Here is a 128,071-nt window from a genome sequence, read left to right as displayed (position 1 = left end):
CTCATCTTGAAAGGCAGCTAAGGAACATTTGTCACTGCTCTGGTTGACCTGACCTTCTCACTAGTACCCCCAGGACTTTGTAGTCTTCCTTGATTCTGCCCAGGTTCTGGTTTGTAGTGCCATTTGTGCCCACATGAAAGAGTAGCAATGGTCTGTGCTCTTGACAAGTTGTGGCACCTTCTTGTCATCATCTCAGACCTTAGCTCCTAGGAGGCAGCAGACCTCTTAAAGCCCCTCAACAGAGACTCACCAACCACGAGCACTCATTGTTTCTTTCTGCTGTACCCACTTTGTGCTGCTGGTACAGTTTCTCCTGGCAGACCTTGCTCAAAAGTATCTACAGCTATTAAAACTTCCTGTCTGGTTTTGGCTACAATGCTGGAGAGTGGAGACTGAAGCAGAGTCCCGCTTTACTGGGGTCACCAGGATCCAAGGCACCTCATTCTCTGTGGTGTCTGCCACAGAAACATGGTTCTGAAACCATTTATCTGTCTCTGTTTCAGCCCCTCTCATACTGCGCAGCCTTTTAACTCTTTCCATTTCTCTTCCAGTCTTATCATTACAAGGCTGCTCGTGGGTCTTTGTTTTTTTTGTCTGGTTCTATTTTTATCATCTTGATGTCAACAGTTAGAAGCTCAATGAGTTTAGGCAAATCAGATCAAGAGAAAAAGGACACATATCCCAAACAACTGTGTATTACAGCAGTGTTAAAAGGGATAAGGCAAACATGAGATACAAATTCACTAGTAAATGGGTATTTTCTTGAGAGAGGCCTAACTACTTCAGTTTTCACATAAGACTGCAATTACTTCAAACAACTGAGATGTCTGAGAAAGAGGATATTACAGCAGGGATCATAAAGTCTTGCAGAAAACATCCAGCCAAGGTCTATAGCAAACCCCTAATTTATTAGTACTGGAAGGTTCCCATATACCTACTGATATTACTAGAAAATGGTTGATCTGTTTGAACTGTTCTTGTTTCATTTCTCCACAGGTGAATATTATCCTCTTTTTCTCTCTCTCTACTGTTTCATTCTGCTACAGGGAATACACAGGAAGAAGGCCATTGAAAAAGCCATATAAAACCTCTGAGAATGCAATAAGCAGAACATGGCACTTTTAACACAGCAAAAACTACCAGCTTAGGTAAGAGCTTGAAGTGTGTATAAACTCCAACACCTCCTCAGGCAAAGAGAGTTCACAGTCTCAACTATGGAGAAGCAGGAAAAGGAGTTGAGATCATAAATCTTCTTCAGATCTACAAGCTTTGCTATCTGAATGCACAAGGAGCAATTCAAGGGCCCCAACATCTTTAAATAAGTGGCCTAAGCCAGGAGTGCATCTGCTCTGTGGTAACAACAGTTCGATATTTCGACTCACTTTGCTCAGCTAGCACAACAGTCAGAAAGGATGTGGTGGGTGATTTATCAACTCAGGTGATTCCATTAGGGCATACTTTCTCTTGTGGTTGTCTTAAGATTGCCAGGTTCTTGCCTAAACTCTGAAGTTTAAATTGCATTAGTGCTAGCTCTGATATTGCTGCATGGTGCTGTACTGCAAGGTGTTTGGCATATCCTCTTTGTGATATGCTTCTCAGTTTCACTGAGCAAAATATTCTTCCTGGCAATAACAGCATCTGGTAGCACTCAGGAAAACAACAGCCATGTCCCAGCTATGGGCAGACACCTAGTTTTGTAATATTTACAGGTTCATTAGCTGCATTCTTGGATGAAGAGGCAGCATGTTCTTCACAGGGGGCCTCTTCTGTTAGTGTTGATAATACACTCTCAGAAGAAAGAACAAAGTCTTTAAGCTATGGATCACAACGACCTGGGTAACTTATGGGTCAACATAGAGGGGGAACTTGGGAAGACTTTGGGATTAGTCAACTATGAGCATCAAAACAATGAAACAATAACTCTTGTGGTCTTACCAGGGTTCAATCCACACATCCTCTCTGTGCTTGACCCAGGTAGAAACAAGTGGTGCTTGAAGCAGATAGAAATAACCAGGGTCAAGCATCTCAGCAATCCTCATTTCACATACTTTTTGTCAGCATTCATCAGTGAGGCCATGTCCTCTTCTAGCCTTTCTGTAAGAAGCAAACAGGACTTACTGACTGGAGCTCACTATCCATGCTTTTTCTGTATCTTCTTCATTTACCAGAGCTGGCCAGATGTCACTCCCATCTGCAGTAAGGTACCAGCAGCCCACTAGCTTCTCCAACTGTCACACAGCTTTTCAGCTTTAATCTTCTGGCGTCTGTTTTCTGAGCCTCAGAAGTTCATGCTCCAGCCTTTCCCTCAAGAGCTCCCTGTCTTTCAGCTCATAATTCAGTTGCTCTGTCACTGAGAAGGGAAATGGAAATAATGTTGCCCTCATTGCCTCTTTCTATCCTCCAGTCCTCTTATTCTACTCCATCTTTCAGTCTCTTTCTCCCTCTCTCACTATTTATGGGAGACGAGGGAAAAAGAAATAGAGCCAGCTATACAAGTATTTCTTCATCTCATAGAATCACACAGAATCACAGAATTGTCTGGGTGGGAAGGGACCCCAAGGATCTTCTAGTTCCAATCCCCCTGCCATGGGCAAGGAGACTTTCCACTAGATCACATTGCCCAGAGGCACATCCAGCCTGGCCTAAAAAACATCCAGGGATGGGGCTTCTCAGCTGAAAGAGAACAGGATTTAGAAGAACAAACAGAGATGGGGAAAAGGAACAAATCATAGAAACAAAAATTATAAAGCTGGAAAACTGAGGAAGTGAAAGACGGAATAAAAAATTCAAGTAATTATTTTTATTTTGTATCAATAATTTCAGTCTAAGCCCAAAGAAGGGAGACTAACTGAAAATATTGAAGCATACTGGGCAGGAAATGGAGAAAGGGGAGGCAATGAGACTGAGTACAAGCCTCTCTTAAAAGCTTTTAGTAAGTTGCTTATACCTCTTGCTTATGCTCACAGTAAAATATCTGCAGAAACATCAGTGGGGATCAGCATATGCTTTTGAGAGGATCTGCCCCGTCCCTCAGCAGAGAGAAGGTGGCGTGCTGCTGCAGATTTGCTGCACTAAACAGAATTCTGTTTTGTCCTGTTTTCAGAACAGCTTCTGATTATTAGATGAGGAACGGTGCTGCAGGGGAGAGAGGGAGGGGTGGACCTTTTGTTTTTGACAATTAGATGTGAGCTGTTGAAAGCTGCTTTCATGCATGAATGCATAGAGAACTAACGACGTCTGGCAACTGATTTGTTTGATTAGTTTGTTGTATGCTGTAATTTTACTCTCACTTACAGACGAAGTGGGCCTATCCCAGGGGCTGAACTCCACAGTTGTTTGAATTCTCTGCCAAAACCTTAGAACCTCAGAAGCCTGAAGAGGACCTCAAGTGGGGCAGAAGTAACTGAACTAATCAGAAAATCTCAGTCTGGGCACTTCACGGTTACATTGGTTTGATTTGCAGGCAGCTTAGCACCTGTGGATTCCAGCAGGTCTTGAGTGCTCAGCTGCTTTGGAAATCAGGCCTAAAGAGTATGGGGGGCTCGAAGGTTGTTTATCTCCACCCTGCTGGGCTGACTGGCCTCTTGTGGGACAATGATGACATCCACTGGCTTCTTGTGGGACAAGGCTGACATCCAGTGGGAAAACTCTTGAATTACAATGGAAGGAGCTCCTGACAACTCCAAAATTACAATTGAAGAGTAAAGAGCCTGGAAGAAAAAAAAAAAACAAACAAACCAAAAAAAACCTTTCACAGGAAAAGTTCTGAGCTTTAGTGAATGGCTTGGGACTACAAGTTGTCTTCTGTTCACCTCTGGACTTCTGCAATACCTAAGGGTGTTTTTAAGTGTCTCTTCTTACTAAAAAGATTTGCTCTCTGGGGAAGTGTTGACAACAACATCTCAGTGTGATTAATACATACACAAAATTCTCACTTCCACAAAAGGTTTAGCTTCATTGTTTTAGGGTTTATTCTAAAACTGTGACTCCCTGATCTTTTGGGACTCTTAAGGCTTCTTAAACATCCTTAACTTTCTGTGAAATCCCAGTCATTTTAAGTGGTTTCCCTCAAGATGTTATCTGAAGCTTAAACTGGGTTAATGTTTATGGCATAAATAATTGGAAGCACAAACAAGTGAAGTAATACAGAAAGGACCATATCATCTCCCAGAACTGAGGACACATGCCTATCTTTTATGATTTAATTTTGTAGCCAGAAGGCCTGGGATCCCAGCCATTGCTAGGTGATCACATACCAGCTGCTTCAGAAAAATATTTATTTTTCCTGCAGTACCTCATCAGCAGACCGAGGGGATTTTCTTTCAGATGCATACTTTGATACATTAATCCTCGCCTCATCATCAGCCCAGCACTAGATTGCTTCAATATGCTTTACAAGGAATTACACCTGACGTCAATCAAGAAATTAAATCTCATGCAGACAAGCCCCACGTGCTGCAGTGTGCCCCAGCCATGGGAACAGCCCTGTGCAGGCTCTGTGCACCACTCTCCAGACAGTGGCTGGATGCTGGATGCTGTTGCCAGTACAAGCCAAAGCCTCTTGGGAGCAACTTCCAGAGGCAGCTGAGCCTCAGGCTGCAGCCTGAAGACAAACCCTGCTACAGTTTTAAACACTGGCTTCGTGAGGGACTTATGATGCTGAAATGCCCTGGCTGCATGTACTTCTAGTATTATTCAAGTTGAAAAAGATCATCAGGTGCAACCATTAACCCTACTCTAACATGTTCACCACTATACCATATTGCTAAGCGTAACATCTAAATGACTTTTAAACATATTCAGGGATGGTGACTCAACCATGTCCCCGAGTAGCCTGTTCCAGTGTCTGATCACCCTTTCAGTGAAAACTTTTTTCCTAATGTCTAGCCTAAACCTACCCTGGTGCAGCTTGAGGCCATTCCCTCTTGTTTTATTAATAATTATCTATGAGACCAGCTCTTGCCTCTCTATATTGTCCTTTCAGGTAGTTGTAAACAGAGATATGGCCTCCCCTCAGCCTTCTCTTCCTCAAACTAAACAGTCCCAGCTGCCTCAGCCACTCTTCATAAGACTCATTCTCCAGGCCCTTTACCAGCTTAGTTGCCCTTCTTTGCACCCACTCCAGTGCCACAGTGTCTTTCTTGTACTGAGGTGCCCAAAACTGAACACAGTACTCAAGGTGTGGCCTCACCAATGCCAAGTAAGGGAAACAATCACTTCCCTACACCTGCTGGTCTCACTATTTCTGATACAAGCCAGAATGCCATTGGCTTTCTTTGCCACCTGGGCACACTGCTAGCTCATATTCAGCTACTTGTTGGTTAGAATGCCCAGGTCCCTTTCTTCCACAATTCCCCAAGCCGGTAGCATTGAATGGGGTTGTTGTGGCCCAAGTGCAGGACTTATTTGATGATGTCACCAATGACGTACTCCTGCACTGCATGATTTCTACAACTTGACTGCTGAATCACTCCGATGCGAAATAACCGCCTGTGGTACCCAGCACGTTACTAACACCACACCCTCAGCTACCGGCGCCGGCTCGGAACGCCGAGCAGCCGGTTACAGAGGCACCCCGAGCGACCCCACAGCAACGGCCTTAGACACGCCGTGACGTTACACACGGACCCGCCTTCCTCGATGGAGAGCTCAAGCCCCGCCCCCTGCGCTTGTGGACCCGCCTTCTTCGCCTCTGATTGGGCACTTGTCCCGCCTACCCGCAGGACAGCTCCGCCTCTGTCGACACCCTCACGCTGTCCCTCCCAGCGCTCATCGCCCTGCCTTGCCTTGAGCTCTGTCGCCCCCTTAACCCCGCCTCAAGTGTCCTGCTCCTCCAATTGGAAGAGGGAAAAGTTGACCGACACTTCGGTGGCCCAATGAGGCTCAGCATGAGCAGGGTGAGAGGGTGGAGCAGGTCCCACCCCTCCGCAAGCGGCGACGGCGCTCGCGTTGCCTGAATGAAGGGGCCCGGGGGCTCTGCCTCCGTCCGCCGCGCCTCAGCGGGACCGGAGGCAGCCACTGCTTGAACCCGGGCTGAAGGGCCTGGGGCCGTCTTCCTGCCGCTTCCCGACAACTCGGCGTCCTATCGCCACTTGGAGGGGAGTGGGGTGGTGCTGCCCCTTCCCCGGGCAGGGCCTGTGGGCCGCGCCCCGCCGCCGCCGCCGCCGCCACCCCTCCCCCCGGCCGGCCGGCCTCCCTGGGCCGCACCCCGCCTCCCCTCCCTCCGCAGCACAGCCTAGTCGAGCCGGGAGAAGGGGAATGGGCGGTCCCGGCCCTTAGCCCCCGGCTGCGGCTGCCGCTCCTCCTCCTGGGTCCCAGCGTCTCGGTGGCCTCCGCCCGATGCTGGCGGAGCTGGCTGGGGTCTCCGCGGTGTTGTGAGCGTTACGGCCGTCCCGTAGTCGCCATGTCCGGCGTGGTGCGCACCCTGAGCCGCTGCTTGCTGCCAGCCGAGGCCACGGGCCGCGCCGGGGAGCAGCCGCGGCGGGAGGGCAAGGAGCGGAGCCGCGATGCGGAGCGGGAGGCGCGGCGGCGGAGCCGGGAGATCGACGCGATGCTGGCCCGGGAGAGGCGGGCTGTCCGCCGCCTGGTCAAGATCCTGCTGCTGGGTGCCGGCGAGAGCGGCAAGTCTACTTTCCTCAAGCAGATGCGAATCATCCACGGCCGCGAGTTCGACCAGAAGGCGCTGCTGGAGTTCCGGGCCACCATCTACGAGAACATCCTCAAGGTGAGGGGCGGGAGGGGGCCCGGGTTGGGGTGGGGGAGTGGCGGCTTCAGCCGCCTTCGCGCAGAGCAGTCCGTGGATGGAGGCCGGCGCCGGCACATCCCGGAGTTCGGGCCGTGCCTGGAGTCGCCGTCGGAAAAGGATGTGAGTTGGGCCGGGCGGCGGCGGCTGCCCCCCCGGGTCTCTCCGCCCGCACCTTTCGGATGCTCCCGCACTTCGGGGACGAAGTTTCTGCGGTGCAGGTGTTTCGGGAGACGGGTATCTTTTGTGCGGGCTACGGCAGGCGAGGCTCTGCGGGCTTCCAGTGTTATCCATCAGAAGGCCTCGATGAAAAAAAAGCTCAGAGGAAACTTCCCTGCAAAGGGGATTGAGAAAAGCTTTGTGGAAACGCAGAGGAAAGAGGATATAGGTGTGGCCTGCGCTCTGGAAAAAAAACATTATGAGAGCATCCTCGAAGTCTGAATCGGAGAAACTTAAGCATTTGAAGAAACAAGGAGGAATTTCCATGCCATTGTCAAGTGTCCTGAAGTCTGCGTACGTCGAGATGCGAAAAAAATAGGTCCTTGTATAGATACTGTGGCTGTGGGTGATTGTTACTTGGGGTACATCTTTGGAAATGGGGGGACCCTTGGGCCTTAGAGTTGGGTGGTGTGGGATGTGATTAAGCAGAGTGCTGTAATGGAAATAACTTTGGGTTTGTACTTATGCAAAAAGGTTTTGTTCAGTACGTACACAGGCTTTATGGTGCTGGTAGTATGTTTCTGTAGTGACTGGAGAGCATAAAGGCTACTGGTGGAGCCTACAGGTACAGCATTTGGCCTACAGACAAGGAAAATCAACCTTGACAAATACTCTTTCTTTCTGGGAAGCAAGCTTTGAGGCTCTGTGCAGGTAGAAGTGATCATATTTCAGAGAATACATAAAGATGAATGACAGGCCCACTTAAGAACATGTATCTCTTCATAATCTTTCAGTGGAAGAACTGTTGCTTTCTTGCCTATGTTTTCCTGAAAGACTGTCTCCATTATAATACAGGCATGGGTTTGTGAGAAGAATAAAGGGAACTGTGCAAATTAAGGATAACAGGAGAGAGTTACTTCTGAATTTTCAGATTGGCTTTTTAAATGGAAGCTTTATATGCACTTAAGTGCATCCATGCAATGACTCTTGTTTGTAAGAATGCCACTGTTCCTTGAAGGGCTTTTGCTTCTGTTAGTGAACAAGAAAATTGTTGACTAATATTTTTTTTTCATCTGTTTTCAGGACTGCAAGAGCCCATTAACTGCAAGAGAGTTGAAGCTCAGAAGCTTCTCTTTAATTGTAGTTACATGAGCAAAAAGAGTGTTCTGAATTTATCTGTATGCTAGAAATAAGGACTCAGATTTTTGAGGTCTTAATGCTTATTTTGACACTGCCAGTGATTTGTTACAGCTACTGTTTTAAAGTAGTAGCAGTGGCTTTTAAGGAAACTGTGAAAATGGAAGGAATCTGAGACTCATTCCTCTTTAAGTTGTCTAAGTAATACTAACTATCATAAGATGTCATATTCTGTGTATGCAGAAGGTATAGAGCTTTAAGCAGTAAAACTTGGTATGCTTTTGAAAGGCAAGTGAGCATCTCCATCTTGTACTAGGGGAGGCAGAGTTATGTACTTGAAGCACTTGTCTGCTGGATGACTTTGGGCAAGTGTGCAGAACCTAGAGTAGAATTCAGGTCCTCAAGATAACAATCAGGTATTTTGATTTCAAGACCAGTAGTTAACAACACTTCATGGGCTGTTGTCAGTTGAACACGTTTTTAAGCCTCCTAATCATCAAAGTAAACTTGGGAAATGGTTTTAAATCAAGTTAATATGATTCAAGAGATTGTCCTTTTGGTCTTGTAGCCCATGATGTGGGGGTGTTAGGTTAGGCTACCCTTCTGGGTACACAGGCCACATTTATCTAACTGTTCTTTCTTTTATTTCTTCGGATGACAGAGATGGCTCTTGTATAGAAGAACACAATTTGCTCTTTACTCATAGCTTATGAGGAATGGCTTGGGGGGATGATCACTATGGCAAGAGTATGCAGAAGGAGAGAGCAAACTAGGGGGAACTAAATGAGGTCTCTGGTGAGAAGGAGTTCTGAAACTGGAGCATGAGAAGGCAGTAGAAGTCCTGTTGGCATTTTGCTTGTCTGAAAGAAACACCTTGACCTTCTGCCATAATCATCAAGCAGAAATCAAACGCCAAGACAGAATTACAGGGCTTTCAAAACAAGGTGATGTTCAGTGCATTATTTTAGAGTAACTGTCTTAATACTTCCTCGTATTAAACTTAATTCTATGGATAACCATAAAATTTTTCAAGTAAACATGTTTTGCTTCTTTGATGCTATGATTTGTCAAGTGAATCTAATTGCTGTCTTTCTGTAGTCTTTAGTCTACAGTTATTTTTCCCTTTTTCAGGAAATTCAGACTAGGATGTTCACCTGTTAGGACTAAAACAAGTGAGCATTACCATGTATCAAAAGAAAAGATAAAAGATGAATTTTCATAATATGATGTGGACACTGAATTGAAAATGATCTCCCATATAGCACAGAAATCTCTTTGACGTCAGGAAGTACAGCTGCAGCAACCTTAGCCCCTTTTTCCACACAGTTCTCAGCATGGTCAAACAATGGTTCTGTTAAGCTTCCACAACACTGAGATCTGAGTTAGCAATGCAGTGTAAATCTCTGGGATTAAATGGTCAATTTTCATTTTCCAACCATGACTAAACTCCTCTCTGAAGGAGGAGGATTACTGCTCCCTCAGTAGTGCTTGATAATTCTAGAGTACTTATTGCAGTAGCATTTAGGCAGTCTGTACAGTTTATGGAGAATGAAGGAACTGCTTCAGGGAACAGAACCTGAAACCTCTTTGAAAATAGCAGTGGCAAGTAGGAATTGACATTAGTGTCAGCTTCCACTTTGAGTTTTCAGCTTTGTGCTTTTCTCATATCATCTTAATGCTGAGTTCTTTCCTTACCCTGTTCTCTCTGCTTCACATCCCCCACTTCAGGAAACCCTAGTTAGAAACAAAATGCTGAAATGAAATAAATCTGTGATACAGGATTTACTTTTCCATTTCGTCCAGGTGATGGTTCAGGACCTTGCTAGCTTTTTCTGGCATTTGTGGGACAGTCTTCAAATACATTAGTTTTACTTTGGTTTAAGGTAAATAGTCATTGGTTAACTAGGGTTTTGCTTGTTAATCGAGGCTGAGTTTCAAAGTAACTTTCTGGAACTTTTTGATGATAGAAGTGAAAAGCAGCAGTGTTAATGTTCTGGTATGAGTACACAGGCTTCATGACTTGAGCACACCCACCTGGAGAAGGGAAGTGGATAGGATAGGGCCTGCTGCTGCACATGAATTTTAAGGTGAATCTTGGATATATAGAGTAACTTGGAAAAGTTTTGTGTACTTAAGTTTCAAATCTGGTGGTGGTGTTACATGAGTGTTTTGATGCCTTCCAACTGTAGCTGAAGGAATTTTTTTATACCTTCCAAAACAAATGGGTTAGCCTTGTTACTTCACTTGCTTCCTTTGATAACAGTTAAGGAGCTTAGATACTTGATGAATCATGGCTCTGATGTTCCTTGTCTAAATGTTTTTTGTTTTAAGTATGAGAATATCATGCTGCTTGAAAAAACCCAGCTTAACTGCATAAGAAAAATACTCATCTACAAGCACCAGAGTGGTACTTGCACCAGCTTGTTTGAGAGATTTCAATCTCAGACAAAAAAAAAAAAACGACGACACCTTTTAGAAGCCTGAAGTATAATCTGATGAGGTTTTTGGTAATACTGTTTTCTGTGTTGAAAATGAGAAGACCAGTTCAATGTTTCAGTACATCTGTGAGTGTTTTCTTATGTGTGGCTTGAATTGTAATGATTGACTAAGGAATTGAAAAGCTTGGAGTTGCAGAGGAAGGAGCTACTCAGGAAATGATGTGTAACTTTGTGGGCTTTGAGTGGGAGAAAAAACAACCAAAGATTTTGAGCATGGAAACTCCTGGAGGGTATAGTTTTGGGACTCTGGAGTTGTTGCAAGACGCATTGGTATACCTGAGAGCATTTTCTCCTTGACAGCTTGGAAATGAGTGAGAGGAAAGCAGTCAAAATGAGCATCCATTTTAAGAAGAACTTCAGACTTCCGCAATCATTACTAGACTTAGGCTGTGGCTGCTGCTTGGTGGTTGCAGGTTCTCTGTGTACCTTGAATGGGCTTATGTTGTGTTTATGGTCTCTGATTATCACGGTGGTTTGTACCTTGTGTGGTTGTAAAGCAAAATAAGAAAATTTGCTTGAAATTTGCAGGTTTCAGTCCAGTACAAACTCTGGGAAGTGGGAAAAGAATATTTCTCAGTTTAATTGGGAGCTACACTTGGAGTTACCAAGTTACCTAGTCATTTGTAATGCAAGCCTATAGCTTCTAATAGCCTACAAATGAGGGGGGAATACATCTTTCTATTGTATGTACTCTACTGACTATTTAAATGGATCTGACTCCTCATTTCCGTGGATTTACATGCAAATATATTTGGTAAAGTATTAGGAGGTGATAATGGTAACACTCCATCTGTTACTTCAGAGATGGGCTATTGCTGTACTTGAATAGTTGGTTACAGGACAGTGACAATCTCATTTCTGCTGGGACAGCTTTTGAAAGGAATGAGGAGGAGAACACTCTGTAGGAAGTGTGGTGAATTAGGAGTTTTTCCATTAAATTTAACATACAAGCGTTAAAGTACCATAATAGAACTGGTATTTAAATCTGGTTATCTTTGCTTTGTGTTTTTACCATGAGTGGTTATTTGAATATGAAAAATAATATTAATAAAATTATGTAGAAAAGAAAAAAAACCCACCTCTGAGCCTTGTTAGTCTTCCTGTTCCAGGTTTATTTAATCAATAAATCTCTTACTGACTTCCAGTTGATGTATTTTCTTCATCTTAAATATAAATTGTCAGCTCTGGTGGTCTCTTTGAATTTGAAGTGTCTCTTGTTTGGGCAAGGAGAGAGCAATCTGTCTTTGTCGTAGTGGACAGTGCAAGAGGAGTAATGGTCAATAGTAAGTAATAAATATTCATTGTTGTTCCAAAATAGAGCTTACATTGCTCTTGTGATGTAGTCATTAGTATTGCAGAACAGGAGTTAGTGCCTGGAGACTGCAGACACATACTTTGATGTTTTCCAGACAAAAATTTAGTCACTTGAGTGACTAAATTTGGGAGCTTACATTATATTCAGTTGGTTCAGTATCCATATATTTTTATAATAAACTTGGAAACAGTTTTGGCAAAGAAAGGAGTAAAATTGTGCTTCGAACAATGTTTACAAGAAAACTTGGAGCAAGCTAGTATGCATTGTTTGAAAAAGTAAGTTCAGGAAAAACAGGAGAAACACATACTTACATGTTGGGTTTTTCATGTTTGGGGCAGAGCTGGTTTTACTGGTCTTGTCTTGACGTTGAAGACCCCTCACTCTATCCCCTCTTCTGCCTAAGCACATCTGTTCATCTGCTGGCACTCTGGCAGTATATGTATGAGGACAGCATGTCAGGATCTTGCCTAACCTGATGAGGGGATACTTCTGGAATTACAGATGCTGCTTCATTGCAAGCATGAACTAATTATGATCTAGCTATTAGTGTGATGGTCTCAGGCAAAGGACAAACCTGCTAATGTCATTCTGGAAACATTAACTTTTTTTAAGGTCCTTCATGAGTTGTCACTTCTGAGGTTATCATCTCTCAACTTTGTGCCTAGTGCAAGTAAAGCTTGCCGTGAGAGGAGTTTTCTTCTGCTGCATTTATCATCATTTTGCTGGATTCAGTCAAAGACTCTTTTCAGAGTTTCCAGACAAGCAGACATCCCTGCTGCTCCCAGTTCAGAGATTCAGTGGCTAATCCAAATGTTTCTTAATGTTTGTGTTCCTGTGGACTAAGTAAATGACACTTCCCCTTTGTTCCCATTTTTCACTTGTGTGTTGTGCTGGAAGGTAGGTCATCTTTACTGTTTACCCTCCTCTCACCTGGGTGGTACTGGAATACATGAGTGGTGAAAATATGTGCATAACCAGTGAGCCTTTTTGTTGTCAGACTGGGTTAACTGGTGCTGCTCCTACCCTTGAGTCTTTCTCACCTTACAGCAAACTAATACAGGCAGTGGAAGCCAATTTTTTTAAAATAAATGGCTAGGGTTTTGGTGATGTTTGCTCACTGGGATGGCTTGTAGACTCAGACAACTGAAAACTCATCAGACAGAGGATGGAACCGCACTGCCAGGAGAGATGCCCTTTTTGATAGTGCCCAGTTGTTAGACTGCTCTGTAATGTGAAACCTTATCCTTAATGACATTGGCATCTTTGCTACTGCTTGGCTGTAACGTTCCAAGGACACAGATCGAATACAAACACCATTAATGCTTTTATGACGCGCTGTAGAAATCGGATTGTCTTGCAATCCCTCTGTTGGTAGTAGATCACCTTCTCCCCGCTGCACCAGACAGAAGTTTTAAAAAGTGCACGTGACTGTATTTGCAAACACTGAAAAATTTACTTTTAAAAACTGTCTTTGCAAATGTCTTTTTTAGAAGGTTAAGAGAGGTTTTCTAAAAATACATGCAGGCTACATTTTATCATCTTTCTTTAGTTGCCAGTAAGTTCTTCTGCTGAGAAGTCCAGTCCCATCTATGGCTGTGATTAATTTTTCTCCCTCTTTATTGGCACCAGTGATCATGGAGCTGTTGCCAGTTTTTGGTACAGTTAAACTTGCTAGTCTAGCTGACCTGTGTTCATAGAGGTGCATCACTTTGCACTAGCATAAAGGGTGCATTAGAAATACCTTGTTGAGGTGGGAGCACTCCTTTTGGCATCAGTTCAGATTTATCTTGGTCTCTGTTAATTATGATCCCCAGACTTTGCCAGCTCCTTGTCGACAACAATGAGGAAAAGCACACTGTAGGAAATGGGTTTGGATTTCCCTGCAGTGTTCACATTGGTTTACAGCTATAGGAGAAGACAGTGTTGGCTGTTAGCTGTGACTTGGACCCTCCTGATTAAGTATTCAACAGTAATTTCTGTAAGTGGTATAGATGCTGGAGATGTAGGGTTTTGTATAAGGCTGAGCAGTATATTGGTGGTAAAAGCTTTAAAAAGTCAGTGCTGCAGTATTTCATGTAAAACATTTCCTCTGCTGACTGATCTCATACCCAGTAGTAGTTCCCTAAAATTATTTTGAGAAAATGCACTGTAGGACACTTTCCTGTTTGTATACAAACTCTTAAGTGGTTTTGCAAGTTCTCTCTAGACACTTGACTAAAATAATCAAATATTTTGATCACTTGACTGTTGGTTTGTGCATGGAAGAACCTGCCCTTGCTTATAAGTGAATGCTGTTTCCATTGTGTTTGGTGCTTCACCAAAGCAGCATGTTCACTGGGCCTCTGAGTTAGTCCATCTGGCAAAATGTGTGAGATTTAAAGTATAACAAATCCTTCAAGTACTGGAGTATGTGAAAAATTTAAAATGTCAATGTCATGTTTTATGTAGAAGTGTCATTACTGATGGAAGATTGTTAAATCAAGCTGCTGTTGAAGTACTACAGCACTTCTTTTCATGTATTGGCAAGCATCACTGGCTTCAAGTGACGTTAGCTGGTGACAGCCTTTCTAATAATTCCTGCAAATTATTACTTAAAAATGTAAGGCAACCTGGATTGTTTTTCAAAGTTAGAATGCTTTCAAAAGTAAAGGAGGAAAAATACACTTGAGGCAGCCCTAGTAATGAGCATTTGTGCAAATGCTCATAAACCCTTTATACTGCTGGTGAGCAGAAAACACTCTGCTTCGTGCCTGGCAGCTGTCCTCTGTCAGGACAAGCAGCTAGTGCTTTGTCTGACATGAAAAAAAGCCACAACCAAAAATGGTACAAGAACAGCGCAATGTGATACTTCGGTGTACTCTTCTAGTTATTGGCTGCCTTTGGTTTCGGAAACTTTTTGAGCCAGGAGTTGCATCTGGAATGTAATTGAATAGTCCTCTTTGGACCTTTCTTCCATCAATTTGACTTGATTGCTTTTCGAGTCCATTTATACTTTTGGCTAACATCCTATGTAAATGAGTTTGTCTTACTGAGAGGTAAGGTACAGGAAAATCCCTCCTTTGAGTTTAGCCTTTAGTTTGATGACTGTGTTCTGTACTATTCATACTTGTGTGGCAAGGGATGGGGAAAAGAAGGGCTTTTTCTACTCCCATTCTCCAAGTGGTTTGTAATTTCTGTAGATTTCTAATATATCATGCCTTAGTCACCTTTTTTTTTTCCCAATCTGTGGATTTCTAGATTTAGTATTTTCTTCTGTTAAGATACAATACTTGAGTTAGCTCACATGTCACACTCTTGTACCTTTTCTTGTTCTGTCCTATCTCCATTCAGGTTTTGTGCATGCCAGGGCTTTATACAATTATTTGAATATGCTAAAAATTATTATTAAATTAGTGGAACAGGGAACTTCCTATTTTCCCACATTTAACCTGTACTTCCAATATGCTCCTGTTTTGCCATTTTCTAATGCCTGACACTATCCTTATGTGTCAATGTTAGTGCTTTCCTCTTGTGCTTATTCTGTGTTGTGCTTTGATTGCATCACAAAAGTTTTAGATCAGTTGAATCGTTCAGAAGTTTATTTCTTATCAAAAGTTGTTGCCTCTTTTTTTTTTTTTCCCATCTTCCAAATCTGAAAACAGAATGCTAGTTGGCAGTATTCAGTCTTCTGAATGAGAGAGTGAAATGCCATTTCCTATAGTAGTAGAAATTAAGAAAAACTGTCACAGTGCTGTTGGGAAGGTTTACTGTGAAATGAGCCTTGCTGTGAAAGTAGTCTGAGTTATTCTAATCTTCATTATTACAACTCAGAAGTGTTGTACTTACGGTAAAACTTAGAGGTTTTTTGGTGTTTGTGCCAATGGCATCTGAGTCTGAATTCAGTTTTCATAAATATTTTTTATTTAGTCAATCAATTGAATTTCTGGGAATCTAGATTTAATCTTCTAAATTAAATCTTGACCTCTGGGCATATGAAATTTTAAGCAGTTTTCTCAACAGATAAAAGTGACTCTCTGGCCATCTCTCATGATGGTCTTTTTGGAAGAAAGAGGCAGGCAAAGTGTAAGAAGGGACCTTTCTTATGGTAACTTGGTCTGCAGAGTAATGGGGCAGGGATTATCAAATGCTCTTTGTGGCTGCAGAAAATAGTTGTTACCAGTAACTCTGAAATGTGAGAATAGCAAATACACGGGATCTAAATTTGGCATTTTCTCTGTTTCTCCTCGTCTTTCTGACATCTGTTTGCGTCGTTTATAGAACTGTTTGGTGGAGATGGAGAAATGTTAAGTTTAGATTCACTTTACTGGAGATCTTGCTGAGTCACAAATAGTTTTAACCGCTAAGCCCTGGGGCGAAGAAACACTGCCTGCTTTGCTCGTTGTGTAAAGCTTTTACTCCTGATGTGTTTTAGGTGTATGTATCTCAAAGCTGGTGTGTCCTACAAATTCTGGTTGGTGGTGTTTTGTTTCGGTTTTTTTTTTTTGAGCAGTGCTGTTCCTGTGGGTATGCATAGGACAGCATTCCTGTTAATCCATCTCCTATTTCTGATGTTTCTCATTCAGTTTTAAAACTGACCTTCTCTGTATGTCTGGTTCGTCAGTGCTAGTGGTGATGTTTCACATCAGAATGTCACGTTGTCCCAGATCGGGCTCTGTGTGTGATTTGATGGTAACAGTTTTTCTCTGAAACTGAGGAAGGTGCTGATGCTATGTGCTCCCATGGGTGACCTTATAGTAGTTAAGGCACTCACATAGGGTCTGTGAGGTCGACGTTTAGTGCCCTCTCATGCCCCAGGGAGAGTTAAACCTGCATTTTCAAGGGGCAGCAGCCAGCAGATAAGTGACTATTCTGGGACTGGAGCAGTCTCTGTGCCCTTGATTGAAACTGTTCTGTGGTTTTCTCCAAACAAATGGTGGAACTTTCCTTAACAACAGTCTCTAGAGATTCTTTGTGTATCTCCTGTGGGAGCAGGAAAAGTCAGTGACAGTGTGGGGGAGTATGGTCTGAGCCTGAGGTTTTGGTGCTGGACCAACAGGAATCATGCAATCTTGCCAGCTCTCTGAAGGGACTGTGGTAGTGGTGAGGTGGGTAAGGGTTAAACCAGTCCCAAAGCAGTAAGATAGAAAAGCTGGAGCTGAGATGGTTGCAGAGAGCTGGAGCCAAAGCAGGTGAAAGGTCAGAGCTGGCCTGTGTGGGCTGGGAGCTGTGTCCCGGGGAGACTGGAGAGATGGTGATCACTGGCTGACACACAGCACTGGTTAACTGTTTCTGTTCACAAACACTTCTCACTGAATAGAAGTAAGCCTGGCATTCAATACCTAGAAACGGTGATGTCCCACCCATCTTGGTGACCACAGTGCTTGGAAAAAAAAAATTGGTCTTCAAGTTCTTGACTTGGAGTAAGGGGGGAGCTGACACTGGCTTTGAACTACACTCAGGATGGTATTCTGCACAAGTGTCTTTAGTTCATGAGACATCATGCAAGCATTTGTAATTCAGAGGCAGAACCTTTTAAGTGTTTTGGTTTTGTTTTTTTCTTCATGCCTGCCTTTGTTAACTCCACTCAAATAATGCAGATCTGAACACTTGTGTTAATAAGGGGATAAACTGTAACTAGGAATGAGAGTTGGCTTTGGTCTGTATGATATAGTTACTAGATAGTTATGTCTGGAATTTAAAGCAGCAGTTTGTAAATATATTCAGTTTTAGTCTTTTCATGGTATTGTGGAGATTATATTCTCAACTTTATGATTCTCTAGTGATTGTTACTTTCTCTTTATAAATATTTACATTTTTGGGAAGCTCCACTTCAGGAACACTGTGGCATAGTGACAACCATGATGCTTTGCTTTGATTTCCTATTCTGTGACACTAAGTTGCTTCTCACTTCCCTCTCCAATCTTTATTTCCATTGGGAACGTTACTGTTCTGGTTGTGTAGTGCTGCTAAAAGGCTGCAGAGGTGAAAGGTTCAAGTGTTAAGAAAACATGTGCAGTCCTGATATCTTAAAGTATGCAAAAATTAGACCCATAATGTGGAGGCTCATGTGAATAACTCTGGAAACAGAACTTCGGTTTTGTTCTTTTTTTAAAGTCTGGTTTCATAAACTGTAAAACCAAAAGAACAACACAATGAGAAAAGTGGTTTAATATAATCCACAGGTTTTACTTGTGAATTAGATGGTACTTGAGATGCTATACCAGAATTAAAATATCTCCTACTATGGAGAAATAACTATTGACCAACTGAAGCTAGTTTATAGGGGTGTAGTTCATCAAAACTGAAGTTTCAAGGTTGCTTAACCTCAGGTGTTTGACTCGGTGCCACGAATATGAAATTGTTTCCATTAAAACTGCAGTAAGTTTTAGATCTAAGCAGTCTTGGTAATCCTGGGTTGAATTTGAGAACTGCATGGCTTTCCTTCCAGATTTTCTTCCACAATTAGAGTACCAAAACCGGCCTGTCATGACTTCTTAGCAAGCGTATGGCAAGTTTGAAAAATGAGCTGATACTGATGGAAAACTGCACCTGATTTACTCTGCTTAGTAGCTTGGCATTTATGCAGTGTCCTCAGTCTGCTTGCTCCTGGGCTTTCCTGTTGGAGGTAACCATGTGCGTGAAAGCATCTCAGCAGAAGATCCTCAATTGCAGCAGACTTTGAAGAAACATATGAAGTTGGATAGCTGTATCTTGTAGCATCTAAGTAGATCATGTCCAAATTGTGCTTTACAGCAGTACACTTTTTGGATCTTGCTAGTTTGGTATGCTGTATTTTTTTTTACCCAAAAGCTTAACTAGTTGGAGGATGCATACAGCACTGGAAGTTGCTGAGTTCCCTCATTTCGGGTGCTCAATATATTTTGCTTCACCAGAATACACAGTACGTTCTTTCAACGATACTTTTTAGTGCTCTCCTGATCTCCTGCTGCTTGAGGAAAAACTACTCTGGCCTTTTTTAGTATCTAAAATCCAAATGCAAGGATGGAAGAGTACAGTTTCATGCATGGTGTTACTTTTAAAACTACAGCTGTGAGGATCATAAGTTCCAAGACACTTTCCTTACACATTCGGTGTTTACTTTTATTATCTATTGGTAGTATTGCTTGTTGCAACTAGCTGTTGCTGATAGTATTTTTTCTACACAGAAAAATACATTGTGGCTGAGTTGCTTACAGAAGCAAGCTCTTCCTATCTTATTTCTGTCAGAGATGTTGCAATAAACGATGTTTATTATTCTTTGAGTTCAGTCTCAACAGAATAGTTTAAAAAAAAAAAATTCTTCAAGTACCTCCTGAGTCCAGATTGTTCTTTTACACTTTAATCTTTTTATCACTGACTTTCTTATCTGAACTGTTCTTTAGGGCTGCAGGGTTCTGGTTGATGCACGGGACAAACTGGGGATCCCTTGGCAATACACCGAGAATGAGAAGCATGGAATGTTTTTGATGGCTTTTGAAAACAAAGCTGGAATGCCCATAGAGCCTGCCACCTTCCAGCTGTATGTGCCTGCGCTGGGCGCACTGTGGAGGGATTCGGGAATCAAGGAAGCCTTCAGCCGTCGCAGCGAGTATCAGCTGGTGAGTATGTTCTTCTCTGTGGTGGGAGGAAAGCAGTTCCCTGCTGTATAAATCTCTCTTCAGTTGAAAGATTGCTTGCTACGTGCAAGGTTTAGCCATCCTATGAGCTGTTTGTAGTAAAGCTGTAAATCCAAGCACTTCAGCAGCAGAAGCAAGTGATAATTGGAGCCAAACTTGAAAAACTACATGGCAGTAAGAGGGAGTGGAAAAGTGCACATGACTGGACAAACTGGAAGAGCAAGAGGAACCAAAAAAGGCAGGAATTGGTTGAACTAAAAATATTTTAGCAGCTCAGTAGGTCTGTTCATAGTAGGTCACTGATGAAGGCACACTTAATTTGTAACTTTCCAGTTCTGCCAGCTTGTACTATATTGATACTGGCAAACTATTCCTGCATGCAGATCTTTTGAAGTGAATGCAACACCCATTCCTGCTGCTGCTATTTGACTGTTTCTTTTCATCCTGACGTCTGCAAGTGAAGCTTGGATAAGCAGCTGAAAGATGACAGTGAGCATAAAAATGTGCTATCTTCCTTGCTTTCTTGTTACTTGGTTTTCATATTCTTGTGCCAAAATAGTTGCATTTCTGGTATGGAATATGTTTCTGACAGCTGTTAATAATCCACTCCTTTTTCTTCCCATGTGCAAGCTGGAGGTGCTTTCCCCCTCCCCCCCTCTTTCTTCCCTGTTTGGTGAAACAAGGTCATGATCAGTGCAAGTTATTACTGCTGTTAGTAGTTCTTGGAAAATTCTATGGGATGATTTCCTACTTGTTCTAATAAATGTATATGTATGATTAACATGAATTATGCATCATTCTGCAGGTAGAATTCTTTGGGTTTGGATGTTGTGTCTCCAAATTGCATTCAGCTTTTTACTTTTGGAAAAGAGAGACACAGTTAAAGGTGAAATTCTTCAAGCCTGGATGTTTTCAGTGTTTAATAGAAGGGCTAGGTAGAGAACAGAAAAACGGCTTTCTGTAGTCTCTTATAAAGGAACTCGGTACAGCTAAAGGAAAACCAGAGAATTTGAATGAAATCCTCATTTGTTTCCTCAAGCAGCTCCTCTACACAGGTTCTCTAGTGTCTAATACTGTAGTTAAACTCGTGTTACAGCCCTTAGGTACTCATCTGTCTCCACTAATAAGATGTCTATTTGAGTCTTGTTGCGTATCCTTGAAATCTGTCTCTGAAGTATCTTGAGACTGCTAAATGGCTAAAGAATAAATAAAGTAGCTAGGTAAAACTGTCACAGGATGATTGTATAAACCTCATTTCCTTAGGCTAAAAATGGAACCATTTCCCATTTGACAGCACTGGGGATGGGTGGGAGGATGTGCAGGGGGGAGAGATTAATTGTTCCATAATTTCTAGCGTCAGTAGACACAAAGATTTTTGCTGTTCTAAGCACTGCTTAAATGTACAATCAAGAGATGGTTCATGCCACAGGGAGCCTGAATTTAACATGAGACTAAGAGAATCCAGTACAGTAAGCAGTAATTGCATCAGCAGCCTGTTAAAAATTATTGTGTGGGGTGTTGTTTCTTTTTTATTTTTTCAGTTCGTTGGGGTTTTTTTGTTTGTTTGCTTTTTTTCCTGAGAAATGCTATGATCAAGCACGGGGTTTGCTTTTTAGGGGGAAATTCAGTTTGGGGTCATGTGGGAGGTTCATTCTTGTACCGGTTAGCAATAAAATTGCATCAAACTGGAAAAAGAAGTCCCAATTTGTTGAATAAATAGCATTCCAAGGCTAGTCAGCCTACCTCTGCATTCTCTGGCTTTGAGCATTAAACAGGAAATACCAAAAAATAAAAAAGCCTCACAAAATCCAAGCATGCAGGCACGCAAGTGATCATTTAATATGCTGTCATCCTCAGCATCATGGTATAGTTCCTTTGTGCATCTTTTTGGGTGGCAGCCATATAACCTGTTTAATGTTACTAGGGCAACTGGAACTGTTGTAGGCACCAGAACTGTTAACTTGTGAGCAGTGTCACTCAGTCCTGCTACATGCATCTGTGGCACCACCTCCTTGAAAATCCTGGGTGCTAGTATTTTACTATGCAGGCTGCATCGCCAAGAGATGAAGTACCTCAGCTGCAAATAAAAGGCTTACAAGTTTTCAATAGATTGTTCTCAAGGATACAAATGCTGCTTCTAGATTGATCACCAAACAAGTTATTAACACCTAACAAGTTGAACAAGTTTCCATGCCTCCCTTCTAGGTTCAGCAGAAATTTTATTCCCTGAATACATGGGGATTAGCAGCAGTGCAATGCCTTTAAATAAAAAATAAATAACATTTTTTAAAAGCTTAAAACTTGCATAACTTTGTAAAGAAAGCTGGTGGTTTGTGGAGGTGCCTTATTTATAATTGCATCTGATGTGTATAAACCAATGCCTTAATTTAGTTTAAACTCTTTCTGGATATAGACTCGTGTAAATAAACAGAAGCCTGATATAGCAGACTCCTGAGAAAATAAATCTTTTTCTCAACTAGTTTCAACTAAGGCTAAAGAAAACCTCTGCATCATCACTTCCTTTCTGATTTCATGTAAGTCAGCTATTAAATGAAATACGCTTGTTTTGAACTGAATTTATTATCATTATGTTGCTTTATAAATTATTACTTTTTTTTTTCTAATTTAATGTAAATAATTTTAAATCATTACCAATATTTTGAGCCTTTACACTACTGGGAGATTTCTGATTAGTTCTCAGCAATGTTTGGAATAACAATCTTGCTTACCACCTGCATTTGCTTTGTCGTGGTTTTACAATCAATTGCACGTTGGCTTTACTATTATTATTCTGGCTTCTAAGCAATAGGATTATACTGGTCCACCTCTGAATTCTATTTCTTCAGGAAGTTGTGTGACTGTTTAAAAACTAAAAGTAAAATGTGTTGGTTGGTGGGTTAACTAGAGCTGCAAATTGCAGTGTGCAGGTGTCTTCCTATGGGCACTGAGCTTAATAACTGACTGGGCAGTAACAGACTTGCTGAAAGAAAATGGCCCTGACCATAACCCTGTACAGTATGAAAGCTTCACTGGGACCAGAGAAGCTGCCTCTAGGCATCTGAGTGTTTTCTGCTTCGTATTCAGTGCCTGGAAGCGCTGGCAGTAAATCCCTGTCTGGGTCTTTGAGCGTTTCAGAAGTGAGTGGGTGGATTCTACAATAGCAGGGTACTTTTTTGCCCTTTTTTTTCCCTTCACCGTCTTTCTTAAAGCAGACCAACCAATTTCACTTTTTCACAAGCATCAGCCTCTCGTTCTTTCCCCGCTTCAGCTTGTCTCCACCGACCCAAGTTCCTCTGTTCCTTGTATGCAAGCCAAGTAGTTCGGGGACAAAAGCTTCATTGTATGTTTGGTTACATTGTCACATCTCTGTCCTCGTTTTTTAACTACTAGGATAGGAATTCCGTTGTAATCAGTATGTGATTCTTCTCTCTTCTCCCTTGCCCTCATTATCCTACCCCATTTTCTGTCTGTATGGTAGAAAGGAGTACATTGATCATGTCTCTCAGTGTCCTGTAACATTTGTTCTTCTGACATTGCCCGTGGTAGTTAGGGCAACTAAGTGTTAATTCCTCACTACCAGCAGGTGGAGACAAATTCTGTTTGGAATAGCTTCTTGGGGAGAGGACCTTTGGGACTTTGATTTTGTTTTAGCTTAAAGGATGGAAGCTTTGTCAGTTAAAGCCTAGTGACAATTATTTGGGTGTATTTATGAGTTCAGGTATCTGCAAGATTTTTGCACCATGAAATGGTGTTTCCTTTTATGTCATAAACCATAAGGACTGAGGCCAAGAAAGGAATTGCTTTGGTCAGGTGGTTTCTGTTTTGTTGAGGTCTGTTTTTCCCTCCTAGATCTCTAGTGGGAGAGCCATTCTCTTTTATTTTAATGTGTCTAGAACAAAGTCTAAAGTGGGATTAGGTGGTACTTTGACTTCTTGCAGCTTGGCATGCTTCATGTTATTGTGGGTGAAGATGGGACAAATAGGGCTTGTTGGGCAAGAAAATGATGCTTTTGTCATGGTCAGGACAGACTTTATATTGTATGCTAGTGCTGTTAACAGAGCTGGAGCTAACAATGAGCAGATCTGCAAAGGCTGTCATCTGGCTTCATCAGTGCTTAAGCCAAAATTGACATTGTTGTATCAGGATTTTTAAACATGCACAGTGTGGGTTTGGATTTGTTTTTAAATTTCCATCCTAACTACTCTTAGTCAAAGCAGTATCTTCGAGTGATTTTTGCTGTTTTTCTTCAAAACACCAAGTTTTATAGCCTGCAACTATGTATTTCAAGAGCTCTTGAACTTCTGTGGTGCAAGTCATGTAATTCATCTCTTCAGGATTGATGGGGCTGTTTCATCTGAACTCCAAAGCCTATTTGCAGTTAAGGCAACTGTGCAGAGTTGCTCACAGCTGGACTAACTTCTGACTTTTGCTTTTGGCTACCCACCATTCTTGATACAGGAAAGAGCATGGCCATCCAGGGAGGCTGCAAAAGACATCTGGTTTAGTGCAGTTATTCTTGAAATACAGAATATATTAATGGAATATCAATTTAATTATTGTTATTGATGCATTATTAGTATGGTTCACTGCACTGTCAAAATAATTTGTAATGTTTTAATAGCTCCTTTAAAAAATTTAAGTATCAGCATTAATGGTAAGTAGTGGCTCCTGAGAGGGAATAAGGGGATTGCAAGTACAGACAAAAATTTACTACTGTGTCCATAGCTATTTTTAGCTCTCTGCACAGGGAATTGTATGGAACACTTCCAGTAATACTTCAAATACTAAGAGCCTCTGAAGCCTTGGATGTGGGAAGACTCTGGAAAATGTTTTAAAGACCCTTTCTTTTATATCAGTTTACCACTTTCTGGTGTTTTGAGGTGTGGGGGTTTTGGGGGATATTTTTAATAAGACAAGTCACTCCCCTATGAATTAACCATTGTGGTTTTTTGGTTGGTTGGTTTTGTTGTTTTTTTTTTTTTTTTCATCCAAGCAGACACTTGAATTGAATCAAAATGGTTAAATTGTGCCTGCCAGAACAGACAGCGAGCTGGAAGTGTCCTTGTGTTAGTATCGTTTTGGTTTTGGGTTTTCGTCATGCAAGGTGCTGAAGGCTTCAGAGCCTCATAGGCAAGCAGCTGTGGATTTTAGGCAGTGTGGAGGTGAGACATGAGTCTTTCACACCAAGTCATGTTTGCAAGTGGACTTAACTCTTGCTTGAATGTCTTTATTTTGGTGTGGAAATACTGGATATGACAGTAATGTAAGAGGGTCAGGAGTTGGGCTATCTACCAGCTGCTGTAGCATATGGGGGTTGTGTGGCAGCATTTGAATGCCTCTAGAAGCCAAGTGAATTGAGAGGTTGGGCAGCAGAGCATTGACTTGACGTGACAAGTAGATGACTTTTAAAGTCTGCACGAGTGGGCTCTATTTTGTCAGTATTCTTCAGTGCACTCCAATAGCGATTTCTTGAATCCTGAAGTAAAAAGTTTCCAGCTGATCATTTGTCTTTCAAATGCAAGAGAAAAGAGTTATCCTTAAAAGCATGTTTCTAAGCTTTTTACTCTTCTTTCAGTGTGTGCCGTAGCATTGAAATGCAGGAGTGCTTGTGCCTAGTATCGACATAATGCACTTGCTAATGCACTTCCCCTTGAGGAAATCATGGCAGCTAAGCTCCAGCCTGTACAACTGGCCATGGCATAAAAATGAGCTCTTCTTTTTGCAAACTACTGTTTGAATGAGCTTACACAAGGGACTATGTATGTTGCTTTTTCTGTAAGGATGACTTTCTTTTTTTTTCCCAGAGCTGCAAAACTTTTATATTCCATCCATGAAATCCATTGGGGCTTGACCAATGCTGGTGAGATGTACAAAGGAAATAGCCACAATGTTCAAAGTGCCAGCATGGGAAATCTTCTTGCCGTTTAATTTCTGTAATTGGGACTAGGCAGCAACTCTTTGCCAAATTACTGTTGAGCTTTTTTTGGGTATTCCTAACTTGCCGAACTACTGTGAAATGAAACTATTACTAGGGAAGTTATGTGGATTTTTTTTCTTTGATACATCTGGATGGGATGTACCACTCTGACCCAGAATATTTGTTAAAAAACAAATGGATTGACAGTGGTGCCACAAGCCAGCAACTCATGATTGCTGTTGCTGAGCCTGGATAATTTATAATTGCGTGGTGGTAGTTCTGAGAGTCAGATATGCCAACTATTAGCTGTGTATAGTAAATAGGCCTGTTTGAATTTAGCTCCTGCACTTGAGTGATACTGCTATATAACCAAAGCCTTCCCTTAGATTTAAGTAGAATATTGCAAAGTATCATGGCTGGTCTGTAGTAGGAAGGAAGAGGAGTTGGAGTCCCTGGCTTCTGATCCTGTCTCTTAAGACCAAATAGGAAAAGAGAAATCTGATCTAAGGTTTCAAGTAAGAACTCTCAAACACAAGTGGCGTTTTTTTAAAGGAGGTGGGAGTTAGTGAGTTATAGTTTGGGTTTTATTAAAAATTGAGAAGTAACATAAAGCAAAATGCAGCTGGAAACCTTTGCATAAAATTCTGTGGATATTGGCTAATAGTGTAGAATTTGTCAGTTTGCATCTAGGGAAGCTAAATGCTCAGTCTCATGTTATTTGCAGTATTCTAAAAATAAATGCTTAAATGAGATGTTAATGGGCCAGCTGCCACTAGAACTCCTTGAGCAGTACAATGTTTGGCTATGCCAGCACTAGTGTGTCTTGACAGTCACCAAGATTCAAAATCAGGACTACGCTGGAGGAGAAGGTAGAGTTGAGGATGCTTTTATAATGCATTGTCTGTCACCTACACCAAGGAATGCTTCACTTGATAGTCTCAGTTTTGCTTTAAGTGCCACTGAGCAAGAAGTAAGATGAACTTTCATTTAAAGTAGGCTGGATTCAAAACCATGTAGAGAATCAAGGGTCATAAATCATTTTACGCCGCAAATCATTTTGAATTCTAGCAAAATCCACTTGTGCAATATCTCTTCTCAGTGACAAAAGCTGTTCTCTCATGCAGAGCCATCCATAGACAGCTTTGTGATAGGTAAAATAGTTATTAGCTCTTCTTACATACTTTCTATTATTGGAGAGAAATAAGATTCAGAAAGGTCATGAATTTATAACCTTTTCCAAACAGTGCAAATGGAAAAGTGTTAGAGACTAGCAATTTATTACAGTACCTACCTGAAGTCTTGACCAAGTATTAAAGCCCTCTGTACTAAATGCTCTGTGGAAAAATAAGAGGATTCCTGCCATGACTTTCTCCTGGGCTTAAGTTATGACAAAATGCAGCAGCTGGATGAAATGTAGCCTGCATGGAATTGGGAGGGTAATTTGGAAAGTAATGAGCAGATCATACATAATAAATAAGTGGATAACAAGAAATTGATATGCCTACCATATAGGAACTGAAATGGACATGAACACTAAGGGCTGTGCTACTGGCTGTTCTACGACTCTGTATAGTCAATTCCTGGCACTCAAATTTTTTAAAGATGGAAGAATTGTAAAGATCAAAAACTCAGGGCAAAATTACCTCTGAAGGCTGTAAAACGTACAGTGCATTAATACACTTCACTAATGCCCTGCTGTCTATGGGTGCCAAAAGGTTGAAATTCAGACTTTGTGTGGTCCTGCTTTTTAACTTTTAGGTTCCTGGAGGTAGATTAAAAAGCCTTGTGTTTTTGTGGTACTGTGTAAGGCTGCCTGTAGGAGTTTTTGCTGTTGGCTCTTGGATGCCAGTAAATCTTCAGTGTATTTTTGGTGTGGTGAAGGTGAATGAGAGAAGTAACTTCATAGGTACTGCTCCCATGCTGAAAATTCATTACAGAAATTTACATTTTGCCTGATGATTGCCATTTTTCTGTGTGAAAGATTTTTTTTTTTTTGCACTTGTATTTTATTAAGAACAAATACTTTGTTGTCTGTACCTCTTAGTAATTGAGCCATCAGAGAACTGTCTGGCTGTCCCAAGAGATTTACAGAATCAATATTGTGCTTATCCTTACCCTTCTCTGTATGCATGTGGTAGCAGTTACAGTTTGATGTCTTACCTTCAGCAATAGCCCTGAAACACAAAATCTCATGTTCTTACACTGGAAACTTTTGGCTCCCAACTCTTCAGAGTAATGCCACCCTGATTCTGGAAAGCAGCTTTAATTTTATTATGCATAAAATAATTAGAAAAAATACTCAGTATGTCTGTCTTTGCAGAATTGTTGTTCTAAGCCCTAATTAGTGCTACTCTAAATCTTTCAGGACTGTATTGAATATAAGGATTTGTTCAGAGCAAGTACAGCTGTAATTAATCTTTGCATTCCCATCAAGAAATGCTGGCACATGCTGTGAGAAACAAGGAAGGAAACTTTCAGTGCAGGCTGTCTGAGCCAGTACCCAACTGCTGCTAAAAACCACTGGAGTAATCTCTTTATCCTTTTCTGTGTGCAGGAAAGTTCTGGGCAGAGACAAAGCCAACCTAGTGAGCAGCCTTTAGCTTTTGATTATGCTGTTTAATTTCATGTTCACAAAATTTCTGGTGGATCTCAGTAATTCAAGAGACTTCAAAATTGGCAACTAGTACCTCCATAGAGATTCCCAGTAATGAGACTATATTCCAGAAATCTGAGCAAGTTAAGTACATTTAAAGCTGTACCCTTTGTATGACTAAGGGAGTCTAATATAAACAGTTCCTACTGGAATTTGTTGGAGGCAAGAGAGAGTTTATATGTTAAATAATGACCATGTGCCTGGGTTAAAAGTGAGGTAGCACAAGGGGACAACTTTTATTCTAGTTGCAAGAAAATCCCAGTATTATGCAGGCATATATTAATATCTGTTTACACTCAAGTCTAAAAACAACCAAACAATACAGTTTCACTTGGCTTTGCTTGTCAGATTGGTTTTAACCCTTCATTCTCAAAGATCTAGCTGAAATGGAGACTGTAATATTTGTGTTCTCATAATAAGGGTTTGCAGAGCTTTTGGTGGGTTAAAGCTGTGTGCACCACTTGAAAATTCAGCATGGTCTGGCTTTGCTGTGTAAAAAGAAAAGTAAGGTTCCTGCTACCTGCTGTTTGCTAATAGCAGTTTTTTGACCCCATGGCTGGTTTCAGGAAATGAGGACCAAAAAAAAAAAAAAACAGAGACACTGCTAAAGAAGGTAAATGGTTTTGTTAAGCCCATCTCTCTGCCATGGCTCACTCTGTGTTCAGAAGAGCAGTGCTGACGATGCGCTTGGGAAAGTTCCAGTTTTACAAGTCAGCCTTCTGCACCTCATTTGTGTGCTCTCTGTAGTAAATTCAGCTTTCTTTCATAATGGTCTGGACCTTGTCCATTCCACCTAGAACTGGGACAGCAAGCAACGGTGATCTCAGGGTCTTCCAGTAAGAGGTTAAGGTTTGGATTTTCTGAAGGGGGGCCACTGAATTTAATAGGATAATGGATAATAAATGCTTTCAGGCTTTCCTGAATATCTTATAGTAATCTGCGTAATAAGCACAGTTAAACAAGCAAAACCTTAAAAACTAGGTCTGTTTTCATGAGGAAATCTTAGCTGCATGAAAATAGATATTTGAATTTGTTCTTAATTCGTCACAGCAACAGTGGGTTACTGTTAAGTCTGTCTTCTTTAAAAGTGCCAGGCAGAACACTGAAAAGGAAGAGACAGGTAGGATAGCTAGTGATAACTTGCGCAGTTGGCTATACTGTGTTCTTGCTAGCTACCCAAATCTTGAAATCTTGATCCTTTTGCAATGAGTTCTTGAAAAGACTGTACTTTTCTTTAACCTGCTTTCTTGCTTTTGTCTTCCCCTGCTGCTGCTGTCTTGCTAACAAGCCTGCTCTGCCTTAAAACATGGAATGTTTTACTCGAGTCATGCAAGGATAGAGCTTAGCTTGGGCTGTAGTTCTGTCATAGAGTAATCACAAATGGTGGTTTAGGGAGTTCTGCTTATCACTCTGCTCTTGTTTATTGTTGGCACAATTGGATTTTGGAAGCTCTACTGTAAATCGGAAAGCTCATCTGAGTGAGTGCAACCTCTATGACTGTCTATAAGAGCAGCTGAGATAGTGACATGCTGTGGTGTTAATGAAGGAACAAGCAGCTGGCATCACAAGTGATCACGAGTTATCCTAACATGGTGACTGTCATGGAATGATGGCAGTGTCTTCATCACTGATCCTTCTTCGAATCAATGATGCCTTTCCTCCATAGATCTTTCCTCATGCAAAAATAAGATGCTTGCACCTTGAGGATACGGTTTAGTTTTTTAAATGTTTGAGTTCCAAATTATCGGAGTATCTGAACTGTTTGCAGTGTTCAACATCAAGAATGTTTTGCAGGTGTTGAGTGTAGAGGAGGTGGTGTTGAGCAGAGAGAGATGAAATACAGTACCTGACTTTTGAGTTCCTGTGAAGTGATAGCTGTGCAACAGGGGAGGCTTTCACAGATTAGATGACTTAAGGGTACATCTGAACATGATATGATCTAGAAGATCTCTCAGTTCCATGATTACTGAGTATTGCCATGAACTAACCAGCTGTTAATTGAGCACTAGTGGAAGGAGCAGAGTTGTTAGGTTGTCTTCTCAAAGGAGAAGAGTAAAGTTACCTCAATACGCTACTGCTCCTTTTTCTGGACCTACACTAGCTGGGAAGGCTTTCTGTGACAAAGGCAGAATCACAGGGGTTGGAAGGAACCTCTGGAGATGATTTAGTCCAACCCATCTGCCAGACCAGGTTGCACAGGATGGTGTCCAGGCAGGTTTTTAATTATTCCAGAGGTGGAGACTGCACCACCTCACTGGGCCACCCATTCCAGTGCTCTACTACTCTCAAAGTAAAGAAATTCCTCCTCATGTTTAGATGGAACTATGTTCAAGTCTGTGCCCAAAACCTCTCGTCCTGTCACTGGGCAGGAAGCGAAAAAAGACTGTTCCTATCCTCCTGACACCCACCCTTTAAGTACTTAAAAGCATTGATAAGATCCACACCCCTCCCCTCAGTCTTCTCTAGGCTTAAAAGCCCCAAGTCCCTCAGCCTTTCTTCATAAGACAAATGTTCTAGTCCCCAAGTCATCTTCATAGGCCCATTGCTGTACCCACCCAAACAACTCCCTGTCCTTGAACTGGGAGCCCAGAACTGGACACAGTTCTGCAGATGACTCTCACCAGGGCAGAGTACTGGGGAAGGAGAACCTCCCTCAACTTGCTTGCCAGACTCTTCTTGATGCTCTCCAGGATGCACAAAGCTGGCTCATGGTCATCTTGCTCTCCGTTAGGACTCAGCATGGTCTCCACCTTTTCATAAATTTGCAGCTGTACTTAAAGCAGCTCTGTGGAGTAAACCTATTTTGCTCTATTATTGACTTAGTATTTGGGGGAGGGGAGGGAAACTGTTTGGAAACATCATGCAAGATTTTCTGTTTGAGAAAGTGGAAAACATGTTGCTCTGAGAAGTAATTTATTGACACCTTTCAAATGTCTCCTCTGTATACAACACAGATTCCTGCAGTTCAGACTGTGGCAGACTTGTGCTTCACTTGGCTTTACTCCTGAACAAACTGTTGGTGTTTGTCCTTAGAAGGTCTGCTTTCCACCCCACCCCCAAAGCCTCTTCATTTGACTTGCTTTCCTTGATATTCACTTCATTCTGCTTTGGAAAAACTCAGTAAAATCTCAGACTTAAAAAATGATGTTTTCATGATGGAACTCTTTCCCATTTAATTCCATCTCTGAATTCAGCATATTTAAGACTTTGATCCATCTAGTTTCATTCTGGTTGGAGGACAGCAGTGAATCACTAATGATGTGGGATGTGGGCAGAAGGCAAAAGAACCACCTACTATATCCTCTCCTTCTGTCTTCTCTATCCCAGTCCAGCACATGCGTTCTAGTTTGCAAGGAGTTCAGATGTCTGTCCATGTGTCTGGACCGTTTCCCTCTCTGCAGATCAGTAGGATGTGACCGGGGCCTTAATTAGGGTTGGTTTTTATAGGCCAGTCTGCTCAACAGCTTGTAGAAGTTCGTTAAACCCACTTCAGTTTCCACTGTGTCTTGATTAATTTACATCTGTGGATGAGGCCTTAAGGTTGTAAGCTAATTTACTTACTTCAAATTGCTTATTTCATCTTTAGAGTTGTTTTCAGATGCTTGCAGTTCTTAATTTGTATAAAGCAGATGCACATGAGGGGGAATAAAAATAAAATTTTCCATTTGATGCAAGACTTCAACATTACTTGCAGGCTTTTTCCTCTATCGAAGTCATTTGTAATAGACCTGAGCTTCAAGCTTTGTAGTAATTCATAGAATGGCTTAGGTTGGAAGGGATCTTAGAGGTCATCTACTTCAACCTCCCTGCTATGGACAAGGATGCCTCTCAACTAGACTCAGTTGCTCAAGGCCTCGTCCAGTCTGGCCTGGAACACCTCATGGGAGTAGACATCTACAACCTCCCTGAGCCACCTATTCCAGAGTTCCACCACACTCATACTGAAGAACTTCCTAAGATCTAGTCTGAACCTACTCTCCCTCAGCTTAAAACCATTCCCCCTTGTCCTGTCACTAGGACCCGTTATGAAAAGTCCATCTCCAGCCTTCCTGTAGGTTTCCTTCAGGTATTGGAAGGCAGCTCTAAGGTTCCCACCAAGTCTTGTCTTCTGTAGACTGAACAATCCCAGCTACCTCAGCCTATCCTCATAGCAGATATGCTTCAGCCCTTGGGTCATCTTTGTGGCTCTCCTGGACTGTCTCCAACATCTCGTTGCTCTTCTTATGGTGGGGACACCAAAACTGGACACAGTATTCGAGGTGGAATCTCACAGGAGCAGAGTCAAGGGGAAGAAAGGACTCAGCTCTAGGTGCACATGAAAATAGGATAGAGTTGCACATGAAGACAGCTGTTGTTCATGCAGCTAGCAAGCCCATCTCACTTTGTGAGTCTTTGCTCAGGGTGTTTGATCCTTTAGTGAATCAGCACCTGAACAGCTTTAATTTTCAGCTTGGCTAAATCCATTCCAATTTTAGTTTCATAAGTGAAAGTAATGATGTGAGTTATATGGATTGAAGTGAAAAATGCAGGAAAAGCAATCCTGAATGTTTTACCAGAGCAGATTCTAAAGTAAGTTTAGGTTACTTCATCTTCATACGGAAGCATCAGTAGTGCTAAGGTGTAAGTGCAAAATCTAAGACAACCTTCAATACAGGAGAGTATATTTGGAAGAACTGATATATTGTGACTGGATGTGAATAAACTGAAGCATTTTGAGATAACTATCGATCAGGTCACAGAGAAAGCTTGACTTGATTGTGTGTGGAGACTGAAGCTTATTTTTGATCACCAAAGGTTGCTTCAGGTTCCCTATCACTCATGTGCTGGGCTCAACATGCAATGTTGTCACTGGCACTGGAGCAGGAGAGATGAGGTTACAGGGAGAGCAGTCACTTCTTGGGTGAAACCTTCTCCCATACCCCAAGTACAGCTGTGAACTAATGAATGAGGTAACTTGATCAGTAGTGATTTAGGAATTAAAAATGCCTGTAATAGTCAGACTTCATAGAAGGCAACACCAATCTCAATGTAAGGTGCTGAGTAGTATCTCAGTACTGAGAGGAGGCTAGTATGCATTGTGAAATTCCCCTGGTTTGGGAAGTCTCTGGGAGAGCAAGCACCATGACAGCTGGCAGAAATGATGCCTTCATAGCTCAACATTGGCCAGTCTTAGAGAACTAGCAAGTACTAAGCTATTGCTGGAAAAGGAAGGGTTTGTTTCTAGGGCAGATGATTTTTTTTCAAAGTTTTTTCAAAGACACGGAAACTGGATGCAGGAATCCCTCAGACTTGCAAGCCTTGTGTTCTCTGTAGCTGAGTGCTGAGGTAATGGGAATGGTGAAAAACTTCAGACTAATGTAAGCAAGGGGGAATTAAAGGGGAATTCATATTTTTTTTCCTACATCTCTGTTGCCTACGCATTTGCTTTTATAGGAATCAAACTACTAAATAGCATACCTGAGTGCAACTAAGACTTAGCCTCAGTCTGAGTTCCATCTGAAAACCTAACTTACAAATATTAAGTAGCTTTTTGAATCTTGCAAGATATAGCCATAATGAGAAAAAGAAATTTTAAATCCATATATTTAAATAAATGGGAAGGATAAATGATAGAATCATAGAATCAAGAAGGCTGGAAGAGACCTCAAAGATCATCGAGTCCAACCTGTCACCCTAAACCTCATGACTATCTAAACCATGGCACCAAGTGCCACGTCCAATCCCCTCTTGAACACCTCCAGGATAGAGTCATAGAAATGATTCTTTCTAATCCTTATAGGCACCTTTTAACAACAGATGTAGAAAAATTCCAGTAAAACATGCCTGAGATGATGTTTCCACAGAAAGCACAGCATTAGAGCACTCTGCAACAGATGCTTTGGTGTAGAAGTGGAGTAGGAAGCATTGTACTGCAAGATACTCAAGGTTACGCCTGTTGTAAAGTGCATTCGAGCTGCTTTGCTTGCCAGCTGGCTATGTGCCATGGAAAAGTCCAAGCTCAACATTCTCTTATGGCTGGTGTTAGCTGTTTTTTCAGCCCACAAGATCTAAGATATTTACTTCCCATCCCTTGATCTGATAAGATTTGGAAGGGAAACTCACTGGTAAACTTGTGATTTAGTCTTGATCAGATAGTCGGCACTGCTGACTGGTTTAATCCGTAAGGTTATAGTTTAAATCTTTTTGCCAGTGTCTATTCTAGTGCTGCAGATGTCTCTGTGAACAAAGCCAAGTTTCAGGTTTGCATACTGAGCTGCTGAAAAAGTGTTGGACTAGGGTCACATAATAATGTCATTGTGCATCGTTCCTGGTGACTTGTGAAACAACCTAGTTGCTTCTAAATACTGAGGCGCTAGTTGCAAATGCTCATTTTTTTGTGTGGCAGCTGCCCACTGAGATAAATAGGATAATTTGCAAGCAACTGGTAAGAACCTTGGATCCATCCTGCCATTTACAGCTCAGGACTTTTTTAACTGTGGCAAGTTTGGTGCTTTCAGCTGCCTTCCCTTGTGCGTTTTAGCTGGCTGTGCTTGGAATGAGAAGTCGAGCTGGCGGGTGTTAGTTCAACTTCACAGAGAACCTCCGGTGTTTGAGATGAAAGGGTTCTGGCAGCAATTTTAGACAATGTATTCGCTCAGACAGTTGGCAGGGAAACAGGAAGGAATCCTTTCATGGGTTGCTTATGACTGGGTCTGTCGTCCACTCGTGCCAGGATGAGTGCGTGTGAGCTGGGCACACTGCTGATGCTGGGTATGGTCATCAGTTGGGGTTTTGTTGTTTGAACATAACCATGGTTCTGCAACATGAATTGGGTATACATCCCCTTGCACCTCCTCCTTGAGTTTTGCTAGCTGCTAGTCAGGGAAAGCTTAGGAAATGTTAAATCACTGTAGCTAATGTGCAAGTCTAGGTAAGGGTTCTTCTAGAATTAATTTTTAAAAAAGAGGCAATAACTTAACGTTTTTGCATTGCACTGTGCCTCTGTGTTTTGTTTGTAGCCAGTATTGTTTTGCACCTGCTTTTCTTCTAGTCATTGTAAATCTGTGAAGCAGAAATAGCAGAGATGAAGAGACAGTAGGTAGGAGTAAAATCAAAACAACAGGGATTTCTGTTAATGTTTCTTGAAGCTTATACTGAAGGATGAGCCTGCCTTAGTCTGCAAACAGAAAATTTCTTTACTCCTTGAGGCAGTGTGGCTAGTCTCTATATTTGAGACAAATTGTTAACATAGTATCAGGAGTAACTTCTCATCCCCTTGATGTCGAAATGCCTAGCATTTAATTTTAAAAAGTAACTTTTTTTTCTCCCTTGCAGCACTTTCAGAAAGAGTTGCTGTATTTTATTGCTTGGAGAAGCTAAGGTGTAGGACTTGCTTTTCACCACAAGAACTTTGCTCCTGTTAAGAGTGTTTCTTACCTGTGAGGTTAGCATTTCACTCAGTCTTAGGGATCTATGAATGTTATCATGGGAGCTCAGATTAGCCTAGACCTTTTGATTAAAATTGAATAAATATTTATCACTTTTTTTTTTATCCATGTGCTGTGAAGCATACAGTTTGGTCAGTGTGTCATGTAGGGTGAGTTTATAGAAAGCCATCCTGACTTGGACAGGCAGAGCCTTTTTGCATTGCCTGTTTGTACTGAACTGACAAATAATAAATGTTAAGACTATTTTCAAACCTTAACATCTGCTACCTACATTGTACAACTAGGCAGTAGAAAAGAGAGGTCATTTTTAGAAGAAGCTTGGAACCAAATGATTCTTTTTTGCAGTTGGTATGTTTGCAGGGTACAGATAGCAGCAACTTGGATAAGCGCTGGAGTTCTTGGATGGGAGCCAGTAGCTCAGTCTGTTGTTAAGGAGGAAGTTAAATAACACTAGAGAGATTTGGTAGTTAGAATTCTGTATGACTTAAATACAGAGAAGTAGTTAGTCCCTGCCTTGAAAGTGGTGATTGAGTGAAAGATTAATGTTTGTCTTGTGTCAATACATTTCAGTGCCCAGACAGGATGTGGAATATCTGTAGAACAGAACAGTGGTGTGCAGAATGGGCATCAGCATTTTAGGGTAATTTAGGTTACTTCAGCATCCTTCTGACTGGATTCTTAACAAGCACAGACTTGCTTATCTCTTTGGAAAATAATACTGAATTCATCAGCTGTCACAGAAGAGAACGCACTTCTGGCTGTAATAAGTCTGTGCCCTGTTACCAGTGAGGCTGAATAGAAGGGCAGATTTAGGAATACTTTGCAGGAAGAGCCTGCAGGCTTGGGGAGGGAGAGTTTGTAGGTGCCACTCATGAGAACTTTAACCCTAGGCCTTCAGGGTTTGTGAAGGGTGACTACTTCTCCTGGACAGAACCAGGGTGCAGAGGCAGGAGCTGCGTTGGTGCTCACTTCCAACAGATGAGGTCATCTTAGTCTGAAAAACAAAGATTTTACTGGCAAATTTGCATTAGCATTGCATTCTGTCAGTTTGTGTCTCTGCCTGTCCTAGTGGCAGAGTACATGGCCAACTTTGTATGAAATTGTGTCAGTGCTTGAACTCCATCCTGTATCTGAGATCTCAGAGGTTGAAGACTAGGAGAAGCTGAAGCTTCTTTGTGGAATCTCCTGTGTTTCCTCTGTTTCTCAACCCTGCTGCTAAATGTTTTACCACTCCTGGATGAAGGGTGGGATGCAAACATGGCTGCTCTTCTATTGAGGTCACTGTTGCCTTTGCCTTGCATATTCAGCAGCAGTTTGCGTGCCCTTTTCTCCATGTGCTGTGCTGTGTTTGTGGGAATCTTGTTAAATCTGTATTGCATGCTTCCTTGAAGTTTAACATTTCCATTCATCATCTGAAACAAGCTAAGACTGACAGGTCTACCTTAAATTGTGTGCTCTAAATTTAGCAGCTAGAGACAGAATGATCAGGAAGGGCTACATTAATACTATGTCAAGAAGGCCTTGGGACAACGAAAGGAAAAAAGCCGATTTGGAACAGAGGGTTCCCTTTCAAGTCTTTAGTTCAAAGCAGGATTTAGAGGAACTGCATTTTAGGAGGAAAATTTTGAAATGAGATTGTATTTTAGAAAATTAGACAATGGGATATTCACTGTCATTTGGGACCTGACCAACTGTCACTTTGAATAACTGGCTGAGGGTTAAAGTGACAAGTTGATAAATTCAAACTTCGCAGAACGTTTCTTATGACTGAATTTCTGTGGGTATTTTACAACAATCTCCACACAATCTGTTCTGCATTTCTTTTCTTGGGATCTCTGCCCAAGTGTTTTCTCCTAGCCTTACGCAATGAGGTTATCAATGGCAAAGGAAGTGATGCCAGATTAGTTACAATACAATATTTCTGTGTGGGGATGTCTTATGTTCTATGAACCTAGCCTGAGGGGATGCTAAATTCAATTAGGCCTTTTTGTAGTGAGTTTTTCTTACTTATCTTTTGGAGCTAATATTAAGATGACGTTCATACAGTACAAAATGTATAGAATAGAAATTTTCTTCATTTTGTGGCTTTTTCATTTTGTGAGAATGCTGTTTTCAATCTAATCTAGCATATAAAAGAAGAGTTTTAGTGCACTATTTCCAGAGTATATGTTTACGTTTTACCTCTCCTGCTTTTTTTTCTCCACTAGTCGGTTGTTAAGAAGATTGGTCTCTATTCTCTGGCTTCACCCAATGTTATACTGCAGATAGGACAGATTAAAAAAAAATAACATCAAATAAAAAAAAAAGATAATCCAATAGTGATGCTAAGTTGAGGAACTTGTGGGCTCATTTTAGGCCTTCTGTTTTTGTTTCTTGATTCCCCCAGTTCCCAGATGTGCAGTGACTCATCCTACTGAACAATGGGAACAGCATCTCTTATTCCTTCACTTGGTCCCAGTTGGCAAAACTGTTACTCAGAGGATATCTATTGCAGAGGGAGACAAGATTAGCAGTGAGAGGATGAATCATCCAAGCCTTTGTGGTAACTCTTATGGGGTGAGCAAGAAGTTACGGAAGGCTAATGGTCTGTACTATGCTCTGGTGTACTAAAAAGGAGTCGCTGAATAATGTTAAATTCATAACTGGGAGGTCACTCTTCCCTCCCCCACCACTGCCCCAGAGAGCACACGGCATGGATAGAAGACAGCATTTCAACATCATGATTTATTAGCAAGGAGGATGAAAAAACCCAAAAAGCAGTAAAAGCTAGCTGCTTTGTATCCACAGCAAAATAGATGATGGTCATTGAGGGCTGTGTTGATAGAACTTCCAAATGTCAATAGAGATGTGCTTCACTGCCACGCTTTGCTGTGGCTGTCACAGAGTGGTGCTCTGTATTGAGGTACCATGCCAGGTGAAATGAAATAAAGGCTTTCAGATTTTAAGAATATTATTTATTAATATTGTTAGAATATTTTTGTGAAATGAAATAGATTACTAACAGGGGCATACAAGAAGATTGGAGTCTTTTTAAATCTGAAAAGACAGAACCTCAACAGTCTTTTGTGAATGTAGTTGATCTGAGGGAGTTTTCTTGAGCTGCTGCAGTTTTTCTTGACACAGCCTGTAAAAGATTGACACATCTGACCTGGACCTGTTGTTATTGTTTTGGTTTTTTTTTTTCAAGTGAACACTCCATGATGTGATTATCTTTAGTTTTTTTCTAATATATTTATAAATAACTTTGGCTTTCATTTCTGTTTTGCTTTTTGCAAGCATAGTTGGAAATAGATTGCAGTGTTCAAAAAACTTAGGTGTTTTTTTTCATGCTAGAACCATTGAAATAATGTGATTGAAGTCTCAGTCTGCCTAAAGATATTTTTAGTATCTGATGAATCAGTCACAAATATTTGCTGCCACTTCTATAGGAAGTCATGGTAGTGAACCAGAAATAAGTGGCTAAGATCTGGAAAAGGAGAACATTTGAAGTGCTAAGCCAGCTTTTGAATGTAGTTGAATGGCTGGAGAAACACTAAGAATTTGTGCTGAACAAGCCAAACCAGCTTGTGTGTCTTCAAGAGAGGAAAAACAGCTCGGTGTGAGAGGGACAGCTGATACTTTGTTTTGATAATAATTTGCCTTGAATGGAAAACCTTTGAACAATTCATAAACTTTAAAACATGCATACAGATCTTTATATACAGATACAAAGGTGTATTTGTTTGTATGTGTGTATAATACCCAAGGCATGAAAGAGCTTTGCCTAAATAACAATTTATGACATTCAAAATTGCATTCAAGTGTGGCTTGATACAAAACTAAACAAATTTGACTTCTAATTAATATCGCAATCTACTTTCCTTGGATGATAAGGCAAGAATTAAAAGATGAAGGAATATTCAGCTAATGCAGTTCTTCTGATTAAGAATACTAACACAAAACAGTCCTGACACCTGGAGCTTCCATATTTTCCTCATTTAAATACATGGTAAGTTATTCATCAAGTCAGTTGGTGCCGTCTGCAGATGTTCTGTGCTGCCTGCTTCATGAACTGAAATCCCCCAAGGGCTTCTCAGAGGCAACCACATTTTCTGTGAATCAGACTGAGATATGGAACAAGGTTGCTCAAGAAATCTTTGGAGCTGGAACTGAATCCACACTTCCATAGGCCGTGACACAGGACTTAACCAAGGAATAATCTTTAAAGTAGGGGAATTTGAGTATGTGATGTGGGCTTGGGAGTTTGTTGTTTTTTTTTTTCCTCCCCCTTCAGATTTGTGTGCTTTGAATGTTTTGAACTTTTCTTAATATTTTGAGCTTTTCTCTGGAGCTTGTTGGGGATTTATTGTTTGGACTGGAAATATTTTGACTTAAGTAGGGGATGCCTTTGAATTCTGTACTAGAAAGATGTTGAGGTGTCTTCAGATCTCAGACCATGCATGCAGTGTTCACACCTGTTCCAGCAACCTGACTTGTTCACCCAGCTCTCCATGTGTCTTGTAATTACTGTTTAAAATTTCCCAGAATGAATTCTTTGGTTTAATTGCAGTGTTATGAAGAGCTGGAGAAGAAAGTAGAGAAGTCTGTTTCCCTAAAGCACTGCAGAAATGAACGTGGGTTGTTTGTTGGTGTTTGGGTTTTTTTTTTTTCCTTAATCAGACTGTTTTCTTACCTTCTTATAAATGTGCAAAATGTTAAACTGATTGATGTGTGGGGCAGGAAATAGGGAGAGGCAAAAGCTGTAAATCAGGTAAACTCACTTGTGTGTCCCAGCAGTTTACATGCTTACAGCTGTTTCCTGCTCAGCGTGGGAGGCTATCTGGACAAGGCAAGGACTCAGAGAGCAACCGGGTAGAAAATAGGAACAAGTTGTATCCAGAACAGTCATTTGCAGTCGTGCTGTACATCTAAAGTCATTGTGTAGGACAAGGGACAATATAGAAAGAAGGATATTTTTTTTTTTTTTTTTTAATATATATATATCTAGGGTTTTGTTTGGGTTTGGGGATGTGTTTTTGGTAGCTTCAAGTGACCTTTCTTTTTGGGCTCTCCCATCTCCTAAACATGACTAATGCTGTACAGGAAGACCTTTTCTCTTATTCATGCAGTCCATAGTATCTCTTCTGATCGAACAGAGTGCCAAAAAATACAGGAAATTACTTTCACCTTATGAAAATTCATGATTGTAAGGAAGCTCTTAGAGCAATTGTTCTTTGGAAACCTTCCTCCTCTCCAAAAAGAAGGTGGGTTTTTTTTTGTTAGCAATCCACTGTAAATCTTTTTCCATACATGGAAGTTTTTGGCAAATGTGTGTTCTCTCTCCTTTATGAAAAGACACCTCCAGTTTTAGATGTTAAGAAATAATAAGCTACAGCTCCTTTTTGTCTATGCCTTGTGCTGAAAGTGTGTAGTTGTGTAGGACACTGAATGCTCAAGTCTCCAGTCTGATTCTCCCAAATGAAGCATAGAGTTAGCATCTGTTTACAGTTGTACTGGAGGGGAATAATTTCATTCTGCTGTTCCAAGCCCATGGTGTAGAGGAGACTGGATGGTTTAAGAATTGGCATATTGCTCTTGGAATCTGAGATGGTATTTTGAGAATGTTCTTTTTCTGAATTATTGACTTGGTGAGGGCACCTACTATCAGTTTGGTTGTTACTGACATGCCCTTGATCTTTGGACTATAAAATGTGTATGGCTGCCTAAAATTATTGAAAGGCAGCGGAATTTATCATTCTTATGACATGGCTACAACTATAAGACTCATGTCCTCAACAATGAAGAATACTTTCATCTGAAGAAATGAAAGGCAAGTGTTTGAAGGAGAATGGGCTTCTGCCAAAGATGTTTTCACTCCAGAAGTAAACTGTGTGTAGGGCTTCTTGTATCCACTAATGTGAAGTGGCACTTGATTTTGAGTGTGATACATGGGCAGACTTGTTTAAAAAACAAAACAAACAACAAACAAAACACAAAACCCACAAAACCTATTAGGCATTTTCACACGAGAATAAATTTTCTTTGTAAACATTGCTTATGTTCTTCTCAATATAACTGCTAAAGGATTTTGTATAAGATGAGCAAATCCATTGTTAAAATTCTTTGAGTCTGAAAGAGAAACTATCCTTAAAGGAGAGTCTTTCAGAATGTTTCCTTTTTCTTGACAAGCAAGTCTAGCTTAAATTATCACAAATTGTGGGTGACTTAAATATTTCACTTTTCTAAGGATATGCCAAGCAGTCTAGGATGTGCTTTTGTTCTCTGTTACGAATTTTAAACAAAAACATACTGGTTTCTTTATAAATGCTTCATTTTCACTCCCACCTGGTGTCAATTAACTGCATTCATCATACAAGTGGAGGAAACCTTCGTTCTTTAAGCTAAAGGACTGACTTTAATAGCACTTCCTTTTCATTGTAAAGATTTACTAGATTTGAGCATGTATTCAGATCTCTACTCATTTTATTAGACATAACAGAGAATTGCTTTTAAAAGAAGCACTACCTTACCTACCTGTCAATGGTTTATTGTGGCAGCTCCACTTCATTATCAGCAGCTCACATGCATTAAACTATGTAGTGCTTCTGTTGTTCCAGCCCCTGAAGCATATCAGGATGTTATCCAAGCCTCCACTTGGGATACTGCTCTATTAGACCTCAGTGCATGTTGGGAGCTGGACTTGCTATCCTAGAAACAAGCTTAGTTCCCATCTCTTTCTTTTTCCACAGGGTGAATCCGTGAAATACTTCCTGGATAACCTGGATCGGATCGGTCAGCTGGTAAGACACACCTTCTCTTTCTGAGATCCAGAGATGCTGGAAGCCTGGGGATGTGTCATTAATGCTTTCTGGTAATGTAGGATTTGAAGGAAATGCTGTTTGTGGAAGTTGTGTTCCTGAATGTATTTTATCAGTTTCTCTGTGCAGTCTCTGGATCATCTTGTCTTGATCTATGGCTGGTGCTCCTGAAGGTAGCAGAATGAAACCTTGCCAATTTCAAAATGCTAGCACTGGTAGGATTCCAAATCTGCAATGAAAATAACTGTCAGGAGACTTGGAGGAGAAAAAAGGGAGGTGATTTTCCTGAATAGTAACAGCAATAAGCTTCAGAAGAACAAGTTTCTCTGCAATGGTGGGCTGGGCCACAGCCCACGTTAGAATGTGTTGCTGTACTTGCTGGTCATGGAGGGTCAAACCTGAAAGAAGTATTTCTACTGAAGCTTGCAAGATGTCCACTGTAAGAGCAATGAGCTGTGAAAAACTAGATTAAAAAAAAATTAAAAATCCTTTCAGTAATGACTTGATCTGAACACAACCTAAATGGCAACAACCCTGGAGCTAAGGATGTCAGAATGAAAAAATAGACTTCAGCCTGCAAATGAGAGGCTTGAAGGATAAAAATTTGAACAAAGGCATTAGCCCTGTATTTTTATTCTCATAGGTCTCTGGATCCTCTGTAGCTGTTTACCATTGTGTTGAGATAAATGGTCAACAGTCCATGATGTTGAAGCTGATTATTCATCCTTCAGTTGTTAATTAAAAAAAATCTTGATGACTTTCCCCATCACTTTGCTATTCTGCCATTAACCAGTGTTTGGGAAGGACTTTTTGTGACACTTTTCTCCTTTCTTTTACAGAATTACTTCCCCAGCAAGCAAGATATTTTGCTGGCTAGAAAAGCCACTAAGGGGATAGTAGAGCACGATTTCATCATTAAAAAAATACCTTTCAAAATGGTGGATGTAGGTGGACAGAGATCTCAGCGTCAGAAGTGGTTCCAGTGCTTTGATGGAATAACTTCAATTTTGTTCATGGTCTCTTCCAGCGAATACGATCAGGTTCTCATGGAAGACAGGCGCACAAACAGACTTGTGGAATCCATGAATATCTTTGAGACAATAGTCAATAACAAGCTTTTCTTTAATGTTTCTATTATCCTATTCCTCAACAAGATGGATCTTCTTGTAGAGAAGGTAAAGACTGTCAGCATTAAGAAGTATTTCTCGGACTTCAAAGGCGACCCTCACAGGCTAGATGATGTTCAGCGTTACCTGGTGCAGTGCTTTGACAGAAAGAGGAGGAACCGTAGTAAGCCTCTCTTCCATCACTTCACCACTGCCATAGACACTGAAAACATCCGCTTCGTGTTTCATGCCGTGAAGGACACCATCCTTCAAGAGAATCTGAAGGATATTATGTTGCAGTGAAGGAGAGAGCAGCCCGTGTTCTGTTAAAATTTGCTGGAGGGTTAGATCAAAGTTTTTGTCCTTTCTTTATGGCCCTTGCATGTGGTGTAGAACCCATGCTAATTGCTTGGCTCAGGAGTGCTGTAAACTAGCCAGTCCAAACAGAGGAGCTATAGGCCGAAGGAGTCAAATGTCGATGTTAGCTACTGAATCATTTGGACTAGAAACACTACTGAAACGTGGCCGTGGTAGGTTCTGTACCTAGGTTGGAACGCTGAATAACACAACCGCCTTCTGCCTTCTTAGAAAAAAAAGAAATCTCTGACAGACCATGCGTGGAAGACAAGTTGTTTTAAATTAATATGCTCGTTTTTTTCAGAGACACTACTTGTACAAACTGCCCTTTTTTTTTTTTTTTTTTTGTAGTTTGGAGGTGCTGAATTGATCAAACTAACCTAACAGTATGAAGTTGGCAGCTGTATTAGAGAATGTTAATGGAAGTTCCATTCTTAACCCTTAGGTCTAAGCAGATCTTGTGTGTGTGTTCAGCTTTACCAAGAGTCTGGAATCCACTTACCAAGGTGGATGCACAGCTCTTGTCTGAAGGTTTTGCTTGAGTCTCCTGAGGCAAAAGTCCAAAACTGTGTAAGGAAATCCATGCTGGAGTTTAGGAATCCATGCTTGGATGGGAAGTTGAGGCCTCACTGAGATGGAGAAGGGTTCATTTTGCACTATGTGAAGGGGTGTTACATCACAGGAAAACTGATTTCCTCGGTGAAGCAGCCTGTGCTAGAGCACAGTGGGTGCTCGAGAGAGATGTACTTCATGGAAACAGCACTGTTCTCACACCCACAGCTGGCAGCATTTGTGAAGGTTCAGTGTCTTGCATGACAGGGCTTTATCTATATTCGAAAGCTGATTAAACTCTTAAGCAAAGGTTTTGGTAGTACAGCAGCTGCTTGATTAGTTCCCAACAGCTGACCTTATAGGAAGACTGAACACCCTAGAGATCCCAGTTTTACAGCTGCACTGATGTATTTGGACAGCAAGTCCTTGCTGTATAATTAGCCTTTAATCTGTGTCTTAATGGGATCTTTAGCCTGTAGTAATGCACATAGAACTCTGGGTACAGTCAAGTTTGGAGTTGCTCATTTTGGTCAATGGGTTGTGTGTAAAACTGCAAGAGGCTATGAGAAATGTTGATATGAACTGTTAATTTCCGAGCTCTGTCTGTAACTAACTGTCAGGTGCCTTTTTGTTGTGTATAGACATATCAGATCTTTTCTACTGCAGTGAGGTACATGGTCAAACTGAAGATCTGCCTTTTCTATCAGCATTGTAGTGCTATCTTCTAGGTAACTTTCAAACATAATTTACTGTGCAATTTTTATCACAGTTTTTATCCAAGAATAAAACCTGAAGGGCTGTTTCTACCTATAAAGAGTCAGCAGATTCCCTGGAGTTCTTCTTCTCCCCTTTGAGCCTGTGATGGCAAATGTCAAAACAAGCAACATATGACTTCAGCTGGTTACCCCATGGGAAATGCGGTCAGAAAAAAGCCCTGGTCCATTGTCCTTTCATGTTAATTTGGATAAAATCTGGAATCTTTCTTCCCCTCTGAAGCTTGCAGATGTTCATATTAGTATTTTTGTGTTGTTTCCTAATGTAGCAGTCTCTTGGCTTTCCTTGTGCAGGCTTCAGAGTGGCAAGGATGCAGCCGTTTCAGTGCTGCGTAACAGGCTCAGTATCGAGGTAAGGAGCAACTGAAAAGTTACAGACAGGGAAAATCTAACTTAAATTTGAGCAAATTTAAACAGGAATTAAATTCCTTGTACAAGTCTTATTTTTGCCAGGACCAACTCTGTCTTTTAAATATTTATTCATTTTTAACCTTGAAGGGGAAGAATGCTATGTGACTCGAGTATTCAGATGGGGGAGAAACTCTTAGGATTATTATGCTGGAGAAGAAAATGTTTAAACAGAGTGATGCAAACACATGTACTCATCATTTTTTTTGGGGTTTTCTTTTGTAGCTGGACCCACTTGCTGGGCTGAAGATTAAGACTATTTTCAAAGCTTTCAGGTATTCTTGGAGTTCTTTGTAGTGGTTTCCACTTCACACAAGACTGGGAAAGGGGAGGCAGTTGGGCTGACCTGATTCCTAGGTTGACTTGGCTTTATTTCCTAGTTTGCTGTGAGCTTTGTTCTTTCACTAAATTTTCTAGATGGGTTAAAATTGTGCTTGTTTTTCCAAATGAATTAGACATTCCCTTTCGGCTGTAATTTTTTCTCTCAAGAATTACCTCAGTTTTATGTCTGAATCTACTGTAGTTTTACCTGGGAGGCATGGAATTTCCTGTTCTGTTTTTCTCTTCATGTTCATCTATGGGTTTGTATCCTTAGTTCCCTTTATGGATCTAAAACTCTTGAACAGAGCTAGTGATGCAACTTTAACTTAATCCACTCCTGGAAAAGAAACAGTATGAGCTATCTCATATTGAGTTTTCAAGCTTTTTTTTTTTTTTTCTTGTATGATACAGCAGTTTTGCACACTAAATCAGTTTTATGGAACCAGTTTGATCACCTCTAGCCCATTCTTGCCTTTCTTCTTTTATGAATTAAATAGGCCTAAGCGTCACGCTATAGACTGCAGATGAAAATCAGTAGCTTGACTCTGTAGGCCCTGTCTTCTGTCAGGCTGACACTGATGATTCACACCAGGAACCCAATATCAGCAAACTCTTCTTGCAGTCAAGCACTTCTTAAGTTTGCAGAGGATCTGGCCTGTGAGTAGAAAGGGCTTTTTTTTTTTTTTCTTTTTTTTTTTTTTTTTTTTTAATGACACCTTTCTCTGCCAAATACACTTCCCTTCTTGCCACAACTGAAGAGCTTTGTGTTTGGTTCTTTCCAAGGTAAGCTATAGTGTAATAAAGCCAGAAAATGATGTTATGGTAAATCAGTTAACTACCAAACCAGAACTTAAGTAGGTTGGGTTGTACACACATCTCAAGATAGGCTTGGTCAGTTGCTTAGTCCTCTTAGAAGAAACAAATAGAAAACTTTATTTTAAGTGACATCCTGAAGAACGTTGCAGGTAAACACAGCTGGGGAGAACATCTCTTTTTTTCTGAACTTTGTAGGCTTATTGTTCATTTGGCTGTTCAGGAAATAGGTCACAGGCAGGATGATAATCAGATGGAGACCTTGAACAACTACTTTTTTGGTAACAAAAAAAAAGGCAGCCTTTTGCTGTCCTTTCACTGACACCAACAGGTCAATGACCAGTGATGGGGTGTTGTAACCGAGTTGTCTGGCAAGGACAAAGAGAGGAAGTGCTTGCAGCATTTGCTTGCAGAAGAGACTTATGTAATCTTGCCATGTAAGTAGAAAAAACCTAAATGGGAGTAATTTCTCAAATACTGGTTTTATTTGTTGTCCTCCAAACAGGTGTTAAGCTAATCTATCTTGTTAGTCAGTACTCCTTGAGATTAGTGCTGTCACTCTGAACAATTCTTAGGTGGCATTACTTAGTGAATTGTAATCAAAGAGGAATAGTTTTCTGTATGTGAGACATTTAATAGGCAGCTGTCACTTTGATTGATTTTCCACATTAAGAACTAGTTAACTCCTTCAATCTCAATTACAGAATGGAAGTTACTGACCACTCAACTTTTACATCACAGCTCAAAGATACTTCCAGTTTTGCACAAAGAATTGATCTTATTTTATTTACTATGGCAGCATAGATTTGACTTAACTTGATAATGTATTAAGGGGTATTTTACACATTGCTGTGCACAACCTAGAACTAGGCATGTCACAAGCATGAAGCAGCTCCTGAAGATGACCATTCATAGGTTGTCTGAGCCAACTGAAGCCTGAATTTCAGATAAGCAGAGTGGAGAAACTAATGGGGAAACAAACCTGTAGTAAAATGGAGTAGAAAGAGTTCATCTGTGTGTCACTGCAGACAAATGTAATTCCACTAGCACAGCTCCAGTCTTTCATATAAAAACCCAGTGCATTTGAAAAGCATGTCCCATCCTGTCTATGTGTCATCCGCTTGTCCCCCTGGTTATTCACCAGGCCTGGTTACTTAAATGTAGAATTAAAGAAATGACATGGAAGCACTGAAGAAACTAGCAGTTTTCTTTAGTGACAGTAACCTTCCACAGAATATCATTTTAGGAGAAAAGCCCTTTGCTGCCTTTGTCTGTCTTTTGTGGCTATTAACTTCATTTTTCTGGAGTCTTTTCTATGTATGTGCCTCTAGTTCTCCTGGAACAACATCATTCTGCTGCGTTGGGCCTACAGGATTCCTGTAAAAGGCTTCTAGGATTTTCAGGTAGTGAGTTTTGACACCTGACTTAACTTTGCTTGTGCCATCAAATTTTCAGGAGTACTTACCATGTTGGTAGACCATTTGATGCATGCCAGCTTGAGACACAAACACCATATGCAATAACACATCCTCACAGGGCAGCTTGTCATGTAAGCCAAACACTGATCTCTCATGATGAGAAGTACCTTGATTCCTTTTAAATTTAGTAGAAGTCTCTTTTCTATGTAATTTTTCTGATATGAAATCAGGCGGTGTAGTCAGGAGGTTTAATATAGCACTGCCAACTCTTTACCTCAGTACACTCTTAATTCTGTTACACAAAGTAGTGGGTAGGTGTTTCAGTAGCAGATATAAAACATCTGTGCCTACTTCTGTAACTGAGTTTTGAACAGATTTCTAGGGAGCATCCATTATGGAAGACTGGCATGGTCTGGGACAGACTTGTCCTGAGTTCATACTGACTCCACACACTCTGGGTGAGGACTGTCTAGCCTAGTGAGGAAGTAATTGGCAAGACCTAGTGCTTTTTAATATTACCTGTTGTGTGATTAGCTGAGGTGATCTCTGCTTTGTGCTGTGAAGTGGGCACTTCTTTGTTTTAACACTAATCTGTTTTTTTACATAGATGGAAATGAGTGAAGCCAGGATATTTGAAGCTGAAACTGCTGCTCTGCTCACCAAGTCATGCTGTCTCTTTGCTCATCTTGGTGGTTGGAGAGTTCAGCTTGATTCTTGATATTTTTATCTTTCTAATGGCATTTGGAAAGCAGTGTTGAAGCGTGTGTGTCGATATGCTTGTGTTCATACTGGGTGGGGAGTATGGAGGTAGATTGTCAGTGCTAGTGGTCCTGTGCCTGGCTTGACTAACTGTGTCACCACCTAGCTCTTGGCATAGGACTGAGGGTTGTATCTTCTGTCTGATGTGTAAGTATTCACAGTCAGAGAGAAAAGAGCAGCAGCACTGACTTCCAAAGTGGGCATTCTGGTAAAAAAGCCAAAGTATGTTGGAAGGGAGCAAGAGAGGGGAGCTATTTTCTAAACAGATCCCAAAAGTTGATGGTGCTCAAAAACTGACTGTATTGATGTGCAGTGCCATCTGCATTGACCCCAAAAGCTTTGAGTGACTCCAGAGAGCAATTGGCTGTGAATTAACAGCAGCAGGCTGGCAAGGCTGGCCCTGCTGCAGCTGCACACTCTTCATTTGTAAATATCTCTTCATCTGTCCGTAACTGGGTGCTAAAACTCAATTTCTGATGAAATACAGTATGCAGATCCCTGGCCAGACAATGCATCTTACTCCTTTCTAACAGCTACTTAACTTTTTTCAAGATACCAGAGCAGAAGTATTTGGGAGGGAGTGGCTGGGTGAGAAACTGTTCCCATAATTTGAATAAAAACTACAACTGACAGAAAGCAAAATCTGGGGGTAAGCAGGACTTGAGAGAGCATCCTCTGAGGGAAGTAAAAGATTGGGAATAGCACTGCTTCTCTGCTAAGACTTCCTGCGAGTCCCTTGTGCTGAGCTTTTATGCAGGTGGTTGAGCACAGAAGCTGGGATAGGAGGGAGAAGGGGGAAATGGAAGAGAAATGATCTTTTGGTAGGTCATGAGACTTGGAAAGTGCAGTTGGTAGACTTGTGTTTGCAAAGGTGTTCCAACTCCCACTCACATTGAAGCCATTCACTCTCTAGGGTTATGAGCATGCTTCCAGTGAAGAGGTTTTGTTATCTGGGACGTGTAACGAGCTCCAACTGAGAATAGAGGTGAAAAAGTCTTTCTGGAGACTCCACTTCAAATGGCTAGTATTTATTGCTCTTGCGGTGAGTTGTCTTGTGTATGGAATCAATATGTATGAAAGCAAACTGACAAAACACAGAAGTTATCTCGTGACACAATCATGTAGCTAGGAAGCCAATTCATGTTATCTTTTATTCTGCAATGTACTTGCTCTCTGGTGCCTATGCATTGTAACACACATACTATGCAATAGCATTCTTTTTATAAACCAGTTCACTGCATTGGGCAAGAAAGGCCTGAGTTTAGCCTTAATTTTCTAACAATTCACAAGAAAGTACTTTAAAAACAGTGACAAACTAAAAGAAGGTGACAAATGCATAAAGTGAAAGCACAGTTCCAGACTGCTCACAAAGTGTCTTCTAGCACCGAAACAGCATCCATGATAGAAGCAGCTACTTGCTGTAATAGTTTCAATTTATGAAAACTGTGTACTAGATAAAATTATATTGTGATGTGTAAAAAGTGTATTTTATAGCTTTGGTGACTTAGTTTACTGTTTTGTATATATGAATTTTATAAATCTATTAAAACTTGTTATACTGTTTTTTATGGGTTTGGTCTTTCAAGAGAGTCTAGAGTGACATTCTTTGCTTTATTCAACAATTTTCTGCAGAAGAGATGACCTTTTAATAAATTGCAGCATAGTCTGCATGAAACTACAGCAGACATGCAAAAAAAGCTTGTTCTGTTGTCTTTACATATCTCCCACCTCTCCAGTTCTGGTCTGGATCATTCGTTGAGTGTGTCCAGGAATTGAAGTCTGGTGAAACATTAACCAGTACAAAACTTCTGACTCATTCCTCTGTAGCATTTCAGCAGTGGACATGGGGATTAGAAGTGATGGGAAATGGGAGTTTGTGCTGATGTATTTTAAGCTCAGCAATAGAAGATAATGAAGCCTGATGAGTTGGCAACACCTGTTTAGAGATTCTTCTGCTGCTCTGTAGCATCTTGTAATAGCCTTGGAAACTATACTTGCTGCTTTTCCAATGCCAGTCCCTTCTGTTGGACTAAATTGTTTTTCATGGTGTTTTGTACAGCACTGTAGAACCATTGACCTTTGGAGAGTCATTGGTGGTATCCCTGACTTTTGGCCTTGCCATCATGGTATCAACTAATTCTGCCAGAACTCGAGCTCCTTTTCTTAGGAATGTTGTTAACCTTTCCTTATTGGTACTTAAAGGTCACATCTGGCAGTTTTTTGTGGGAAGTCTTAATCATTTCTTGTGTGAACTGTTAATGTTGACTCAGTTACGTTGTCAGGTACATAACTGGAGACACTTCATGGAACAGGGTTTGTCCTTCTTACTCATCACTGGAAATGTTGAGTGCCCAGGTACCTCGCGCTTCTAGGAATGGTTGACTCTTTCCCTGGAGGTGCTGAGCACTTTCAGGTAACAATGTGCCCTGTCAGTGTTCAGCATCTCTGAAAACAAGTGCAGATGAATTGCTAATTCAGTATATGCTAACAGGAGGTTTCCAGGTGTGGTCACCTCCTTTCTAATCTCAAAAGCTCTTGGCAGCACCAGTAGCTCCAAGTGACCTCTTTGGTCAGATCTGCAAAAGCAAATTAGTCCTTTTCTAGGCCAAAATATTCCTGTGAGTTACAGCCCTACAAGACAGCATATAGAAGAAGTTAAAAGTTTCTCACTGGGGCAAGGAAGAGCTTTCTGGTAGTATCTGCTGGAACATGTTGGGGTGTGACAGGGGCTGTGCCGGGCTGTTGAGACACTTGACCAACAGACAGGGAAGGAAGTTGGTTTAAGCTGTCTCTTTTGCCTGCTGTAAAGCTGGGTGAGGTTTGGTTGGTTTGTATTGATTGGGTTTCTCTGATGGCTGAATTGCTGAACCTCCCCAAGCTTTACTCAAAACAAAAAATGGGTTCTCACTGGACTGCCCACCAGAACTCAGTGCTTCCCTACTCAGCATTCATGAGCAGGTGCTTAAACTACACCAACTTCAATGAGATTTTAAATTTTCATGTGGAACACACAGTGGGAAGCTTGAATCAGGATATCTTAGTGACACCATTTTTATGTACTTGCCAATATTTCTGTATCTCAAACTCTCACTTCATAGAGCAAAGATGTCTCTTTCACAGCTCAGCTGCACAGGGTTTGCCTCTTAAGAACAGAGGCTGAAGCAGTTGGTTCTGCAGGGAGGTTTGTCTGTTCAGTGCTGATGAATGCTCATACCCCAGGGAGAGCCTGAACTGGATGTATCAGCTTTGAATTCTCTTCCCCAGATCAGCAGGGCTGCCTACTAGAGATCTGCCCTGCAATTTCAATAATCCAGCACACCAAAGATAAAAGGGAAAACTTGGCTACTTCCCTAGGGAGAGGCTTCTCTAAAATGCAAAGTATTTTTACTAAATGTGTTCAAGGAGTAAGGTTTGGGGTGCTTATAGTAATATCTAAGTATCCATTGCAGCTCTTTGAGGAGAGAAATCCTGTGATTTCTAGCTCCAATCTGGTGTCTATCTTGTATAGACTTGGGAGGAAGATTATTCAGTTACTAAAAAAAAAAAAAAAAAAATCAGTGAATTTCTTGTCACTGTCCACAAGGCTGACCAGCATCTTGAGAAACTGTGCAGTGTTAAGGGAAGAGGAGTTATTAGGAAGCGTTCAGGGACTTTTACAGAAAGTAGCTTTCCTCTAAACCCTCAGTTTTGCACAGCAGCAACAGTTAGAAGTACCATTTTTAGAGGAAGGAGGTGGTCACATCCACTGTTTAACCAGGAAGTTCTGGATACTGCTAATGAAACATCTGTGGAAGGCACTGATTTCTCCTGGTGGGAGAGGGGCAAAGCCAGCAGGCTGGCAGGCAGCAACCTGCAGGGTGTTGTGGGCAAGTCCAACCCTAACTAGCATAGCTTTTTATTTTCTCTGAAGAGTTGCATTGGACCCCCACTCCCTTCAATTACAGCAACTTCTTGTTTTAAGAGCAGGAGTGGAATGTTCTGCCTGTTTATTCTTGGGAGAAGATATTTGTCTTTATGAGCTCGTAAAGCTATTAAAAGACTGTTTTCTGTGCTGTTCAAGATTACAGGCTTTAGAAGTTGCTTCAAAACAAGCATCCTTGAACTTGGGGCAGAAAGTTTATGACTGGTTACTTTGATCATGGAGGATGCTCTAGGTAGCTGCAGGATGATGTAGTCTGGAAGAAGTTCTGAGCCGGATGAGTCCAGCATGGATCTGTTACAAGATTGTTGCAAGCAAGGTAACAGCAGTTTTGGGATGGAATTAGCTGGTTCTGCTGGGGCATCTTCTGAAGGGCAGGTTGTGTGGAGAGTTCATTTTTAGATAGTCTACCTTCACAAAAAGGCACCCACAGGTCATAATGCGGAGAAAAGAATGTGCTGCCGTCCCAGGAGTGCAGAGAGAGAGGCTGCCAGCCAGAGCCGCAGAGCTGTGCCCAGGAGAGCTCTGTGGCAAGCTGCAGGTACTCTTACCCTTTGGGACTTGCCTCCCTTCTCGCCTGGGTGCCCAGTTCCTTTCACTGCCTGTCTTCCTGCAGGAGGTTCAGCAAGCTGTCTCTGAAGTGCTGTACAACAAACACCGCAGGTTCTCCTGCCTACTGCACAGTGAAGCTGTTCCTGGACTGTTTGTAACCAACTCTGATCTTAGCTGCTGAGTTCCAAGTGATTTCTGGTTGTGTGTTTATATATAGGGTACCCTGCAACTTCTTGCTGATGGTCAATCTGCAGCTTGACCTTCTAAAATGACTCTTAAATATCTCATCTGTATTTCTGTTCTACAGCTTACTCAGCAGCTTATTAGCTGCAAGTTATGCTGCTATTCCCACACCCTGCCAAGTGGAATTATCTCCCTGGAAACCTGTTTAAAATGCAAGAAAACTTATTGAGCCTTTTACATTCAATTTGGTTTACTTCTTATCCCTTCTTCAGTTGTTTTCTACCTCTCTTACAACTCTACTATGCTCAGAAGAGTAGGAATTACACCTTTGTGCTTTAGTCCTGGTTATGATCTTGATACTCTGTGTAACCACAACCAGTCTTATTATTCCTCTCTGAATGCAGGTTGCTTCCAGTTCCTCCTCTCACAGATGTAGGCTCTGTAGTGTGACTGCTACTTACAGACCCTGGGAAGAAAATGTTGTGCTGTAATGTATAGCAGCAGCACCAGAAACCTTTGCTGATGTGAAGAGCAGCCACCTCCATGGGAGTGAGTATCTTTGCATGAGCAAAAACCTGTACTGTGATATTATGTGGACCTTCTCCAGCTGATAAGGACTCAAAAGTGTCTTCAGCCACTTTCTGCCATTCACTGCAAAGTTGTCTTTCCTATGGATCGTATCTGTGGGAGGAGGTGAAGCTCTAAGTGGTCACACTCATTTACATCTTCCCTGGGGCACTTCTGGACAAGCTGAGCTGGTAGGTGGTAGTTCTGTCAGTCATGGTGTCAAAAATATCTGTTATTGGTAAGCAGCAGCTTTTCAGCAGAGATTAATGCTTTCACAAGGGAGTACATGAGTCTACAAGCCAAGTGGCACGTAGGGAGTTTCCCATCTGTGACTTCTGCCAGCAGTTGTTTGTTTCTGTGCCCCTCTGTTGTCTTTTGGACTTTATGATAGTAAGCTGCCTCTTTTCCCCTAGGCAGTGTTATCATCCTGACTTTATGGGCTCTTTCTGGAAAGTTTCTGAAGTTCAGCCTAATGATTCAGTACAGAACAGAGTAAGAGCAAGCAAGACTGAAAAAAAAAAAAAAAAGTCATCCCTTGCTTAAAATAGTACATCTGCAAAGGCAACAACAGAGTGAGTACGGGGCAGTAGATGGATTTGCAATTTGAGCAGGAGCAGTACATGGATTTGCAATTGGAGCAGGATTTGCTTGGAAAAATTCTGCTGCTGGGAAGAATGTCTTAGATGAAAACCCTTTGGCCTGTGAGGCTGCCAGGAGAGGGCGGCAGTGGGGGTCCTGCTGCACCCTGCCTGCACCCGCTGCAGGCACACAGCCTGGAAAAAAGGGTTTCCAGGAATTGCTGTCATCAGTCCTGAAGCCAGAGCTCCCTTTTGCTCCCTTGTATGAATCATGCAGATAGGAAGTCGTTGGCTTCTGGAATCGAGATGAATTTATTACCACATCATCTTCTCTATCACCTGCATCTGTAAATCTCAAGCTCTCTCCCACTGATCCTTTCCTGCTCCAAAAATGCACTGGCAGGATTTGAGGCTCTCAAAGTGCACAGGGCAAGTGCTCAGGAAAGCCAAAGCTATTAGCTCTTCTGAGGGAAACATCTCCCTTCTCCCAGCTGAATTGTACCCAGTCCTACCTGCTGATGTTTTTAGATAGGAGGAATCTGGAGCATGGCCATGAAGCTGCAGTGGGTGTTATCAGTGCTTAGCTCTGAGTGAACTGGGGATGGAGAGAGTCAGCCTTACCTTGGTGTGCTGTTTCAGAGCTCAAAAACCCATCGGACTCTTGAGCTCCATCTATAAATAGCTGGAGAGGCATGGCATGCTCCAGCAATGGGAGGACAGGCTCTGCAGCTCCTGGTGCCAGCACAGTGCCCGTTCCTCTTCAGTGGGTGACTTATGGAGTGAAGAAGAGGGAAAGGGCCAAGGCATTAATTTCTCAAGGCAGATAGAGAGGAATGCATGTGTGTTAATAATCAATGAGTGTGTGAGCGTTCTCAAAGACTTTCCATCCTGTGCCAATCCACAGAGGATGTGAGTAGTTATGGCTCAGGGCTCCAAGCCTGACTTTGTTTGAAGTGAAGCAGCTCTGGAGATCCCCTCGAGTGTCCGCCAAGACAGTCACACTAGCGCTGCCCTTTGTGGCAGATGAGCTGCCAGGGATCTTGCTGCTTTACTTGCTGACTCTGCCTGTCCTCCATCTCTCCCTCCCACTCATAGCATGAGTCCATCAGTCTCTGCTGTGCTCCTGTGCAGCCTCCAGCTGATGGGGCAGCGACCAGAACAGAGATGAACATTTGGTATGGGAGGAGAGGGAGAAATAGAATCTGTGCTTCAGACTGCAATGCTAAGCAGAGGAGAGCTCTATGTATGGGAGAGCTGCCCTGGTTTCATTTGCATCTGTTTGTTCAGATGGCCCAAGCTTCTGTGTGAATGTATTTAGTGGTTAGCATGGGGCTCTTCCTAACTGACTTCAGACCAAATGAAATATGGCAATGAAATACAAGTGCCTACAAAAGACTTGATGGGGGTTTGGAGCAGTGCTGATGTGTAGACCAGCACAGGAAAAGCCCTGAGAGAACGATCACATCAAAACTGTTAGCAATCCCAGAAAAAAAGAAACACCTTTTATTCCTGTGAGGAGTTGCTGCTTCTCTTGGACAGCAACAGCTTGTGGTGGGAAAGCTCAGAGGCAGGGCACTAAGGTAACCAAAGCAACCTGGCCCAACCCAAGGCAGACCCAGCCTAGTTTTCCTCCCACCGCCAGCGATGTGGGGATGATTCCCCTTTGGACAGTTTTCTGGAACTCAGTTTCCTCCGCAAGGAGGAGAATTTGTCTCCCAGAACTTTCCTTAGCCCAGTGTTGTCCTTAGTGAAGGGTAGGTCCTTCCTCATGACAGGCAGCTGTCCTGTGAACATCTCCCACTTGGCCAGGGCATCCACAGCTTTGTCTACTTGGGCTAGTTCCTCCTCAGAGACGTTTCTCTCCAGGGCAGCAATGCAGGTTTCCAGCCACAGTTCATAATCTTTAATGGTGTCTGTGGGCTTGGTGGGCACAGCGAGCTGGGGCTGGCTCTGTACCTCTGCCAGCGAACACGAACGTTCATCCTGCTCCAGCTCCTGGCTGATGGACAGGGCCTGGCTGCAAGTGTCTGGCGTCAGCGGCTCGGACAAGGAGGTCACAGCCTCAGAGTCGTTCTCACAGCCCATCCCAGAGTCTGAGCTGAATGGAAGGATGTCCTCTGAGGCAGACAGGTCTGCTGACTCTTGCCTTGGCCATGTGGACAATACAGTCTGTGTCCAAGTGTAGAGCTTCTGTAATGAAAGGGAAAAAAGCTTTCATTTTAAAGAATGAGAGGAAACAGCTACACCTTTCCCATGTAAAGAGAAGCCTGTTTGGCAGGTAAGCCTCTTTCTGCTGGGTGGTTCAGCTTCAGATGTTATGTTCTCTCTACTAGAGATGGGTTCAGACAACTCCTAGCTACTCTGTGAAGACAGGAGCTTTCCCTCTCTCCTGTTTTCCTGGGGTCAGTGTCTGGCAGAGCTGCCTCCAGTCAGATGTGGACTTTATCTGCCCTGTTATTGAAGGTGGTAGGAGAAAAATAACACCAAATCCCTGCTAAGCAGATGTGGTCTCTAGCCAAACCAGTGCCCCTCTAGAGGAAGCTGTGTCATTATAAAATCTCCTGAGAGAGTGGGGAAGAATCCTGTTTCATGTCACTAACTCCTGAGGTAAAGTGCATTTTACTCCTCAGAACAGCTCTTCCCTTCTTGAGCTGAGATGCACAAGTGGGAAGGCCAGGCTCCAGGAAAAAATTAATGAAAGGAAAATGTCTGAGGCAATTTCCTTTTTTAAATATGAAATGCTGCAATGGGGCATATAACAGGTTGCTTCTGGCACATTCCTCAGGGAATGAACTGCAGTACTCCAGTCACCACTGGAAAAATGTGATCTCCTTGTCTGCCTTGTTGGCATGTGTTGGGGGGCAGAGGGGGGTGGGGTGGGTGTGGGGGGGGGGGGGGGGTGTGGGGGTGTGTGTGTGTGTGTGTGTGTGTGTGTGTGTGTGTGTTCGGCTTTTTCACACCCTCATAAGCTGTTTCTTCATTTTCTGCAGCTCCCAGCTGATACTTTTGCAGAGTCCTGCTTTAGGAAACACAAGGGTGACACAGTATTAACCTGAGATGCTGGGTGTGTAGGTGCTCAGCTCAGGGTGAGCTGTGGGGTTTGAGAAGTGGGCAGGAGATTTCCGGAGCTCCAGACTCCTGCAGTGTCCTGCTGCTCCCTCCCCCTTCCCTCTTCTATTGCTTTCTTCAGGCAAGTGACAGAAAGGATAAAGAGCTCAAATTGAGTGGGTGGGAGAAATCAGCCCCATTTCTCATTTCAGTCTGTGCATAAAGCCTCAGGGAAGAAATTCATACAAGAATAAAATGGACTCTTTCAGCTAAGTTAATCCACCCTGCCCCCTCCCTCCGGGGCAAGAAAAAATGTAAAGGGACAACTTTTCTCCTGCCTCATCCCACCTCCAACAGCCTTTCCTTCCCTCTGGGTTTTCAAAACAAAGGCGGCACCAGAAGCTGCAAGAGGAGCCAGACAAGGGCAGGGGACAGCAAAGCTTATTTGAAAGCTGCAACCAACCAGCCCATGATTCTGTGTCTCTAAAAATTCCCAACAGTAGTGAAGCTGGGAAGGAATCACAACTGTTCCTTCACACAATTCCCAATAGAGAAAGCTGCGGGATGAGGATGTTCAAGCAGTCTGTCTGGATTATTTAATGCAAAAGGAGGGGATGAGTGACTCAAGATTGCTACCAAAACCCAGAAATCTTTCCTGCCTTTCACCCTCAGGGTAGCTTCTTGATTCAAATTTGAGAAGGGTCTGTAGGGCTGCAGCCTTTCTTTGTTCTCCTGTTTAGCTAGGGAGCACTGATGTCTTCATGGTTTTGGCTTACCTGCAGGAAGGAACATTTGAAGTGTGTGCCCCCTGTAAGTCAGTCAATAGGAATGAAACCTGCTGCCTGACACCTCCAGGAGCTCCAGGTTTGGCACTGGAAATTTTTTCAAGCACCTTTGCCATGGTACTGCTGCCATCCCCAGTGGTGGCTCTGCTGCACCCAAGAGCAGATGCTGCCTTTACCACCACAATGAGGAAGTAGCTAACCCAACCACTAAGAGCAGCTTGAGCACTGTTTTCTTCTGCAGTGTGGCCACCACAAACTAACTGAAGCACTATGTATAGAGCAGCCCGAGTGAGATGCTGTAGAAGCAGCAGGTGGAAACATTGGTTGTGGTAGGGAGACACCAGGAGAATTGATTTGCTTTCAGTTTTTGAGATGACTCATGCTGGAATAAGCAGCTATGATGAAAAAATGAAGTGTTACTTAGTGCAGCTCTGATAAATAAATTGCAGGGTTCCTTCTCCTGCATAAGGATTGCTTTCCTGTCCCCCATGCCCTTCTGCCCCTGTGTCTCCCTGCAGACTCCAGCAGCATTACCTGCTCCTGGTGAGGAGCAGCTTTGGGTCTGGCATTTCCTGTGTTCATTATGAGTGTCTGGGGCTGTTATGTGGCAGGTGGGGACGCCTCCTACTTTTCCAAAGGGAATGTGACTTAGAGACAGTACTTGGCCAGGCACAACCTCTCCAAACATGCTCAGCAAGTAACTTTGCTGTCTGATATTGTGTCCAAATGCTCTGTGCTCTCTTCTGTCAGGGCCTGTAACTATTTAATTCATTGCTGGCATTTCTATTTCCTCTCAATGCTGAAGCAAAGCCTCTTACAGAGACTGTCACAAGGCTCTTACAGCAGCATGTACTATATCTAGCTGAGCTTTTCCTTGGCAAGGAAGCAGATGTGACATTTGGTGCATGTATTCTTTCTTCAGGCTTGTGTCCCTTGTCACTGGCGAATGCTGAGCCAATTACAGTATTTTCTGCAGGTGTAACAGCAAAAATGCTTCTAGAAAAGCTGAATGCAGGTGACAGTTCTTTTCTAGAAAGCAAGAGCTGACATGCTGGGTGCTTAAATAAACCAGAATTTATTCCTCTGCTAGTCTCAGCATTTTAGGCATTTCTCAGACAGAAGCAGAGACCAAGCAGACACAGAGTCAGCGATGGGTCTGACAGCACTGCAGATGCACAGACAGGCAGGAAAACCACACAAATGTGGGTTTTTTTCTTCCACATCCTTTACTGTGTGGCTGATTCCACGCTGAATGAATCTAGAGGCATCTCCCTTCTCGTTGTGCACGTATCTCATTACAAATATAACCCACAGGCTTTACGACAGGCACCCACAGAACATCCTCTCTCTGAACACGTTGTGTGTCAGACAGGAACTGTAACCAGCAGAAGACAGGGTGCTGAGTGCAAATGATGATGTTACCTCTATTCTACCTCTGTTCTACTGTCTGAATCCTGCTTTTCAGACAGCAGAGGCAGAAAACCCTTTCTAGAGCTAAGGGCATCTTTGCACAGTTCCTGATGTTGTCTAAATGTGGGGTTAGCAGCGTTACAGGTGGGAGAGAAGAGACAAAAGATGACCCTGGGACCTTCCACATATTAGGGTTATTAATTTGGGATACTTTCTCATATCTTTAAACAATGGGACTGCAGCAAAGTACACACTTGATGTTTATCTCTGTGGTAGCAGCAGCCCGAGAGGAGCAGATAAGGAGAGGGCACAGATGTGGGAATTGCTGTGCTCACTGACTTTTTGGCTTGCAATCTGCCTCTCCTTCCCACCTCACTTTAGGACTAGCAAAATAGGGTCAGCCTGTTGCACTGTCCCTTGTGAACAGCCAAAAGCCCTCGAGCTTGTGTGAAGTGCTACCTTAGCCTCCTCTTTTAGTTGTCAGCTTTCTAGTGCACCTTGCACTGAACCTGTATTTAACACAGTGCTACAGCAGGTTTCATGCTGTGGTTTGGGGTGAGCTGCTCTGCTTCCTGCCCTGTCCCCGTGCTCCAGGAAGGGTGGTGGATCTCTCTCTCACCCTGTAGCGCTCGATGAGTTTGAAGCCCACGACGTGCTGCAGCTTCCGCAGGCAGATGGGACAGGGCTCCAGGGGCCGCAGCAGGGCTTCGTCCAGGCTCAGCGCCCCCTGCATGATGCACTGCAGCCAGCGGCAGGTCCCCAGCCCCATCAGGTGGCAGATCTCGTGACAGGTCACCTTTCAGGGAAGCAAAAAGCACAGCACTGTAAGGGTCATTCCTGCTTCCATTGCCCCACCTCTTATTTCTCTGCTCCCTGGCAGTCTAACTGACACGTTGGCCAGCCCTGGCTGTTCCGTGGGGAAAGGGGAGTGTGGCTCCCTTCTTCCCAGGTACCCCAACATCCCTGCTGGTGTGGTGGAGGAGGAGGAGTGCTGTGGGAAGAAGCTGCAGACAGCACGTTTGGAGTCATAGGGCAGTGCTGCTGTCACTCTTTTCCCCAAGGACAGCGTGGTGAGGTTTTTAAGGGGAAAAATCCAGTCCCACAGGGGTCTGAAAAGAGCAGCTCAGTCCGTGTGAGAAATCTGGGAGAAGCTCTTGGCAACAACAGATCTGGGTCCTTCCAAAGCTCTTCACACTGGTGCCAAAGTGAAAACTAAGCTGGAGTCAGCTGGCCAAGTATGACTGCTTTGGGAATTGGCAGCTGGGGCAAGGATGGAGGATTCCCCTCCTCCTCCTATTGCCACCTAACATTGAAATTAGAGGAAGAGACCTCAGACAAGAAAATCCTGAGCAAAACCAAGAGGAGACAGAGAGAAATGGTATCAAAAGTATTGGTGTGGCTGTTCCATGGGAGCCTTGGGAGAAGCACAAGAAGCAGACCTGGCACAGGGGAGATGCTGAGATGAGTGAGGAGAGCAGTTGTGAAGAGGATTTGTTGGAAATTAATGGTGTTTGAGGGCATCCACACATAAATAGATGTTCAAACTTGTCTGAGGTATTTTTCTCCTCCCTCCATTCATCCATCCATGTAACCAGGTCTGGTAAGTGGTCCTTTCCCCTTATGGATACCAATGTCTGAGCAACACACAGTCACCCATTTGCAGCCAGCCATTAGTTAACTCCACTAGATGCTCTGATTAACCTCCAAATAGTTTATCAGTTAACAGATCCAATTGCCTGGGCATTGCAGGACAAGTAAAAGACTTAGATTGCCCAAGCAGGGGCTTGTAAGGAGCTGGGCAGGGCTTTTGTGTCTATGTTGAGGCAAGTTCTGTAGCCCCACTATACAGCTGCTGCTATAGTTTGCTGCAGGGGCAAGGGGAGAAAGAGGTCTCTGCACAGTGCACTAAGCTGCAAGCTCCTTCTGACTGCATTAAGTGTGTGGACTTTGCTGTGTCTATGTCTTCTGGGAGCAGATTTATGCTTGCCTCACTGCACTAAGATATGAATCATAGAATCATTTTGGTTGGAAAGGACCTTCAAGGTCATCAAGTTCAACTGTTGACCCAGCACTGCCAAGTCACCACTAAACCATGTCCCTCAGCACCACATCTTTCTGTCTTTTAACTGCCTTCAGGAGCAGTGACTCAACCATCTCCCTGGGCAACCTATTCCAATGCTTTACATCCCTTTCAGTGAAGAAATTTTTCCTAATATCCAACCTAAACATCCTTTGGTGCAACTGGAGGCCCAAGGCCTGAAATATTTAACCCCACAGGGTAGGAAACACAGGATGTGGGAGATTGTTGGTCCTACCTTGCAGCACTGGACCATCTCTTGGGCACTGAATGGCCATGTCCGGTCTCTGCTTTCCTTGCTGACTTCACATAACTGTTCCTTCTGTGTGACTGGATTCAAGCTGCTACAACCAGCATGGGGGAAATCCCCAGAAAATCTGGCAAAGCTGCAGACCCCCACTTCTGTAAGGAGAGGTGTGTACAAGTTAGGCACCAGCTCTCTTATGACTGTTTCTCACCTTAGGCAGCATGAGAAGGAAGCTGTGCTAGGAGACCATAGGACATCAGTCCCACCTTGTCCTGGCAGGAATTTGCTGAACGTGAAGCTCCAGGTCTCACATGGGTAAAGATCCAGAAGAGTGAGTCCAAGGACACACAGGGCATCCATGGGCTTGTTGTTCTTCAGGAAATTCAAGATCCCATCTGGACAAATACAAGAAAGCTGTTCAATAAAATGAAGCATCTCTGGAAAGCATGAAGGAGCCAGAATTTGTGTTGCTTATTGGGAGGAGGGTGTAATCCAAGCCACAGACAGGCAGAGCTGCTGGATTCAGCATCTTGGATGGAAACCCATGTCTGTGTAGTCCATCCCCTCAAACAGGAGTATGAACAGACCTGACTTTGGAAGTGGGGCCGAGCACAGAGTTAGCCCCAAGCAGAGCTAAGGGCAGAATTCAGTGCTAACCCATGGAAATAAGCACCTGGAAGTAGAAGAATTTCCCTACAGACAGCTTCGACCTGAGCTGGAGCAGCTCCTCCACTGCACTGTGCTGAGCTCATGTTGCCCATGGCACCTGAAAGCAGCACGATCCAGGTGGGTGTTTGTGCAGCAGGAGTTTGGCAGCTGACAAACCCATTTCCCTGGGGAGTTGTGTGACCCTTGAACCCAAATTTCCTAAGATGAAAGGCCAGGGAGTTTCCTGCCTGCACCACCCAGGCCAGTAATTGACTTTGACTCTGGACAGGAGGTGGGAGAACTCAAGCTGCACCAGATCAGCAATGCCTGGCCACAGAGCTGATCCCATCACTTTGCAGAGCTAGACCTAAGCATAATAGCACTGAAAAATACAAACAGCAGAGGAAAATATGATGAAAGTCACTTTGTTTTTCATTCCTGTTTCCAGCCTCAACATTCTGGGTTTTCCATGGGAACAGGATTTCTCCCTTTTCACTCCCTTCCTCATCCCCTCCCTGCTCAGGCAATGCAGGGCTATTTCAGGCATTTCCCAAGGGAGGGCTCATGCCCGGTGCCAAGCTGATGTCTCTGTGGGCTCCCTGCTCCCAGCTCCTCACCTGCATGAAGCTGCACCCTGTCCGAGTCCCGGCTGTGGCGGTAGCAGCAGTGGATGGAAGAGATGGGGATGGAGGGAAGGCACTTCACACGGAGACCCAGGAAGAAAGACTCCACACAGCTCTGGAGGGAATCCAGCAGCGAGAGCCCAGCAGGGCCTTCAATTAAGTCTGAAAAGAGAAGCTCTATTATCAGTTCCTTAGAGCCAGGGTGAGCTGTAGGGGTTTTGTGGGCTTGGCCACAGCAACAGACGCAAGCTGGTTCGTTCTGAAGTTAATTGCTTACTCTGGAAGGTGGTGGACATCTCTAGGTGGTTATACAGACAGAGAGGAAAAGAGGGAGCTCTTTCTCAAAGGTGGTTCAAGGCATAACTACACTTCCTTATTAGCAGAGCAGATGTGCTAGGAGGGTTGACTCCTGTTTAAGATGTGCAGAAAGATGAAGAATATGGGAATGAGTGGCTGGTTTTAATGTCCCATCAGGAATGGAGCTCCAGAAATGTTGTTTGAGTCAGCACAGTTTTACAAATATATACACATGGATGTATGCATCCACATGTTCATAGCAAGCTGCACCCAGGAGCACACACACCATTTACAGGGCAGGTCTGCTCGTGGTGGCCACTGTGGTTTGTGACTGTGGGCTGGGGGCATGCCAGAGCCTTTGGTGCTACACTTACCTTTGCTCTGACAATTGCATTTTGCAGGTTAGTCCTCAGAAGAAGATGTTAACAGCGTTTAGCACCACCCACCTCCCTCCCCCATCTTTGCAGGTTGCTCAGTGAAGATGCCCACATTACCTATAGGCTGCAGGTAAATGTGCTTTCGGTAGAAGTTCTGCTTCCTCCTGAGCATGGCGTGATAGAAGGTCTCAAAGTCCTCGGGGGCATCGGGGTGGCTGAGGAGCCAGTCGAAAGCCGTCCGGATGAGCAGCGTGCAGAAGAGCGTTCTCTGTGGGTTGTAGGCTTCAGAGAGGAACAGCTTCTCTGCCCTGGAGAAAGCTTTGGCATAGAGCTCCTGCAGGGCTGGGTTGGTAGAGATCAGTGCATCCTTCAGAGCCCGGGGCCCGAAGCTGAATTCCTGAGCGTGTTTGCACTGCAGCATCGCGGAGAGACCCCCCCCCGGCTGCGGCACTGCCTGCAGGAAGGGACACAGCCGTCAGCACGTGGCCTCATGAGGGACCTGGAAATCTCACACTTTACTCTCAGAGCAGTTTGCACCAAGATCCCAGCTGTAAGGTTTGATTGGGAGCTTCTAAACGCTGTATACGGCCAAGAGCCCCTCTGCATTTACATGACAGTAGCTTTTATAGGCTGCTCTGCATCTGTGTGCACATCTCTGGTCTATGGGCAGCATACCAGCAGATGGTGCTCAAGAATGCACAGCCCCATTATAGTCACCAGGTGTCTGGAGTAAATCAGATGCTTTTTTTTTTTTTTTTTTTTTGGATGCTCTATCCTCAAGAAATACCTCTGTGTGTTGTGCAGCTGGGGGCACTGGCCCCTGTGTGATGTCCAAGCATGGTGCTCCTTTTTACTTGGCCTAAACAATGCTCTCAGAGGCATAGGTCCATGGCAAGAAAGAAGAGGTAGATCTTGGTGTTTATTTATCCATCTATCAGAAAGCAAACCTTGTGAGTTACCTGGCACCAGTGAAAGCAGCTCTTCACTGTTGACTATTTCCTCTAACAGTTTTTAATCCTCACTCTTCAGCATTGACCTGGGACATCTGCCAGTTTACAGTGCTCTTGTCAGGCTGCAAGATGTAGGAAGGTTTGCCCAGCCTGATCCACAGGTGGGCCACGGTGGGTTAGACTCATATTTGCTGGTGCTGCCTCTTCAGCAAGATATGGGTGGGCCCATTGCCATCATGTCACTTGATGAATAACTTCATGTCACACCATGCTAGCATCAAGAATGCTGGCAATGATGTAAAGTGGCAAATAAAGACCAAATGAAAGCCTGCAGCAGAAAGAAATTAATTCAGAGCATCCCAGAAAGATTGTTCCTGGGTCCTTTCTAAGGCCAGCGAAGGCTCTGAGGAGACCTTATTGTGGCCTTCCAGTATCTTAAGGGGGCTTACAAGAAAGCTGGGGAGGGACTTTTTAGGATGTCAGGTAGTGATAGGAGTAGGGGGAATGGAGCAAAACTAGAAGTGGGGAGATTCAGATTGGATGTTAGGAAGAAGTTTTACACCATGAGGGTGGTGAGACACTGGAACAGGTTGCCCAGGGAGGTTTTTTAAGGCCAGGCTGGATGTGGCTCTGAGCAACTTGATCTAGTGTGATCCCATGGCAGTGGGGTTGGAACTAGACGATCCCTGAGGTCCCTTCCAACCCTAACAATTCTATGACTCTGTGATCCAAAGCTACAGAAGCCAAGCACTTATTTCCCACTGCAGTTTATGCACTTGTGGAGATTCCGGTAGACTTTTTGGGGAAAGGGAAGAAAAAGAAGAAATGAAGTACAACTCCTATAGCTAACCCATGTCTGGATTTTTCCAGAGACACTCATTTCTGCTAAGGAGATCATGAAAAACAGAACTAAAGCATTTTGGAGCAGTGCTCCAGTTGCCTCCCACAGGTAAGTTCATCTGTGTAGAGCAGCATGAAAAATACAGATGTGTATGCACAAAAGCACAGGGTTTCTAGGAATGAGTGTTGTCTTCTGGTGGGATTGTGAGGTCTAGGTGAGTGGTAGGACTTGCTGATCTCAAAGGTCTCTTTCAACCTCTATAGCTGTGTGATTCTATTGGGCCAGTTAACACTAACTGAAAAGAACCCCTCCAGCTTTCTGGATAGATAAGCAAATATATCAGCTGTTCACCGTCACCATTATTCATCACCAGCATCATTCAAACATAGGGGGAAAAAAAATAAAGTGAAATATTTTGGGGAGGAACAGGTTAAGTCTAGCTTTTAAGTAGGTCTGCATCCTACATCTGTTGAGTAAGTGACATTCAGTGGCCCCTGAGACAGCAATACAAGAAGAAAATTCAGCATTGCCAAACAGCCCCAATGTGAACGAGCCAGAGTCCTTCCTCTGTTGTGCAGGGAAGGCTCTGGCAGTTTGCACTGGAAGAGAGAGGTAGCAGCCCATTAAAATTAACACTGAATTCCTTTCCATCTTACCCTTGGGAAGATGTGTGTGTGTGTAAGCAGTCCTTAAAAAGATTCAGTTTGTGTGATCTTTTTTGTTTGGTGCTAAGGGTGTATAGCCCAGGAGAGGGAGCGGGTAAGCAGTTTTATTTTTGCAAGCTTTGTTTTTTACCAGCATTAAAGGCTGACAGCAGGCAGCACGGTGGGATCTGAAGAGGTACAAGGGCCCTGATCCAATAAAAGTTTCAAAATCAAACCTGCAATGCTTTCTCAGCCACTTCTTAACTACCTTAAAAAAAGAAAAACGTTCAAAGTGCCTCTGCTGATTTTCATAGGTAGGAATGAGAGTTCACACGAGGTTGTCCTCTACTTCCTCACCCAAATCTCTATGCTTCTGACTTGCTTCAGATTTGGGAGGATGAAGTGAGGGTCTGACCCCCACCAGGTCGCCTTGGGCTAGGCCTTTTCCTAAGGGCAAGATTTCACTCGTTCTGCACAAACATCAGACACAAGCATCAGTTTTTCAGTCATATGCAGAACTTACACTCAGAAACTATTAGCAATGTTAAAATGACTGAGGACATGATGCTGTGAGCTGCTGACTGCCTGTTGCTCTTGGGGAAATCAAGAAGAGACTTTGCTCTTGGTCCAGGTTGAGAGTGACCTCGTCAAAAGAGGTTTCTGAGCCCACTTTCATCAGCGCTTCCTGGCAGTAAGGGGAGTATGGGTCTGGGGGAGGAGGAGCTGGTTAGAAAAATGAATGGATTTTTCTTTTCTAAATGGGATGTATGTAGCAGCAGATACAATGAGTGCACAGTCTTGTAGCATGTGTTCCCCCGGGCTCTCTCCTGGAATATAGCTTGCACCCAAAGCTATGGCGTACACATTGTTTCCCAAGGCTTCCTAAAAGGGGACATTCACCCAATTCCAGACATTCCCAGCTACAACCATGGGTGTTTTGTGAATGTCCACCATGCCCAAGGACTTCCATGATTATACTTCAGTGGTCTGAAAGCTCAAGCACAGGAATTCACTTGCATCACAGAGTCTGGAGCCTCCTTCTCCTGGAGGCTCTGGGTTTACTTGTAACTGAAGAGCAGCAACCTATTACACTCTGAAATCCAACACAATCACTTCTGTTTAGCAAGCTTTTTCTAAAACACATCACTGGGGAAAATTAATGCTTCAGAATATGTTTATGGACAGCTTCAGCAGTTTAAAGAAGAAGCTGTTTTGCAACATTAACTGTAGTGGATGCTATTTGAGCTTCATCTAACGTGTAGATAGAGTGTTTCAGTAACTGAAGTAGTGCAAAAGGGCTTTGTAGTTTTGAAGCTCTTATGTGGAGGGTGCCATGTATCACTCCCTGATGCAGTGCTTCAAAGGGAATGGCACCTTGGATATTTCTGTTCCCCTTTAGTTTTTAAGATGCCAAGGTGGTAATGAAGAAGTGGAAGCACCAATGCATCCTTCTGCTCTTCAGGTACATAGGAAGGAGACAGCATGCCCTTAATGAAAAAATAAGCAGCTGATGTGGTCCCTTGTTTAATGGCAAGTGTAGGATTTGACTAACAAGTCCTGAGGAGGAGAAAGTGCCTTTTTTTTTTATTTCAAAGGCCAGTAACTAGAGGTTGTGCTGGAGGAAATGCCTTAAGCAAAATCCTAATTTTAAGACTTTCTGCAAGTGGAGACACTCACTATGTTCACTGATGGGATATTTTCTACTTTCCTCATTAGAAAAAAACATCCCTTTCCCAACCTATATTTTGTCATTCCATCTTGAAGCCATTTGCTGACGCAATTTTGCCAAACCAAGGAGCACTCATACAGGATCTCACAAAGGAGCGATGCCCATGAGACATGGGCATGAGACAAGAACCTGTGCCCCCCTGGCACCTGCAGGATCCCTAACAGGGCAGAAAAGGAGCCAGCCTGTGCTGGGAATCCTAATCCAGGTTATGGTTATCTGTTATTCAGATCTTTCATGTTATTCATCATCACCTCCACGCAGTGCAGTGGGGATGCAGTGTGGCCGGGACAGGATTTAGTGGCACGGTGGTGTTATGTCAACACCTGGACTCCATGATCTTAGGGGTCTTTTCTAACCAACACAATTCTATGATTCTATAACCCAAAGGTTTTGGTACTTGACTCCTTGTCTGCTCTTGGGAACAGCCTTTCCTAATGACTATGTTGCAGGAACCCAGTTGTGGCCTTTCTGCCTGTGGGCGACGATGTAAGGCAGGAGCTCCAAGGACAACACCGGCTGGATGTCTGGCTTTTGATAACACATGGAGGTATGGGCACATTAAACAGATCTTTTTGCTATGGAATTTGATGGATTACATTCCATGGTGAGTGTTTTCACAAGAAACGCTCCCAGAATCCAGTCTCAGCACATGACAGCTGAGCAGTCAGCACATTCCCTCTCGTAGAGTAACTTGTAATGTGCTATATATGCAATTCAGGTGACTCATAAATTATTCTCTTTGCAAATCAGGCACCTATAAATTATTCTTTGTAATTGAAAATTACCTATGAATTATTCTTTTTGAAATTCACAGTTGTGTCATTTACCCTCTATTATATTGACATTGCTTTCTTGGATAGGTATGCCTGGGGCTGGCAGTGTAATTCTCAAAAGCCAAGACAGTATCATCCAGTGCAAGTCCACTCAGGATATTCTGACAAGATAGGAATGGTCTCATCTGCAGAAGATGTATGATGTACAGGTCCAGAGAAGGGCACTCAGTACATAAGGGATTTATTTGGTATTTTATGGAATCTGGCCCTAATATCATAGACTGTTGTTTGGGGGTTTTTGTTTTGTTTTTAAGCTGGTCACTCTGAAGTTGTTTGTTTTACAAGTCAATTTGTGCGTAATTTCTAACTCTGACTTTGCAGGCTGCAGATGCACAGAAGGAGATTCATTCTATCTCCTTCCCCTCTCAGCTCTTGTGAAGTATTTAGAGGTAAACCCACTTAACTGGCCTCTTTGGATGTCAGAGGGACATTAGTGGAGTCTCTTAAAACTGATTAATTGCTTAAGTTAGGTGCTGTGCTGTAAACAAGCAGCGATAGTGCAGAAAATTCATAGCCAGGCAACAGAAATGAAAAGCCCAGAGCAAACATAACAAGCATTAACTAATTATCAACACATGCCCTAGTTGCTTAATAGCTCTTTTCCTGAGATTTGCAGTTGGTGTCTGCTGCTGCTGCCACTCTAAGATGGGTCCCTCCTCCCCAGTGTGACACAGATGACAGCCTGAAAACCATTTGTTCAATTTATTTGTTGACATGGATAGAAAGAGATTTTTCTTGACTGGGAAGCTGAACTCTCAGCAGGTAAAAAAATTCAGCATGATGGGAGGGAGAGAGAGAGGTCACTAAGGTGTGGGAGCACTTAGCTCTTGTCCAAACAAAATTCTCACTTGTCCAGCTCCTTCCTTGAGCACCTGAACTCAACCCCTTGCACAGAGCCAGGCTTTGCCTGCTGAATAAACTCAGCTACTTGGGTCAGACCAAATCTGTATGGTCAGGTTCAGATCTGAAATGGGGCAGTTCCCAGGGGCTGTGGGGGAATTTTAAGATGCTCAGCACTTCTCAGAATCCATCTCTTCTGCTCACAGAGAAAATACACTCTAGACCTGATCATCCCCAGATTTGTACCCACAATGAACTGTAACATCTTCCTCACTTTACATCAAGTGGTCACAAAATACTGAACCAGATCTTTATGTCTTCCAGACCATAATGTTAGATAAAACATCCTGGCCTCACATACTGCCAGATCCCAGCAATATTTATGTGTAATGTCTCTAGAACATGTTTGTGATTCAGAAACAGATGCTTTGTGTGGTTTCTCTCAAAAAAAAAAAAAAATAAAGAGTCATTTCTGGTACTGTGGAAACCTTCAGGGATTCACAGATGCATTTTCTGGGAGGAGAATCTACCTGTCATTTTGGAACTATGATTGATAGGTTATTGCCACAAGGCTCAGTCCTGGAAGTCTGTCCTCACATAAATCTTCCCCATTAATTTAATTGGGCTGTTGGACAAGTCAGGTGGACAACTCATACACAGAAAGGTTGGCAGGATTGAAGACTAGATGACTAAAAGTCATTAAATAAGAGATGCTTCCATCTGTCCTTATTTAAGTGTTCAAAGTCTTTAGGAACATGGACATATCTACTCTCCCCTTGATTCTGGTTTGCATTAAAGCCTGCTCTCTTCAATACACTGTTCTTCATTTGAATAAGCATTAAGGGCATACATTATCCCTAGTTCCAGTCTTCTAAGGATTTTATTTATTCTATGCTCATACATAATGCCACCTCTTTTTTTTTTTAAGTGCCTTTTATTTGAGCCCCTCTAAGTGCCAGATGAACATTCATAAAGTTCTCTGTGCAGCCCTCCAGAAAGCAAGCTGAAGGTACGTGCCTTTCTCCTTGTTTCCCCATCACCACCTGTTTATTCATCATCTTCAGTGCTTTCTCTATTCTTTTTAGCCTGCTTAAACTCTCTGTGATGCTTCTCCCAAACACATGTGTGATGAAGGGCTGGCTGCCTTCTTCTTCCTTTGCTCTAACATGAAACAAACCTCTACAATCTACTGGCTGCTTCCTGTGTGTTTGCTACCCAAAGACCCAAAAGCACCGAGCTGCACCTATTAGTGCTGTACAACAAACCTAACACTGCACAGACACCTGAGCTCTGATCATTCACAGCTCCAAGTACTTTGTTTTTCATCATACTTGTCTAGACACACTAAATGGTTTCTGTGAGACAACCCTGGTGTTAGCCAGGGAAGGGGCTGTGTTTTCCATACAGATGGATGGCCAAACAGGTATGGCTGTGGTTAGATACTCCCTCGAGCACAGGCATTATAAAAGTGGCTCATCATGCAGTATAAATGCACTGTAATGCTGTGCCTCCTCCCCAGAAATCAAGTGCTTGTTAGGTGGTGTCACCAGGTAGGGGATTTTTATGTGCATTTTGCAGCCAAGGAGAAGGAAGGGGTTCCACAGTAGTACCACAACCAAGGAGCCAGAAAACCAGTATGGCTTGAGGGACACACACACACACAACAAATCCTAAACCCAAGATTTCTTAGTAGCCAGCTGTACCCCAAACACCAGACAGCTCTGCCATCCCGGAGGGTTGCATGTTCTGGAAACACTGCAGAAGCAGGTCCTGTTCCTGGGACACCTGAGCCCTCCTCGACCCTGCTGATTTGGAGAACGGGCAGCTGAAGCCAATTCCCGGGGCGGGGATTGCACGGGAGGGTTTGTGGGAAAGGACCAAGTACCCCTGCACCCGGTGACGATGCACCAAGCTTGGCCTCCTCACAGTGCTGGGTAGAATGCCCCGAGCTCAGCCCCCGACACCCCAAACCTAGGAGGATGCACCAAGGACGGCGCTGGCACTCCAAGAGAGTGTTCTGGGACAAGACCCCCAGCCCTGGTGAGGGATGCCCCGGGCAGGACCCTCAACGCCCCGTGGGGTTAATGCTCAGGCAGGACCCCTAGTCCTCGGGCAGGATTTCCTGGGCAGGACCACCCAGCCTCGGTGGAGGATGCCCCGGGCAGGAACCCTCCAGTCTCTGCGAAGGATGCCCCGGACAGGACCCCCCAGCACCGTTGGAGGATACACCAAGAGCGGTCCCCTGCACCCCGGCTGAAGGGATGCTCCGGGCAGGACCCGCCATCAGCGCGGGGGGATGCCCCGGGCATGGCCACCATCACCCGGGGAGATGCCCTGAGCCCATTCCGCCCGCACCAGCTCCAGCCGCACTGGGCTATGCCCTCCTCACCACGAAGGATACCCGGTGCCCACCCATGCTCACCCCCAGCTGCCCAAGGAAGGGGGACAGGACTCACCGCCCGCCGAGTAGGGCTGCGGAAGCCGGGCAAGGTGCGGCAGGGCCGGGGCACCCGGCTCGGGGCTGGCGAGGCGGAGCGGAGCCCGGCAGTAGTGGCGGCGGCAGCAGGAGGAGCAGGAGGAGGAGGAGGAAGAAGAAAAAGGGGGAGCAAAAGGGGGGAGGTCGGCCCCTCCGCCGGGAGCCCGCGGGATTCGCCGAGCCGCCGCCGAGAGCCGCCTCCCGCAGTGCGCGGGGCAACCGCCAGGGGGCGCCCTCGACGCGGGGCTGCCCAGGGAGGGCAACTCCCGGTGCGGGGGAGGCAGCTCCGGGGACAGGAGAGGCAAGGTGGCAGATCCGGCGGGAGGCACGGTTTTGAGGGCAGGATGGGAGATCCGAGGGTCAGCTCTGGGATCTGAGGGGTTGCAGCGGCAGCCCCAGGGGCAGGGTGGCAAATCCGGCAACGGGGGGAGAGCAGCACAGGAGCAGGGGGAGAGGGATACCCCACTTGGGTTGACTCCCCCTGCAAAATGGGGAGGGGAGAAAGGGTACTGGGGTGCTCAGGGCAGGAGGAGAAGCCCGGGACTGGCCCAGGGAGAAGATGTTCCTGTTCTTGGCAGCGGCACGTCCCCCCCGGCTCCCTGGAGCCTGGGAGAGAGGAGCCAAAGCAAAGTCAGAGCTCGTTTTGGGATGCATGTTCCTGAAAGAGCCTGAGGCTGAGCAACATGACAGTGCTACAAGGACTGGAAGCCCTTTAATCTCTGCTCTTAATAAGAAATGAGTGAAGGAGTGGGTGTCTAGAGAGCAGAGCACTCGTTATGTGGTTATGCTGGCGACTGATGCCATCTCCTCCATGGGAGCTGTGTTTGCATTTGCCTTGATGCTCTGCTCAGTACATCTCTCCCACATGACCTGGATGTGTTTCTATGTCCCACGGTGTCCTTTAATTTGGGAATATTATCTGTTCTTGGAAAGGTTAATTATGTTAGAGGAGTGAATCTCTGTTCCCATTTCTTCATGGCTTCATTTATTTTGCCTTTCATGTTTTGATCCATTCAGTGCTTTGATCCTTCATTTCTGCCATCCCTAGATGGAATGAAGAAGGAATAGCCTGGCTGGGACCCAAGTGTGTCCCTAAGTAACATAAACTGAAACTAGGGGAAAAAATACGATTTACATCCTCAGGAGCTGTAGTGGTTCTGGCAGCCCAAATGCTGTCTGCACATCCAGCACAACCAAGGGCCTTGCAGAAATGTCTTGCTGGAGCCAAGGTGGCCAGAGAAGGGGACGAGTGACCATCTACCATTCTGTGGGGTAAGCAAGCACCAGAACAAGACCATTACCGTGTGCTGCAGTCTGCTGTCCTTGGGACCTGCATTGCTCTTACAGCACTAACAGCATCACTGGTGAAAAATTGCCCTAATTTGCTGCTGTCATAATCAGGCTGAGAGGCAAAGCAGCAGCTTCTGCTGTCAGTGCAGCTGCTCAGGAAGCCGCTTTGTGGGAAACTTTCCTGAGATTCAGCACCTGGGGAGGGAGGGTGGGAAGGAGTCCTAAGGCCTTGCAGTAGCATCGTCTTCCACTTCAGCTGCTACCCCAAGCACAGGAGATGCCCTCTGTGCTGTTTTAATGGGTTGCAGCTTGTAATTAGAGTTTATTTGTATTAATTAACTTAAATTATCTGTTTGCGAGTTGCTCATAGCACAGCATCAATATATTCAGAACAATACAAGCCTCAAAGAGTTGGCTCCTGCCCCGAGGAAGCTGTGAGCTAAAACCAGGCAAAAAATCCTGATAGTTTGCTCCATTAAAAAGAAAAAAAAAAAAAAAGGAAAAAAAACCCAACTCTTTTTCTTGTTAAAAAAAACATTTTGCATTTAAACTTAATAATTAATACTTGGGAGATGTAGTGGTGGAGATGAAGAGCAGGGACAAACAGGCACACATTTGCACTCTGACTTTTTAGGAGGCAACTGGTTTTGTGAAGAGAAGATCAGTACAACAGGAAGGGGAAAAGGGAGGAGGAGGAGGCAGTGGTCAAACACCGGATGAGATGACCAACAGAAGTTGGAGAGGGCAGGTGTGCAGCAAATCAGGGAGACAGCAATTTGAGGCTAGGGAGGGAGTGGAAGAGCCCTGGCATGGCTGCATTCCCCATCAGCTCAGCTGTGATTGAAGCTGGTCGCAGCAGAGACGTGATGCTCACCACAAGTGGCCTTTATCTGCAGTGAGCAGCAGCAATCATTATTCTGCTTCTAAACTCGATTGTTTATGCAGAGTTGTATTTCCTAGAGAGGCCACGATCCACTGCCTTGGCATTGAAGGATATAAAATAGAGAGGCATGTGCCTTGGGTAGGTGAGTGCAAGAAACTTCATGGAGCTGCACAACCTCAGGGGGAAGGGAATGGAAAAAAACCTCAAACCAATGCCTAAGACTGGAACTTAAGCACCTGCGGGTGTTTAGCTGAAGAAAATCATATAGCACTACATAAATTGGTGCAAGGGTGGCCAGAGGACTGCTCAGACCCAGCCTGTCAGATGGGGTTTTTGTGCCCTGTCCTGACAGCCAGGCTTGGGGTGTTGGTGTGTGTGAGACCGGCAGTGCAAAGCTGTGTCAGGTCTCACCACGTTTATCACCTCAGGTTGATACAAGCCTGTTGGACACTTGGCTGGAGGTAGGTGACTCCCAGGCAGCATCAGTCAGCTGTCCTGAGCTGATGGGAGAGTGTGCTGGTTGTTGGGACCTTTTGTCTTCTGCCACTGACCTGTGGTATGACTGGGACAAAGAATTTCCCCTCTGACTCCCAGTTTCTTTTTCAGCCTTGCTTGCATCCTTGTAGCTATAATGCAGTTTTGAAGACAGTCAGGACACTGTACAAAGTGTAAAAGCACATGAGCAAACTTGCTTAAGGTTTGGCTGTTGGTAGCAGTCTAAAGAGAGCAGTGGGGGTTCAGCTCTTGTTCTCTCTCTGCTGGTCAACCACAAAGACTTGACCTATGTGTGGCCAGCCCTGCATAGTTACTAGCAGTGTTGGTCCTAAAGCAGTTGCAGACACAGCTGGGCAAGGGGCTGCCTCACCTTTGGGCTGTGCTGTGCTCAAGGGGGAGAATTAGGGAATGCACACACAAATAATAAAATCATCTAGTCTTGTGTTGCTGCTTCTATGAAAATGAGATGGCTGCAAAACTTGCTAAGGAGGAACAGGCAGGAAAACTAAAGGGTGAGATCTGTGTACTAATGGTGATGGAAAGTAGGAGGAGAAACAGGACTGGCTGGTTTGCAGTGGTGATTGGGAGCTGCTATACAGGGGATTACTGGGATGATGTAGTGTGTACCTCTCTGGGGACAGGTTTGCCCCCTTTGCAAGCTGCAGGTCTGGTGGTGTGTTTTTGGCAGGTAGAGGGTCTGAAGCAGGAGATGAGGAATCAAAGCAGGATTTCACCTTGAGCAGGAGAGTCTGAGGGACCACACATGACAAGATAATAGGAGCTTTGTGCTTCCTCACCAAAGTAGTTGGTTTGGCCCTCTGCGTACATCAGAGGCCATGGAAGATGAAATGTTCCTTGTCTTTTCCATTTGATACCATACAAATGCAGTGTTTTGTGCCAGTGCTGTGCAAAGATCCCTTCTTTGGCCAGCTGCTGCCCTGGGCACTACCCAAACCATCCTCATTTGTGTGCCAGGATGTGTCCCATCCATCACCCTCCCCAAGGAGCCCTATGGATGAACCTCATGGAGGCAGGGGTGAGTAGTGATGTGAGTGTGGTACACCTGAGAAATCCAAATGAAGCACCAGGGAAGGACAGCTTCCTTCCCTCAGCAGGAGGTGGTAGAAGAGAAGCAGAGAGCAGCAGGCACCTTCTGGTAGGGGATGGAGTGGAGGCATTAGTGTCCCCAAGGGAATGTTTGTGCTCCTTCTGGAAATGTGTTGGACCAGCAAAATGGTCTCTCTCTGCTGTGTCCTGGCAGGGTCCAGGTGCTATTGGCAAGCTTGGGGAGCGGCATTGATGAGAACAAGTGTTTGGCTTGTGTTACTGTAGTGCCACAGACTTGGAAAAACAAACAACAGAGCCCAGCCCTTCTTTGATTAGTGACTGCAATCTGCTGTCACAAGCTGATGCTGGAGGGAAAGATAAGAGAGAGAAATAAGAGAGCAGCTCTGGAGTGGAGATGAAAACACTGGGCAGAAGATCTGGAGGGGAATGAAAATGAACCATTTATTTGCAAATGAGGTGTTAGTTTCATGCTTCCCTGTGCATCCTTGGCATCTCCTAATGCTTTGGGTTTATTTGGAACTAAGGCTGGAGTTAAAGACTCTTGAGGAGAGGCTGTCAGTCTACAGATCTAGGCTGTAGCTGGTCCAAATCTGTCTTCTGCCAGTCTAAGGAAAATGTATTTCATCCCAAGCTGTGCCCATATGCAAGGCCTTTTTACCACTGATATCATGTTTGAAGCCTCTCTGTAGGAAGCCAGTGTGGATGCTCCATGATTCATTCCCATGAGGATGCCTGATTTCAGGTCCCCATATGGTCACAGAGGCAGAAGAGGGGGCAGATAGAAATTTTTACAGCAAGAAGAATGCAACTTCATTGTACAAATTTGGCCTGGAATAGAAGATCTGGGGAAAGTATGGAGTGGTTATTTATTTATTTTCTCTTTTATTTTCATGATTGCTTCCTCTTGGCTCCTCATTAGGCTTTGGGAACAATGAGGAAAGAGCCTGCTGTCTGAGCAATCCTTCCCAGGCTTTAAACTCAGCCTATGTGCTCCCTGGGGCTCAGAAGAGTCCACTTATTGAGGCCGGCAGAAATAGCATCTCACTTCCTGCTTTCAGAGGAGGTGTTAAGTAGGACATGGTTAAATTTGGGTTTATTAGTAAGAGAAGAAGGGTTGTTCTTTCTCTTTAAATGCTTTGGTTTGATAAGAGGTCTTTGGGCAGAGAACTGTGAAGAGCTACCCTTGTAGAGGGCTAGAGGTGAGATATTTGCAGTAAGGAATAAATTATTAGGCAATAATTTATGTCTCTGCAATAAATTATTAGGCAGAAGTGGATGTCTGGGAGCATTTCAAGTTTCTGTATGTGCAGCCCTGACTGGCACCCAGTCCTGCAGCTTTTCAGCCCGAGGCTTATCTTGCTGCTGTGAGCAACCAGTAAAGGGCTGGCTGGCTCATGTCCTGTGTTGTCATCTTGGTCTAGAGGAATTTGGGGATCACTGTGTGATAGCACTGGTGGAGGGGTTCTTCTCAGTGCCATCTGCATGATATGGTTTACCAGACTTTTGCCTAAGACAGAGACATAAAGACATCAAGTTTCATGTGGGCAATAATCTTAGTGGAGACAGCCCCTCTGTAGAAATGTGCTCCATGGAGAAGAACAGGAGTCTGTGAGCAAGAGGCAAAGCCCCACAATGAGCTGTCTGTGTAATTAAAAAGCTGCAGTAAGGTGAAGTAAGAGATGGAGAGGAGAAAGAGTTGGAGGCACTAAGAAACACAATCACTTTCAAGTCTTTTACTGCAGAGATGATTGAAGAATTTGCCAGGGGCCTGATTTTCTCCTTGCACTGTCCTTCATCTCGTGCTGTGCAGCCTGGTGGACACCAGCACTGACCCAGAAACCTCCAAATGGTGACGGAGGTGTGAGCAGTAAGGCAGCGGAGAGTCACAGGGCTGCAGAGCTAAAGTCTGTGCCTTCTTGGGCTGATGCATGGCTGTGAGGTTTTTGCTGGTGGGCAGACTATAGCCCACTTGGCTCTGGGCTAGGTGATGATCTGCTTGCACCCAGTGATGCTGTGAAGGTGGCTGAAGGCCAAGTGCTGTCATTGGAAACCAGCTGTGAATTAATGCAGGGTGTGTGATTAATGGGCTTTGTAAAGGCATTCATGTCCTGTCACCCTGGCTGTGGATCTGGTGGCACATTCCATGTTCTCAGAGCATTTATTAGCCTTACAGATCCCTTGATTATTGCTTTCTCTTTTATAATTAAGCCATGAAACTCAGCATGGTGCAGCTTATGTGATATTAATTCATGCCTGGCGTATTCTGCCTGTGCCCTAGGCTAAGGCTAAATGCTGGCAGCTGGATTGCTCTCTGCACAGTTGCTATTCTGCAATTTTGTAATGTGATTATAAAAATTACATTCTGTGTATGGGCAACTCAGGTCTCTCCACTGCCTCAAGCAGTGGCAAGATGTGGTCTAACTTCCTCGGGAGCAGGATCTGCCCTCAGCAGCGCTGTGGGATGAGGCTTCCTCTTCCCCCGGGCACTGGCTGATGCTCTCCAGGTTGTTGCTCTGCTTCGGTCCTACCAAACTTCAGATATGGAGACAAAGTGCTGAGGTGCCAGCTATCAAAGAACATGTGTCAGTGTTCCTCATCTACTCTGGACAGGAGAAAAACACCCTGGAAGCTGTGGGAGCCAGGACATGGCATATCTCCATATACAGCTGAATGGCTGCACTCTTCATGTTCCTTAGATGCCACAAAGCAGCAGCAGCTCTGCTCTGCAGTGTTCTAGCCATCCTGCCCAGCCTATCGATCAGTACTCATCAAACCATTTCTGTAAAGACCTCAATGCTGATCATCTCAAGGCCTCTGTTCCAATAAAGTGCCAAAACCTATGTGCAGGATGTAAAGCTGTAGTGCAGAAACTCTTTGAGCTCTGTCGTTTCCATGGAGATGGATCTTTGATCTCGTTGGAATAAATCGAGAGCAGAGACGATGCTCCCGAACTAGAGAGGAAGGCAAGGCTGATCCCTACAGGGCAGAAGTTCTCAACAGGAGTTAAGGAGACAGGAGGTCTCTCTCTCTCTTTCCCCCCCCCCCCCCCCCATGATGCCACGTCTGTAGTAATGGCGAGGTTGAGCTGTCTGCCCGCCAGCGCTGCGGCGTACACGGAGGACGTGCCTGCCAGCCAGCCAGTATGCTATACCTTTGAGCTGCCTAATTTAATGCTGCTGAAAAGTCAGACCTTTGTCTGCACAGCACTATTCACCCTGTGCTGCAGGATTTAGAGAGCAGTGGCAGGGGGTTTTATACCAGTAGGAGACACGCTCGCCTTCTCGACTGTGTTGAAGCAATCTGAGGAATAAGAACAGCTAGGAAAAGTGTAGTTTACAGATAAAAACATAGAAGGGGGGAAATAATGACATTTTACTCTGGCACAATGTACAAAATAAGAGTGTTTAATATGCTGACATGGTGATAGTGACCAAAGGCAACAGTCACGTTGGCTTTATCCACGTGAATGAGCTTTGACGGCACTGGTGACTCGTTTGTTGTTAGAGCTGTAGGCAGGATCAGGGCTATTACTCCTGGCACTGGAAATTGAGGCTTCTCTGGATGGATCCGAAAGAGAATTCGTTAGGGAAGTGCATAATGAGCTTCATCAGTCTCTGAGAGCTGCTGTTTGGAGTCACTGTGGTCACACACTCTCTGGTAGGGTGTTTGATGCCAAGATGCACTGCGTCGGCAGCTGAAGGTGATCCCTGGCGTCTGAGAAGCTGGAGGCTCCTGTACAGCTTGTGCCTTAGTGCTGCGGCTGGCCCTGTGCTCAGCTGTCTGCTGGCCTTGTGCTAAGCTGGGCTGTCTGCTGAGCCGTGTGCTGAGCTGGGCTGTCTGCTGTGCAGTGCCAGGCCATGTGCCAGGTTGTGTGCTGAGCTGGGCTGTGTGCTGTGCAGTATGCCTAGCCATGTGCTGGGCTGGTCTGTGTGCTGGGCTGTGCCATGTGCTGAGCTGGGCCATGAGCTGGTCTGTGTGCTGTGCCATGTCCTGTGCTGTGCCATATGCCGGGCTGTGTGCTGGCCTGGGCTGCGTGCTGTGCAGTATGCCTAGCCATGTGCTGGGCTGGGCTGTGTGCTGGGCTGGGCTGTGTGCTGTGCCATGTCCTGGGCTGTGCCATGTGCTGTGCTGGGCTGTGTGCTGAGCTGTGTGTGCTTCTTTGTGCATTTCTCACTCCATTTGGCAGTCAAATGGTGGCTTTTCCTGGTCGCTTCTGATGTGTTCACTGGACATGGCCACATCTGTCCTTTTGCCTGTTACCAGCAGGGCCTCGAGCAGGTTCTTCTGCAGCACATGAGAGTACACAGTGAGCAAGCTGTTGGACACAGACTGTTGCAATGCTCTTCCCTCCCACACACACTTTTAAAGCGATCTGTTTTCTGTGGATACATTTTGCTGACAGTTGTGCTCACGAGGGTCCTTCTAGAGGTCTGCAATACCCTACCCAGGCAAAATGTGCTTAAGTATCTATTAAGGCTTCCTCCCACCACTTCTGTCACTGGAGCAAGACTCCTTAACAACTCTGCCATCACGTTATGTAATTCAAAAGTTCCACTTTAAACACTTTATTTACAAGGGTATATGTTGCTGGCAGCTCTAAAAAAGTTGCCTGTTTGAAACACTACAGAAACCTTCAGCCCTCAGCCCAGCCCCCAGGTTCACTTTACATGCCAACAGGTGAGTTTTTTTGATTTTTTTTTGTTTGTTTTGGGTGGTTGTTTTTTCAAATGACCCTCATTGAAAATACTGCCATGTAGCTCCCTCTTCTTTCAGAAGTGGACCATTGAGCCAAGAAAGGTGTGGTGTTGTGCACTAGTTCACTATGGAAAAAAAAAAAAGATGTTGAAAGAGAATGCTATATTGAAGATGTTTTGAATCAAACTCACTTCTACTGGTTTTAGTGGAGACTTTAGTTTTGTTTCCACAGGGTTCTTTGTCATAACCTAAATATAAAATATTCTGACAGGTCAAAGTTAGGGTTACCAGACAGTAATGAAAACAGCATTTTTATTCCCAATTACATGGACAAGATGGGATTGCTGTGCAGCCACATCTGTTTATCTCATGGTTGTGACAAGCCTGTATGGATGCTGTCACTTAGCAACCATTGCCATTTGTATTTTAACTGCAGCTTTTTTGTTATTAGCACATAATGAGAGTTGTAATCATGAGATCAGTGCCATCAAGGTTGTCTAGTTTTGAGGGTGATAGGTGCCAGGCTCACCTGTGCCCCTGCCCAGCCTGTATGAGGGCTAAATGTGAAGAGGTTTATGTGCGATAGCTAACACAGCTTAGTAAGGTTTTATTTTGGAGCTGGCTTGGCTGGGCCAGGTTGTGTTTCAAGATGGATTCACCATCTGCCAGACCTGGCTCTGCAGCTTCCTTGTGCTGGTCACAGCCTAGCTCAGAAGCTGGTTCAAGGCCACAGCTCTGAGCACTGTGGTGGTGAGAGACCAGCCGAGGCAAGTCTTGATGTCCCTGTGCACAGCAGTGCAGGCTCCCTGCTGCCTTCTACCCAGGGAGTAGGAGGTCAATGGAAAGATGAGAACCAAGAGATAATGAAATGGGAGAAGTGAAGAGCTGAGAGTGTATCTGTCTCTTGAGAGTAACTCCCATCTTTCTTGCATGGAAAGGGAGTGAAAGAGACAGGCCTACCATGGTTCAAGCCCCAACACACTACAGGAGCTGTTTAAGGTTGTGGTTTTGCTTTATACCTGATCTGATCTACTCAGGCAATGCTCCTCAGAGGAGTGGGTGCAGCCCCTGTCCCAGACAACATGTTCCTGTCCTTTCAGGAAGTTTAACAACTGGGCAACTGCAGAAGGAGCTGGGGAGTAACTTGGGTTGGATGGGTTTGTTTTGGAGGCAGCCTTGTCAAAGACATCTTCACAGCCCAGTTACTTGTTTACAATAAATAAACACCTTAAGCTGCTGTGCTCTAAGCAGAGGCTTGATATTACAGATAGAAATACTGGGTTTAGTTTAATTTTTGCTTTGGTTGAAGCAGTGGTGTAATTGCACCTGTAGCATTGCATGGGCTCTTGACACACAGTGCTCATTTTCCCTTCCATCTCTGGATGAGTTATAACTGTATCCATGATGTGTGTTTGCAGAGCCTTGAAAGCTTTTGTTACAGCTGTACATCACCAGCTTTGTTTCTTCTTGTTCAGACAGACACATTCCTGCTCTAAAAGAAAACTCTGCTGTTTCTTTGTGTGCTAGCTTACAAGGTTACAGCCAAGATCTGTGGAGGAGCACGTCTGATGCAGGCTGAGGTTTGGCTTTCTTAGTGGTACTTACTAGCAGAGCACAGACCCCACTGCTCTAAAGGGAAATGACACAGACTACAGAGCTGCTGCTACTGATAATTTTTTCCACTGTACATTGCTGAGAGCTTCAGTAGTGAAGCTGGTTGATGAGTTTCCTCTCATCAACACACACACGTTGGTTTTTAGAAGCTTTGATGAATATGTACTGAAAGGTAGAGCAGATTTTATTAGAGGTGGACAAAAGAAATGGCAAAGAAATGCATGAGGTGGTCTGTAATCACAGATCACAAGGCTTAAGACATTTATGGACCATTTCAGACTAAGCTGTGCAATTAATACAATTAGGCAAAGAATAGGCTTTGGATTTTAAATGTCCAATGTGTTAAGCCAGAAAATTAGCAGCTATTCTTTCAGCAGCTTTTCTGAAGTTGTTGCTGGTGCAGGGCTGAGCCAAAGATGCTTATTATCTGCTGTGTCTGAATCTGAGCAGTTAAAGGATAAATCCTTTCTTCAGAGCTTTGTTGAAAATGTGTTGAAAGCAACTCAAGGAATTTCATACCTGCGTACAGATCAGGCAACAGAACTTACATTGGCTCTGTGCAGATAAAGAGCTGAAATAAGCTTTGTGATCTTCTTCTGTCACAGTATCAACCACTGGAGACATGAATTTCTCTAATCTGCAATGTTCTGCATTGATACCACTTGTACCACTGCTATCCACAGCCCACATTAAAGCAAATGACAGTCCTGAGCCTAGGTGCTTCTTACATTAAAAGAGGCTCCTGTCTCGCCACAGCCTTTGCAGAGATCAGCTGCGGTGTGTGTGCCTGCCTCCTGCAGGAACCCTACACAGCTGCAGCACTGATTGTTTGAAAGCAGCAGTTTCCACAGAAATCCATCCCCAGAAGGCAGCTTTGAACTTCCTCCCATGTCTGTAACAGAAGGTCAGGCAGACCACCTCCTTCTCTACATGGCTGGAGTCCTCAGCAGGTGACCAGAGTGATCTGGGTGTGTAGAGCTTCAGGAGGGACCACTGCTGGCACGTGTGGAGTGGTAAGTAGCAAGAGCAGAAGTGAATGCTCAGTGTGCGTACCAGTCCTTCTCAGGGCTGTCTCCTTGAGGGTTAAACCTACCCCCTAGGTGCACCTCAACCACAGCTCCTTGGCAAGACATACCACACGGTGTGAACTCTTACCCCCTAGCAGAAAGCTGTGTGGCTGAGGTAAGGATCTTGTGGAGATGCCAGACAAGCTTTGGAAGGTAAGAAATTGGTTGAAAATGAGTTAGCAGGGTTAAGCTGGTTAGGGTTTGTAAGAGTTCTTGAGTGTGCAAAGATGAGCATTCTGGAGAGGGTATCTCAGCATGATGGATGATCCACATTAGCAGCTGTTGGGGCATGTTTACAAATTTAGTAGCTAAGTTTTCATCTCACAAAATCCCACTGCCATTGCCTTCTGTAAAAAGAAACCTGGGGGTTTAGTTTGCTTTCATCTCCTTTAATCTCTCCAGTCCCTGGCATTTTTTCCTCACACTGCTCAGATGTTCATGACCCTTCGTGTTTCTCCCAGTTATCAGGTGTGGGATGTCAGTGCAAGCATCTCAGTGCTAACAAGACTCTGTTGTAACCAGGGTGACAGAGAAAACAAAGGCAAGGCAGTGAGCTCAGGAAGTAAAGTACAGAATCAGCAGTGTCACCTAATTGCTGGAGGTGAAGACCTGCTTTCAATAAAAAATGAAAGGAGCCCTCAATTCCCTCTTCTGATGATAAGGAGCCCCCCCAGTTTGTTGTATATTTGGGGGTTAGTGTACAGGCATCCTGTGTATAAACAAGGCTTTGGATTGCAATTAGGAAAACAGTATAAACTTAACAATGTCACCATCACCCCAGCTGATTAAAAAGAAAAAAAGTTCCATTAAAAATTAATAGGTCTGGGAGTCCAGAGCCCTCAGTAATAAGCAGTGAGTTTCCCTTCTGTAACAAGTCACTTATTTCAATTTTCTGATGTTTGAGTAATTCCTTTGAGGCTCCTAAACTGCACAGCTCTGAAATCACAGGAGTTCTAGTGCTGAACAGGAGGAAGACATTTACCCAGCAACCTGCTGTCTCCTTTCCTGGAGCTTATCTGACCTATTGCCAACATAAAATGCTAGTTTGGGAAATGCAATTCCTGCACCAGGTAGGACTGCTAAAACTCCACAAACAATCCATGTTTCTTTAAAGGTAAATACCTTCTCTCTCATTAACCCTTTTGATTTATGAGAAAAACACAGTGGCAGGAAACGGCCTGGGTTTTAATATCTTCTGTCTTTTGCCAGGTGAAGACCCTGCTCAGATACAATTATGTCTCAGACGCAGAGCTGCTTTCTCCTAGTAACAGCTGCTGGAACAACACCCAAGGGCTCTATTACACATAAAGCTATGCACAGCACCATAGGTAAGTGTGCTGGCTTCATTAAAAGGCAAGGACTAAATCTTCAGCCTCAGCATCACCCTATTGTACTGCTGCAGGGAGAAAATTACTCACACTGTTACACTGAGAGGAGATTGTAGTTCTTCCACTGCAGTTGATGCTACATCCTCCATTAGCCTAAAATGTATATTTTCCTGCCTCTGCACAAACTGCAGGATACAGGATCCTAAGTAACACCTCAGGATTACAGCCTGGTTTGGCCTATTGGTTAAGGTATTTATTTATTTATTCCCTACCTGAGGTTTCAGAAACCTTCTTAGCGCATGGCAAGACATTGGAGCAGGTTGCAAAGTAGAGTTTTCCCTGAGTTTTTAAAAAACGGGCAATTTTTTTCTCAGAAAATAGTGATGCTATTCAGACTATATCTGCTGTTTGCTCTTTGCCAAAGCTAAGCATAGAGAAGTTATATCATGAGGCAACTGCAGGTATGAGTTTCTTGCACTACTTAGAAGTGCATTTTTTTAAGAATGGAGAATAGCAACACTTGAAAAATTCAGCAAAATGGACTTGCTTCTGGTTTCAGTTAAAAACAAAGTCAGCTTTTCAGTGCCACTGCTGAGTTCACGTAAGTATGCTATCTATAGAAGAAAGTTTGTAATGTTAAGTATGATCAGGTTTTGACTTCTTAAATGCCACTTTTTTGCTCTGGACCTCAAAATGCAACAGAGAACCTGAGAAGTCTCTTTTCAGAATGAGAATATAGACAAGGTCAAAATAAGCATCCTTTAAAAACAGTCTTCATCAGCTTTAACTACTCTGGCTCTAGAGGGAGCAGACAATTTCTTTTCAGTCACTGTTTTGTTTTTAGAAATGCTTCCTTATGTAGGTCTGGTGCTTCCTTAAAAGACACAGGACTTGAAAAAAAGAACAAATGTGTCTCTTAATGTGTTCACTTGGAAAAACAGACCACAGTTTATTGGAGACCACACTTCTAAACAAAAACTTTATCAGTATGAAAGCAAAGATTTTGTAACTCATTTAACAGCAAACAAAACTTTCCTTTTTAATTCCCTTCAGCACAGGACTTCTTGTCGCCCTCTCTTGAGAAAGACTTCACGACTGGTAGTAAAAAAATTCTCTTCCAGAAGAAAACTGCTTAAGCACTGCTCCTTCAAAACAAAAGATGTCTTCAGTAACAGTCAGCTTCATTCTCTTCTATGGTCCCCACAGTAGCAAGGATGTCCTCTAAGAGGGACTGAGGGCTTTTCTCCACATGATCACTACTTTTATTTAGCTCATCATGTAGCTCTATTAAGTCTACTGTAACCAAAGCCAGCATCATGCTCTCTGGATCTTCAAAATCTACCCCATTAACACCATCTGTGGGGAAGTTCTGTGCCAGAGAACCCTGCCTTAGTGTTCTTTGTAACCAGGCAATGCTGTGTTCTGCAGGTAAATCTACAGGCTTGTCTAAATTTCTCTGGTTTCCAAAGGGACAGAAACAAGTACTTAAGCCCAGCAGCATATCACAGGCTTTCTGACCTAATATTTTGTCACAGTCACACAAAGACCTAAACAAAAACCTGAACAGTTTTGCTCGGCAAAGTATCTGCAGCAACTCACTCTTACGAATGGAAGTAGTGGCTGCAGATGAGATGGGTGGGCAGTCAGGATGGGCAAGCTGGCGAAATAGCCCATTACAGAAAGCATCAACCAGTTCCAAACAACCAAATCTGACTTCCCAGTCTAAGTCATGCTCTGCAGTTTGGATCACTCTAGAGACAAACTGCCCTGTCTCTTCCACCTGACCTGTGCAGCCTTGTCTCAACCACTCGGTGAAGATGCTAATCACAGCCCTCCTAGGAAAGCCCTCTGGGTCTGTTGACAGGATTTCTTGAAGCTTTGCTACATTCTAAATATAAAAAAAAAAACACAAAGAAAGCACAATGAGAAGAGGAACATGCAAACAAACAAGAACAGTGGAAGTAAAAAAAGAAAAAAAAGTAGTCTGCATTCTTGGTTGTGAACTCTGCCAGCAGGAGACTACAGATAGCTTATGGAAAACGTTCTAAGTGTTACAGCAATAACTAGATGTGTAGTCCTGCTTGATTCTGCAGTGGGCTACACAAGGGCATCATACCTCTTTATTATACTGATCCCCTACGACAGGTGACTCTGGAGCAAAGTAAGTAACGAAGGCCAAGTGTCCCACAGCAGTGACAGCGCTTGCTCGCACGTAGCTTTCTGGGTCCTCAAGAAGATTTTCTGTGAGCTTCGGCACCTCTGAAGACAGGAGAGACTGCTTGAACTCATCCTGGTCTGTAAACAAGACAGCAACCCAAAGAAGTGAAGCTTTATTCTCTCAGAGCATGAAGCCGTTTCCAATGCAAACAGTTCTTTGCGTCATACAAGGATGCCCACTGACTGCAGGGACAGCTGCCAGTGAGCTGAGCCACTGCAGACACCAGGCAGCTGCTCACAAGAGCACAGACACTCTTGTGTCAGGCTCCCCATTTTCCACCAGCTTGGTGACGTTCTGTAAAGTCAGCTAGACACTGGAACTTGGAAAAATCCATTTACAGTTGTTCCAGCAGCAAGAAAAACTTTCTCTGGGCAAGTGGGGACATGGTTTCAGCCTCAAAGTAATGCCTTTGCTTAAAGAAGAAAAAAATAGCCTTCCTTTCTTGTTGTCAAGATACAAGGTGAAAAAAGAATGCAATGGCAGCACTGAGAGGAGCTGCAGGCTAAACTGCTAATGCAGCTGAGTGTGCTGGGTGTAGCTGACAACATCCCCCTCTCTTCCAACATCACTGAGTTACTCTAGGAGAATTAACATTGCCTTAGTGCAACCTGCTGCAAAGCCTGAGGACCAGTGAAGTAGAAAGTCAGTAATTAATCCAAGCATGCCAAGCAGATCTAGGCCTTCATCATACTAAACCCCAGCCTGCTGAGTGAAACCCAAGAGACCACTGCAAAGCAAGCTGCAAAAAGGGAAAGTATTATCTGCCACTAAGCATAGTCACCTGCCTTGACACCCATGCCTCACCACCCCCCAGTTTAACACACAAAAACAACCATTAAGGAGGGCACAGCAATTTGAGTTCAGCTAAATGTAGGGTAAGTTTGTTAATCTTTTTGTCTGATTTTGAGTAAAAATCTTGAGGTTTCTTTCTTCTCTCACCTCTCCAGTTACAGGTCAGAGGATGCTTCACAAGCCTGACTGACTTGCATAACATTGAAAGAAATACTCCTCCAATCTGAACTGTTACATCTCTGTACTTGCCTCTCAAGCATTTAATCAGGTCAGTGAGGAACTCCAAAGAAGAATCTCTTATTTCCCAGCAAGGACTGCACAAACGCTTCTGAAGCACCAGAAAGACATCTGTAAAAAAACAAGTGACAAGCTTGAATGGACATGAAAGGTAAAGACTTCCTGAAGCAATCGATGTACAACCTTTGTATTATTTGATCTGATGTAATTCCTTTCACTACTGCTATGTGCTTCAACCAGAGCTCTTCAAAGCACTGTTTGGCCAGCTAAAGCTAAACTCAACATAACTGCAAGCAAATGCTTTGAGCGGGAAAGGTAGGCAAGAGCAGATTTCACATATGCCACCAGCTGCTGTTTATCCCAACCTGAATGGCTTCATTACCTTCCAAAATCTTCTCAGTTTTTTGCCAGTGACTGTTGGAGCAGGAGAGTTCCTGCCTGCGTGCCAGCCACTTGGATGTAGCTTGAAATGTTTTCTTTAGAACCTACAGCAATAGAAAGCAGACTTCCTTTACTACAGGAGAAGGCATTGTTGCCTTTATGCTAGATAAAATTTGTTTTAGCCTCAAACCTGCAGAGAAATTCTAAAACAAGTACATGTGTTTACTTACTAAGAAGCAGTAACAAATAAGCAAATAAGTAGCAAATAATCTGTGCTTGTATAACATTTCTAACAACCATCTAGACAATGTCTGTTCTCAGCTTAATATTACAAAATTTTTAGTACTTCCAGCTTTTGATCTGTAGGTATCATCAGAGCCTTTTGACAAAAATTTAGCTGATTCCTGCAAGACATTCAGAACCAAAGCAAGTCTCCTACATATTCTAATCTAAACTGTGCCAAGAAACAACTATTGTCAGGCAGCTTCTCAGAACTGTGAAGGCAAGCTAATAGACTTGGATCACTCCTTAGTTCTATACTCACAGTAGGGCTGGTGTTTGGACTCTCCAGGTATGCCAGAAGGACATCAAATAGGCTTTCTAAGAGTGTGCCACAGACTGAAACATACAAAAGAAAACTAAAAGACCAGTACTGAGAGAAGTTGAATTACAATGCAGCTGCTGAAATACTGAGACACAGGATTGTGAACTGCTTTGTAAAAAAAATTAAGTACAATCCTCCCAGTAAAGGTGGAACATCCAATTTCTTACAACCACTCAAACCTTTTTAATTACAGTACTACCTGCCCTGGCTCATCAACAGAGAGGTCAATCAAGACAGCAGGAAGAACTGGAAAAACGTAAGATGTTTCAGAAATGGAAGTGGAGCTTTTCACTGAGAAAGATCAGCAAAGGGGAATGAAAGGTTTTGCAACTACAGAATAGTCAAGTATTCCCCAAATATTAAAAAAGTTACAGTTGAAAGCTTAACTCACCTTTTCTGTTGGAGAGGGCTGCTAGGACAGCAAGGGCTGACCTCTGTACTCTGACACAATTGATCAAGATTCGGCTTATGGTGCTCCCCAGAGGAGAAGCTGGGCTCAGGAATCCATTACAGAACTGCAATATTGTTATGAGAGAGCGTAGCAGAGGTGTGTTGGGTAAATCCACTGGGAAACGACTCTAATGGGAGGGGAGAAAGAAAAAAGAAAAAAAGTCTCCAGCAAAAGTCTCAAGCTCAAGTATAGAGCAGGAGCTCTTGGTAAGAAGGCAATAAAGCCTGTAATGTTTAGTAACACAATGCTAGTAACTATAAATAAAGTATCTTCCTCTCTTCCAAAAGCTATAGCACAGGACAATCTCTCATTGCTTGGGAAAGCAGTTCAATTTATGGTTTTGTTTTTTCGTTGGATCAATAATTTCAGTAGAATTAAGGTATGGTAAAAACAGAGCTTGTGAAGATGGGTTTGAAACTGAGTGCAGTCTCTTTTTATAGGCCTCAGTATTCCTGTTTTCCTCTCTGGAGTCTTCCATGCCAGATTCCCTTAACGTTTGGAAGCCCTCAGCGTCAACTCCTCCCCATGCTTTGTTAAGCTCTACTGCAAAAGTCTGCAACCAATCTTAATGCTATCTTTCAAGGACCAATTTGGTTCCCAGAGTCTTTTCCTTCTTTGAACATTACCCAGGACAGCAGCTCTTCCAGATGTGCAAGAGTCTGATTAAGCAGACTAACACAAGATGACTTGGAGGACAGAAGACCTTCAACAGTGATGGGATCACTAACAGACTCGTCCAGCAAACCTGAAAACCCAAAGGAGAAAAGGGATTGGGTTATTAGTGAATACAAAGGACTGTGATTTTTGAAGTTAATCAAGATAGTCAGGTGATGCACTATGAATACTCCTTCAAATGCAACTATGAGTAGGATGCTGCACTTTCCCACCAACACTGCTAATGTTCTTGACTTTCTGTTCTTTTTCCTCCAGTTCTGTCTGCACCAGACAGTTAAAACCCTGGCAAGCAGACTAGCTTCTAACTTAGCTATCACAACTATACCTGCATATTCCAGAGGCTGGGAGGTTGCTCTCAAAATACAGTCCATTGGCTGAAGCAGAACAGTCATTGCCTGAATCCTCACATCTTGTGGGCTTCAAGGAGGAAACAGCAGTTAGCAAAACAAGAACAGTTAAATTCCTTCTCAAACATCTGTCCCCAAATGCTGAGCAGAATCATGTTTTTCATGAAGGCTTTTAAATGAGCCATCAATGACAGAGCAATGAAAGCATTCTCACAATCCAAGCCTTCTTCCAAGTTTCCCTGGCTAACTGACAGGAGAGGAGAACTAGCCTTGGAATGTAGTAGCAGCCTTATCAAGCTATACAAATGGAGTTGGATTCTGTGTAAGAGGGGATTTGCCAGGCAGTAAAATTGTGTGTCCATCTTAGTCAACCTTAATATTATGAAGTTAAAGGAGTTTGCTATTTCTTCCTGAAATGGGCTGGCTCTAGTGAGGGGAAAAAAGCAGTTCTTGGAAAGACACCAGTGATATTAGTAAAGAAACATCTGCAGAGTGCAAAAATTTCATTACAGTTAAGTCCTACCATTTGCAGAGCTTTAGAAGTCCCACTGCCAAAGGACCTGCTTGTATTGGGGTCAAGTGTGCCAGAGCTGAAGTCACTAACATCCAAAAACTGCTTTCAGTGTTAAAAAACACAGGGGACCTGAGAAGAAAGAAGTGTAAGTGGTATGTCCTTTTAGACAGTGGAGAACAGAAATACCTCACCACCACACCCAAGCTCCCAGAAGTTCTTTACCATGCCATCTTAAGCAAAAGCTTTGCCAGCACATGCTGTGCTTGAACAGTCTCTTCTGTCAGAAAGGATTCCACTTGCTTGGCAACACATAACCAAAGAGCTTCAGTCCATGTAGCATGACAACTGCCAAACAAACTAGTTAACAGTTTTAACGACTGCTCGATCTGAGCAGCAGAGCTGGACTGAAGGGAATCTTCTATATGTTTTATAATTGTTTGGGCACATGCTGGCCAGCCACAGTCCTTTGTACTGAGAGGTTTGGTCACTTCAGTCTCTACAGAGAGCATGAGCATGTCCACCAGAAGCTGACTGGCAGCTGAAGCCACAAACAGACTGGAATCTCCTTGCAGAGTGAAGATCACATCCATGCCTCCTGTGTGAAAATAGAACAAGTCACTGGAGGGAAAACCAGAAGTCTTCCTGTTGTGAGGTGGAGACCTGTTGCACTCCAACCTGGTTAGTTTTTTGTGCACTAAAATCATAATGAAATGTACCTTTAAGTTAGAGTTACAAATAAGAATACAGAAGGCTTTTAATAAGCTATTTCTATCATGTATTTAGTAAGATGTGCCTCATTCCTGTCTCATATGGGCACTGTTTGGGGGGAAAAAAAAGACAACTTAAACACATCGTTAATTTAATGACCCCCCACCATCTTTTAACAGACTGCAGTGTTTTTGACAAATGGTTTATTTTTGTCTTAACCAAATGAAAACAAGCAGTGGACTGGAACAGAAGAGACAGAGAGGATTTGGAGTGTTGCCAGTCCTACAAATACTTACCACCACTGCAGAGTAACTGGAGGGCAGCCTGGTGCATCATCATGTTGTGCACACCATTCACCCAGCCGCTTCGCACAGACGCATCCCTCCACAACGCGCTGTTCAGAGGCCCATCCCTGCCAAAGAGCCTGACCAACAGCTGCTCCTGCTGAGACCAGAGCACAACACAGAGTAAACAGTAAGCAAAAGGGCCCAAGGGGAGTGGAGAGGCTGCTCTGTCACCCAAGTCAGGAGTATCGATAGTGTAGTGAAAATTTCTCTTTTCAGAAGTATCACTAACATAAACCAGAATCTCATGTTTCAACTCAACATGTAGCTGCTTCATGGACTAAGCAAGAGAGGTGTTCAAAACCAAAACTGCTTGGTTTTAAGATACTAGGGACAACTTATGTATATTTCAGGTCCATTAAGACTGCTTTATGCAGTTGTAGGCATCTCTTCCCTGAAGGAAGCCTTTTAGGAGTTGAGTTCTGTACTATAAAACGTATTCTACTGTACAATGCAGGGCTTTAGAAAAAGGCCCTCATTTTTGTAGGGATCAAGGATATCCTTTCAAGCTACTGTGGAGAGAAAGCTACATCTGTTAGTGAAGTTTAAATCTACAGCATCTGTCCAGAGATACAGTATTTTGCAATGGCTACTGTGAGGTAGTGTTATCCTGTATGCTGTTTCAAACTGAAAATGAGAAGTACGACATCTTAACATCCATAGTACTTCTTTGGCAGGGCTGAAGTAAGAAAACAGCATCTTTACATGAGAACTGAAAAGGAACTGTATGACTGTAAGTCTTCATTATCACACCACTGTTTGCTGAGTTGGTCGAGGCAGGCCAGAAATTTTGTAAGCAGAATACATACATTTTCAGGTTTTCTCTGTATAGAAGGAGAAAATAAACACATGGCAGAAGGTATCTGCAGGTATCTGGATAGCTGACTCACCTGCAAGTGTTGGAAGCGGTTTTCAGAAGAGGCAAGAATCCCAGCTAACTGCAGAGTGAAGGAGAGGATGCTTGGACGGGGCTCTGGCAGTGCCAACACAGAGGTGATGAACTCTATTAGACAGGGGTTGTCTTGCAGCAGCTCCACACTAGGATCTAGTGACCACAAGTCACCCAAGAAAAGGACAGTAAAACAGAGGGTTACTGAAAGGACTTCAAAGAATTATAAAATCACAGACTGGTTTGGGTTAGAAGGAATCTCTAAAGCTCATCTAGTCCAACCCATTGCAGTCAGCAGGGACAGCTTCAACTAGAGCAGGTTGCATAGAGTCCCATTCAACCTGACCATTCAGCCCCATTCTACCACCTTGGGCAACTAAGACAGTATTTCATCACCCCGTGTAAAACGTTCCTTCCACAGATCTAGTCTGCATCTCCCTTGTTTCAGATTTAACCAATCACCCCTTGTCCTGCTGTACCAGACCTTGCTAAACAGAATGTCCCCATCTTTCATAGAGGCCCCTTCCTGCAGCCTTTTCTTTCTTCTCCAGGCTGAACAACCCAACTCTCACAGCCCTCAGATAATTTTTGTGGCCTCCTCTGGACCTGCTCCAACAGGTCTTGTGCTGAGATCTCGAGCTGGACCCAGCGCTGCACAAAGGGTCTCACCAGAGCAGGGCAGCAGAATCATCTGCCTCGACCTGCTGGCACTTCTGTCCTCTCTCCTAACTTTAAGCTCCTTGCTTGAGCTGAGTGTAACCCCTCACAACTATTAGGGACGTGTTTGGATTCACATGAAGCCCAAGCCCAGGCAATGGCCTCAGGTACGGAGCAGCGTTTTCATGTGTCACCGAGGAAGCAGCTTTGAGGAAGACATCCCCCAGGGTCCCGGCCTGCAGGCCTCCCACCTCCTGGGAGAAGCCCCTGATGGTTAGCAACGGCTAGGGCTGGCGGGTGAAGGCCTTGCAAACGGTGAGTACTCACCAAACTTTGTCAAGAGGTGGAACCAGTCGAGTAGCTTCTCCAGGCAGGTGTCGTCGTAGCCGGACTTCCGCGGGTCGGCCAGGGCGGCGCAGACTCGCGGCAGCAGGAGGGAGCACTCGCGGGTCATGGCATCACGGCGGCGGGCCCGGTCAGTGCGGAACAGACTCTGGGAATCGAGAGCCGGGGGGCGCCGGCTGTGGGGCATCTCCGCGCCTGTCCCAGCGCCGGCAAGGACCGGCGTAACCGGCCCGGGCCGTAAAGCGAGTGTCGCAAAGGAAAAGGCGTGGCCGAGGGGGATGAGAGGTCAAGGGGCGTGACCCGGGCACGCTCAAAAGGCTGGCGGGTAGCGCAGCCAAAAGGTGCTAATGGGGCGCTCCCCGTAGGGGCTGTGGTAGTGGGCCCCAAGGTTACTGCAGAGGCAGCGCCTATGTAAGAGCCTGGGAGCAGCGTTCCTCTCAGGGCCGCGGTGCGCCTGGGCTGTCCCTGCGCTGCTGGTGGAGGCTGCCCTCCACCGCCCGCCCGGGTTCCCTGCCTGTTGGGGCCGCTTGGTGGCACTCACGCTCTGCCGCACGGCCCTAGCCCGCCCGGCTCTGCGCGGGCCCCGCCGCTGGCCCCTCCCCGGCGCGCGACCGGTTACCATGGTTTCTGCAACCCGGAAGTGCCGTGAGGGGGAGGCGGGCGCCCCCTGCCCCGTGGTCAGCAGCATGGCCCGATTCGTCCCCGCCTGCCCTATCACCCCCTAAGGCCTCCCCGCCACCCTCCCGCCATGGCCCGGGGGGCCTGCGAAGCGGCAGCGGATGGGGAACTGGTAAGGAACGGGTGTGGGAGGGAAGAGGGTAAAGTCTCGGCCTGGGAAACTCTCCGTGGCCTATGGGGCCGGGGCAAAGTTGGAGTCCCCTCAGTCTTCCCGCAGCAGTGGTTAAGAGGTAGAAGGAGGGCTACATCCATTTCTAGCCAGCGGGATTCTGAGTTCTGCCTGTATCTCCTTGGCTGGCCAGTAGTAGTACCGCGAGGGAGGAGTGGGGTGGTGGGATGTGCGTGTTAACGTTCCTTTCCCTCCCTCTCGCAGGTCCTTTCTGGGGAGGCACTGTGTTCTCTTGTCTGTCGTAGGTGGTTCTTATTGGGCCTGTTTTGTGAGAGCAAAGGGACTGTGAAGGTGTCCAAGGACTGTGATATTTTTGTTACTACACGTTTGTATCCTGGTGAACATTTCGTTGTTTACCATCTATCAAGTCTGGGCGCCTTCCACGTTCTCTGATTCCTAATTTGATAGCAGCAGTTAGATAGAGAGATCTCCCAAAGAGATAAAAAGGGCCTTAAAATAACAAAAATAATCTGTGTGCTTCAACAAATATTGCCTCCGGAAATTAAAAGCTGGATGGCATGGTGTGTGAGATGCCTGCCTGCTGTCAGCCAGCACAAAATGTTGCTTTACCTTCTCTGTTGTTCTCAATCCCACCCCCTGTTCTGTCAGCCTGGATTGCCAAAAATATTTCACACTGTCTCTTACAGATATCAGCATCTATCCAAAGAATGTTGCTGCAGCTGTGAGCACCATGGAGCCAGTAGCAAGTGCAAATGCTCACTCTGAGGGCAGCACACATTGAGATGGTTTGAAAGCAAAGTGGGTGTTTTCCTTCTGCTGTGGATATGCTTACACCTGAGAAGCAGAGGCAGTTGTCAGCTGAGTCTGAGGGAAAATTAACACCTTTCTTAGCCCTATGAAGTTTCTGGTTTGTGCTGTGCTTTTTTTCCTTCTCAGCCTGATCTTCTGTCAAGTTTACTGAACTTTCCTGTAGCATAGCAAAGATAGGAACAAGTGAGTGAGGAAGGGGACAGACAGATGGATGAGTTGCTGCTTGTCTCTTACTGGTGGAGAAATTCATATGGAGTCAGCACTGTGTAAAGCGTGGCTCTTGAATGTTGAGCTGTTGTAATACACTGCATCAAGTGCATGAGTCTCTGTGGCTCGAGTCTGAAGTGACTTGCACTATATCACACAATGTTTGTGTTAGAGCAAATTCTGCTGGCTTTTGCGACAGTGGTGACACGTTTACCATTTGAATTTATTGTACTCAAGCTATTGCGATGGTGAAAGGATGTAAGTTTTTCCTGGATGTGCTTTACATCGAATTATTTAGTAGCAGATGTGACAGCTGATGTCTGTTTCCCAGGGGGAGGACAGCCTGTCTGTGATAACCTGCGAATCGGATAGAGAAATGGTGAGTTTTGGTGGTGGTGTGCTGTGCCCTCCAAGGCATCCCAGCATGTTCTCACACACTCTATCTGTGGAATGGCTGCTGGTCGATATGACACCCTTCAGAGAAGAGAGCTAACAATGTTCTTGTTGTGTAGTTTGATTCAAAAACCTCCTCTAATTCCAGATGTAATTCTGGCTTCTAAAGCCATCTGAAAATGATGTTTGGCTTCATTTTGCTGTTCTATCAAGTTACAGGCCTAAGTAATCCTTTTATAGAGATTTAATGGAATTCAATAAGTCTGTAGCTAAATGTTTCTGCGGATCACCCTCTACTCTGTGATCACCTTGAATTTGCTGCTACTTGTATTTAATGCTGATGGGGAGGGTCTTAGTGTTCTGAGCATGAACAGACTGCTTTTATCTGTAGCATAAAAGTTCAGTAGGCACCACCTTAACTCTTACTATTGGTGTGGCCAAATCTGTACATACTGAATGCTACTATTTTTCTTTTCTAAGCAGAAGATTCTGTGTTAGAAAAAAATCTTAATACAAAATGGAGATTGAAGTGAATTTTGAGATTATATGATGAAATCTTTGAAGAGTGGAATATTTTAAATGCATGAAAAATTCTTTTTCTCTTCCAGAAGTTAAAGAAGAAAATTTTTCACAAGCCTCCAAAGTCCCCAAGTAAGTGTTCCAATGTTGTGGGGTTTTTCTTCTGCTTCCCTTATTGCAGAACAAGATTAGATTGGTTGGACACAGGAACTAGAATATTTACTTGGAATAATATCTTATTGTTCTCTTGAAAGTTGTCCATTGGTTCTTGTAGAGTCATAGAATCATTAAGGTTGGAAAAGACCATTAAGATTGAGTCCAGCCATGACCCAGTGACTGTGACCACTGAACTATATCCTGAAGAGCCACATCTACATGCCTCCAGGGATGGTGACTCCCACTTCCCAGGGCAGCCTGTTCCAATGCCTCACCACTCCCTCAGCAAAGGAGTTTTTCCTAATGTCCAATCTAAACTTCCCCTGCCATAATGTAAAGCCATTTCCTCTCATCCTGTTCCTAGTTACTTGGGAGAAGAGACCAACACCAGCCTCACTACAGTTTCCTTTCAGGTAGTTGTAGAGAGCAATAGGATCTCCCCTTAGCCTCCAGACTAAACCACCCCAGCTCCCTCAGCTGTTCCTCATGTGATACCCTTCAAACCCCTCACCAACCTCATTCCTCTTCCCTGGACATGCACCAGGACCTCAATGCGGTGCCCAGAACTGAACACAATACTCAAACTGTGGCCTCACCAGTGCTGAGTACAGGGGCACCATCACTTCCCTACTCCTGCTGGACACAGTGGTTTTATTACAGGCTGGGATGCTGTTGGCCTTCTTGGCCACCTGGGCATGCCGCTGGCTCATGTTCAGATGGCTGTCCACCAGCACCTGCCAGGCTGCTTTCCAGCCACTCTTCCCAAAGCCTGTAGTGTTGCTTGGGGTTGTTGTGACCAAGGTGCAGGACCTGGTACTTGGTCTTGTGAAATACCATTCTGCTGATTTCAGCCCATCGATTTAACCTGTCCAAACCTCTCTGCAGTGCCTTCCTACTGCAGTTCAGTGTCATCTGCAAACTTGCTGATGGTGCCCTTCATTTTTTTGAAACTGGATTTTTTTCATTGCCACGGTTTTTATTTTAGGTAAATGTCTCTTTGCTCTGCATAAACCAATATGTAGCTTGCTGTTAAATTCTGCTGGTGTGGTTTTTTGTTTGTTTTTCTTTTTTAAGACTGTCTGGGAACCTTGAAAACAGAATTGTTGTGACCTAAACTTTTCAAGGCAACGCTGAGATACTTTCTTTTGTTACAGAGTCTCCGTACAGCTCTAGCATACAACTGTATCCTAAAAGAGCTGCAGCTTGGCGAACTCCGCAGGGAACAGGCAGTGCCTTTATTGAGACTGCAGCTGTAAAACACCCAAGGCAGATGTGGCTGGGATCACTGAAACAAGGTATTGGTATAGAAACTTTATATGCTTATATGGATAAAATTCAAGTTGTGGATAGCTGAACATATGAACTCTTAAAAAATAGATTCGTAGTTGGTTGTAGGCTACATAAGAAACCGTTTCACTACTATTTCTTTGGGTGGTTGGAATTATCTGATCTTGAGCATTGGAATTTATAGAGGGAGTAATTAACAGCATCTGGAACTTTGTGTTGCATTTACTCAGAATAAATCTACACATTTAATTCACAGTTATCCCTGATTTTTGCGTTTTTGTTCCGTTTTTGTTGGCAGGAATGAGCCATCCTCTGAAATCAGATATTGATGTGGGGCCTATGCAAACTAACATTTCTAGTAGCACTCCAGAATATTTGAAAGAAGCTCTAGGAATGAAGAAGCCAAAACATTCCCGTTCTTCTAGTAGTGGTAAATGATGCAATGGTGTGGTAGAGAAAAGCTAATGATCTTTTTTCCATGTGAAAGCACACGTTGCTGAAGAACTTGGCTTTAGTAAAGCGAAAGCCATTTCAGCTTAGCCTGTATTAAAATACATGTGTCAAAATATGATCCATATTGAGATTTCTAAATTGAATAAGACAGAGGGTTCCACGTTTTTTGGAGCAGTGAATCACTATTAGCTTTCAGAACTTTTTGCAAATTGCCTTGCATTTGCAGCTGAAAACGTTGCAAATATAATATGGTTCAATGGGCCAGCTGTAGACAATTTATTGTGACTTTGCAAAACAGTTTAGGAACCATTGATAGAAACCATCTGCTTGCCTGAAATTCTGTGTAATTGACTCCTTTTAATTCTTCTCTAGAAAATGTTTTATCATGTGGTTGTGATATTAAAATCAATTGAGTTTTAGAAGAGTAAAATTTAAAACTTATTATGCCTTTCTTTAAAGAAAAGTTGTAAACTTCAGAATCACTCTTCCATTTAAAATTACACCTATGCTGCTACTGGTAATACACAGTTTCTGGCAACTTTAAAAGAGGATGGACTTTTACATAGGGAGAAATAGATACATCTGTTCTAGTTATCTTTTAGAAATCTTTGTAAATAATTCATTTGTTGGAATAAGATGACTGCAGTCTTCTGTGAAGAGTATATCTTTCTTGAGAGGGTTTTTTAATCTAGCACCAGGGAGAATTAATTAGGAGAAATTTGCTGTAAAATCTGGCAGGAGTTTCGTACAGTAGCATTTCCATTTCACCTCCATTTAGAAAATGAATTCCCTTGCTAATTTTTTGTCTAAAAGAAAAAAAAAAAGCCTAGTTTCTAGTTTGGTGCTGTTCTAGATATTTTTCTTGAAGTGTAAGATTTCGGGTTAGTTAAAAATACCTCTTTCAGATCTGGTTATTTTACATACCTCTTTCTGTAGGCTATATTCCTGGAACTCCTGACTACAAAGAAAAGGAAGATATGTATGATGAAATTATAGAACTGAAAAAGGTACAGTCTCCGATTCTTGTGTAGAAAGTCATAGCATAGCTCCATCCTCCTGTAGATGTCCACAACCTGTTGGTTCAGAGGACTTTGGTTTCTACAACTGGGACGTTTGTAATGTAAGGCTAAACTAAATTTGTGTCTAAGGCAATTTCATTGTTTTTATGGTGTGATAGATGCTTCTGAGTACTGGATGTGGAAGCTTTGAGGTATACCCAGTCCTGAACCCCAGCCATGGCCCTAGTTGGTCACTGAAAAGGTTCATTCCATTTGTTTTTTTTGTCCCTCCACCTTTTTTTTTTTTTTTTTAAATCTCCTGGCTGCTACCAATCACATTTTAACAATTTGTCGGTCGCATTTAGTTCAGTGTTTGGAAGATGAGGACTGTACATACTGAACATTAGGGGTGCCTATAGACAAACGTCTTAACTGTTGTAGATCATTTGTGTAAGACTGCTTTTCTGTTAAATATTATACTTTTATCTTTATCCTCTCACCTTCCTTATCTGTTAGGTCTGGTCCAGTGTGATGGTCTCTCTGGTCTCTTTCCTTTTGCTTCATCCTGACTCTTGTATTTGGATTGTTGACATCAAAATGTATTTTCATGTGAAAACTCAGTGTGTTTCTATTTCTGGAGTGTGCTTATGTTTTTTTTCTCCCTCCTTTAGACAATACAGGCTCAGAAGAGTGAGGGAGATCGAATGAAGACTAAGCTGCGTCGCCTAGAAGAAGAAAACAATAGGAAGGATAAACAGATTGAACAACTGTTGGATCCTTCCAGGGTGACTATTCCTTGGGGAAATAAAAGAGGAGCAAAAGAGTGCTGAGCAGTGTGATCCTCTTCTTCTCTGTAGATATCTATTCTGTAGTGTGTTGGCTGCTAGGAATGATGAGCTTGAATGTGAGAGGTGGTTGTATGGCATGCAGGGATTCCTGGTTTGTGTATCTCAGCTCACCAGTCCAGCTCAGTTCAAAGGAAGGTGATGCTGTGCTGCACGAATAAGTTTATTTAGAAAAGATATTTTCATTTTTCCAAAGGTTAAATGAAAATGCTGTCCCTTCAGAGGCTTGCTTTCTAAATGTTTTGCCTGAGAGTAGAAGTGAGTTAACTTCTTGCATGGTGACTGATGCATGTGATCCTGAGACCTGAACCAGCAAGCAAAAGATAAGCGTTACTGTCAGACCCATAAGATTGAGAAGCATTTAGTGCCATAGTTAGAAGACCTGATTTTCAGTTCATTCCTGGTGGCTGTCACTTTTCCATCTTGGAAAAAGTCTGCTAAGAGAAAACAATGGGCGTAGGGACTGCAGAATTTAAGCTGTAGGTGAGAGTTGGTTAGAAGATTGTGTAAAGAGCTGACAGTAGAATGAAGTAGGGAGGTTGGACACTTGCTTTCTCTCTTATCTTGCAGGGCTCTGAGCTGGCACGAGCTTTGTTAGAAAAGAGGAGTGATAATGGATGGGTAACAGTTTCTTCATTACCTTTTGCTTTGATTTGCCTTTTTTCCTCTTGCCAAGCTGAAACAACTAAATAAAATTAAGTAAAAAAGAATAAGCAATTAAGGACTTATTTAACCAGTCAGGTAAGAAACCAGTAATAAGGATCCCAGGGTTTAGGGAGCCTTTATTATCATTATCTTGAATCTGTTTAGGAAGCAATCTTCCTATTATCTTCTGCATTTAATTTAGCAGTGTAGTGGACAATGTAGTTTTTATTTAGTGACTGAATACAAATATTAAGATAGAATCATAGAATCAGTCAGGGTTGGAAGGGACCACAAGGATCATCTAGTTCCAACCCCCCTGCCATGGGCAGGGACACCTCACACTAGATCAGGCTGGCCAGAGCCTCATCCAGCCTGGCCTTAAACACCTCCAGGGATGGGGCCTCAACCACCTCCCTGGACAACCCATTCCAGGCTCTCACCACTCTCATGGTGAAGAACTTCTTCCTCACTTCCAGCCTGAATCTCCCCACTTCCAGCTTTATTCCATTCCCCCTAGTCCTATCACTACCTGATATCCTAAAAAGATGCTTATGTTACTACAGATATAAGTTAGGAATTTGGTTTTGTTAGTGTTCCCCTTGTCACAGGGTAGCAGAAATGTATTGCTAAGTACTGAAGTATGTAGCAATAAGTATATCTAATTAGGTACAGTTTATAAAGACATAGGGCAAGATTACAGAGAAATAAAACTTCTGGAAAAAATGGATTATTCTAGGACTCATGAACTGTTTGTTCTTTCTGTAGGTGGTTAGTGGATTAAAGCAGAAGATTCTCAAGCTAGAACAACAGTGCAAGGAGAAAGACAACACTATTAAGTATGACTTTGGGGGATATAGAGACTTGTGTTGGATGAGAAAGGGAATCTGAAATCCGTGTTGGTTTTCATCTGTATTCTTCTGGTCCTTAAGAGGTTTCAGTGAAGTCAGAGCATATTAGCAACTATAAACCACCTACCCAGAAACTGTAAACCAACAGGTATTGCAGTGTCTTCGCTGACAGGATGATTTTTTAATATATTTTGTATTTTCAGCAAATTTCAGGCAGACATGAAGACCACTAATTTGGAAGAAATGAGGACAGCTATAGAAGCCTACTCTGAAGAGGTACATCTGACAGGTCCTTCAGTGTGCATACAGGAGAGGAAGTTGTTCAGTTGTTGGGTCAAAGTATAAATGGAATATTTTAGTTAGGTTTCCCACAGCTTAGCTGTGCCTATCATTGGAATCAGATTTTCATAGGTATTCTCATAACTCCAACTATGTGTACTAGAAAACTCTATTTTCCCCAGTAAGTTGAGAAAGAGATGTACATTTTATTTCCCCTAAATGTAGTATCTGGATGAAAGCCAGTACAACTGTAGCCTGATTTTCAGTGATGGCATCATTGCCTCTGCAGTAGTATCGAGACTACAAAGGTCTTGTTCTGATTTTCACCTAATTAACAATGTCAGCTTCCACAGCTAGCTCCTTAATTAAGTCTGTATTTTATATGTCACAGGTTCATCGTCTCCAATTCCTGCTGGCAAAATCTGAGACTATAAGGAAAAAGTATGTTTAATTCTTTTGAGGCAATTGTTTGCATGTATGTCTGATACATCACTCTTACACTGCTTTAACTGATGGAAAGCTACTACATGGGAACAGTTTATTTTGTCATTTAAACTGATGGATTTGCTTTTTGATACTGCTGTTGTTGGCTTCACAGCTTTGGCATATGTCTTAGTCACATTTTTGGTCTTTTTTTTTTCTTGTAGATATTTTTGTGGATGGGGAAAAAAAACATAGATCTATTTTCAAAGTGCATGAAAGCTCTGAAGTTTTCTCTCTGTTAAATAAAATCCACCTTCCTCCACAGTCACACATTTTGACATCACTGGTGATTGAAACAAACTGACTAAATGCTTGGCATTTTGCTCCTGAGTCAGTTCTGCGTCTTGCTCTAGGGTATATGCTGCAAAGAAGGTATTTTTGAAGTCAATATTTTCCTGTGTCACAGATCTGCAGGTCAGGGTAGATTTGGTGAGATACCAATGAGTGGCACTAGTAAGACACTGCCAGAGAAGCCTGTACTACTGCTTGTCACTAGGGAGCAAGCCCATACATGGTGGTGAGGGTGAATGGTCTATGGAGAAAATAAAAATGAAAGTGAAAAGGACAAAGCTACAGTAAGAGAGCAAATCAAAAGCATCTATGCAAGTAAGTGTTAATGTGAGCTAAGCCTTTTGGGATAGGAGAATTTGTAACCATACCACTTGAGAATCTGCTTGCCCTCCTAGTGTAAAGTACAGGCAACTCTCTTAATTTGGGGTGTAATTATTTAGATGGATAGAAACATATTAGACATCTGTATGGGTCATTATGTATACCAGTTGAGTTTCCCTAGTTCACTGTCTCTTTTGTACTGAAAACTGCAATTTTTGTCAATGTTTGAAAAATAAAAACAAAAGTATCTGTTTTGGCTCAGGCATGCAGTGATCAGCCTCTCCAGGCTGTGAGCCATCACTACTCGTTTATTCACAGGTGAAAATGAGTCATCAGGTCTCTTCCTTGTCCTTATTTATTCATAGTTTCAAAAAGCAGTGGTCAGGGCAGACTCTCTCTGTTATGTGACTGTCAATCTCTTCTTGAGAGGCTGAGCACTGAAATAATAAATGATGTTGAAGGTCAGGACATTGGCACATAGAAAGCGTTGTAGGAGAGTGTTTCTTTCATGATGCTTGTCTGCGTTATTTCTAGCTGAAGTGAATGGCATTTGGCTACCCTTTTTCAGTGTTATTACTGAAACACGATTATTGATGTGTGCATCTGTAGTATCCAATGGTAGTGAGAAACTAGGCAACCTCAGAATGGTTTGCAGCTCTTTCATTTAGCTTTTGAAGAACCTCAAATTCTGGCCCTCAGTGATATGGTTATGACTTCTATCATTTCTGTCACTTCCCATTTTTCTTGCTGTATCATAGTTTTGGTTGTGCTTTTTTTTTTTTTTTTTCCCTGCCTGGGACAGCTACATGGATGACATCTGGGCAGCCTTATTTGTTTGGTTTTATGGTTTCTTTTCATTTTGGTTTCCGAAAGGTAAAATAGATTTGGCTTTTCACACTCATATGTTAATTGTAGATTGTCTCCCCCTATATCTTGTAATTATTCCAGTAAATGGGATGCAAGATTCCTTCACAAACTGTTCTGTGATTGTCACTGGCTTTTGTGCAAAAGTAGGTCCATCAGTTACTTCAGACCTTTGTTTCCAGAAGCAAATTTTTAAGAGTTTTCCCATAGGGATAAAGAACAAGTATTTCATCTCACTAGAGGTGCTATTTTGTGAACAAACTCTACAACCTTGTGCATCTAGAAGCTGAGATTTCTTCCCCCTTTATTAGACAATTTAAAAAGGCAAAATCTCTGTAATAAATAGTTTTAAGGCATAGCAGGCTTTCCTTTTGTGGTGGCTTTTATTCCCATCACATCAATGTTAACTGTACTCTTCCAATCTGTTTCAAGTGTCTCATTGATTGAAATGTACCTTAAATGAAGAAACACATTTCTCTGGGGTTTACTTTCACAGGAATAGTTTCTTCTACACTAAAGCAGCATTCACAGCTATCTGAAAATATACTTGTGTGCTGGATTTGTTGGAGAATTACTCCATGTATGTATAGCAGCCTTCTCTCAATTTCAATCTGTTTCTTAAGTGAAAGAAAGAAATGCAGAGCACGCTCAGCGTAGCTTTGCTTGATGAACAGTTTTTAGGAGGAGTCTTCTAATTGGCTGAAGATGAGTGTTTGTAAATCAGTGGTCTGCAGAGTGCTGCTAAAACATTGTAATATTGGTTAACAACACAAATAGAAAACTAAGTCAATCAAACTTGTACCAGCACCCTTGTTTGTGCCTTAATGAAACAGGGAGGAAGTAAAAGTTTCAGAGTATCTTCTTCATTGCCACAAATTAAGAGTGACAGTGTTGAGCAAGATGGCGTTTGCATTTTTGTTCCCTGAAAGAATAAGGAATTCTTCAAGTTAAGTGTTTAGAAATCCTATTGGGAAGGAGCTGAGACAGTTAACTTAGCCAGCTGACTCGAATAGCGAAGCTCTTTTTAATGCTGCTACTTTGTTCTCTGCTTTTAAATTAACTTTCTGGTTTTGACCCTGTTTCTAAGCACAGAGGACAGAGATACCCAAAAACGACTGAAGGCACTGAATGCTTCTGTCCTGAAATTATCCAGGAACATCAAGGAACTGCAGACTGAGAATCGGAGACTGAAGGAGGATCTCGATCATGTACTGAGCAATTCTCCTCCTTCCAGTAAAACAAAAAGTATGTGCTGAGAGGCTGGTGAACATGGGGCAAGGGTTTTAGGTGCATTTGAAAGATGTTTGAGAGCAGGGCCTTATGATGGTGGAAATAAGGGAGTTATTACAGAAGTGAAGATTGTGTAAGGGCAAGTGTTGGAATGAGAAGTTTCTTACAGGAGTCTTTCTCTGACTTCTGGATGTGCTCTTTCTTTTATTATTATCCCTGAGAATTTTGGACCTGAATCACTTGAAAATTTAGCATTCTGATGGAAAACTGTTTTTCAGTTGTTGAAAACAGATGGATGTGGTTTATATTGACTCCTAAGCATATTTTAAGACCATCGGTTTTTCATCGCTACATATTTGAAGCTGGCCTTCAGAGGTCTTTAGGAGGTCTTTCTATATGGACAGGTTTCAAAACCCAAGAACAGCATTGACTCACTGACACAGTTTGACATTTAAAGCTTTTTTTTGTTCTTGTCTTTAGATTACAGTGAGTGGAGCAGACAGAGGCTGGTGAGGCGGATTTCAGAACTAGAAAAAGTAAGTGATCATAATCATGTGGCCTGTCTTTGAGAGGGAAATGCAGAACCACTGGCTTGTGCTCATGGTTTGCAGACCTTCAGGGATCAGCCATGTGTGTTCTGGCTCATACATGTAGACTTATGTCTGTACCGTGTGCCCTTACTCCCTTATGTTCTTTTCTCATTTCATATAGAAGCACATTCTAGAACTAAATTCCACTTGATCTTTTCTCATGGCTTGAGTAAAATCTTTATATGCTAAATTTGGTTTTCTTCTTTTTTGCCTTTTTTTTTTTTTTGTGTAAATTTATCCCCTTTAGAAAGTAAGTGCCATGGAGAGCACCATGGTGTCATCAGCAGATAGTGAGTCATCACAGTTACTTGCTGTGTCATCTTCACCTTCTGCAGACCAGGAGCATTCAGCTTCTCCACAGCTAGACCATGCTGAGGAATGTCGTCGCCTCCAAGGCCTAGTGAAGAAACTGAAGAGTGATAAGAAGGCCCTTCAAAATCTCCTACTCAGTAAAGAGTAAGTGCAATTCTTGTCTGAGTTGTTCTTTTCTAAGTGTGAATTATTTCCTGCCACATTATGAAATGATCTCATCAGTCGTTCACACTTTCAGCAATAAAATTGAGGGTCCCTTCAGCTTTTATTTCAAAAGCTTCTAGTTTTACTAGCCTTGTAAAATTACACACCAAAAAATAGTAAGAGGATGGAAAATGAGGATTTCTGCTGGTTCCTAACACATTTTCCAAGACTTTTTTTTCATATCAAAGCTTTTAAAGGGTTATATGTCACTTGATGCAGCACTTCTTGCTCACAAGTGTTTTCTTGTAAAAATTTGCCCTGTTTTTAAACACGTTTTTGCCCTGCTCTGCCACTTTCCCCATTCCAGCCTGCCTTCTGCTGTGTGGTGCATTGTGCTTTCTTTTCTCCTCAGTAAGCAATTGATTTGCCATTATTGCTTGGATTCGTTTGGTGTGTCAGTGCACAAGGGCAGGCAGGTTAATCCTGCCACAAGCAGAGCTGTGCACACAGCTACAAATTCTTGATAAGACACACTGCCTCCTGGGTCAGCTTGCCTCTGAAGAAGAATACATAGTGAGAGCATGCAGAGAGGCTTTTTGATTTTGAACAATGTGTCCTTGCGGTTTTTTTTTAATGTAAAAGGAAGAAATTAAACAGCTAGGTGTTTTAGGAATATGAGAATCTGTTTTGTTTGAAAGTTTAAACAGAAGTTAACTACCTTGTTGAAATATAAGTCTCTTAGGTATTGCTTAAATTTCCTTATACCTGTGTAGATTAAATATCAAACAGTTACTGCAGGCTAAGGCTGAAGTGGAGCTGGAGCTGCAGAAGTGGCAGAATAAGGTGGAAGAAGAGACTACAGAAAAGCAGACTTTAAGGTACTGCATTTTATATTAGTAGAGCCTTTCAGAGCCAAAAGGTACCTGTTGAAGTGTAATTCTCTTTTGAAAAGGCTAAAAATCTATGCAGGAAGTTGGGTATTGGTTTAAGCAGAACTGTTTTGGAGGAATTTGAGTAAGTTGTTAGAGGAAGAATTCTATAGGGTGGTGTTAGAGGAGGCAGAAGACTAAGTAGTATAGTAAAAATAAGAATTATAATAAGAAATAATAAGATGAATGGGAAAAGAAGGCTGCCATGTTAGGCTCAGACATATTTTCCTCTAGTCTCTTTATCTTGGCCCATGCTTCCACTTCATGTAACTGTGGATAATCATTCTGTGCAAGGGTGGCAAAAAAAGTTATTTCATTTTTGATTTGTAAGAAAAAAAAGAACTTCAACAAATGTGAAACTGTAGCAGATCTAAGATGTGATATTAATAGTATCAAGAATAATATTACAACCTTGGGACTTTTTAATTTTCATGTAGGGCTGTCCTATGAAAATTTAAGGTGTCACATGTCTGTTACTGTGAGATTATCATGTTGTCCTGAGCAGTTTCCCACCTTGGCCTCAAAAAAAAAAACCCTAAAGCAACCAAATTGTAGGAAAGAGGCTCAGCATTTTCAAAGCAGGAGCAACAACAGACAATTTCTAGTTATAAATATCTTTTTTCCTCCAACTATAGTGAGGAAATTCAGAACCTGACACAGAAAGTGGGGAAACTGGAGTCAGAATTGGAGGAAGAGAAGAGACAAATGGCAGAAGATACAATAGAAGAGATTAATAAGGTACAAACACATCAAACACATGGGGGTTTTGTTTGGGTTTTTCTTTAATTATTGTTGGTTGGGTTGGGTTTTTGTCCCTTGCATCTAACTAATACATAGCAAATTGAGCTGATAGTCTAAATAGCTGCTAGTTGTGTCTCTTCAGAGATGCTGAATGATGGTTAATTCCCAGCATTTGTTGATAAGCTGTTTCAATAATTACCACTGCAACTTGGGGTGGGTTTTTTAGCTTTTCTTAGTGATTATGTGCCTCACCAGCTTGTTTTTCTTAATCAGAGAAATGTTGCAAGAAGCCTGCACACTAAGTATTTGGGGTTTTGTTTTATTTAAACAACAAAACAAACAACCCCCAAACACACAAATATTTGTGCCTCTGAACCCATTAGTTAATTTCAGTCCAGCTTCATAGAGGGAGGGGGAGGCTTGTAGGAGTTGAGAGTTAGAGACACAGTTAAGTTTGCTCATTGCCAGACTAGCAAAAGTAAAAAAAAAAACCCTTTTCAATTATTTGTTTTTCATGCTGGTGAAATTATCAGTAGGGGCACAGGTAGTTAGAAACTATTTGTATTTTATGTTTGGATGGAAAATAGGGTATTCTTTCATGGGATGGTTTATAGGATGCAAAGCACTAATCATCAGGAAAATTTAGGTTGTTTTTAATTCCATTGCTGATCAGACACAATACTTGAGTGAAGACTTAGGCAACATGCCAGTGCAACAGAATAAACTCTTATCCCCTTTTTGCTGGAGTTGAGATATCCATAACCTCTTTTTTTTTCTGGATTTTCCAGGATCTAATAACTATTTGTGCATCTGTTAATACTGGACAGTCTTAAATGGGTTCTGCAATCAGTTTGGGGTATTAATGACTGAACTTGATAACTTGGCAATCTTCCATCCCACTGCCAAATGTTGTAACTGCCCAGTGGAGATGAATGGGCACTGACAGACATTCTTTTAGAGGCTATGTGGACATGTTAGTCTAATTCAATTGAAAACTAGTTGAAAATTATTACTGGGGATTTTGGTCATTTGTACTTAAACAGACCATGAAATACAGGTAGTTAAAAAATGAATAAAAATACCCCCTGGCTTAAGAGGGTGCTGGGTTTTTTTATATACTGTGCAATTCTTTGGATTTTTTTTTTTCATGTATTGTAGACTGATGGATGCTAGATGGTATTTTGAATACCAAATAACTTGAGTCTTTAAAAACAGCCAACAAACAACTCCTTTTTCCCTCTGCAGACTATATATATTCTTGGCAAGTAACCATCCATTTATTGAAATGTTCCCATTGTTTGTAATTATCACTAAGTTCCTACCAATTTTTCATTTTAATAGTAGGTTGTCATTTTTAATATAACATGATCCATTTGCTAAACTTAAGCCTGTAACTCAGTGTTTTTAGGTTATAAATAAATCCTTTCAATAGAATCAAGAGGGTTATTTTCAGAGCTTATGAAAGTTCTTGTTCCATTACTTAGAATTTTACACCAACAAATTAAATTTGTCTTTTAAAACTGCAGTTAACTTTTGTTTGGCAGGTGGAATATGACAATTAGCATGGGTTAATCAGGGATCAAAAGGATCATGTGGAGAGAGGTGGAATGTACAACCACACCTCAGAAGAAATAACTGGAGCAAAATCTTTCTTTATTCTTGGTTTCTTTTTCCTCTAACAAATTTCTTTAAGATTGAAGAGTGGAGTTATGCCACCTTACACAAGCTCTCCCTCTTGCCAGTGTCATATGGTAGCCAACTCATGAGTAAGCTTAAACAAGATGGTTATGGGACCACAGTTGTCAGGATGAGACATGAGAGTGCTCCCCAGTTAATTAATACAAGTCTGTCCTGGAGAAGAATTGCAAAATTGGGTATCCTGAGATTTGTCCTCTGTCTGTTGACAACACTCAGACCACTTCTGATAAGAAAGCAGTGGATTCTACTGTTGGTGCTCCTGTTGCTGTAGCAATGCATAGAAAAACAGAAGTATGTGTAAATGAAAACCTTTCTAAAATGGAGCCAGGAATGGGTTTTGCTGTAACAGTCATCTAGATGGTGAGTTTGAACATGAGCAGTATTCAGAACTAAGAGTTCCCTCTAACTTACTTCCACCCTGCAGGCAGGATGAACATTTAATAAATCTGGTGCTGGTTTTTCTGAGTAATTTGTAACCTGTTTCCCTCATTGAATTCCAACTTGTGACTTTAGTCAGTGTACTAAATTTCAAGATTCTCCTTTACAGTCTTTGCCAGTCTGCCCTGTTAGAGGCAATGAAGATCACAGGAAGCAGCAAGCAGCCAAAATCATCCAGAGACAGTGGAAGATGTACCAAAACAAGGTGAGATTCTCTGACCAGAGAACAGTGAGGACATCTTCCTCTGAATCTTACTCCTGTTTGAGCATCTACAGTAACTTGCTACCAGGCACCAGGAACTGCAGCACTGTTTCCTAGTATGATTTCTTACCACTGTCTTCCACTTTTTGTCAAGTCCTGCTGCTGCTTCTTTTGCCTTAGTCTCCTAGAACCCTTTCTGCTGTGAGATAGCTGCTTTCTGAATGGGTGAGCAGAGACCCAAGGCAAGTATAGCAGTGGCTGAAGCAGTGCTGCTGCTTCATTTGAGTATGGCTGATGTTAAATTCCCATTCCAAAAATCCTCCAGACAATACAGGAAGTTTAATGTATTGAGTTACCCTCAGCCAGGACAAAATTACCTAGAAAAAAAAAGCGTTAACTTGAAGTGTTGTTCTGTGGGAAACAAAATAATGCTGCTTTTTCCATGAGTGGGACATATGGTGTGAGGTGGATCTTGTAAGTGCATTTTAGGAAGTGAAAGACAAAAGAACTATCCACACATTCAAAGATAAAAAGCTTGTTGTTCTTCTTAAGGTTATTGTTTGAGTTTTCAGGAAGGAAGTGGGGCAGGGATTTCTGTGTTTTCATTGTTGGGAAAAATTTGGGAAATATTTCTGAGATAACTTGTATATATTTGTGGCATTAACTTAGGCATTTTTCATTTCAGAAAGAAGAAATTGCTCTGGATGAGGTGAGTGTGTTTATGATGCCCAACAAAACAGAAGAGATTTATTTTGCATCAAAGCACAAACAAGTAACTTTTTAAAAGAGGTTTTGTTGTAACATGTACTACTGTACCAAGATTGTCTGTTCTTCAGGCTGGCTCATGGTCAAAGACCCTTTTGGTCTCAAATTTTCTTTTCTTCATATCTTCTGCAAGGTGAACAATACTGAAAATTTTGAACAACACTTGATATAGACAAAATAGTTTTTCTGTATTAGGTAATTCTAATAATGCTTTCAATTTCACAATGATGACTTTTCAGGAAGATTTGAAGTAGAAATTTGAAGCTTTGCTAAGAAGTGTCTCTAAGTATGATGAAGAAATTGACTGACAAAGTTGTCTCTTTTTGATAAACACTTGGCACAAAGGGTTTTTTTTTTTAAGCTGGGTTATTTGTTTGTTCTGTTGTTTTTTTTTTTTTCCCAATAGCACAATGTAGCATTTTGGTTTTTTCCAGAAGATAAAATATGTTATCTTGAGAAACTAGAACAAATTCAAACGGTGTGACACAAACGTTCTGTTTTGCATCTAGATGCTTTTTGTTGGAGAGAACCCAATAAAATCTGAGCAGAGAGCAAAGACTTAAGTTCGGCATAATCACCACAATGGTCTGCCAGGCTTGGCTTGGTTTCTGATTGTACCAAAGCATCACAAAGCCTGCTGTGATCTAATATGGGAATGGGAGCATGATGCTCGATTTGTGAAGTGCAAGCGAGTGTTGGCAGCACTGCATTTGATGAGATCAGTCATGAACACCTCCTAGACTGAGTTTAAACCATGTATGTCTATGGATTGTCACAGCCTAGGGATTCTCTGGATTGCAGCAGGGTACCTGTGATGTAATGGGGATGTGTGTATCCCTTAAACATAAGGAAATGTCAAGACACCAAAGAGTTCCTATTGCACAGGGAAAAGTTTTTGTTTGTTTGTTTGTTTGTTTCCCCCATGTGCTTTGCCCCTCTGGATTCTTGTTTTGATTTATAACTGCCATCTTTCAAAGGAGTTAACATCTACTTATTTCTTTCCACACTAGGCAGTTGTTATGCTTCAGGCAGCTTTCAGAGGACATTTAGCTCGACAAGAACTGTTACAGAATAGCAGGATGCGTGATGTGAAATCTGACAACAAGGTAATTGCTGGGGCAAGTGGGCATCCCATTATGTTTAGTTTCCAATGTGAAGTACTGCACTTCCAGACTTCGTTCTCTGAATCACCTGGTGATGTTTTAATTCACTAGTTGGCAGCACCACTGTAATTAGAGAAGGATACCAGACTCATTCCCTAGCCTCCCTTCCCATCTTCTGTAGTTCTCAGTGCTTAGAAGTCAAGCTAGAACTCCTCTGTGTTATGGACTGTAAGTAGGTCTCCTCTTTTCTGGTTCTCCCTTAGTTAGTAACTTACCCTTTAATTTGGAGTGCTGCTGAAACTCTGCTTGCTCTCAAGTGTTCACTGTTCTAGTAATAGACAAGCCTGTGGAACTGAAGTTTATCTGAATTTGGAAAGACTCTTTGGATTGAAAAGTAAAGGAGTCTTGCATGCAGCATGCTCAGCCAGTGACATGTAGTGTCCTCTGGCACATCAAACTCTCTCCAGATTGCTCAGTTCTGAATGTGAATAAAATTTCCTTCACAATTAAACATTTAGTTTCTATAAATTATTTGCCAACTTCTGTAAACATCATTTGGACCTTTAGCAGGCTGAAGTTAATTTGTAGTTCTCCATCTGGTTGTCCATCGCTTAACATTTCAGTGAACTGGCCCAGTGTAGTAGGACTGAATACTTTTGCTTAGTAAAAGCACCAGATACATCCATTGTGAAGGCTGCCTTACCTCCTTTGACTTCAAAAGGTTTCCTTCCTGAAAGAGAAATGAGCTTTCCTTGCACATGTCTGCCCTTTCATTAATTGAATACAGATGCTTCAAAGCTTGTATGATGATCAAGTTTGCATTTCCTGCTGATTTAGTCTTACAGAACCTTAAAGGTTTTCAGAGCAAAAGATGGAAGTATTTGCTGTACTACCACTGTCACAATCAGCAGTAAGATTGTGAAAGCCTCTGTCAAGCTTCTGTGCAGTCTGTAAAAGGTCAGTTTCCTTTAATCTGATTGCTTTGCAGAACTCCTGTATGTCTTCCATGTCAAATTCCTGGAACTTGTCTTCTGATTGCAAGGAGAAAGATGAGATTGTAACATTCATCCAGTCCATTTTCAGGGCTCACTCAGCACGTACAGCACTGCTTGAGGAGAGGTAAGTGAGAAATAGGTATTTCTTCAACACACAGAACTGAAAGTGTTCCTTGTGGCAACACTAATCTTCTCATATCCTGTTTAATGTTCTCTTCCATATCAACAAGGGAGCGTAAAGTAAAATAAATACTCTTTGGGGGTGGGGTAGGGTTGGAGTCCAGCAGCAAAACCAACCAACCAAACAAAAAAAAATCACAAACCCCCCAATCTTCAGTCTCTAGTTGCTATCAAACTGATAGCTAGTGCACTCTCTTAATGTAAGTGAATTTGAAGTCCTGACTTGTGAAAATTAAGGGTTATCTGGAGAAAGAACAGGAGGAAGCTAGAATACCATCTAGCGACTTAGCTCAGGAGGAGCACAGGGATTTGATGCTTAGATTTATGATGACTCTGTCTTGAAAAACGTTCCTTTCTCTCCGAGGTTTGTAATGTTGGCTGCCATGGTTACAAGGAGAGTTACATAGCTGTCACCTCACTTCAGTGTCAGAGTTCACTTCTGCAGGCGATGAGCTTTTGTCTCTTGGAGGCTAGTAACACAAGAGACTTTTCAGCATTCCCCCTGAAGACAGACTGCAATTACTGTTCAGTGTCTCATGCTATGCAGCATGTCTTTTTGCAGGCCCTTGGTGTCCAGTGCACCAAGTGAGAAAGCAGATTCTGCAGCTCACATTACAGAGAAGAAACCTGTCTCAGCAGCACTCCAGAGGCGACCTTCAATCTCCATCCCATCTCTTCCTGGTAATCTCATTTCCCCCTGTTCAAAAATGTGTTTTGAGTGGGTGCACACACTATCTTGTAGAGAACATCTACACAAATGTGCAAATACATACTTGAACTCTCTGTATCTTCTAACTTAATGACACGTTGCTTAAACTGGCAAGTGCAGTCCCTGTCATAACCTAAAGCTTTGACTGTGTTGGTACTAGCTTTCTCACAGTGCTTTGCCTTTGTCTCAACTGGTTTGGAAGGTCTCTCTCTGGTGTGAGTGGTAATTATTCAAGGAACATGGTATTCTTCTGTATTCCTTCTCTACTTACTTTTCAGTCCCCTCAGGCCTGGAGCTGCAGCATGGTACTTTCAGAAACATTTTGGGCATCCAGCCATAGGCAAACTGAGAACATTTTCAACATCCTGACTTAGTTGCTGATGGGGACAGGCATCTGGGAAAAAGAATCATCCCAGTCAGCCCTGTCTATTTAGTCACTTTCTTTTTTGTCAGCAATGTTCTGTTGTTGCATTAGGGAGAAAAATGGAATCCTGGATGACCTTGCCAGGTAGCACTACTGTAATACAAACTGGGGAAATGTCTGTCTTTTTTATGGCTCTTATGCCATTTGGTTTCCTTCTTGAATTCCTTGTTGCTGTTCATGAGAAGATGGAGTTAAAGCCAAAGAGGCTTTTAAGAGGATGTTAGAAGTACTGAGTAGGAAAGGCAAAACAGATAAGACAGCCTTTAGACATGCAGCTTCAAAGGAGTTAAAAACAAAATGAAAAAGGGTTGGTCCTGTCCAGAGTGGGATATTTCAGGCTTTTATGGACCAGTTGGAGAAAAAACAGCAGCTTTGAGGCTGACCTGAGAAACATTATTTTGTTTTTTGGCAATAAAAACTGCCAGTCCCTGCAGACTTGCTCGGAAAGGGAGCATGCTGTAAGCAGCTGAGGCTGTTCCTCTGAGATAGGAGCTGAGAAATAAGCCAGATTTGCAATGTTTGTGAATAGAGAAGTGACCCTTTAGTGAGAAAAATACATTGGAGAAACTTCACTTCTTCCATATTCTAGAAGATATTCTACTTTATGAAGGAGTAGGTAGTACTTGCTTCCTAAAATGTTTGAGTTTTGCATTATTTTAGTTATGCCTAGTGACAGTACCCAGGGGAAAAAATGCTGTGGCATCCTGTTCTGCCTAGGCTGTATTGGAGGAGTCATTTTTTGTATGTTTAGTCTAAACCCTGAGTAAATCAGTTGTGAAATTCTACTCCAAGAGAAAGAATTACTTAAAAAGTAATTTTAAAAATGCTTTGTACCTCTGAAGAAATGCTTCCAAGACCCAAAGAGAAGAGGCTAGTGTGGTAAATGCAATACTATGAATACTAATAGAGCACTATCACTGTCTAGCTATGCAGTCTCCAAAGAAAACTTTTATTGCAGATTATCATGACAGAGTGATGATTCAAGAAGGTCCAGAAGAATTTATACTAGAAGGGATAGAGAGGAGACCATAAACATTCAAACTTTCTTCTTTTTTTTTTTTTTTTTTTTGGTGAATATAAAAAATGAGAGATTGGGAGCTAAGCGGATTGTTTGTTTGCTGCTGATTTTACTAATATGGGAAGTGTTCTCAAAATCTAGGATGGGGATAGAATTTACCTAAGTAGCTTGTGAAGAGGCATGCTGGTTATGTGCTCCTGTAACTGCACAGCTGCCCAAAGCACTGTCTTGTACTGAGTAGCTCTGAAGTAGTAGCTCTTGGTGCATTGGAGGGCTTAACCAAACTCTCCCAAAAGACAAATTGCAGGCAACCTACTAAATGAAGGAGTAGATGCCCCCTCTGAGCAAATGTGAGCCCTCAGCAATCTGTTTGGTTATAGCAGGGGGTTTTGCCATTTGAATTCATGTAGCTTGAGCAGGTTAAAGTTAACCAGAACTTAAACAACATGGGGGTTTGCTGTAATGTATTTCACTGGTTGTCCTGCAGCTTGGAAAGTATATCAGACCAAGAGCTTGTTTAACAGCTGAGTGATTTCTAAGCAATCAAATTCCTTTAACTCTGAATCATGCAGCTGTTGAACAAGTTTTTGCTTCGTTTGTCCCAAGCCCAAGTTTGCATTTAGTGACCTCTAGATCTGCCATGATCTTAAACTTTCACTAAAAGTATGGATTGCAGTAAGTCATTCAATTTCACTGGCCTTTTGGCATTGAGAGGAAAGATGAAAATTTACTTTAAAGAACCTAATGTATTTGCTAGAATAAATTGATATAAATCTGATTTAGCTTTGCAGGCTTGTTTTCTAAAAAAAAAATATAGCAGAAGCGGTGTAGCACTCAATGCTGCTTTGCTTGTCTTCAGAATGTGGACAGGACTAGGAGATTTGTAGAGCTGTTTCTGCTGTTTCCCATGAAATGGGACTGATAATAACAATTCAGCCCATGAAAATCAGCATTTTGTTTCTGTCAGGGGAGTGGCAGGAAGGAAGAAAATGTTCTGTATGTGCAAAGCAATCTTGAATAAGGGCAGCATTTCCCTCTGCGTGTCACTAGCCACTCTGGATACAAATGTTAGCTTAATTTGGGGCTTTCTTGCAATCATAATGAATTCACATACAGCCCTGAAGTCCATCAGTGCTTACCCTTTCACAAGCACAAAGATAAAGCTGTCACTCTGAAGTATACCGAATGGAAGATGAGGACAAAAATATCTGACACTAAGAGCGATTTGGATACTATGAAGTTAGTTCACATGTAATATCTGTTTGTTGTTGGTGTTGCATCTTCTAGTTACCATGCCTGCTTCTGGAAGTTCTCTTTGTTCCTCCTTATCACCAGTACCACTGGCTCATAAATCTGCCTGAAAAAACTCTTCTGTTATTTGTTGACTGGTGTGGAGAAGAATTTCACTTAGCTTAGAAAGTCATGTGGGTCTTGTTCATTGCTTCTGTTAGCTTGAGGTTGATGTAATACACTCCCTCCGCTCCTCCTTTCCATTCACAGGCTCTCTGTCTGTCACTGTTTCTACTGCTGGGCAGGTTGTGGTTCCCTTTCTTTATTCCACAGTCCAGTTACTATGTATCCCTCCTCTGCCACGCCAGAAGGTTGTTTCTTTTCTTGTCAGGAATGTCTTATTTGACTATCAGGTCCATGGCATGTCTCTTCTCCCCAAGTGATATTCTCTGTGCCCTACATTTTCCCTTCTATTTCAGTGTCAAAATCTCAGTGTATACTTATTTGACTGTTTCCTCTTTCTACCACAGATTGTCTCAATTTGTTTTCTTCTGTGGGAGACAGTCTTCAGTGAATTGATATTTTAAATTGAGAAATAAGTGGAGCTGAGGGGAGAATATTGTTCTAGGGGGTATTAATAGCTGTCATCATTTAGTTTTATAGATCTCGTGCAGAGAGGGGATACAAGCTGCTGGTTCTGGGGCTGTTTAGTCTTGAGAGTAGAAAGCTGAGTGGGGTCTTGGCAATATCTATAAATATCTGAGGGATAGGTGTCAAGATGAAGGTGCCAGTCTTTTTCTTTTTTCCTTTTTTTTTTTTTTTGTGGTGGTGGTGCCCATTGAGAGGATAAGGAACAAAGGGTGCAAGCTAGAACACAGGAGGTTCCAGCTCAACACGAGGAGATATCTCTTAACAGTGAGGGTGACAGAACTCTGCAACAGGCTGCCCAGAGAGTTTGTGAATGCATTTCTGTGTAACCTGCCCTAGGTGACCCTGCTTTGGCAGGGGGGTTTGGCTCAGTGATCTCTAGAGGTCCCTTCCAACCCCTAACACTCTGTGATTCTACGTATTGTGTCAGGGCCCTTGTACAGTTTATTCTTCTGATTTGCCAGTATTTACTGGAATCATTAGGACTCTGTCCATGACCTGAATGTTTCTTCAAATGTTGGAATTGGTGGGATCATAGAAACACACCCAGAAAAAATAGCAATGAGGTAAAAGAAGGAAAAAAAAAAAAGCAAACAAGGTGTGGACATCATTTTTATTGTCCTTAAGGTGGTACAGCATGTGAGTGATGTTTTTGCTGCTTCAGAGGGATGAAAGCAAATCCCTGACAACTTCCATCCTTTTTGTCCCTGATCTCCCTTTTCTCTATCTGATTCAAGTTCTCATTCTAATCTCTCTACTTAGCTTAAAATTGCTTGGATCAGTTTATCCTTTCCTGGTCATCTAATAAATACTTATTTTTATGACCTGAGCTGGTTTCAGTATCAGATGGCTTTATTTCATGGTGTGTAACCCCTGCAGAAAGAGATAGATCAGTTATTCATAACTGGAGGTAATTCTGGAAACTTAATGGCTCAGAGAATATTACATTTCCCCCAGGGGCTTGCTTTTGTCAATGTTGTTTATTGATGACCATGTTTCCTTTGTAATTATTTCAGCCAGGTCCTCTGAGAAGCCATCACAGCCTGCTCCCCCTCTGTGTGTGGATGAAGCTCACTCAGATGATTCAGATGATATTGTCATTGTCTCTCCACTGGTGCAGATGAAGAAAAGCTACACTCACACTTAAGTTTTGGTAACAGGCTCTGGTGATCTTGGTTTGAACTGGAATCACAAAACTATTTCTACCAAGATAAAGCATATCAAAGGTGGGAAAGGGGAGATATCAGCCCCTTTTTAATGACACTTGGTACTATTTCAGCCATTAATGAGTAATTGCTTGACTAAAAGCCACTGACTGACTGCTCCTGGGATGATGAGAAAGTTTGAATTTAAAAACTAAACCAAAACACTTTTAATATTTTATCTCACAATGAGGATTATAAATTCAGTTGCTAGAATTTAAATGGAAGCAATAAAGCTCTAAGCTATTGCATGTCAAATGAAGTTTCATTTCAGGTCAACTGAAATAATTTGTTTAATTAGGAAGTGGTTAATGACATGACTCCAGTTTTTAGCCTGGGTATGTGAAGGGGAACAGCTTGTATTTGTTATCAGGTCCTCTCTATTTAAAAATTTTACCCTGTGATATTTTAATATCTTTGTTTGTTTATTTTTATACTGAACATTTACAGTCTGTGCAGACCTTGTAAAGGGTTTTAGAAAGCCATTTTTTTGTCACAGGGCTATTCTAGGCCTACTGTATCAGCAGGATTATTTTATTTATTGCTTTTTCCAAGTGCTTGCTATGATGTGTACAGTACTGTGTTGTATTTGAAATGCCCAATGATGTAATCAATCATCTGTATTTTTCAGAGAAGGTACATAAGAGCAGGAGTGTTCTGTGAAAGGCTCCTTGTGACTGCTTTTTCTGCTTACACATCTCAAATAGGAGTGGATTATGCAGGGTCATCTCTAATATGTGAAGACATTTGACATAAGAGATCTATATATGTGTAGTGAGTGCACAGTAAGTACAGTCAGAGGCTGGGGGAGAGATTATGATTCTGTCACTAGGTAAAGCTATGAGGCTGACTGCTGGAAAGCTGGGCACTCCCACCTCTATGCTGAGGGTAATGGATTAGGATAAATGTAATATGCAAAATCTAGTCCATGTATCTTGGTTTAGGAACAGAAGTGGTAGGTTGGATTCTAGTAGAAATTAAGACTGTGTCTAGAAATAACACTGTGTGACAATGTTGTTGTCCGTGGAAAGACTAAATGGGCTGTGGAGAATGTGGTCAGAAAGGTCTTTCTTTGATGCAGACCATCTCCCTTCTTGACTGGAAGGAGGACTTTGTCATGCCAACGTCCTTCATAGGCACTGCAATGCCTGTGGGGAGTTTTTAAGGTGAACTAGATAAATTATGTGATGTTTACTGAACGGAGAATTTAATTTTACAAGCACACAGTGAAGTTTTTGTGGAGCCCCTAATGGTTTCTTTGTCATCGAGGAGTAATAGACTCCTGCAAACAGAAAGCACACTTTTAAATGTAAGATTTTTATCACCTTTTCCTTCTTTGTATTTAAATTAAAAATCAGCCGCCACTGTTTCACAGAATATTAATAAGTTAGAGCTGTCTGGGTTCTTTGATTTCAATGAAGCACTATCTCAGGCTTATCAGAGTTCATGCCAGTACTTGCAGCCAGAGAGGAAACTGGATGGCTGCAGCACAATGCAGCTGATTTCGTTTAATCCCATCAGTGGAAATACTGCATGTGCTATTTCCAAAGGCAGTTTTGGGAGCTCTCCATACCCAAAGCCATCTGAAGAATGTCATTTACACTCCCATTGGATACATTTTTCCTGCTGGTACTTTGGTCACACGACTCAGCTGCAGAAAGGGCAAAAAAATAAACCAAACCACACACACACACACAAAAAAGGTAAAATAAAAGGGATAGAATTCTCTTGGCAGAAGCTGAGACCTGTTTCCCTCTCTTTCTGGATGTCATGTTACTGAAAAGAGTCATTTTGTTTATGTATCAGATTTCAAGTCTGTAATTGTGACTCTGTCATGGATACCTCCACAGAGGGTAACTGGAACCCAGGACTCTGACACGTTAGATGGAGAATGTGTAGTGTGTCAGGACCAAGACTGGTATCAGATATCTGCCTAGCTGTTATCCTATAGGGAATACTTGGACAGCAAAGACAAGGCAGATGACATTCTTTTACTTTGCTGTAATAACCAATACAAAGTATTGGAAAATAGATAGAGGCTTGGGTTTTAACTGAGCATATGACTGGCAGTAGTCCTATCAGTAGACAAGTTCTGGGATAAAGGGGAGATGGTATCTTGGTATGATTCAAACCACAGGCAGAAACCAGGATGAAAAGGAGCAAACATTTTCGGGGGTGAATGAAAATGTGGCTATAGCTTCCTCAATTTGTCTGCTATCTCCTAGCTGTCAAACAGTTTATATATAAACTTAAGCCAGGCTTCAAATTCATATCCTGGTTAGGAAGATAACTGTATGCCCACTGCACAACAGAAGTTTGATCTGGTACAGCAGAAAGAGAGACCTCCCCAGTGTGAAATAGCTTTTCATGTTGTTTTGTTATATATTGGGATGAAACGAGTAGGAAGTGGCACTAGGTTTCATTCTGTAGTTGTCTCTTTGAATACCAGCACCTGTAAATCTGGGAGGAAGGGCAACATCTACCTTATGAGGGAAGGCTAAGAGAGCTGGATCTGTTTAGCCTGGAGAAGAGGAGACTGAAGGGGGAATATATTTAATGCTTTTAAGTATCTAAAGGGCAAGTGTCAGGAGGATCTTCTCAGTGATGTCCAGTGGCAGGACAAGGGACAATGGGATACAGGAGGTTCCACCTAAATAAAGGGGGGAAAAAAAAAAATCTTCACTTTAAGGGTATCAGAGTACTGGAACAGGCTGTCCAGAGAGGTTGTGGAGTCTCCTTCTCTAGAGATCTTTAAAGCAGCAGTTTCTGACAAAATGCATTTTCTGTAGAAAGCTTTGGTAACCTTGTGGGGGTGTCAAGGTCTTAAACTCCACTGTAACCTACATCATTTAACAGCACACTTTTTGTTCTGCTGATGGGGGATCATGCTGCCTACTTTAAACCCTCTGCAGTTTGCAGTGGTGTTTGGTTAGAGATGGTGTGTGAACACAGACATCTGGCTTTCCTGGCACATTGTCTCTCTTGATCTCTTTTTGCCCTTAAGTGCCTATTAAATCTTTACTGGGGCATCAAGACCTAAAGACTTTTTTTTTCTGCATAGCTATAAAAATAATCCCTGCACAGGCAACTTTTCATGTAGCTGAAATGGAAGAGGATCAGTCTTGGCCTGTGAGAGCACTGCTATTTTTTTATCATCTTTTTAATACATAGAACTGTGCAAGTTTTTATGTGATTTATTTTGTGATCTTTTAAGTTAAAACAATTGCAATGCCTTTTCTCCTAATGGTTGAACTTTCAAATAAAGTTTGTAACTCCATTGTTTAGTGTGTTTCTGCTGTAGTTGCTGTGTTGGCATTGCTCCTCTGGACTCTGCTGCACGTTCCTCTTGTTTTCACTTTGCACCAAGCTTGACCTTTTGCCTCTGCCTGTTTTCCTGAGCTGAGAATAACACAATAACTCCTTAAGATGCAGGGTGTGAAATTTCTTCAGTGCACAGCCAATGTTGTCCCATCACGAATGAACCATGTTCATGACTGAAGCTGGGTGGAATTGAAGGAAGTGATGGGCTTTTGTTTTCAGTCTTGTCTTCTGCTGCTTTATTCAGAAAGGAAACCCTGTTGAGTAATTCTATAACTAAAAGCCATGCCACGGCCTCAAACACAGCTGGTGTTGTGCAGAGTATAAAATGTTTCATTTATGTTTTTTTCATCTATGGTTTTGCTGCATGCTTGTTGATGCACAGTCACACTGACCAGTTCCCAAGCCAGTGAAATTCAGACAAAAGATTCAAAAGAAAAGGTGGTGCTGACCATTCAGAAGGTTGTGCTGACCTTTCATTATTAGCACACACTTCTCAGAAGCCTCTTGTAGGAGGGGTGCAGAATGGACAGCCAGTGTTCAAACTCACTGGGGCCAAAGTGCTCTCCCTGTGCTAGGGCTTAGTAGTGCTGTAGACATGATGGTGAAAATGGTCTGCTGCCAGCTGCAGGGAGAATAGGAGTCTACAGGGTTCTGAAGACTGCTGCCCTTTCTTGCAGTGTGTCCTCTCACCTTGTTTGTTCTTGCTGGATGTGAAGCTCTGGTGGAAGGAATTAGGATGTCTGGTTTTCCTTCCAGAGTCCACTGACAAAGCCTTGAGGTACTCCCAGATAAAACAAGTCTTATGCTGCTTTATGAAGATAGAAGACCCCGCTAACTGCTGAGAAGATAGGAGAATCCTGCAGTCATTTTCCTAGCAAGCAGAGGCCTTGTTGTAGGACTAAACCAGCTGTAAGAATACACGATGAAACAATCTGTTTGAATATATTACCTAAATTTCATGGGTTTATTCTTTCCACTCTGCTCTACTGCCATATTCTCTGGGTTTGGTAGCAGAAACTTCTATTTTAAATTTTAAGCATCACAAGTCAAGCAGCATGAATGGAAAAGTTTTGTGATGATTTCTTGGAGCACTCTAGGCTTGAATTCATTTGAAAGCTATGAAGTGTTCACACTGGTTGTGTTAAACCATACTTTAGCTTCATCTGAAGTCAGAATGCCTTTGACTCTTGCCAGCTTCACAGCATCTGTCTGGGGTAGGTTTGTCAGCTAATTGCTTTCCACATGTGCACTTAGAAGGAAAAAAAAAGTTTCATTCATTTGATGAGTGTTATTAAGACCTGCAAAGAGCAAAATATCCATCTTAGGTTCCCAGTTAGGAAGGGAGGATTTTCAGGCATGGTTGATGGTCTGGTACTGCATCAGTTGCTCTGATATTTCTTTCTAATGTTTACTGATGTGGTTCTTTGCCTGGTGGACACGTCACTGACATCAGTCTGAATGTTTGCCCTATTTTCATGTGTGTAAGGCACTTTGGCTCTTGCTTATATGTGGCTTTTAATGCTCATTCTGTCCTTGCTGTGCTCAAAGGAACAGCCTTGAGTGGTAAGCGTTGCTATGTTGTTACTAATTGCACTCTGCTGTAGTCTCCTGATTAAGCTGCACCCTGCTCCACTGTCTGCCTCTCCTAATTACCTTTTTCAAATCTGAGAGGATGTTGCTTGTACTGGTCTCCAGGAAAGCATTGGTGTGGTTCCCACCGTGGAGTTTTGTATAAACACAACTTCCCTTCCCAAGGCGTGCTCAGATGGTAGCAGCTCCCTTCTATGTGGTAAGGTTTTGCCATCACACTTCAAAGACACTTTTCACTGGGTGTTACACAAGCCCCTTTAGGGTTTCTGCTCTTGGCAGTGCAAACAGATGTGTCATAATCTTGATGCTCAAAATGGTCTGGGAGGAACCAGAAGGGACATCATGCCCGTTGTAAAGGGCTGTCTTACCTCCCTCAGTACCAGACAGACACCACCATACCTGGACCTCACTCCCTCCTCCTCAGTCTGTCAGTCCTGCACAGAGTTCTGCTTCAATAATGTAATGGAGCTTGGAAGCTTTTTCTGTAACACAAGCTTAGAAATGAAGTACTGTAAAATCTGTCATTTGATTACAGTGCTGCTGTTTTTAAAAGTCTAGGTTTAAATGGCCTCTAGTTATATGGAAAATTAAAACAACTTTAATAATAAACAGGGGATTGGCCTTGGAGGCCTGTAGCAGGAGTTACAACATTCTGCATAAACATTGTCATTAGCTAGCAATAATCCTTGCTTGTATGTGGCAGAACCTTTTCTTTATCTAACCTGGAAAAAAAATTTTCCTGAACAGGCTCTCTGTTATTTACACACAGAATTGGCAGTTTTCTTCCTCCTCTCAGCAGATATTTAATAGCTGTGTATTGCATTTCTCTGCTAGTAAACCTTCATTATTAGACAAAATGTACTAGAATGTTATGCAGAAATACCTTAAATAATTAAACAGAAACTATGAGTGACAAAACAAATGAACAAAGTGCAATCTGAGCTGTGTTATTCTTTCCTTTTTATATTCACTTATTTGCTAATTTGCTGCACTTACTGAACTGCACTGGGTCTTGCTGTGATTAGAGAGAATTTGCCAAGTTCCTTTGTAATTGTTTCTTTGCAATTAACTAAATAATAGAATGTTCCTTGTGTCGCTCTCTGGGGAAAGGAAAGGAGCAGGCAGGTGGTTTTGCAATAGGATTTCCACACCTTCCACCCATTTCCCTCACCAAGTATAAAAAGACTGGAAGAACATGGGAGAGAGTATTGCCTCAGGGCTGGAAATTACAGAATTAACCTTTTCTTATTATTTCTTAGAGCTTGCTTAAAGCTTTTTATGCTGGCCCTGGCTGTGGCTGTTATTTGTTTAAACCCGAAAGTCCCTAGGAGGACTTCAGAGGAAATCAGTGAAGATCCAATTGTATGTTCCTGTCTGCAGCCACCTCCACTCAGGGGAAATCCTTCAAGCTGTGTGGAGAATTCATCTGGGAAGATCCCTGGCAGTGTGGCTTTGCTGGGAAGAGCACAGGCTGGGTCATGGAGGGAGCAGTAAAACCTAGCAGAAGGCTGGAGAGCAGCCCTGGCTTTGTTATTCACTTTGGCTTTCAGGAGAAAAACACAGAGGAAGCCCAGGGAGGAGAGAGAAAGTAATCTGAACAGAGGCACAGTCTGGCTCAGCAGGATGGAGGCATGGCTTGATGTAAGGGCAGAGTTTATGGAGCAGCAGAGGTGAGCAGGGCAGAGGAGTTGCCTAACAGTGGCAGCCGAGTGCTGAGACATGGTTGTCTCGCTGACCTCACTCTGACTGTCCGTAGTTGAGTCTGTAGTCTCAAGAGGGTAACTCATCCATCTGCTGCAACTGGAGTTCAAACTTGCCTTTTAAAATGAAAATCTGTATTGCTGACTAAACCCTTTTGTAATGCATATTAGGGCTGACTGACAGGCAAGGAAAGGCTCCTCACCTCACAGTATATTAGAAGCTGAATTATTTCATTTCGTAGTGAATAAAAGAAGCCAGGGGTGTGGCATTGCTGTTCTAAAAGGTGCTTTCATCAGCCATAGGGGTGTCCAGGGTCAGAGACCAGCTTGTGAAGAGTCAAAAATGGAACATTTCTGGGAGTGCCTTTGCTTTGCCTGATGGTCTCAAGGGGGGAGGGGATAGCACCAGCTGCCTTCTTTTGGAGGTTTAAACTAATCATTTTATTTTTGGTTTGAATGTAGAACATTTCTCATTTGCCTGTTTCAGTGATTCTTCAGCAAAGCCACTGTCAAAACAAGTTAGGGAATGCTAACATGACTCTCAGGGTTCCTTTCCAGCAGGATTACCAGCCAACAAGCTGAGGTCTGCAGTTTGCTTTGGTTGACTGTAGAACTGCTTTCCAAGCAAGGGTGATTTACTGTTAGTTTTTATTCTTAGATGTCACCGCAGTGGCTTGTTTGTTCATTTTGCTTTGGCAAAACAGAGCATACCTATTGTGTGAAGAGGGGAAAAAAGCTGCTGTGATTTAAACATGAGAGCCTTGATAACTGCCTTGTTGTCATGTAATCAAGAATTACCTGAATAGGATCAAATAAGAGATGCTAGACATCGAAGAAACACAAACAGTGCTTCATGATGTGTTACAACAGGTTGCAGAGCCCTGCCATGGGAAGTATAGCTAGTTGCTTGATTCTGTTGTTTGTTTCTTATTCCTAGTTTGAAATCATTTGGACATTAGGAAGTTCTTTACTACAAGTGTGGTGGAACACTGCAACAGGTTGCCCAGGGAGGTGGTGGAGGCCCCATCTCTGCAGACATTCAGGGTCAGGCTTGATGGATCTCTGAGCAACCCATCTGGTTGGGGATGGCCCTGCTTACGGCAGAGGGGTTGGAGCAGCTGACCTCTAGAGGTCCATTCCAACCCAGTGCCTTCTGTGATATTCTTCATATTTTCCCATATTATTATAAATAATAGCTGGGGAGAAATTTAAATTTCTGATGCCTCTGTTACTTTGTAGTCCCAAATCCTCCTTCTACTCTAATTTAATCTCTACAGCAAATGACTGAGAGAGGCCTGCACATAGTGCTGCTCACCCTGCTCCCTTCCTCACTTACCCCCCATGCCCTGTACAGCACCTCAAACTGCCACACTGATATTCAGATGCTTACACCACCAATCCCCCCTCCCTTACAGTGTCACAGTGTCACAGTATATCAGAGGTTGGAAGGGACCTCAAGAGATCATCAGGTCCAACCCCCCTGCCAGAGCAGGATCACCTAGGATAGTCTGCACAGGAACGCATCCAGGTGGGTTTTGAAAGTCTCCAGAGAAGGAAACTCCACACCTCCCCTGGGGAGCCTGTTCCAGTGCTCTGTCACCCTCACTGTAAAGAAGTTTCTCCTCATGTTGAGGTGAAATCTTCTATGTTCAAGTTTGAACCCATTGTTGCTTGTCCTATCACTGTGTACCACCATCTATTTGTTTCTGTTGTTTGTTCCAAACCCTTTGGTCTAACAGCATCTCAGTGCAGAGTGCTTGCTGCCTTTGCTTCTATTCAATGCCCATCGTTTTGCTGACAAAGGCACTTGGGCTCACAGCCTGGTGGGGTTTTCTGTCTATCCAGAGGTCTGTGGCAGCAGAAACATCTGCAAAGGCAGATTCCAGCCTTGAGCATTTTGGTGCCACATTGGATAAACTACGTGGCATAACTGGCTTACGTAGAGAGATCTCTTGCCCCCAGCGAAGTGTCCCTGCTCCTTGTCTTTGGGTTGTTCAAAGTGAAACATGTTAGGTCACTGGGCTTTCAAATAGTTCCTTCCTCATCCTTGCTCTCACTCAGTGTAAAACAAAACAGAGGGGGGAAAAAAGGAAGGAAACAAAACTGTCATTCAGTTGTCTTCCTGCAGAAAAATAAAAACTTGTCTTGAAGAAGGCTGGAGGCAGTTGAGATCTTGTATCTTACAGTATATCTTGTACTGGTGCACATGCTGCATGGCTGTGAACTCTCTGACGTGTGCCTTAATGCTATTTGTGTATGATAAGATTTCTTTTTAGCTGTGTTGATAAATGAAAATCCTGTCCTAGTGAAAAGCTATTATAGTTGATGTTGTATTTCAGAACCTCAGCAGAAATGTGTCTGTTTGGTCAGAGTGTGTTAAACAGCCCATTTTCTGCCTTTTTTTTTTTTTCTTTGCTCTCCTTATTTATAAAATGCATCAGTGAAGATAGTGTGAACTATTAATTCCTGGCAGCATTTGGGAAAAGTAATACAATAACACTTGCAAAAGAGATGTTTCTACAATACCTGCTGACATGCCACCATTCAGGAGAAAAATGTGCTTGGTATTACCCTTTTTTTTTCCAATGGGATACAGAGCACTCCAATATTTTTTTGAGTTTTCTTAGACTGCAGTGGTTTTCTAATTGCAAGTGGTGCAAATTAGATGTGGGTTTCTCAAGCTTCTGAGGCACAAGAGACATTTGCTTGAAGTTTGTTAGAA

At 42.9% G+C, this 128,071-nt stretch overlaps 4 protein-coding genes across 6 annotated transcripts; 2 read left to right on the top strand and 2 right to left on the bottom strand.

Moving 5' to 3' along the window:
• Nucleotides 1–6,403: 6,403 nt before the first annotated feature.
• GNA12 (G protein subunit alpha 12) lies at nt 6,404–43,649 on the top strand. 2 transcript variants are annotated; one of them, XM_054391370.1, is made up of 4 exons: nt 6,404–6,724; nt 19,213–19,428; nt 42,172–42,222; nt 43,080–43,649. In XM_054391370.1, the coding sequence occupies exons 1-4, from the start codon at nt 6,404–6,406 to the stop codon at nt 43,647–43,649; spliced, it is 1,158 nt and encodes a 385-aa protein (XP_054247345.1). The 2 variants fall into 2 exon arrangements, with proteins under 2 accessions (XP_054247345.1, XP_054247346.1); XM_054391371.1 differs by lacking the exon at nt 42,172–42,222.
• Nucleotides 43,650–56,166: 12,517 nt separating this feature from the next.
• On the bottom strand, nt 56,167–64,479 carry AMZ1 (archaelysin family metallopeptidase 1). 2 transcript variants are annotated; one of them, XM_054391193.1, is made up of 6 exons: nt 64,176–64,479; nt 63,379–63,546; nt 62,380–62,508; nt 62,105–62,268; nt 60,409–60,585; nt 56,167–56,736 (listed from the first exon to the last, which is right to left on the bottom strand). In XM_054391193.1, exons 1-6 carry the CDS (start codon nt 64,477–64,479, stop codon nt 56,167–56,169), a joined length of 1,512 nt encoding a protein of 503 aa, XP_054247168.1. The 2 variants fall into 2 exon arrangements, with proteins under 2 accessions (XP_054247168.1, XP_054247169.1); XM_054391194.1 differs by having other exon boundaries at nt 60,409–60,516.
• Nucleotides 64,480–85,833: 21,354 nt separating this feature from the next.
• BRAT1 (BRCA1 associated ATM activator 1) lies at nt 85,834–94,082 on the bottom strand. Its single transcript, XM_054391017.1, has 13 exons — nt 93,956–94,082; nt 92,973–93,127; nt 92,035–92,182; nt 91,253–91,625; nt 91,040–91,159; nt 90,495–90,586; nt 90,121–90,239; nt 89,435–89,621; nt 88,984–89,057; nt 88,441–88,543; nt 88,071–88,169; nt 86,928–87,106; nt 85,834–86,699 (listed from the first exon to the last, which is right to left on the bottom strand). The coding sequence occupies exons 1-13, from the start codon at nt 94,080–94,082 to the stop codon at nt 85,977–85,979; spliced, it is 2,499 nt and encodes an 832-aa protein (XP_054246992.1). The 3' UTR covers nt 85,834–85,976.
• A 639-nt stretch (nt 94,083–94,721) lies between these two features.
• Nucleotides 94,722–118,683, top strand: IQCE (IQ motif containing E). Its single transcript, XM_054390868.1, has 22 exons — nt 94,722–94,763; nt 96,130–96,177; nt 96,800–96,842; nt 98,021–98,161; nt 98,452–98,583; nt 99,543–99,613; nt 100,276–100,389; nt 101,020–101,070; nt 101,860–101,930; nt 102,146–102,218; nt 102,613–102,662; nt 105,268–105,425; nt 105,891–105,946; nt 106,248–106,456; nt 107,230–107,334; nt 108,021–108,123; nt 110,372–110,467; nt 111,150–111,173; nt 112,240–112,335; nt 113,321–113,451; nt 114,070–114,188; nt 118,553–118,683. Exons 1-22 carry the CDS (start codon nt 94,722–94,724, stop codon nt 118,681–118,683), a joined length of 2,064 nt encoding a protein of 687 aa, XP_054246843.1.
• Nucleotides 118,684–128,071: the final 9,388 nt, after the last annotated feature.

The sequence above is a fragment of the Indicator indicator genome, chromosome 22 (assembly GCF_027791375.1).
Source record: "Indicator indicator isolate 239-I01 chromosome 22, UM_Iind_1.1, whole genome shotgun sequence".
Classification (NCBI taxonomy): domain Eukaryota; kingdom Metazoa; phylum Chordata; class Aves; order Piciformes; family Indicatoridae; genus Indicator; species Indicator indicator.
The sequence above is the reverse complement of the archived record's forward strand: the minus strand, read 5'-3'. Positions and strand labels throughout refer to the sequence as shown.

Excerpts from the sequence above, each read along its gene's own strand:
- GNA12 (XM_054391370.1), top strand. The coding sequence starts at position 6,404 with ATGTCCGGCGTGGTGCGCACCCTGAGCCGCTGCTTGCTGCCAGCCGAG. Across the intron at positions 6,725-19,212 it reads TCTACGAGAACATCCTCAAG|GGCTGCAGGGTTCTGGTTGA; the intron begins GTGAGGGGCGGG and ends ACTGTTCTTTAG. Across the intron at positions 42,223-43,079 it reads TGGATCGGATCGGTCAGCTG|AATTACTTCCCCAGCAAGCA; the intron begins GTAAGACACACC and ends TTTCTTTTACAG.
- IQCE (XM_054390868.1), top strand. The coding sequence starts at position 94,722 with ATGGCCCGGGGGGCCTGCGAAGCGGCAGCGGATGGGGAACTG. Across the intron at positions 98,584-99,542 it reads TTCCCGTTCTTCTAGTAGTG|GCTATATTCCTGGAACTCCT; the intron begins GTAAATGATGCA and ends CTCTTTCTGTAG. Across the intron at positions 107,335-108,020 it reads ACAGAAAAGCAGACTTTAAG|TGAGGAAATTCAGAACCTGA; the intron begins GTACTGCATTTT and ends CTCCAACTATAG.
- BRAT1 (XM_054391017.1), bottom strand. The coding sequence starts at position 94,082 with ATGACCCGCGAGTGCTCCCTCCTGCTGCCGCGAGTCTGCGCCGCCCTG. Across the intron at positions 91,626-92,034 it reads CCAGTTACTCTGCAGTGGTG|GAGGCATGGATGTGATCTTC; the intron begins GTAAGTATTTGT and ends ATTTTCACACAG. Across the intron at positions 88,544-88,983 it reads GTCCAAACACCAGCCCTACT|GTTCTAAAGAAAACATTTCA; the intron begins GTGAGTATAGAA and ends CTATTGCTGTAG.
- AMZ1 (XM_054391193.1), bottom strand. The coding sequence starts at position 64,479 with ATGCTGCAGTGCAAACACGCTCAGGAATTCAGCTTCGGGCCCCGGGCT. Across the intron at positions 62,509-63,378 it reads CAGGGTGCAGCTTCATGCAG|ATGGGATCTTGAATTTCCTG; the intron begins GTGAGGAGCTGG and ends GTATTTGTCCAG. Across the intron at positions 60,586-62,104 it reads AGATGGTCCAGTGCTGCAAG|GTGACCTGTCACGAGATCTG; the intron begins GTAGGACCAACA and ends CTTCCCTGAAAG.